Source organism: Sorghum bicolor, chromosome 3 (assembly GCF_000003195.3).
Source record: "Sorghum bicolor cultivar BTx623 chromosome 3, Sorghum_bicolor_NCBIv3, whole genome shotgun sequence".
NCBI lineage: Eukaryota > Viridiplantae > Streptophyta > Magnoliopsida > Poales > Poaceae > Sorghum > Sorghum bicolor.
This window is the reverse complement of record NC_012872.2, coordinates 55,303,861-55,425,756: the sequence shown is the minus strand read 5'-3', so window position 1 is coordinate 55,425,756 and position 121,896 is coordinate 55,303,861. Positions and strand designations below refer to the sequence as shown.

The window sequence follows — 121,896 nt, the reverse complement described above, 5'->3', positions numbered from 1 at the left end:
CATTGTTTCTAACTTAGACCCAGTTTCTATGATTTTTACTCTCTATCTTCAATAACTACATTGCCACATCAACAAAATACTTAGCTGGCACTGCAATTAATGTCTATAGAAACCGTGATAGTTTTTGCATTAGGAGTGAATACAGACATCAGACTCGGATTAATTGGCCAGATCACTCCGACAGAGACACGTTCAGACTATTGGACGAGCAGAAAAAAGAAGATAATAGCGGTCTTCAGAAGTTCAGATTCAGTTCAAGCAAAACAGACCACTGCTATGTGGTCAGGATAAACAAAGCCAAGAAGCTGCAAACTACAAAAATGCAATAAATTATTTCATACTAACATATAGGCGAAATTCAGCACAGCTTGCCACCATGATCTTGGCTTGTACGCATGGCACACAATTACAACCATAGATACATCTTTCACCAAACAACTGAAATTTGTACTTCTGGCACATAAGGGTGTACAAGCATGTCACTTCCATTTCACCCGTTAATCTCTCATTTAGAATAGGAACAGCACCCTGCAGAAATCATTTCATTTCAACAATCCGTCAGGTACACTAGCTCCCAACAGCAACAAGAACAGCTTGGTTTCCCTGTGTGTTAGTGGCTAACGTTCAACTGTGACTCTTAATACCAACTCCCCAACTAACAATCATCTACCGTAATGAAAACTAACCGTGCGAGGAAAGTTCATCGATCAAGATAAGCACAATTATTGCTTCTTCAAGCGTAACCATTTCCCAGGCAGTTCAAGCAGCGCTGCACCCTGATAAATAAAACAGAAAAAAAAAATCAGCAAACATCAATATCGTAAATTCATAATCGCAGGAATTTTAGCAGCAGTAGCGGCGCCGGCGGCGGAGGTGGCTAACCGGGTCCCATCGCAGGTAGGGCACAGGCACGGGTTGACGAACACCGGGTCGTGCATCGGAGACCACTGGATGGTGGCGCTGTCCCTGCAGAGCCTGCACGCGTAGGTGCCCTTCCCCTCGCAGGCGCCGCACGGCATCGCGAACTTCCTCTGACGAAGCGCAGGACACACTAGAGTCAATCGCGTCGCGGCGCGGGGCAGGACGACAGCAGAAACCGAAAAAGGGCTCGCGCTTCGGAGGGTGGGGAACGGGGGCGAGCGCGCACCTGGTTGGCGTCGGAGAGGGCGCGGAGGGAGCGGACGGCGACGGAGGAGGCGGCGGAGAGGAGGAGGAATCCGCCGCCGAGGTAAGCTGCCAGCCGCCCCACCGACTGTAGCTGCCGCCGGACGCGGTCGCCGGGGCCTCGCCCTCCGCCTCCAAGCTCCATGCCCAGTGGTGGGGTGGGGCCGCTTGTTATCTACCTGCCGCCCACAGTTGGGCCTTTGATTTTTCTCTTTGAGCAAAGTTGGGCCTTTGATGGGTCCTAGGCCCACAGGCCACAGATGAATTCGATCTAAGCTACAAGCCTCAGAAACCTTCGTGATATAAAGGGGAAATTCGTGAATTCATGGTCTGGGTTCGTGTTGCTTCGTTCGATGAAATAGTAGTGACTGACTTTAACAGTTTCCTTTCAGGTGCGCATCTGGGGCATTATCGTATAGCACCCCAAATCTCTGTTGTCGCCAGAACTTAACACGAGGACTCTGCTCAAGATCCCGCGCGCGCGCGGGGGGGGGGGGGGGGGGGGGGGGACTCTCGAAACACTGAGATTTTGCTATTATAACATTATGACCTTCAAATAGACAAATTGAAGTCAAATCTTTTCAAATATTATATTTAATCACAGAACTGCCCTTAGGGCGGCGGCACTCAGCCTCGCCGGCTGCTGCTAGCATGATTCAACCATGATTAAATGAAAATATTTGAATTTAAAGAGATTTGAATTCAATTTATCTATTTGAAGGCCATAATGTTACAATAGCAAAGTGTTAATGTTTCAAGAGTCGTTATAGCGAAGCAGGTATTTGGAATCCTATTATAACAAAAGCCACACTTTTGAGATCTTATAATAACAAATTTCTCGAGGGAGGGAGGGAGGGAGGGAGGGATGGAGGCATGGATTACAAGAGCTTGCCATTATTCTTGTCAAGCTTTAGCACATTCTCAACATTGTAACATCCAATAAGATTCACAAAACTTTGAATGGGGCTTCTTGTGTCCCATTTGTGTATTATATTTTTAATCAATTTCCCCTTTTGAAAAAAAAACGATACTATCAAATATTTCTAGCTTCATATAAGTACCTTTTTTTTGCCTCGTTGCCTCCAAAGGGCCACAATGGTTGTGCTGTAATGCTAAAGATGCAAGTGGGGTTGTTCCACGGTTCGTAGACCAACCCAAGCACGGTGCACGGAAGCACAAGCACCCTGCTCGTCCCCAGCAAATAGTGAGCATCACTTGAGAACAGTACCGTCAACCATGCTTAACCTGCTCCGATTACAGTCGAGCTTAAGCAGTTCATCTTCCCTATGATAAGGCTACGGCAGGATGTAATCTTTTCGCTTCACAGTTCATCCTGGCCATACTAGATCAGCCTTTTTCATCCCTAAACTACTGTATCTGAAGCCATCCACTCCACACTTCCACAGCCCACAGGCCATTTGAGGTTACAGCTACAGGCTCCGCCATCATCCATGCTGGATGTCTTGCGAGTTTTCCATGGCAGCTTCTGAAGTTACGGGCACTATCATCGTTCCACCACCAGCCTTTGTTAAAGCCACCTAGCTCTGGTGGACTACCTCTTGCGGATCAGGTGAGACACTCTGTTCCATCAATATCCGTGGCCGAACATTACGTTCCTGGAGAAACAAAATCTCATAGGTCAGTGCATTGGTACTCAGCAAAATAGCTTTGCAGAAAGAGGCAATCGAGTGGCCTTTGGGCTTTGGTCCACCCATTTTGAATTGATGCGGGTACTACTACTTGGAAAGTATGAAAGTTGAAGCTAACAATGTTGAGGCACAGCAGACAGTTTGAGAGCTCCAGGTTCATCAGTGGATAGCATGATTACCAAAAATCACAAGGGGTGACAAAAGGTTCACATGTTGGCAATTGATTCAGAAAAGGCACAGACATCTTTCTTAGACGTGCTGTCATTGAAAGGTTTATTTAAGAATCTTGTTGATTTGTCGTGTAAACATGCTTTAGGTTTAAGTTTGATAACTTAGTTGATTGCAAAGGTACAACCAAGCTGATGACAAATGGGACCAGGCCTCACCTGTAATTGCACAGCACGGTGGTATCAAGCATTTTCCACAAAAAAGAAAGACAAACAACTCAACACACTGTTTAACGATTGGTGACATTTTCCATTGGTAACATTAAAAGGTCAATTGAATCATCACACTAGCATACACACTACCTAGAGAATAGTGATTTGCCCAACATCGGAATAGAGTGATGCTGGTCCCCAAAAGGATCTTCACAGTTCTCTTCATATCAGCAACTTGAAACTACCACTAAGGATTGACACTTTCTCTGATGAGGAATAGCATCTTGACCAAAAAGAGTTATTGAAGAGAGCAGGAAAGGCTGAAAATGTATTATTTGGTGCTCAGTGGTAAAATATGTGCAATTTGTTGTTTGTTGTCCTTTGGTTCAGTAAATTTGGAGCATGGCAGAAAACTTGAATGCTTGTTTGGTTTCACAAACATTCCAAACACAGGGTAACAGCTTTAGGCAGATTGGATCATCCGAATATCCAATTCAATGTGGATACTCACAAGTTGGTGGCTCACAAATGGAAAAATTGTTTGGTTGATCTGGAAAGGCAGGAATATTTGTTTCATGCCAGTAGACTGAGTTTTGACTGGACTGCAGAAGAAGGCATGCGAACCTCTTCAACAGGAACACACGCTCTTGCGTGGCTGGCAGAAGAAGCATACAATAGGATACACGTTTGGGCTAGAGGCTACTTAATTTGGTGGAATGTGGTTCTCAAGTTCTAATGCCTTTTGTGTTTGTTTTACAGTGTCCACTTTTCGGCAGGTTAGTAGGTTGCAGATTTGAGTCATTCTTTGGTATGGTCAAATCTAGCCTAGGGCATATGTATCTTCTAAGTTCTTAATTTGGAATTTTGTTAAGTTTTTTTTTATATAATGAAACTAGATGGGATTTCCTGACTGGAAAAGAAATATTTATCTCAGACATATATATATATAATAATAATATGAATTGGGAATTAGAATCTAAGGCACAGATATTCCTTAAAAAGATGGATAAATGATTTGAGCGCCATCTCAAACTTATTACAAGCATATAAGTAGTAAAAAACCTTTTCAATGGCATATACCTCTTTTCCATCAAATATATTAGCACAACAAAATACATGTAGCAAGTAAACTATGTGGGAAGTCATAGTTCTTACTCCGATTTCAGTGACAAAAAGACAGTTGGAACATTTAACAGCAGGAGCTCCAAAAGGATACATCAACAGTGTATCACATTGTCCACAATACATCTTACCAACTTGATGTTCTGCCAAGAAAGAAACGAAGGTAAAACAATCTTTAAAGGACAAGAAAGTGCATAGATACCTTTAAGAATCAAGTGAGTCTGTAAATGAAATATGAAAAGTCTATGAGAATAAGTTAATACCAATTCTGAGCCAAAAAACATCCAAACATGCAAACATGTCGCGTGAAAAACTTCAGAGGGCATATATAACACAACTTAAAACAAAGGATAAGAACCCTCCGCTAAATCTATGTTAATATGTCAAGGGCGTTGGTGCTCAAAGTAGCTGGCCCTTGACTACGAAGCAAGTAGCTTGTATCGATACTGGCATGGGGTTGATCCCCTGGACATCCAATTGTGAAGGGGATGAGATTAAGAGAGAACAAGGAGACTAGGAATAGGTTTCTTCTTGCTTGATTCAGCATAAGCCGGTTACAGGATATATAAATAGGAGGAAAGCTCCTTGGTTCTAGGCTTCTAGCCCTGTCATTACTCCTAAGAGCTAAGACCCAACCATCATCTAAATGCCATTAATCACAGCCGCCTGGCCTCCTCGGGCTCCTGCTTTGCAGCTGGATGTGTATGCACCTCCCTGGGTTTTAACCCCTAACTGGTAGCTTAATTACCATTGATTATAGTCTAAGCCTGCACCTCCTTTGGGTGCATCCCTAGCACTAGCAGCATCTCAGCCCTGGGCTGATGCTGGTACTGTCAGACCCACATGACATCTCTCCCTTCCTTGAGGAGCAGCTCATCCTCGAGCTGCAGTGCTGGATAACAGTCAAGAAAGTTGCCGACGTCTTCCCAGGTTCCCCCGTCCAGTGAACGAGAACTGGGCAAACACCCTGGACAAGGTGTGTGCAGGCAGCACGATCTGGTCCGGGCACCGTAGCATCATGGTGGGTAGGGGGAAGCGCCAGTGGTGCAGCCGGAGGGTTGCCTACGAACTTCTTCAAGAGCCAGCAGACCGTATGGTCCTTGTGCCAAAAGGACATGGTGAAGGCCTCAAAATCCCACAGGATTGGGCTGAGCATGGCGAGCGATTGGGTACCCAGCACCACATCGTACTCCGGCAAGGGGAGCGCGAAGAAGTCGGCGAAGAATTGATCGCCGGCGATAGAGAACGGCGCCCGCCTATACACGCCTGTGCACAGCACGTGCTCGCCATTGACCATTGTGATGGATGCAGAGCTGCAACAGACCATGGAGAGACCGGTCCGGCTGGAAACCTCCATGGCGATGAGGTTGTGCGTCGAGCCCGAGTCGATAAGAGCGTGGACGTTGACATCGCCTAGCCAGAGGCGCACCAGCATGGTGTTGCTGGTGTGGACGCCAGTGATCGCGTGGAGCGATATCCGATATCAGCGGCTTCATAGTGTCAGGGTCGTCGGGAGCGGCGTCATTGTCATCATCCGCCACCATCCAACAAGAACAGGTGCTGGCACACTTGGTTGTGACCACACCCAAACTTTTCGTTGCAATTGAAGCTAAGGCCAAGCCAGCGGTGTTCTTCCATCTCGAACATCGATAGGCACTTGACAGGGTGGCCCTCCACCGTGACACGGTAGTGGCTGCGGCAGGTGGCAGAGCCGGTAAAGCGAGACGTGGTGGAGGCTCTGTGGAGGCCCTGCTGCTGGTGGCGCAGTGGTGCAGAAGGCGGGAAATTTAAATTTTTGCCATCCTTACCAGAGGCACTCCTCCAGTTGCCCTCCTTAGTTAGGCAATTATATATTTGCAACATAAACAGTAGACGGTGCTATATATTTGCCATTTTAGATGATGTGGCAAGCCTCACTCTGCTAGTGTGTACAGGCCGTGAGAAATGACCCTTGTGCCCCTGCTTGATCTCTTTCAACCCATCTCCCTCTCGATGTCTCACTTCCATGTGGACCCCGCCTGTCATCATCTACCTCGCGAGGCTACCTTCCTTTCATGGTGACAAAAAAGCCGACCTAACACAGGGCGTGCACGCATAGCCGAGGCTTGGGGGGCGGCCCAGCGCAACTGCGGCAAGAGCAGGGGCGTGGCAGGGTGGGCGCACGCATGACTGGCACAGCACGGCGGCGGCGGCGATACGGGCTCGCGCCTCGCCGGGGCTCACGGAGCTTGCCCAGTGCACTGCTCGCGTAGAGCGCTCGTTGGCATCGCGGCACTGCGAGAGGCACAGCGCACAGGCAGCGGCAGTGTCGTCCGTGCCGAGCGGGCACACATGCAGGCAGCGGAGGAGGAAGCATAGCAGGAGCACGCCATGCGCGTGGAGCTCGTCCACCAGGTTCGTGCTCTGCTTCGTCTTGTCCATGCTCGGCACGGTGGCTGGCAAGAAGGTAGTGAGGGAGGCTGCTTTTATAGGACGAGGGGCAACGGGGTAGGGCTAGGTTGCAGAGCTTGGGCAGCGTGGAGATCACGCTGTCGCCCCAAGCTCCATCAAACGATGTCTCACATGGCGGCATTCCCATTCGGTGCGGCCGTGCTGCCAAAATGGCAAAGGTTTGCAGAGGTGTCATGGACTCACGGCCACGGACTCGGACACCTGCGCTTCCGCTGCGTCGTGTCATCATCCTCGCCCGTAGCATCAGCAGCGCTGGGTGCTCTTGCCCTCGCTTCCAATACCGCTTGCAGCTGGTGCAGCCGATGATTGCGGCAGCTGTGCGAGCTGAGGCCATTGTCGTCGGGATCTCGACCATGCCCCCTCTTCTGCGCCCGCACCTTGACATGTGTCAGCCGCCAGAGCAGCTGCCATGGATAGGAAGAAAGGCCGAAGGGAGAGAAGGGGCCAACTAGAGGTTGGAGATAGATCTGACATGTGGGCCTTTGCGAGAGGATACACATATAAGGCAAGACTGTCATTTCACATGCCTTCTCCATGCTGAGAGGGTGAGCTAGCGTGCCACATCACAAAAGTGGCAAAAATGATGTACTGAGAACTGTTCATGTGACAAATGTGTAATTGCCAATCTAAGGAGGGAAACTGAAGGAGTGGCCCTGGTAAGGATGGCAAAAATTTAAATTTCCCACGGAAGGCAGTGCGATAGCAGCAACGCACTATTCCCGCAGCTCCAGCTTCTGGGCAATGCACATGGCGACAACGAGCGACTGAGGGTTGTGGAGCTCGATGTCGAGGCTGAGAGGCGGCAGCAGTCCAGCCATGAAGGCTTGGACGCGCTGCGCCTCCAAGAGGGTGCCCACACGTGGGAACAGAGCTTCGAACCGGTCCTTGTATTCAGCGACAGAGCCGGTGCGCTTGCAGGCCATAAGCTCCCCGAGCGGGTTGGAGCGGATTGTCGGCCCGAACCTGAGGTTCAAGAGCTCGGAGAAGCTGTGCCCTGAAGGTGTGTCCTTGTCCTGTTGGACTTGGATGAACCACATCTGGGCATTTGCTTCCAAATTGTAGGAGGCCATCCACACTTGCTCTTCTGCCGCGATGCGCTGCTGATGGAAGTAGGACTCGCAGTGGTTGAGGAAGGCCAGTGGATCCGATTTACCATCGAACTTGGGAAAATAGAGCTTCTGGAAATGGGGAGGGCGATCACCATGTTGGTTGTCGTGACCCGATCCCCTGGAACCAGAGAAGAAGGCCGCTGCTGGGCGCTCCTGCTGGAGAGCGACAACCTGCCCTTGCAAGTCACTGATGGATGCTGAGAGGGTTTGGATGAGTTTGGCCAGGTCGGACGTGGTGGGTTCTGCCATGGGCGATATGGAGGCGGCGGAGGGTGTTGGTGAGGCTGGGGTGGAAGGCATGGTGGTTGCTGGTTTTGGTGGTGGTGCAGAGGTGGAAGAGGAGCGCCTGGAAGTCGATACCAAGTTGTCAAGGGCGTTGGTGCTCAAGGTAGCTGGCCCTCAACTACGAATGGGTTGATAATGGCACAGGGTTGATCCCCTAGGCGCCCAATTGTGAAGGGGATGAGATTAAGATGAAGGGGGTGAGATTAAGAGAGAACAGGGAGATTAGGAATAGGTTTCTTCTTGCTTGATTCGACATAAGCCGGTTACAGGATATAAAAAGGAGGAAAGCTCCTTGGTTCTAGCCCTGTCATACTCCTCAGACCCAACCATTGTCTAAATGCCATTAATCACAGCCGCCTAGCCTCCTCCAGCTCCTGCTTTGCAGCTGGCTGCGCATGCACCTCCCTGGGTTTTAACGCCTAACTGGTAGCTTAATTGCCATTGATTATAGTCTAAGCCTGCACCGGGTGCGCCCCTGCCAGCATCTCGAGCCCTGGGCTGATGCTGGTACTGTCGGCGCCACATGACATAATATACATGGCAAATCAAACTAGCTCTGTGCAACTTAGGCAATGATATAACAATGAAACTTTTGAGAGGAAAAAAACCAGTCAAATAACTACAGCAGAATTACTTCCTCCAATGAGGAAAATAATTCATCTAGCCTTGTTCACTCTTCTTTTGAGTAACAATGCTGGCCACATTAATTCTGACAATGATTGATGGGCAATTTGGCATCTGGCATACACCTTAACTCCTATACATGACTTCAGATGGACCTACTTTTGAGATTAAAGGGGTAAGAAATAAGATGGTTGATAATGAATGCTTTTCTCGAACAATGCACGAGAACTGTGTGTCATTTCATTAAGAAGAAAATATAGTACAAGGAGAAAGTAATGAATGATTTCCAAAGAACAACAATTGAGAATAAGGTACCAGCAGAATAAGGTGAGATAACTTTTAAAGTAGAAATAGCACGTACCTTCCAGTACAAGGTTTATTGTCGAGCAACCAAAACACTGAACATGAACAGCACCCCTAGGATATGCAACAAGCTGACGACAACATCCGCATACCATTTGACCAATTTCTGTGCAAGTCACCAGCTAAATTTAAAACAACACAAATAAAGGTACGAGCCCCCCCCCCCCCCCCCCCACTGCACAGAGTATTTTTTTTTAGAACTATAAATCTCTTTTAAAAAGATTGATCACTGTTATAACATCCTCGATTTCTTCATTAGTATGGAAACTGACTTCTTTAGTTTAGAAATTTAAACTTTGTATCTAATAGTTTATTACTCCCGTCTAAATTGTAAGATGTTTTGGCTTTTCTAGATGGCAACGTATCTAGTGGAAACCACAGCCTTTGTGAAAACCCGTGCAAACTACGGCTAAAAAGTCGTCTAAATTCACCAAAAAAATCACTCATGTAGATGATATGATGATATACAACTTTGTAAAATATCTTGTCCAAACTCGAATTCGTTTGTGAGATATAAAAATAACAAATTTCTAACAAATCCTATGGACAGCTTTCTGGCTTGAGGGTAGCATCTTGATGTTCAGTTTAAACATGAATCCAAAAAAGCTTGGATTAAAACCTCAAGGTAAGAGCTTGCTTACAATACTGCCCATACAGATTTCGTCTTCTATTTATTGTCCATAAAGAATTTGTTTCAACTGCAATCAAACAGCACAACTTCCTCAGCTGTCAGCTCTAACACCACCTTTTCTGACTTTAATCAGTACCACTCTTTTGTACTCAGATAAAGAGAGGAATGTTGATAAATAAGGATTAAATGTCCTGAACCGTTGTATTGGAGACTAAAAAAGGTAAACTCCACATCCTACCTTTTTTACATTGCTCTAATTACATATTGCATATTCTAAAAAGCTCAAATTTACTGCAACTTAATAAGATCTATTTTTGGAATCCCCAAAGGAGCTATGCAGCATCCTGGTCAAGGGCCTAGCAGATGCCAGGACTGCTCACCAGTCTGCTTCTAAACCAGCCTAAAGAGAAGTTCTCAGTTAATTGCTAATTTCTCCATTAATCATTCACAGTATCTAAAGGCTTGAGTGCATCCAAGCTGTCTCCTCTTATCTTCATGGAGCAGCTTGGCACTGTATGTATTGTTATAGTAACTTATTAAAAATAGATATATTTTGGTGTGCAGTTAAGTAAACTGATGCCTTCTGTTGAGTGCGTTATTGTTGAATCAAAATATATCTACAACTAAATGAGATGCAAATAGAGCAATAAGAACATACTTTCTGAATGCTAAGGTATCTAGACTTATTCTTTATTTTGTATATATATCATACTGTTTCAAGTTAAATTACATGGTAATAATGTAATGTTAACCATTTGCTCCGTTGACATCCAGAACTTCCTCCACTAGATGTGCAAGATCTATCAAAGGTTTGTTCTGTTTACATTTAACTCATAAGCCATGAACCAGATAGATGACCAGAAAATTACTAAGTAAAAACAAAGAAAGGTAAGTCTGCAAAAAGATGGAAAAATACTCACCAAACTTCGAGCAAAGAGGTGGTGGTGGCGGCGGCTGATCCAAGGAGTCAAAATTTTCATAACCTGGGGGTGCAACCTCTGGTGAACAAGTAGTGCCCTTCACAGATGGAGAAGACAGGTGTTGCTCTGGCTCTGCCAATGACCTCTCTTCACTCTTCGATGGCGACTGCTGCAGGATTGTGCTTTCCATGTCTGTGCCCGTAGCTTGTAATGGTGATAGTGGCAGACTCGTTTTCTCTGACTTCACAAGCACAGGCATTGTAGCTGATGCATGTGTAGAGGGGTCTATTGTCTCAGCTAAACAAGGAGAGATCAACTGGGAGGACTCCGAATTCTCAAAACTTCTAGGAGCTATCTCCAGTGATGTAGCTGCAGCATCCACTGCAGGGGAAGAAGCCTGTGGCTCTAGCTGTGGTGATTGGCCCTCACAACCATTTTCCGTTGCTGGTGGAAGAACAGAGCCATTGGCTTCTTCCGTCGCTCCTGCTACAGGCGGCGGATGACACACTCCTTCAATTGTGACTGTCTTCTTGGTCCCTGCGTCAGCCAAGATGTCTGGAGTCTGATCAAGAGGAAGAACCAGAGCTGGTAGCAGCATCTGCGAGGACTTGATATTCTCAGAACCTAAAAGCACCATCCCTAGTGAACAGGTTGTATGCTGTGCTACATGAGATAGCAGAAGGGTAGGTTCCGGTGGCAATGACTTCCCTGGTTTACTCTCCGATGGTAGTGCCAGGACAGGTTTGGCATTGATGTCTAAATCCATTGCATCTACTGCAGGCGATGGCTGAGGAGCTTCCTCTGATATCACAGACATGGCCTCATTATCAGCTGAATTTTGCAGTACATGTGCAGTCTGCACCAGAGGTAGAGACGGAGGCGGTAGCTGTGTGAACTTTAAATTTTCAAACCCTGGAGGTGCTGTATCAGGTGAACAGGGAATGGCTCGCATCATGGGAGAAGGTAATCTTGGCAGTGGCCCTTGCAATGAACTACCAGTTCCACTCTCCAATGGCGGCAATAAGCTCCGCTCTGAGTCTATCTCCACATCTGTTCGCTCCAATGCCACCACTGAGCATGCCTTTTCCATAAATCCCACTGCCATTGTCTTGGTGGGAGCCACATCATGTGACACGTATGTGGTTTCAGCTACGGGTTGAAGGGTCGGTAACGGTAGCCATGATGACTTACAATTCTCAAAGCCTGGAGGTGGCATATCTGGTGAACCTGGTTCAGCTTCTGTTGTGGGAGAGCATGATCTTGGATGTTGCCCCTCTGCCCCTCTCTTCAACAGCGGAAGTAGGCCAGGTGACAGTGACCCAGTTGCTGTATCTGGCGTCGTGTCCATGGCATTGGTGGCAGTCACTTGTACCACAGTGTGTGTGGATTCAACCAGAGGATTAGGATCTGACAGTGGCAGCCATTGAGACTTACAATCTTCAAACCCTGGAGGAGCCATCTCTGGCGAACAAGGCTCAGCTTCCATCCTGGAGGGCGTTGTTGTCTCCTCTGGCTCCTGCAATGATCTCTGTACCCCAATCTCTAATGGCCCCTCGCTATCAATTGACTCCATCGCAGGCTGAGTACCATCTTCTGAAGCCACTGCTGATACCTTGCCCGCTGCATTTGAACAGACATATGTGCTTTCAGCTGGAAGATGCGGCTGCGGTAACTGTGCGAACTCCGAATTTTCACATGGTGACGGCCTAGCTGCTTTTCCTGACGTTCCTGCCACAACCTCATCCACCGGTGCGTCTGGCGAGGCCCCTGTGCATTCATCCGGATGACACAGCGGCGATGGCTGTGCAGGCTCTGAATAATCACATAGTGGAGGGGCCATTTCCGGGGATGGTGGTTGCGGCTGCTGCTGCGGCAACAACCCTCCCGGCCCAATCTCCATCGGCGGCGTCAGCGGCGCGGACGCAGTGTGCAAGTGCGCGTCCATAGATTCGGGAGACGGGGATGGCCGAGCGCCTTCCTGGGACGCCATTGCCACCGCCTCTGTAATGGAGAGGTCCGTCGAAGCACGCTCGGCAGCAGCCGGAGCAGTACGTGGAGGGGACAGCGGCTTTGGCGCACCCGGCGACGCCTCCACGATTTGGGGAGATTGAGAGGGAGAAGGCGACGGCGACGGGGACGAGGACGAGGCCTCCACCTCGGGAGAAACTTCAACCGCCATGTTCGCCGGAAGCGGCGAAGGGGAAGCGGACTTCCTCGGAGAGATCGCTTCATGTGCAGCCGCCGCCCCTAGAAGAGGCGGCGACGGTTCCGCCTCATCGATCGGTAGTGGAGGCAGCTGGACCGCCCCAGGATGCTCCGTTGTTGAGCTCTCTAGCGGTTCGGCTGTCCCTGGTGAGGCCGCCATGGGCGCCGGCGATGGCGGCGGTGAGCTGGACGGGGAAACCGGAGAGGTTGCGGAGCGACAAGCTGACAAGAGATTACTGTTTCATACTTTTTTTTCACTGGGCTTTAGCACGGCTTTACCTCGTGAACATCCGGTGGTACGAAATGAAAAGAATACCTTATTAGTTATTAGTTATTGGGAACATATCTAGTGCAAACCACAATCTCCGTAAAAACCTGTGCAAACTATGGTAAAAAAGTTGTCTAAATTCATTAAAAAAATCACACATGTAGATGATTTGATAATACACAACATTGTAAAATATTTTGTCCAAACTCAATTTTGTTTGTGAGATATAAAAATAACAAATTTCAAGCCAGAAAGGTGTCCACATAATTTGCTAGAAATTTGTTATTTTTATATCTCACAAATGAATTCGAGTTTGGATAAGATATTTTACAAGGTTGTGTATCATTATATCATCTACATGTGTGATTTTTTTGGTGAATTTAGATGACTTTTTTGCCATGGTTTGCACAGGTTTTCACGGAGGTTGTGGTTTGCACTAAATATGTTCCCTTAGTTATTACCCTTCTAAAAATTAGATTTAGCTCTCAAAAATAAAAAAATACTTTATAGATAATTTTGCAGGTGAGACTAAGGTGCCCTCGTTTGTCTGAAAAGCCATGTTTAAAATTACTGATTGCTGATTTATTGTAAAAAAATATTATTGGTTGGTCGAAAAAATACGATTTATAACACAAGCAAATGGGCTCTAAATGAACATTGCCCAAATTTGATCAACCTAGCACGAGAATAGAATAGTAGGTGTATGAGCACGTGATCGTAGCGTTTGGAAAATTTATTGCATGATCGCAACACTGCCTTTCTAAAGGTGTGATTATGGGTGGTTGCATGGACTAACAGCGTTTTTAGTGAATGAGAGCGCACGATTAATTAGGAAGTGAAACGAATGTCAACTCATCAATAGCTGCATAATATTTAATTGTAATACGGTGTGTCTTTGTTGCTTCTAGTTATTGCGCGGAAGGCTAAAACGATGACGATAAATGAACAGAGGAGTAATTCAAAAGATTCTGAGAATCGTAGAAGATAGTTTGCACGGTTTTCACATAAAATTGGTTGTTTGATCTGCTCACAAATGGAATGAAATCCATATGAGGCCTAGCTGACACATGGACAGAGGTGAGTCATGAATAAGGTAATGGTATAATTTGTGGCTTTTATATGTATTTGAATATGTATTTAAATCTCACAAAAATATTCTTCTTCTTCTCTAGTCGATTCCTTCACCGCCTGCATTGTCCAACTGGCCTCTCCCCCTGCCCGAGTGGGTGGTGCCCCCGCCTATCTCAGTGTCATCTCAACTGCCACCACCAATGTTTTGGCAACCTCTTTGGAAGACTCTTCTGAGCATTTTCAAGAGTTTTCCAAATCAACTTGGTATCCATCTATATTTGGCAAAACTAGAAAAAATGTTCTTCAATAGTTTAGTATCCAACTTAACAAATATTCCCTCTTCCACGCGCATATATGCGCACCCGCAAAGGAGTTGCCATCGCGCGTGAAGGGAAGCTGTTGTTGTTAATTGGACAAAAAATACTGATGCTCCTTGTCAGTGGCGGACCCAGGATTCGCTCAAGACTAGGGCCAAATTCTCCTAGCGAAAGGTTGAAAACTACACCGTAATTTTTATATATGTGTGGTCCTGCAAACTGTGCATACATGAATCGCAGGTCTTGTTTAGTTCCTCTTAAAATTAAAAACTTTTTAAGATTCTTCGTCACATCAAATCTTGCGGCACATACATACAACATTAAATATAGATAAAAAAATAACTAATTACAAGTTTGTCTGTAATTTGTGAGACGAATCTTTTGAGCCTAGTTAGTCCATAATTAGACAATAATTGCCACATACAAACGAAAGTGCTACAGTAACCTAAAAAGTTTTCGCAAGGGAACTAAACACGGCCCCTATATTTCACGCTCATCTCCTTATTTGACGATGACCCGTACACCATTAGATGAGGCAGTATTTTGTGCCCACGGCGCAGGGATGGGTTCATCAGCTGATAGGCGCTGGCGGACACCTGCTCGTAGGACTACAGCACAATGAGGCACTAGCAAGCGACGGCACCCACTACGAGCGGCGACGTGAGTGCGCGAGCATCAGAGCGAGAGGGTTGAGACGCAAGACTAGGACGAGACAACGAGAGAGGCGTCGGTGTTTCTTATCTACCTGGTCTGGTCGAAAGTTGCTAGGATGAATTCTGATAATTATTAAAGTGTATATAGATTATATGGATCATGACTAGGACCTTGGCCCTAGTGGCCTTAGGCCTAGGTCCGCCAATGCTCCTTGTCGTCTACCTTGTCTCTGCTAGATGTTACTTGTTGCCTGGTACTGTGCGCTTCGAGCTCAATGCTCCTGCTATCTAGTACCTGGGTGGGTGGCAAATGCTGATCAATGGCAGTGTACAACAAATTGTGCATTGCCGTGAATGAATTCATTTGTAAAAAAAGATTTCATTACTTGAGTGAAAACAAATCACCAATTAAACTTGAGTGGCTAATTGTTCAACCAGATAAAATATAAATGTGCTGTGTCCGGTAAAAAAATGGTTGTGGGCCTTCTTTTGGTTTTTGGCAAGTCAAAAATATCAATCTCGAGCATCTCCAAGAGATCAGCTAAATCATTTTCTAAAGGTAAATTTAGCTATTGTTGAAAGAAAAACGTTTCCAACAGACTCTGTAAATGACTCTTCAAATTTAGTAGCTCTCCATCCCACATTATTCGCTCTCTACTTTTGGATAGTCTACCTCACTAGCCATCCTTTACAGAGTCTGTTGGAGTACTCTAATATTTTTTTGTAAAATCTATTTTAAAAAATAGCTAAATCGGTAAATTTAGCTAATGTTTTTGACTAATCTCTTGGAGATAGAGCATCTCCAATAGTTTGTCAAAAATCACTTGGTAAATGTTATGTTTTTGGCAAGTTGCTAAAAGAATATACCAAGTTAAAAATAGACTCTCTCCAAAAGTTTCCTATTTTTAACTTAGCAAAACAAAAAAAAGAAAGACCCACAACTATATTGTTGGCCGATATCCCCTCACGTCATGGTGTTCTATCCCCTCGTGTACGTCAAGATAGGGCGCTGCCGCAGCAGGAGGCACTCCATCGTGGCGCCCATCATCTCCTCCACGATTGTTCCTTCAAGCTGGCCATCTCCTCCATCAAGCAGGCGCCCATCTCTTTCTCCCATGGGCATCCAGTTGAACTAGGTTGTTTATATTCCTGAATACTTGTTGGTCAGGAATCATGTCGAGGAAGAGATCTCGCGCGCGAAGACAATTAGATGATTCATGATCCGATGACGATGACTCCGGCCCTGGTATTATCGACTGCTCGAATTGGGTCGACCATTGAGAAGAATGTCCGTCGAGAATCCATCTTGTTCCATCTGATTGAGTGTACACAAAAAATAGAAAACTTAAATATAGATTAAATAGGCGATCGATCGTATTCAGTGCCGACAACGCAGCTAATCAGATCAGACTGTCTCCAATAGCATATGCATTTGGGAACCCAAACCCAAAATAAGTTTCCAACACAATACCTATAGCCTCCAACAGAGTACCCATACAGAAAACCCATTTTGGGTATCAGGGGAGGCATAACCCAAATTTGGGTATCCTCTCTCCTCGAGACCCATTTGCAGAGAGTGTTGTCTTTTAGGTCTTGTTGTTGGAGAAGACTAAAAATAGGTATGGAACCTTTTACCTGTAGCGCTACCCAAAGGACAAATGGGTCTTGTATTTTGGGTGACGATTGTTGGAGATAGTCTCAGGAGTCTCTTTTATGGCGCAACAAGGAGATGATACGGTAGCTATCACTATACAAATCAGAAGAATGTCAGGGTGCACTAGTGCTAGCCGATGGACCCTGCTGCAAGTTATCCTCTCTATGCAGAATCCATCTCCTTGCTTCTAGGCCCCATTGATCTAATACATACCCTAGTGAACAGCGGCCGACATTGATCAAAGGCCTTCCCATTCTTGAGATGATGAAGAACGGAGATGGGACGCGGGAAGCCAACGGCGCGAAGACCGAATGCGAACCTAGATACGCACGCGTATATTTACGCGCTGGAGGAGGGGATATGCCAAGTTGGGATAAATGTCAAGTCTAGATGGAAAACTGTTGGAGACTATTTTTTTCTTGTTTTGCTAAATTTTTGTGAATGCCAAGTTGAGATAGCAAACTGTTGAAGATAGTCTCTTTTTTACTTGGCAAATTGTTTTGGGAGTTAGCAAAACACAAGATTTGCCAAGTAAAATTTGCCAAACTCTTGGAAATACCCTAAGTCTACAACCATGGCCTCCCCAACCCTATAAAGCCCAGAACTAATGCGGTGAGAACTTGAAATGCCCTAGGAAGCGGAAAAGGAGAGGTGAATAGCGGATGACAACTAAACACAAAGACTATTGAAATTTAATTAGTAATACAAGAGACACTACTACTACTACTACTACTACTACTACTACTACTACTACTACTACTACTACTACTACTACTACTACTACTACTACTACTACTACTACTACTACTACTACTACTACTACTACTAGATGTTTGCTTGACAACCGTCAAGTGCAAGTAACTTAAATCTAAGAATTTAAAACAACTCAAAATAAGTATAAGTATAAGCGAAAGTGCATCTTGGCCCCTAGTTGGTTTTGGTGGTTGAATGAAAAAAAATTAAATGACTAATGAGCTTGATGAGTCATTAGATAGGTTTCATGGAAAATGATCATTGTCAAACTCACGGTAGTGCCCAAGCAAAGAAGAAGCAAGCATTCCTGATAAGGCAAAATAAGACAAAGAGAGATGAATAGGGTGTGGTATTAGTAATGTCTTTGCTTTGCATGAATAAGGATCAAGTTGGAAGCATAAAGAAGAGAACTATCAAGAAGTAATAGTATTTCAAAGGTAGCAACCCAAGGTGCAAAAGTATAAAGTGACATAGTCATATGCATATCCATGGTCTCACTATTTTGAATTGTGCTAATATCATGAAGATAGATATTAAAATTAATATTAAAGGTATCAAATCAAAATGAAGAGAATATAATTCGCTTGACTGTATTGATGTTGGTTTATATATGTCAAGCTATGTGAGTCAGACTAAAGCTTAATTGATCTCAACATTCCTATCAAGAAGATATTTAAGCAAGGATCAACATATTGAAGAAATGGTTTCCAATAGATGCTTAATGTTGGTTCAAAATATAATGTGACTTGATGATGGCTCGATAGGGTGCACATAGCAAGGAAATGGCTTCAAGGGGCTAAGCTAAGGTGAAGGGAAAGTGATGACTTGGTGGCCAAGATACCATGGTTAAGGTAAATAAGAGAGTACTTGCATTATTGTATTGGTGATCAAATCACTAGTGGAAGTGTCTTGAATTCATGAATTGAACTCGTATGTGTTGAAATGGTTCAAGTCACATGTTCTAGGTGGGTTTGCTTAGAGAAAGTGAGACAAATATGTTTGAAATTCCTTATGAAGAGACATTGAGAAGAAATGGCATATGAAGATGTTGAATATGACTCAAGTGGTTGAAATAGATATTTCATCTCAATCTTGAGTGTAATTATGTCGTACTCTTTGACAAGATGGGCTTGGCTTGGAGGATGGGATCATTAATACTTGTTGGGCATCTAGAGGACAATTCCTTCATCATTGAATTTGTCTTAGAGCAAACGTACAAGCTTGTCACCAATGGTCGATTGTGGGAGCATAAGGGCGATGTGCTTATTGTGGTTCTGTATGATGGTTGCTCGTGGCCATCAAAAGTAATAATTATCTCCATCAACTTATTGGTCTTGATTTTACGATGTATTTGTCATTTGGTGCCAGTGCTTTCAACAATTTGCTTATGGGGAAGGTGAGTGGGATGGGACTAGCAATTGGCAGTGTAGTGAAGGATTACCTTAGAGCCAGAGTGGCATATCCAATGTGAAAACATCTAGGCCCCTAGAATGGTTTTGATGATTGATGAAAATCATTGATTACTATGACTAATGTGTGTTTTGCAGAAACATCAGTGAGTTAGGTCATGGTAATGGGAATCTAGGGCAATATGGTTTTCATGCCCCTTGTCGATGGAAATCATTTCGATTTTCAAAAGATAGACGACAGGGTTAAGGAGGTTAGTTCTGAATGTCAAAAGGAGTTGAGTGATGTTCGGATTAGTCATTAGGACTTTGTTTTTTTCCTTTGGCCATACTATTAAGGGGTGCAAACGGATAGCTTGATCTAGGTAGGTCTAATGTTTAGGTGTGGTGCATACTTGTCAAACTTAGCACTAGGTAGCTCTACTTTGTCCCTAAGATTGTTTGGAGAAGTCTAGGTTCACAAAGTTTATGAATTGGAAGTGAACCGAGGACTTTTCAGCTGTGTGGGACGCAGGGTCACTGAGTGTCAGACGCTGTGTCTGACCAGTGTAACACATGCGCAGCCAGGCAAAATAGTGCGTTGGACATGTAGATAGTCGCACTGTAGCAGTTGTTAGAACTCAACAACGGGCCGGACGCTGCTAGGATATGGCATCAGACGCTAGCCCTAGCACCAGACACGACCCAAAGAGGTCTGCAATCACTCCAGGGGCGCGGGACGTGTCCGATGAGTGAGCATGAGACGCTGGTCAGAGTCCAACGCACCCTAATGGTCATTGTACGAAGTACTTGAGTTTGAACGCGTCGGACGCGTCGGACGCCTGTCATTGGAGCATTCGACGACCTCGACAGGTGCTTGATTGGAGGGTAACAATTAGATTTGAAGGCTTGGTCTATAAATACAACTCCTACTCATCCAAAGCACCTCTCTTGCTAATTTGATCAGCTAAAGCATCCATTTGAGTGCAAGGGAGTGTAAGAGCCTAGTGAGGTGATTGAGATTTGATAATCCAAGATTAAGGACCTCATTAGTGCATAGGGAGTAGCAAGTGTGCATCCACCCTTCTGATTAGCCTTGTTGTGGTCAAGTGAGAGTTTGTGCTTGTTACTCTTGGTGATCACCATCGCCTAGACGGCTTGGTGGTAATTGGGAGTTTGGTGATCATCCGACAGAGCTTGTGGATGACCCAAGTCATCTTGTGAGCTGTTTGGGGCAATGCACCGCGTCGAAGCGATGAAGAATCAGCCCATAGAGAGCACTTGATCCTTGTACGGATCAAGAGGGAGCTAGACCCTTGCGCGGGTGCTCCAACGAGGACTAGTGGGGAGTGGCGACTCTCCGATACCTCAACAAAACATCGCCGCATTCCTCTCCTATATACTTTGAGCATTTACTTTCAAGAATTTCAATTCATGTATCTATATTCTTAGAATTGCCATGCTAGAATAGGTTTGGAACCTAGGGTGCAAAACTTTTACAATGATAGAATCACTAGAAAACACACTTTAGGCACCTAGGGATGAAGATGGGCTAATAGGTTTTAATTACTGCTTTAAAATTTAGAATTAGCCTAATTCACCCCTCTTTTTGGGCATCTTGATCCTTTCACGCTGGATGAGGTACTCAAAACCTAGGTGGAGCCAAGTGTGAAGGGAAACGGGCCCATAAAGTTTGATGTGCACTATGAGAACATGCCTTTCTTACGCTTCATTTGGGGCAGGATGGTGCATATCGAGAGCTGTTTCCCTGGTTTAGCCGATCGTGCCAATGGTGAGTGGTTGTGTGCCTCCCCCCATTAACAGGTTGCTGGGAGAAAACATCCCCCTAGGAATAATAGGGCTAATAGAACCTTGAACTTCAGTGGTCTTCAATGAAAGAGAGTGCGAGAGGTTTCAAGAATGATATAGTAGAAAATGATGATTTATATAAATAGCATGCATAATTGTGAACAATAAAACACTAGGAACCACCATAAATAAGATACAAATAATTCAAATTAGAGCTCTAATAGATAGTCGTACTTTTAGGAAAAATGTGGTACTAATTTCTTTTTTCCTAATTAAAAAATGTGTTAGCTTCATGTTTTCTAGAAAATAAACTAGTTTTTATTGTTTTAAAAAAAAGCCTCATTCGAATCAGCTATTTTTTTTAGCAAAATTCAAAACCAGTTAGATGGTCAAATTTGTTTAGTCCGACGGCTAGAGCCTTCTGGTTTTAGAATTGCATGGCCCAAAACAAGTTGGACATAGTTGTGTGGTCAAAAATGTTTTTTTTCTTTTTTTTGTGTGGTAAAGAAGTTCATATCCTAGAGGTTGTTGAGAAACTTCACTGCTACATTTCTATCCTACCCGATTCTTTCATCACCGACTTGATCCTCATTAACCCATCATGAAATAGCTCACAAAACTCTAGAGTTTTTAAAAACATCTGTTTGGGTGCCATCGTAACTTTATTTTTTTTTTCTAAAAATAGAGTTTGTGTAGCTACACCTCTTTAACTGCAAATATGGTGATGACACCAAATCTTGATCTATGCTCACACATCCGTGTTCAATATAAATCATCGTTCACTCGGAGCTTACGCTTCCGCACCCTACTTGGTTTCGATATGAAGACTAGATCCACATGTGTAATATCCCAAAAATTCACGTTCAAAAAATCACTCGCATTAAAAAAAATTATTTTCAAAATATATTTCAAAGACTATAAATCATTTGAGCTCTATAGTATCTCCATCTAATTCTTTTTCCATCCATCTTAATTATTTATCTTTAAATATAACCTGCACAACATGGCATCAGCATCGCATGTCCGCTACTCATCCCTCTCGCTCTCTCGCTCTGCCCGATACCCGGCAACGGCGCGTGCGCCGACCCCACCACCATCAGCGCCGCAGCGCACTCGCGCCCGGCCCCCTCGCCGAGCGCACTCGCTCGCGCGCGCACCACGACATGCGGGCCCCACCTCTTGTCTTTTCCCTGCTCCTCTTTTGCTGTATAAAAAGATAACAAGTCGCAACGCACAACTAGACACCATTTATATTTATCGCACACAAATAACAGTAAATACTAGCAAGCTTGCATGCAAAAAAAAGCTAGCAGTACACCCACACACGCATAGCTCATGCATGCAAATATGGCAAAGCCTCAGCAGCTCGTACTTCCATGCGTGCCGACCATCATACAGCAGCAAGTTAGGCACCGTCCATCGTCCTTGCTCCGCAAGTGGTAGAGCTGCCATTACCGGTGCCATGGCTCCTCTTGTGCTGCCTATAAAGCCCGATGCAGAGCTGCTCTTCTCTCCCACGCTAAACTCACCGTGTTGTCGCTCATCTTTTTTTTATCTAGCACCAAACCTTCTCTGTTCTTACGCAGAGGACGGCTGTCCATTCGATCTCCTTCTCCAAGCTGTAATCGATCAAGGTAGCACATCTATGAGCTTCCCCTCACTCTACTCTCTCTCCCCATACCCTTAGACTCAGAAATGGCTGCCGAAATTATTCTCGGGCGAAGCTTCGTCCATGGGAGGCATACCCGACACTCTGCTGTTCCCTTACTCTGTGTCCCGTACCCCTCTCCCTCTATCAAATTTCAGTGGGTCCATAGCCAAGAGCTGAAGCCCGCATTAAATCAGCAAGCACTGAGCACCCTACCAGCTATCGTGCACATGCTCTTCCTCCAAAACACCTTGTTTATTTTAGTAGACAGCAATCTTGTAAAATTAATATCTCCTCCATCCGAACTCTAATTCTAACGATTCTTTTTCCTAAACTCATCTAAAATCATGATCTACCTCTCATATTAATTTCATGATTTTTAGAGCTTATTTGAATTTATATGATTATTTATCTGTGCTTATTGTCTGTGTCGCTCGTCGCGTATTTTAGCTGACGGAGTGAACGAGCCGGAAAACGCGGACGTTGGAGACGAGTACCGCGAGTTTGACGCCGAGGACCCGGACTGTCAGCAGGAGTTTGCCGAGGACGCCGACGGAGGCAAGTCCAACCGATCCCCTTTGATGCATGTTGATCCTATTTTTAAACACAACCCGTAGAAGCCGTTTTAAATATTGCATGTACGATATATGTACGAAGTATTTTCGCTGCTTAGATAAAACCTGTTGAATAACCATCCTTGAATTGATATTACCCGGTAATTGTCTTGTTCGAACCTAGGAACAAATAATATACTATGACAGAAATATTATTATTTAGTATGCTTAGAACTTGTTACTCATCCTGGATACTCATCGCTATATTTTCTCAAATATAATGATTTTAAAAGTAAAAGGTGTGAGTGGTGAAAATAAATTGTGGGTATTGTGAAATGGTTAATGAACAAGTTATAGATGTGATTACTATAGAGATGGGGCGGATGGGATCTCTTTTGGAGATGTCCTGGTGTTGTGGCTTATACCTTGCGGGGTTAAGCGTGAAGATATCCGCCTTGTCTTGATTAAGGACTGAGTTGATGATTCATCTTGCCTAACTCATTTATCGTACAACCACTCGCCTTGCATGGGAAAGGCTTAGTCTAAATCCCTCTAGTTAGTATGGCAATCACCTGGAGGCAGGTGTGCAACGGAACACTAAGTGATGTATGTGAAATTGTGGAAATATATGAAAAGAGCTTTGTGAATTATTGTGGCACCATGAGAGGTGGCCTTAGTGTTCCCGTGGTGAGCGCCATTACTTAGCTATGGAGGGTAATGACTTTGATGGATCTGTGCTTGCACGACGGTGTAAGTTATGGTATCCTACTTGTGGAAAAAGTGTACAACCTCTGCAGATTGTAAATCTATCTGGATAGCCGTGTCCGCGGTCTCGGACGGGTTATGGTTTGTTTTCAACAACTAGATGGGTTGGGATGAGTGAAAACATGAGAGTGAGTGTGATTTTGGAAACAAATGGTTGACTGCCATTGTGTTGTGGGAACAAGGGTTCAACAACACTTAAAATTGTGATCAAACCTCTATTTTCAGAAATACTATCATATGTGGAAAAAGAGTTCTTTTACAACAGTATTTGTGAAATGAAACCTTGCATGTGTAAAATGATAGCTTTATGCAAATAAAACTAAGCTTCATCCTTGATTTATCCATATGCATATATATATTGTTATCCCCTTCCATAGGGTAAGGTTGAATTTGCTGAGTACTTTGTACTCACCCTTGCTTTATTAAACAGAGGAAGATCCGGACTTCGATCCCGAAGTAGCGTTCGAGTAAGGTCGTGTCTGCACCCAACTAAGCCTGTGGCATTGGGACTCGTCAGATGTTCGATTGTGATATCGTTTGTTTCTGGGTCCTTTGGACCTATGTTGTATTTTGGTGTCTTATTATTATAACGTGCCTTCCTTGTCCGCGCTTACCGAGACTACTGCGCTGAAACTTATCTGATGTAATAAATGTGTTACTAGCCTCCTGGGACTAGTATTGTATCACATTTGAGTTCCTGGTTTACCAGGGGCGCTTCAGGTGGTATCAAAGCCGTAGTTGGCTGTAGGACGCGACCTTAGGCTTTTCTGGACCAGTATTTTACTAAATAAACGTATTTTACAAAAGTTCTTACCCTCTTCCCTCTATTTGAAAAAAATATTTACTCTCATCTATGTCTCTCAGATGGCAGAAGGAGTTTGGACCAGCAGTTACTGTCTAAGTGTAGAAGGCTTTCCCAAGCTCTTGTATGTTACCATGCAGAAACTTGGAATCAAGGATCGCCCAGAATATGAAGGCAGAGAATATGAAGAGCATGAGACCGAGTGGTGTGAAGTTACCGTCTATATTGGGAAAAGTGAGGACTTCCTTAACATAGCCGAAGCTTGGAGTATGACTGCGACCGGATTTCGGTTTGCAGATACATATCAAGTCGTCGCCCGCAAAGTCTTGAGGTACCTATGCCAGATCTACGAGAAGCCCATCACCCGTACACCCATGAGGTTCTTTCCACCCGACGAAAAAGACCGACCAGTTTGGAGGACCCGCATGGAGCTCTTGCAAGGACGTTACTCACTTGAAGATGACCCAACTATGGTATTCATGACCACATACCTACTTGCTCTAGATAAGCAATATGATGAGCAGGCCTCAGAGTTAAGGAAGTGCATCCATCGTGCGGAGGAAGCCGAGATCATAGTTAGAAAGCTCCATGTGCAGCTCGCGGAAGCTCAGGCCCAAGCAGCTGCAGCCGAGAGTCGTGAAACTGCCATTGCTGAAGTCTTGAAGGCAGCTGAAGACCGCCATGCTCAGGAGTTGAAGGATGCCTACCTTATCACCAGGATCAAAAGAAGGATGTTAGCAGAGGAAGACCAAGAGCCCATAATCCTAAAAGGAATCCCAATAATGTCCCTAAAAACCAAAAGAAAGATGGACATAGAAGGGCCATCAGCTCCCCCACCCACAGAAGCCTCTCATGAAGCCTTAGAGTTGGAGTCCACTAAGGAAGGAGGATTTCCCCTCCTCACCCAGCCACCACCAAAAGAAGACGGTGACCCACCTCTTAGTCCAAAGGAAGAACCACAGATGCCAGAAGCATGATCCACCTCAACACCAAGGGAATGAAGTCGTTCTGTCCGAAGAAGTTGAAGAAGTAGCACCTAGTTCCTCCTTATGTCTTGGGGAAGTGAAGTTTACTTCACTTTTGTTCAACCCCTCCCAAGTAGATGAACCGTATTGTAGTACGCTTATTTCCTCCATTACTATGTTATAAACCGCCCTCTTATTCAAAATATATATATTTGTGCTTGTTGGTTGTGCTAAATAATTGAGTGCTCTATGTTGTTCCCTTACGGGATAGCAAGTCTTAAAACTTGCACCTTTTTAAAATATAACGCTTTAACAAAAAAAAAGAACATCACTCAATAGATCTAACCCTTATCTAATGCTTTCTCATCTTAACCAACAGATGCCTCCCAAACCAGCTACCCGCTCTCAACCAAGTGGTCGTGCAGCTAGTAGACAAAGCCAAAATCCAAATGGAAGTCAAGCCAATGCAAATGTTGATGGTATTCATAAAGATGAAGTGAGTCAGACTAGGAACCATAATGAAGGAGATGACTTGCCCCCTCCTCCAGTAATTGACTTAGCACAAGTCATGGCAACTCAGACTCGCCTTCTAGAGACCTTGGCTCAAGGCATGAACCGCCCTAGGAACAACCGTGGAGCCAGAGTCCAAGACAAGATGACTGAGTTCATGAGGCTTAAGCCACCCACCTTTACTGGATCTGACAACCCCATGGAAGCAGATGATTGGCTTAAGGTGATTGAAAGGAAGTTGGACACAATCACTGCGATGGAAGGGATAGAGTTCTGCTAGCATCTCATCAGCTGACAGGAATTGCCCTTTCTTGGTGGGAAGCCTATAATGGAGCTGTGGACAATGCCAACACGATCACATGGGAGGAATTTGTGGATGAATTTCGCCAGTACCACATTCCAGATGGGATCATGAAACTGAAGGCTGATGAATTTCGCAACTTGAAGCAAGGAAATAAAACTCTGAGTGAATACATCTTCCAATTCACTGAGTTGTCTCGCTATGCCCCAGAGTTGGTCAACACTGATGCCAAGAAACAGACAAAGTTCATAGAAGGATTGACCCGTGAGCTCAGAACCCTCATGACCCCACAGATCTATCCAGATTTCAACACATTAATGAATAGGACCATTCTGACTGATGTGGCCAAGACTGAAGAAAGGAAAGAAAACAAGCGCAAATTTCTGGAGCGCAAGGTTCAAGATGGTGCTAGATCCCAGAGGCTGAAAACCTTTAGCCAACCAAGCCAGCGAACTCAAGCCCCAATGCAGTTTCACTCTCCTGCTAGTGTCTCCAATAACCAAATGCAGTCATCATATCAGCCCAAGACAACCTATCAGAATCAAACTTATGGCAAGACTCAACAGAACGGCACTGGTCAAGTCACAAACAATGTTAGGACTTGCTTTAATTGCCATGAGACTGGACACTACATTGCCAACTGTCCCTACAAGAACAACCCACCAGCAGTATCCACTCAGTCCCACACTGTTAATGGACCAAGACCTGCAGTGTCTGGAGTCAACCGTGGTTTCCCTCGCAACAATAGCAACACCAACAATAATAGCCAGATGATGAAGCAACCTCAACAATCCTATGGTAGAGCCCGTGTCAACCATATTCATGCTCAGGATGCTCAGACTGCTTCAAGAGTGGTACTTGGTGAGTTCTTAGTCGATTCAGTACTTGCAACAGTATTATTTGATTCTGGAGCATCACATTCATTCATATCATAAAGTTTTGTTGGGAAGCATCAAATACCCACAGTACTACAAAAGTTACCCCTAATAACTCGAACACCTGGGTCTGACATCAAATGTCATCTAGGTTGTTCAAATGTAAGGATCATTCTAAGTGGGGTAGTTTTCTTAGCGGACTTAGTAGTGCTCAAGTCCAAAGGAATAGATGTTATCCTTGGAATGGATTGGTTAACCAGACACAATAGAATTATTAGTTGTGCAACCAAGGAAGTATCATTAGTTAACCATGAAGGGATTAAAGTGAAATGCAAAACCCGAGGGTCTAAAGTTAATCCAATGGTCTTCAACTTGGATGCAAGGACCATAGAGGAAGTACCAATAGTGCAAGAATACCCTGATGTATTCCCTGAGGAACTACCTGGAATGCCACCAGACAGTGATATAGAGTTCATCATTGATCTTATCCCCGGGACTGCCCCCATAGCCAAGAGACCTTACAGAATGGCTCCGGCAGAGTTAGCTAAACTAAAAGAGCAGCTAAGAGAATTACAGCAGAAAGGTTATATTAGACCTAGTTCTTCACCATGGGGAGCCCCAGTCTTGTTTGTGAAGAAGAAAGATGGAAGTATGAGGATGTGTGTGGATTATAGGTCCCTAAATGAAGTCACCATCAAGAATAAGTATCCCCTGCCAAGGATAGATGACCTTTTTGATCAGCTTAAAGGAGCCAAGTATTTCTCCAAGATTGATTTGAGATCAGGTTATCACCAGCTCAAGATCAAGAATAGTGATGTCCCCAAGACAGCCTTTGTAACCAGATATAGACAATATGAGTTTACAGTGATGTCTTTTGGGTTAACCAATGCCCCTGCCTATTTCATGAACCTCATGAATAAGGTATTTATGGAAGAGTTAGATAAGTTTGTTGTAGTCTTCATTGATGACATACTTATCTACTCTAAGAGTGCGGAGGAACATGGGCAACACTTGAGAGTAGTGTTGGAAAAGCTAAGAAGACACAATTTGTATGCTAAATTCAACAAATGTGAATTTTGGCTTGAGAAGGTTGCATTTCTGAAAAGTCCTAATATGGCTAGAGGGGGGTGAATAGGCTATTTAAAAATTCTACAAACTCACTAGAGCAAGAGGTTAGTAAATAACAAAGCGAAGCTTTTTACTCTAGCTCTAATGGGGTGTTTGCAAGCCACCTACCCAACAATTCTAGTTGATATTATCACTAGGCACACAACAGCTATGTCTCTACTTACACTAGAGAGCTACCTAAAGTTTCTACACAAGTAAGTAAGCTACTCTAGTTTGCAAGAAAGTAAGAGAGAAGGTTTGATCTTTATACCACCGCGTAGAAGGGATGAACCAATCAATAATATGAAGTCCAATCACCGGGAGAAATCCAAAGTACAATCACATTGGAGACACACGATTTTCTCCCGAGGTTCACGTGCTTGCCGGCACTCTACGTCCCCGTTGTGTCGACCAACACTTAGTGGTTCGGTGGCTAAGAGGTGTAGCACGAACCTCGTCCTCACTAGGACACCACAAGAACCCACCCACAAGTGAGGTAACTCAATGACACGAGCAATCCACTAGAGTTACCTTTCGGCTCTCCGCCGGGGAAGGTACAAGACCCCTCACAATCACCGGGAGATGGCCACGAACAATCACCAACTCGTGCCAATCCTCCTCCGCTGCTCCAAGCCGTCTAGGTGGCGGCAACCACCAAGAGTAACAAGAAAACCGCAGCTAGAACGATCCCCAAGTGCCACTAGATGCAATCACTCAAGCAAATGCACTTGGAATCACTCCCAATCTCACAAAGATGTATAATCTATGAAGGAGACGAGTGGGAGGTGTTTGCTTAGGCTCACAAGTATGTCAAGTATGTTAGAATGCCAAGAGAGTGAGCCCCAAGCCGGCCAAACACAAATTTATAGCCCCTCAAACAAATAGAGCCGTTGGCTCTTTTCACTGGGCAAAACACGGGGTCACCGGGCGCTCTTAAAGGGGCACCGGACGCTCAATACCAGCGTCCGGTGCTCCAACGTCAGCCGAGTGTCAGAGTCTAAGGGTAACCTGCAGAGCACCGGACGCTGAGCAAGGTGCGTCCGGTGCACACCGGACTCATGCGCAGAGAGCTTCGCAAACTCGCAAGGTCACCGGACGCGAGCCACCGGACGCACCCTGAGCGTCCGGTGCTCACCGGACTCATGCGCAGAGAGGTTTGCAAAACCTCCTCACACCGGACGCACACCACCGGACGCTCTAAGCTGCGTCCGGTGCCTATCGTCCGGTGCCTTACCCTAGCTGGGCCAGGCACTGTCTGCACCGGACGCTCAGACGCAGCGTCCGGTGCTCCAGAAGCCAGCGTCCGGTGAGTGTTTTCTCAGCGAGAAACACTCCCGCGACTACTCCAAATTTCCTACCGGCGCAATAGAAAATATGCAGTTCATTTTCTCGAAAAGCGCCGAATCCCGCCGAGCTTGAGGAACCCATCCTCTCTCTATCCTTGAAACTCCACCTCCTTCTTAAAGTGTGCCAACACGACAACGTGTGTACCAACAACTGCACGTGTGTTAGCATTTTTACAATCATTTTTTTTGAAGGAGTTAAGTTAGCTCACTAGGTTCTAAATGCATGCACATGAACAATGACACCTAGTGGCACTTGATAACCGCTTAGCCAAAGAATTCCCCTCTTTTTAGTACGACTATCTATCCTAAATGTGATCACATCCTCTATGGTGTCTTGATCACCAAAACCAAAACCCTAAGCAATACCTTTGCCTTGATCTCCATAGGGTTTTGTTTTTCTCTTTCTACTTTTTCAAGTTGAGCACTTGATCATCTTGTGGTCATCACCATCATCACCATGATCATCTCTTGCTCCATCACTTGGCATGTACCAACCTCATTAAGTCTACACACACTTAGTATAGAGGTTAGTACTAGGATTTCATCAATTATCCAAAACCAAATTAGGGCTTTCAATTTCTAGGCCACATCTTGACAGCTGAAGGAGTTGCAGTTGACCCTGAGAAAGTAGAAGTTGTCTCCCATTGGCAGCAACCCACCAATGTGAGTGAGGTTAGAAGTTTTCTTGGATTAGCTGGATATTATCGAAGGTTTATAGAAGGATTTTCCAAGATAGCCAGACCCATGACAGAGCTTCTTAGGAAGGATAAGAAATTCACTTGGACAGAATCATGTGAGAAGAGTTTTCAAGAGTTGAAGAAGAGACTGACAACAGCACCAGTGTTAACTTTGCCAAACATTCACCAAGATTTCATCATATACTGTGATGCCTCAAGACATGGTTTAGGATGTGTTCTCATGCAAGGAGGAAAAGTGGTTGCTTATGCATCCCGTCAGCTTAGACCTCATGAGCAAAATTACCCTACCCATGATTTGGAGTTAGCAGCTATAGTACATGCTCTCAAGATTTAGAGACACTATCTCATTGGAAACAAGTGTGAAATCTACACTGATCACAAGAATTTGAAGTACATCTTCACACAGTCAGACTTGAACCTAAGGCAAAGAAGATGGTTGGAGTTAATCAAGGACTACAACCTTGAGATTCATTACCACCCAGGAAAGGCCAACGTGGTAGCAGATGCCCTAAGCAGAAGGTCATATGGTCAGCAGTTGGTGCCTAAGAACACTCACCTACAAGAAGAGATAGCACACTTGAACATGCATATAGTACGCCAACCTCAAAATGGCAGTCTGATGGTGCAGCCAACTCTTGTGGAAGAAATCAAACAGACACAACATAAGGATAAGGATCTGATGAAGATTCGTGAGCAAACTGGAGAAAATAAAGCTCCATACTTTAGAGTGGATAACAAAGGAGTATTGTGGTATAAAAACAGGATTTGTGTGCCCAAGGAGGGAAAGTTTCAAGAATTAATCCTTGATGAAGCCCATAACTCAGCTTATTCTATCCACCCTGGTGCCACCAAGATGTACATGGACCTAAAAGAAAGATATTGGTGGAATGGCATGAAAGCTGATGTGGCACGATTTGTTGTACAATGTGATGTTTGCCAAAGGGTTAAAGCGGAGCATCAGAAACCAGCAGGCTTGCTCCAGCCATTGCCTATTCCTGTTTGGAAATGGGATGAGATAGGTATGGATTTTGTGAATGGATTACCCAAAACTCTAAAAGGAAATGATTCAATATGGGTAATAGTGGACCGCCTTACCAAGGTTGCTCACTTCATACCTGTGCGCACCAAATATAGTGGAGACAAGTTAGCCCAGTTATATGTGGATAATATAGTCAAATTGCATGGTGTGCCAAGTAGGATTGTATCTGACCGAGGTACCCAATTTACCTCTAAGTTCTGGAAAAGTTTGCATGAAGCTATGGAAACCAAGCTAGATTTTAGCTCAGCTTATCATCCTCAAACAGATGGTCCGACTGAAAGAATAAATCAGATTATGGAAGATATGCTAAGAGCATGTGTGCTCACATATGGTAAAGATTGGGAGAAAAGCCTAACTTATGTAGAGTTCTCCTATAATAACAGTTACCAAGCTAGTTTGGGCATGTCACCTTTTGAGGCCCTGTATGGAAGAAAATATAGAACCCCATTGATGTGGTCAGAAGTTGGAGAACGAACCTTGCTTGGACCAGCCCTTATAAAAGAAGCAGAAGATCGTGTAGCTGAAATCAGAGAAAAATTGAAAGAGGCACAATCACGTCAAAAGAGCTATTCTGATAAAAGAATGCAGGAGTTAAGTTTTGCAGTTGGAGATTTTGTGTATGTCAAAGTCTCTTCTATTCGAGGAACTCGAAGGTTCCAAGTCAGAGGCAAGCTAGCACATCGGTATATTGGACCATATCAAGTATTACAGAGGATTGGAGTTGTAGCCTATCGTGTTCGGCTATCTGAAGAAATGTCAGATATACACAATGTGTTTCATGTCTCCCAATTGAAGAAATGTCTTAGAGTACCAGAGGAACAAATATCGCCAGACACAGTTGATTTACAAGACGACCTAAGATATCAAGAAGTGCCAATAAAAATCTTAGATACAGTCACCAAGCAAACTCGAACGACAACAGTCCGAATTTGTCGTGTTCAGTGGAGTAGACACACTGAAGCAGAAGCAACATGGGAAAGAGAAGATGCCCTGAGAAAAGAGTTTCCTCACCTGTTTAGAACCCAGCCGAATCTCGAGGACGAGATTCCTTTTAAGTGGGGTAGGTTTGTAACATCCAAAAATTCACGTTCAAAAAATCACTCGCATTAAAAAAATTATTTTCAAAATATATTTTAAATACTATAAATCATTTGAGCTCTATAGTATCTCCATCTAATTCTTTTTCCATCCATCTTAATTATTCATCTTTAAATATAACCTGCACAACATGGCATCAGCATCGCATGTCCGCTACTCATCCCTCTCGCTCTCTCGCTCTGCCCGATACCCGGCAACGGCGCGTGCGCCGACCCCACCACCATCAGCGCCGCAGCGCCCTCGCGCCCGGCCCCCTCGCCGAGCGCACTCGCTCGCGCGCGCACCACGACATGCGGGCCCCACCTCTTGTCTTTTCCCTGCTCCTCTTTTGCTGTATAAAAAGATAGCAAGTCGCAACGCACAACTAGGCACCATTTATATTTATCGCGCACAAATAACAGTAAGTACTAGCAAGCTTGCATGCAAAAAAAAAAGCTAGCAGTACACCCACACACGCATAGCTCATGCATGCAAATATGGCAAAGCCTCAGCAACTCGTACTTCCGTGCGTGCCGACCATCATACAGCAGCAAGTTAGGCACCGTCCATCGTCCTTGCTCCGCAAGTGGTAGAGCTGTCATTACCGGTGCCATGGCTCCTCTTGTGCTGCCTATAAAGCCCGATGCAGAGCTGCTCTTCTCTCCCACGCTAAACTCACCGTGTTGTCGCTCATCTTTTTTTTATCTAGCACCAAACCTTCTCTGTTCTTACGCAGAGGACGGCTGTCCATTCGATCTCCTTCTCCAAGCTGTAATCGATCAAGGTAGCACATCTATGAGCTTCCCCTCACTCTACTCTCTCTCCCCATACCCTTAGACTCAGAAATGGCTGCCGGAATTATTCTCGGGCGAAGCTTCGTCCATGGGAGGCATACCCGAGGAGCACGACGACACTCTGCTGTTCCCTTACTCTGTGTCCCGTACCCCTCTCCCTCTATCAAATTTCAGTGGGTCCATAGCCAAGAGCTGAAGCCCGCATTAAATCAGCAAGCACTGAGCACCCTACCAGCTATCGTGCACATGCTCTTCCTCCAAAACACCTTGTTTATTTTAGTAGACAGCAATCTTGTAAAATTAATATCTCCTCCATCCGAACTCTAATTCTAACGATTCTTTTTCCTAAACTCATCTAAAATCATGATCTACCTCTCATATTAATTTCATGATTTTTAGAGCTTATTTGAATTTATATGATTATTTATCTGTGCTTATTGTCTGTGTCGCTCGTCGCGTATTTTAGCTGACGGAGTGAACGAGCCGGAAAACGCGGACGTTGGAGACGAGTACCGCGAGTTTGACGCCGAGGACCCGGACTGTCAGCAGGAGTTTGCCGAGGACGTCGACGGAGGCAAGTCCAACCGATCTCCTTTGATACATGTTGATCCTATTTTTAAACACAACCCGTAGAAGCCGTTTTAAATATTGCATGTACGATATATGTACGAAGTATTTTCGCTGCTTAGATAAAACCTGTTGAATAACCATCCTTGAATTGATATTACCCGGTAATTGTCTTGTTCGAACCTAGTAACAAATAATATATTATAACAGAAATATTATTATTTAGTATGCTTAGAACTTGTTACTCATCCTGGATACTCATCGCTATATTTTCTCAAATATAATGATTTTAAAAGTAAAAGGTGTGAGTGGTGAAAATAAATTGTGGGTATTGTGAAAGGGTTAATGAACAAGTTATAGATGTGATTACTATGGAGATGGGGCGGATGAGATCTCTTTTGGGGATGTCCTGGTGTTGTGGCTTATACCTTGCGGGGTTAAGCGTGAAGATATCCGCCTTGTCTTGATTAAGGACTGAGTTGATGATTCATCTTGCCTAACTCATTTATCGTACAACCACTCGCCTTGCATGGGAAAGGCTTAGTCTAAATCCCTCTAGTTAGTATGGCAATCACCTGGAGGCAGGTGTGCAACGGGACACTAAGTGATGTATGTGAAATTGTGAAAATATATGAAAAGAGCTTTGTGAATTATTATGGCACCATGAGGGGTGGCCTTAGTGTTCTCGTGGTGAGCGCCATTACTTAGCTATGGAGGGTAATGACTTTGATGGATCTGTGCTTGCACGACGGTGTAAGTTATGGTATCCTACTTGTGAAAAAAGTGTACTACCTCTGCAGAGTGTAAATCTATCTGGATAGCCGTGTCCGCGGTCTCGGACGGGGTATGGTTTGGTTTCAACAACTAGATGAGTTGGGATGAGTGAAAACATGAGAGTGAGTGTGATTTTGGAAATAAATGGTTGACTGCCATTGTGTTATGGGAACAAGGGTTCAACAACACTTAAAATTGTGATCAAACCTCCATTTTCAGAAATACTATTATATGTGGAAAAAGAGTTCTTTTACAACAGTATTTGTGAAATGAAACCTTGCATGTGTAAAATGATAACTTTATGCAAATAAAACTAAGCTTCATCCTTGATTTATCCATATGCATATATATATATATATATATTGTTATCCCTTCCATAGGGTAAGGTTGGATTTGCTGAGTACTTTGTACTCACCCTTGCTTTATTAAACAGAGGAAGATCCGGACTTCGATCCCGAAGTGGCGTTCGAGTAAGGTCGTGTCTGCACCCAACTAAGCCTGTGGCATTGGGACTCGTCAGATGTTCGATTGTGATATCGTTTGTTTCTGGGTCCTTTGGACCTATGTTGTATTTTGGTGTCTTATTATTATAGCGTGCCTTCCTTGTCCGCGCTTACCGAGACTACTGCGCTGAAACTTATCTGATGTAATAAATGTGTTACTAGCCTCCTGGGACTAGTATTGTATCACATTTGAGTTCCTGGTTTACCAGGGGCGCTTCAACATGCTAGCGTCCAATACGAAATCCTCAGAGCCCATAATTCTACATCTGATTTATGAGATTCAGTTCAAAAAATTACGATACCAACGTAATACACAGACATTTATATATAGTAAGAACACAATTTTAGTAGGAGTTTTCTAATATGAGTCCTAACTAAAATTGCCCTTACCCATCTTTGATCTAAAAACGCCTGCTTTGTTCTTAAACTATAATTTTTAAAGTTGTCATAAGTTAAACTTTTATACTTATACTATGATGAGTGTGAAACGGGCACTACGAGGTCATGAATATGCACTGTAAAAAAAAGGAGAAAGCAAATGAAAGTTACGCATGTTTTGAAGAACCTATTGCCTCCATGCCATTGTGGTATCGAGCAACCGAGAGTTCGAAATTTGAAGGCTCAACTCAAAGGTACGAGTACTAGCGGCACGGCGGCAGTATCGCAGGTGGAGTTTCCGGCGCGCAGGACGAGGACGAGGCACAAAAGTTCAAACAAGAGCATCCGAATGCCCACTAGAGCCGTGCACCCACGGGAGTCCCACCCTTGTTTATTTACAAAAACTTTTACAAAAAGAATATTATACCACTTTCGTTTTATTTAATAAATATTATTTAATCATAGATTTATTAGGTTCAAAAAATTTATCTTGCAAATTAGAAATAAACTGGATAATTAATTATTTTTTATTTATATTTAATGTTTAATGTATTTACCGTAAGATTTGATGTGATAGAGAAATTTAAAAAGTTTTATAAAATATTTAAAAGTAAACAAGGCTCAGACGCAACGCTCGTTTAATTTTTTTAAAAAATGTGCACCTCGAGTCCGAGAAAGCACCTATTACGAGTACTCCAACCCGTACAGTACTGCCACTGGTTCCCCGGGCCCACGAGAAATTATTCGCCGCGCACCCATTTCCAACGCGCATTCACCCACGCCGGCGCGTACTGTACACGCCGCGCGGTCCACCCACAGCCTTTTGTCCACGGTACTGTATGCATTTCCGAGCCTGCATAAAAACACGACGGGCCCACTAATAAGAACTTCAGGGACCCACCTGTCATTCCCAGTTTCATACTTTCTGGTCCTGCCGCTTGGGACGCGTAGCCAGCGCATGCCCCCCCAGCTTTAGGCCCTGTTTAGTTTCCCACCTAAAATTTTTTTATCCATCCAATCGAATCTTTAGACACATGCATGGAACATTAAATGTAGATAAAAAAATAAAATAATTACACAGTTTAGTTGAGAATCGCGAGACGAATCTTTTAAGCCTAGTTACTCCATGATTAGCCTTAAGTGCTACAGTAACCCACGTATGCTAATGACAGATTAATTATGCTTAATAAATTTGTCTTGCAGTTTTCTGACGAGCTATGTAATTTGTTTTTTTATTAGTTTCTAAAAACCCCTCCCGACATATTCGATGTGACACCCAAAAAATTTTCGTTTCCAATCTAAACAGGCCATTAGAGCAGTTCGCAGCAAGAGCAGGGGAGGCAGCCAGGCAGGTCGCACTCACACCCAGGCCGCTGATGTGGCACATCCCGTCCTCCAGTACCACCCTCGTCGGTCGGTCACCTCCATCACGCTTCATGATTCATTCATTCATTCATTCGTTCGTTCCGGGGCCCACACGTCATCCTCACAGCCACCGCGGACGCGGGCCCCGCCTCACCACCCGACGGGGCGAGGACGAGGACGCCGACAGGCGGGGCCCTGGACCACCGGCCCACGGTGAGGTCGGTTCACGCGAGGCGGCGCGGTGGCCGACAGGGACGTGCGCGGAGCCGAGCGGCCGAGCCGGAGCCGCCTAGAGGGAACCCTAGCCAACCACGTCACCGTCCACGTCACGGCCACCTATAAAGTGGAGCGAGCCACCACCCAACCTGACCCTTCTTCGTCCCGTATCGTTTCCTCCTCCTCCTCCTCCTCTTTTCCCCTTCGCTTCGGGCCCCCTACCTGGCTTGGCGTCTACCAGGCGCGACGCGGACCGAATCCTCCTCCTAAGGCCGACGGCCGCCGCCGCCGTCGTCGGTGCTCGCTGCCCGCCCCCCGCCGCCGGCTCCTGTTGGACACGGTAAATCTCATTCCTCTTCGTCCATGTCGCCGGGGTCGGGGTCGGGGTCCAAGGGGCCGCGTGGTGTCGCCGGCGGCGCCGATCTGGGCGTCGCCGGCGTTGACCCCGCCCGATTCGCCCCGGGCTGATGCTGGGCTCCGCGACCGGCGCCTCCGTGACCGATTACTGGGGATTTCTACTCGCCTGTGGGATCCTCGAGCGGATCAGCTGAGCACATCGACTTCAGCACCATGCTTTTGGTCGGGAGAAGCGAATCGTAGAGCTTTCCTGGATTTTTCGAGGGCTCTTCTCAGATGTGGAGTCCTCTACCTCCAGAGTCTACCACATACTGTTTGAGGAGTCCTGATTCTTTTCGGAATCTGGACTGGCTAAGGGCTTGGATTGGATTATTAGGTGTGCGCCTTCTAGAGGCATGATTCTGAAATCAGAGCCTTCCTGTTTAAACCAGAGTTTGCTTTCGTGTTGAACTAGGAGTGAATTTCCTTTTCTGCAGAAGATGAAGTCGGTTTAGGTCAGGGCTGTTTAATCCGTGTTCATATATGTATATGTATGTTTATGTATGGAGGATACGGGACGCTGTTGCTTGCGATCTGATTAAGGCTTTTTTTGCTTTGCTATTCTGATTTCTTTTTCAGAGTTTGTTGGAGTAAAGAAATCAACCTTGCATCTGTGTTCTGTCTGTGCTGCTTTGCTTTGGATTCCAGAAAAAAAATTCGAATAAGCCTTGCACATCTCACTGACTTGAGATAACTATGCCGAAGGACAGGAGCTCCCGCGTTTCCTCTTATGAGAGCCGTCGGGCTCGTGCCTCCCCATACTTCTCAGCGTCTCATGGACAGAGCAGTTCTTCTCGCCGGTCCGAAGAGTCTCCTGCGGCTGCAGCAGCGGCAGCAGCGAAGCAAGCTGCAGAGTGGGAGGATGTTCGGTGCCCAGTCTGCATGGATCACCCGCACAATGCTGTCCTGCTGGTCTGCTCGTCGCATGAGAAGGGCTGCCGCCCCTTCATGTGTGACACCAGCTCGCGGCACTCCAATTGCTACGACCAGTACCGAAAGGCCTCCAAGGATTCCTCCAAGGATTCAGGGACAGAGTGCAGTGAGTGCCAGCAGCAGGTTCAGCTCTCCTGCCCACTGTGCCGTGGGCCAGTCAGCGATTGCATCAAGGACTATGATGCGCGAAAGTACATGAACACCAAGGTCCGATCGTGCACCATGGAGTCGTGTGAGTTCAGGGGCGCCTACCAGGAGCTGAGGAAGCATGCTAGGGTGGAGCATCCAGCAGCGAGGCCAATGGAGGTAGACCCTGAACGGCAGCGGGATTGGCGCCGGATGGAGCAGCAGCGGGACCTTGGGGACTTGATGAGCATGCTGCGTTCAGGGTTCAGCAGCAATATTGAGGAAGACGGTGCTGGACTTGGGGCTATTGAAGAAGGGGAAGAGGAAGCTGAAAGGACTCCAACCGCCATAACAATGGTCTTCATCATGCCATCTAGAGGCTCGATCATGCAGTACTTAACAGAACGCAGTAGGGCGATCATTCTGGTCAGTCGGAGGCGAGCAAGCAGTGGCAGTGGTGACGCTGAAGCCACAGCACCAGATGGCGAGGAAGGTGATGACCCTATGCCATCGGCCGAGGCATCTGCTGGTTCACAGCATGCTTCTGAAGAAGAGGAGGCTGACGGTGACCCCGCGCAATGACAGAAGTCAGCTGGCAGGAGGTGTGCCATGGCATCTTCTTGGCCTGAAGATCCCGACCAGCATGGTATGTGATGCTGTGTGCTGGGGAAGAAAAACATGGATGCAGGTGCCATCAAGGTGTAGTCAGGACAATCTGTCTACGCGGAAGAAGAATCGAGGGGAATCAGCATCGTGGGAAGGGTTGAAGAACGTGGTGGATCGGTAGTCGGGTCTCTGGTGCCCTTTCTAATGTATCTGCTGGTTCTCTGTAGCAATGGAGGGGGGAAAAAACAATTGGGTGGTTGTATCTATCTTATCTGAATGGATTTCCTTTTCCCTGCGTTGTAATTCTCTCTTATATATTATCATGAAATAGATTCAGCCGAATTTGCACTGCATAATATATTCTTTGTATGGCGTCTAAGATTGACCATACTGCTGCTGAAGCGATCGCTCGTGTGGACTTAGTCCTATTCTTTTTCTTCTCTATAATATATACAGAGGACGTGCCAGAACTAACTCTCGCCAGCTGTAGTTTCTTGCGACTCTTGTATAAGAGGAGCAACTCTCTCTGTAAGTAAAATGCATGCAGGTTTGATAGCTGTACTAGCATCTGTTTCTTGTAGCTGCTGCTCGGCCATGGATGAAGATGAAGAGACGAGGCCAAGCAGCTTTTGCAAGAACGAGTGCCTCAAGTGTTAAAAATCAGTGAACTTCTCGCTCTTCTCTGCCTAGCTCTCTAAATTTTCTCCTCGTCCTTGCAACTATAGCTAGTGCCAGTGCTTCTTCTGCGAGTGGTTCTGCTCTGACGACTGCAAGTGCGAGGGCTGCTGGAACAGGGTGGACCGGAGAATATTAGTGGAGGAGCACGCCGAGTTGAGACTCAACACAAAGCCCGGCGTGTCGCAGTCCAAGATCTCCATCCATCCATGGAGACTCAACCACTGTATCAGTGCAACAGTATCTTTCTTTTTCTTCTTCTTTTGATTATTTCTCAAAAAAAAAACGACAGTATCTTTCTCTTTCTTTTTAATGAAAATAAGATATTGACTTCACCCTGATGGAAGAGCAGAGTAGGCATGTTTTTTTTTTTCCTTTTCCTTTTGAGGAATAGCAGAGTAGGCATGTCAAGGTTGCACCTGCAAGAAGTCCGGATGCAAGAAAGACTACTGCGAGTTTTTCAAGGTATATATGGCAATCATTGGTCTCTGATGTCCATTCCTTACTTGATTATGATGATCGTGTATTAACTGTGATTCTGATTATGTTACTCAAATCTTTTTGCTTAACTGTGATTCTGAAGAACCAAGTTGCGTGCACTGTGAGCTGCAAGTGCCAAGGCTGTGAGAACAGTCAAGGAACAGGCAGGAGAGGGCTTCAGAAGAACAGTCAAGGAACAGGCAGGAGAGAGCTTCGGATGGATCATCTGAAAAGTCTTAACATAACATCTGATGGAGGTGATGGATCATTTGGGGGGTTCTAATAGATCCACGGTACTTACAGATAACGAGTCATTACGTCCAACAGAAGGTTTGACTGGAAACGTCACAGCAATTGCCGATCCTTAGGATTCTGCCACACATGTTCATGAATTAGGGAACCGGTAAGCTCTTGACCTTGACATTGTTGTCATTTTTCAAAGGTGATTTGCAGTCCTGCTCTGTTCCCAATACAAAAAAGGTGAACTTGCAGATGCACATGTAGTAGCTGTTCCTGCGATAGTATATTTCATTGGAATAGCACAAATTCAGTCATCAAATGAATAGTAAACGATAAACTGCTGCACATTAGGTGCCATGTCACTATTCTGATGTTTGTATTCATGTTGACATGATTGCACGCAGTCCCTCTCAGGCCTTTACACTTGAGGAACAACAACAGCCACAAGGATTCCCATGCAAGTTGAGATTGATGAAGCTGATCAACTGCAGAATATACAATGGTAATAGGTATGATTGCGCCTGGCATTAGATATCCCCCTTCTACCAATCACAACTTTGAGGGTTGCTCTATTTCTTGACTTAATGTGGTACTTAGCGATAAATTTTGTTGAACTTTGCTCATTGTAATACTGTAATACTTGAACATTGAAGCTGCAAACTCTGATCTTGTCTTTTAATGATTGTGGAAATATATGTTGCTTATGTTGCAAACTCACATGTATGTATATAACTGAACACGCAGTAAGCTGATCTGGAGCACAACTGTAAACAGAATTACTACTGAAGTAACTAAACAAGCAATACAATACTACATTACAGGCATCCTCTTTAGTGGTAGTAACAAGGTACATTACCGGTAAACTAACATGGTATGTATCAGTGAGGAAAGGACATGGGGTTACAGCCTACCAAGCCATGACAGTCAACTCACAATTCACATAGCCTATCAACCTTTTCTGCATATTGTCAATACCTCTCTCTATGTATCACTATTAAAGCCATCGCACTGCCAACATATTTAATTTTCAGATTAGCCACGTGGGTGCTCAAAGTCCCAACGTTGACCTCAGCCACTTGCTGACGTCGTCCATCTCTTCTGGGATAGTATAGTGACCAAGTCTGCATAAAAAAAAGAGAACATTTTGTGACTTCTTAATCTCTGGGGAAAAACTGATGTTAAAGCATTCATGACAAAATTGGAGAATATCAGTACCCATTGTAGGGTTTGAAATAGGTATACTGGAATCCCGAGTTCCGTAGAATCTCAGCTGACCTTTCACCGTTCCTGTAGGTGACAACCTCATCGGCTGCAAAAGCACAAAGAAATAAATCATTTTTTAGATCATTATAGCTTGGAGTAGATTAATAACAAATTTAAACACATCAATGCTAACCTATTCCATGGTTGAGCAGGATTGGCAAGCTAGAAGCTTTTCTAAGAGCAAGCTGTGAGCTCTCAATCTTGCTCCTTAGGGTCCTGAACAAGTAGACATAAGAGCAGTCGATTGAGGATGCATTTTAAGAAACTGTATTAATAACATAACCAGATTTTCCAGAAATCATACCTTGAGCAAGGAAGCCAGCCACTTAAACCAACGACGACGCGGAGGTTTATCGGATAGGCAATGTTATTTGTGAATCTCCCATAAGCGTAGCATGCAGCAGAGTGGAGGGCAGCGGCAGCACCCATGCTGAACCCTCCTATCCCAAGGCTCACTGACATTGCAGTTTTCATCAACATTAACGATTGATATTTGTATTCTTTGTGATGTTTGACGTACTCAACTAAAAATCAAATTTCATAAAATTCTGAGGGAAAAGAAAGTAGAAACAAGTAGTATGCTGTCAGCTTAGTTTCTATTGGACTGTTTACGTGTTTTCCTTTGTTTTACTGCTACATATATATTGTGTAATCCTGAAGTTAGCTATTACCATCAGATGGCTCTGAGGACAGTAGGTTTGCCACATGCGCAGCAGAAGCATCCAGGCCTTCGACATCAGCATGGCCATCCAATGAAGTTTCGTCCACATCAAACCCTGTTTTGTATAGTTTCAGAGAAGAAACAGAGAATCAATTTCTTGCTCACATAAAAATACCCTAGAAGCTCGATCCGGAAAGCAAAGTCGCAGGCTTGTGAGCCCAGCCGATAAGTCAGATATAGAGTTGAGAAACCCACATGCAGTGCAAGGGAATCCACCGAAAGCCGCGACAGGCCGTGTTGGTGCAGTAGGGCAAATCCATTTAACCTGCACAAGGATGAAGTGGGTTTTAGAGTCAGTGAACTTATAATGCAGGGGCAATTCTATGGCTATCCTATTCCTATCTAGTGAAGTGGATAAGTTTTATTAATCTGCAGATGACAGCAATTATATATATGTATGTATGTAGATAGAGGAATAGGCATTAGGTGTGTGTGCATGAACTAAGAATATATAACTCAATTGCAAAAGTGAAAGTGTAGCATGATTTCTTACATTGGGCAGTGGAAGAGAATCCAGGAGCTGGGACCAGCTGCAAATGGGAGCAAAAATGAAAAGGATAAGGAAAACATATTAGGACAGTGTCTGAAGTGTTGCAACAAGTGAGCAACTAACTGGTGCTGATATTTTAGCAGTAGCTTGTGTGAAATGACAGTTTGTTACATTACATATTGAGGGGCTCTAGGAGAACAAACACATACATATGATTCAATCTCTTTGCCTTTACTGTATCTTATATATAGCCGGCCTAACATCATCTGGCAATGGAATAGTATTCTTACTCGTGAAATTAACACGCTGTTTATATTAATATTTTGTTGAAACAACTGTTTATTTTTCAATATTAGTCAGTGTCGATTTGAAAGGAGTGCTCAGAAGTGGAGAAAGAACATTTGAAGGACGCTGATGACACTTTCTTTGAACAGTTTGCACATGCATATTGAGGGAAATAAAGCAAAATATCATGCCAGGCATATTCCTAGCTTGCTTTGCTCCCGAAACTCATCAGAGCGATCAAGATAGAGCATGACAAGACATACACCAGGAAATTCCGGGTAATAATTATTAATTTAATGCCACACATCAATCACAAAAACCTAAGGTGCTCGATGCATTCTGGTTGGCAGACAGAACCTTATTAGCTTGCATGAGCAATATATTTAAAAGAATTAATCCATTCCATAAAAGAACTATTAATAGTGGAGCTTCAATTTCACGACCTTCCAGCGTGCGATGATGAGTTTATTCTTTTCCTTTTCAAGAAAAGAAAAAAACGTATAAATAAAAACCTAAATATATCTTGATCAAAAACATGATGAACAACGTCCCTGTCACACGTCGTATGGGATCGGACATGCATGAAGTCGTGCTTTTGTCTTTTTGGAAAGAAAAAGAGCGGCGCAACTAACGACGTCAGCTAGCAGCTCGATCCTGCTTCCTTATCCCATCCCTCATCTAGTCCCATGCATGGAGCATGGTTCATTGTTGTTTGTTAGGTAGCAAGCTATTGGAAGAGGCAGCATATATATATAGTAGAACAATCCTAGGAATATATGCAATGCATGGACACAAATATGGTACGGTGCAGTGTGGCCCTAGCTGGCTATATCAACCAACTCTTTGTAGCAATGGGGAGGGAATAAAGTAGCTTGCTTGCTAGTGTGTATCATCGATCATATGCATCGCCATCGACATGTGTTTTCGCGTGCATTTCATCTCACCAATAAATCGCATCCTCCACATCAATTCACATGTCTTTGTTGCATTCAGACTAGCTAGCACTACTGTACCTGTCTGATCGATCGATATCTTACTACTCATCTGGAAATCATCTTATATTATATTAGGGTGAATAATAAATAGATAAAACAGTGAGCACACAAACCCTTGTAAACAAGTAACCATGCATGGTTATATATGGTTAATATGGTTTGGTGTTTTTACAATTACATACCTGGAGCCATTGTCGCCGAGGCCATGGAGCCACACAATGGTGGCCAGGTGCCTCCCCTTGGGCCTCACCACGTACGTCCGCCCGTACTCCACACGCCTCCCCCCTCGCCCGCCTGCATCCATATCATGCCGCCGCCGGACTAGGTTAGTTACATCTAGCTTGCCAAGTTGGATCCATGCATGCAGAGATCAGGCCATGGAGCTAGCTAGCTAACAACAGCCTGTGTGCAGGCACAAGAAAGAGCAAGAACAGCTAGCAATGGACACATGCACACAGACCAGAAGAGCTGCCCCCATAGCTCATGGTGTCGATCGATCTCCGGCTCTCCGCCGCCGCCGCTGCCTAGCTCGAGAGCACCACCACCGCTAGCTACAAGATCGATCGACCGAGCCACCGGCGGGCGAATGGAGATGATGCTACTGCAAGTACGAGTACGAGGCTCAAGTGAAAGCTCGTTTGCTTTGGCTCTCTAAATTGGTGGTTGCTGTTGCAAGTACGAAGTGCACAGGCCCAATTGACCTGTATTTATAGTGGGAGCTCGACAGGGACGGCGAGGCCATGGAATAATATGAACAGCCAGCCGCCAGCACCAGCACCAGCACCAGCCTTCAGGGTTCAGGCTGCTGCTGCTCGGCGCCCGCCATGCGTCGCTGCGAGGCGTCGTGCGAAGCGAATCCAGGCGCGCGTCGCATGGAGTTGGAAAGCGAGAGCCGGCCGGGAACACGGCCGGGATTGCTAGCTAGTTTGTTACAGCTAGCTAGCCAAGGGGCCTACTCCTAATTAAGCTTAGCCTCTCAGCCGTTTAGGAGGTAGGAGCGCAGCAGGATAAAAAGGTAGGGATCCTTTGTTTTTCTTTTTTATTCTTTGCTTCTTCTTTTTTTTGGTTGAGGGGAATGAAGAAGAAACTCACTCTCACCGTCTCACGACTCACCTAGTAGTAGTGGCAGCTTGCATGCAGCGCGCCCCTTGTTCTGTTCCTGTGTGAATTGACTTTCAGATTTTTGCAGTGTGCTCTAGTGACTAGTCCAAGGGAAAAAAATATATTGGTGCAGTGAATTTAGGTAGAGAAATAGAAGGTCTAAGATAAAATATTATTGCAGTGAAATAATGTTTTTTAGTGAAATAAAAGGATTTAATCCAAGAAAAAAATTATCAGATTGTTTGCATGTGTTCCTGTCTAAGAAAAAGAGCTCGACAGCAAATTAAAATAGGTACATAGATAAAATATTCTTGAAGATCAGGTACAATTTTATCTTCCATTTGATGGTTAGAAAAGTGACAGGTTTCATTTTATGGGTGATAATTTGTCAACATATAAATAGTCCCTTTTTTCATATATGGCAAAATATTCAGTCCAAAGAATCACATCTTTGGTGGAACCGTGAAAACCCTCTTGAAAAATATACTTTAGGATATTTCAAAAATCTTAAAACGACACATATTCATAATAGGTGTACATTGTCACAAAAGTTGTTATACAAACTTTGTGACAATGTACACCTATTATGAATGTGTGTCGTAAAAAAAACATTCCTAAAATAATAAATTTCGTTGCATATGTATAGAAGGATTTTGTCTTCTAGTGCACATATATGCACCTAAGATTTGTTATTTCTGTACGAAACCTTTCTAGACTGAATTCGAATCTCAACTTTTATGGTAACATAAATCTAGAGATGCAATATGGATGGATGTGCACGGAAGATGAGTTTGCACTAGATCCGTTGCCTTTAAAGAAAACTCATAATTAAACATGTTTTTTTAGAGAGTTTTCACAATTCCACCGAATATGTGCCTTGCTCTGAATAGTTTTCGGTGCACTATTAATTTGTGTGGCCTTCACTACATTCCTGGTGATCAGTTGCAGGAAGGCCGTAGTGTGCGTGCGCGTGACGACAGTGTGAGACAAGGATTATGGAGGAGCAAGGTGGCACACAGAGACAGAGCACACACACATCAGGTCCCAGCAAGGGCCTCCTAGCTCTCTATGCCAATTCCTATACCAGGCTATGCCCTGTCCATGGAGGATCAAGGAGACATGGATGGATGCATTTTTTGTGTTACATGGCCGCGTAGGGAATTCGAATCGATGCAGCCTCGGCAGTGGAGAGAGAATCGGAAATATAAAAATATTACTTTCCAAAGAAAAGAAAAGAAAATATAAAAATATTGCTTAGGAACCCCTTTCAGCCGCGCCTAGCTATAAACCACCCAATTTTCCCTCTTTGATCTTGATCAGGAACTAATGCCCACTAATCCGGCACAATTCCTGATGAATATTGTATATATATAACCTTATTAACCGAATTGACAAGGAATAAGCATATAATTTATACATCCATTTCTCCTACTAATTCCCTGTGTGAAATGAAGTAAAATAAAATAAAGGCAGTGAATGCCTCACTGTCTGGGTGGTGAGGAAATGTTCTTATGGACAAGAGTATATTTAGCAGGAAAAAGGCAGAATATTTCGCGTCTTTTTTTGCCCCTCTAGGAAGTTCGCAAGAGGCTTGTTTTTTACCCTATTGTCCTACTATGATCAAAAGTTACAATTGATGTAAATGGACGGATCCATATGCAGATTTTTTTATCTGTAACAATAAAGTATATATGATCAGCACCACCAGGGTTATTTTTTTTTTGTCACCGCTAATCTGTCTAGGACGGGGGAGTAGTGTATATGATCAGTGTTTATCAGTTGAGAGATGCCCATCTGGTGAAATTCCTGATAGCCCTGCATATGGGTACTGCTCCATATGTATTATGTATGCACAGTGGAAGATTCCAGAAATATCTTGAAGGTATCTTGGGCATCCACAAGAAACAGACATCTAAGCCAACTTGCTGGTACAATTGCAGGTCCAGTGGCACTGCAAACTTGCCTTGTTCGTTTGGCTGATAAGCCATGACAGAAAGTACTGTTGGATGATTTGTTGTGATAGGAAGACGTTCTATTATTTGGTAAACCATACCTATCTAATTTCAAACATCGCATTCCAAGAATTTTGTAGTAGTCACTCTATATATCGTGGGAAGGACAACGAACTGAACTCCTCAGCCACAAGAATGAATGTATAGGGAGCTAGCTAATGAACCGACAGACAACAACACTTAACTGAAGAATTGAGCATTGACAGTAACCAGACGGGTATGTACTGAAGAATTTTCGCGCAGCTTCCCGTACTCCTACTGACATATCTCCACAATATACTAGTAGTAAAATCTCGTCACGTTTGGTTGGGCAGAAAAAATATTCCGATCAGGAACATGCATGCATAACAAACTAAACTGCTGTTCTGAGGTTCCTGCTGCTGCCTAGCCTGAAAGTAAAGCAAAGCGACGCGCCTTTTGCAGAAACGCTCCACTGCTCCAGGGCAGAGGTAGGCTCAGATCCCTTCTTGACGATCCAAATTTAAAACCGATTAAACAAGGGCCTAAGTCAAATCTAAACTAGTAGGAGAGCGCCAAACGCATATATATATGGCAGTGGAATAATGCAAAGGAATTCATCTTGCAAATGTGACAGCTCCACTACTTGGTAGTGTGGGTGTGGCAGGAGGAATCGTATGCAAAAATGCAGCCCACCTCTGCAAGTTTTTTTTTATGAGCTGGGGTAACCAGAGTGGGGGCAGCTTGAGCTAGATTATGTGAGCTATGCCTGGTTTTTGTCCCTATGTTTGCTTGAGACAGCAGGTTTCTAGCTGAGGTTTCTCAGAGAGACAGGATGTTAACTACCCAACCGTTGCTCCTTTGATTAGAGGTTATAGGCTATGATTGTGTTTTCTGCCCTAGGGCTTCTTGGAGGCTGCATATTCATATCTTTTCCTTATATAGCATAGGTTTCTCTTAGTTGCATATGTGTTCCTAGGAAATATGAAGCATCCATAAAGTTTTGGTAAAGAAAAATATTTCTTCTGAAAAGGTCGCACGAGCTAGTGAGATATGAACAATTGCCATTACTGAAAAGCTCACACAGTTTGTCGGCCTATGTATGTGGATATATTTTGCAGCAACTTTCTTAAAATTTATCCCTTCATCCTCTCGTGTTTATTGCGTCTCTATAGTAAATATACTAGTTATTAATTCAGAACCCCAGCTGTTCATAAGAAAATCGACAAAGACTTAAAAATGCACTTTAGTTAATTCAGAACCCCAGCTGTCCAGAACACAGTTCCATTCTATACAAAAACTCTCTCACAGAGACAGAGGTCAGAGCATACTGCTGACTTAGTATGTTTCAAGCATGCTTCTGATTGCGCGCACCGTTAGGTATGTTCATCATCTTCCACCGAATAAAACAGCGGACCGATGAGCTACTGTATGAATTGGGTCGACATCAAGGCCTAATCAAAAAAAGGTCAACGACCAAATTGCCACAAAGAATGATGCAAAAATAAAGAGAGGTATTTGGGGACACCACACCATTGTGAAAGAAAGAAAGAATAATGCCATATGAAAAAGTCTCCAAATCCTCCTGCCGGTTGCATGCATTTTACACGATCTCACCTGAAATTTCTCGATCAAACACCCGTTCCGTACTTTTTTCGCTTGTTAATTCTGTGGCCATTTCTTTTATGTGTTTGATTTTTGTCCTTTTTATTCCGTGCTTACGCTTTGAGGCATTTGAAAGTGTTTTAAGAAGGAAAAGAGGAAATTAAAGTGGGTTTAGTGCCGAACAAGTAATCTGATCAACCTTGAATAATCCAGAGCAAAAGTTTGTTCCGTTTATCTGGCTTGTTGTGAGCTGTGTGATAAATGTTCTTTCATGTGGTGGGAAAAAGAACACATCATCAAAAGCTAATAAAAAAAATATTATGTCATAAAATCCAGCTTTTCACATGAACACACACATATATTTATATAGTTTGAAATATCGGATTTGATTCCATCCTTGGGTGGAACCATGCATTCTGTATGTAGTTTTGTCGTTGTTCTATGAGTTTTTTAGTGAGCAGCATTCAGCCGCAGAGAACCCATGGTTATAGGTTTCACTTCTCCTTGCAGTAACTCCATCTGGGAATTCTGGATGCACTGAACTGGCCAAAAGAAAAGGTGAAGAAAAAAGATTTCAACAGAATAAAATGACGACGACGTGTATGAAACCATCGCTTCACACTTTTTTTTCACATGAAAGGAACTTTGCACGGTGCACATTTCCATTAACAACAATACCATCGATATCAAAGGGAAAAGGAATTTTATCTCATTTACCACTTCTTAATTAAAAGCCTCTGAAGTCTGAACAAGGTGAAAAATAATAAGAAGCATGAGCCTCAAGTTTCTGAATTAGTGACAACAAAATGCATCATTTCCTTTGTAAATAAATAAATATACACATCTGAGGCATCCAAAGCATAGGTAAACCTCATCTCTGCGAACTAATGCCTTGAAAGTAACGCGCGCGGCATGAAACGAGAGGGGACGGCATTGTCACCATCACCATCATCCGATTCAGCACCGCCGCGGGAATTTCCTCTTGTTGTCCTTGGCGCCCTTCTTTTGGTTCCTCTTTGCCACTATTGTGAAGCTTATGGAATAGGGGAGAGAATAATGCAGGCACAGCACAGGCACCCCTTTTTTATTTTTTTCCTTTCTATCGAAAACTCGGAGAATACCGTATCCCATCTAGCATAATAAGATGTTGATTTCATATACCCCCCTTACATCACAGGAAAGCTCCGTGATCAGTGTAGAGAGCTGCAGCTGCTGAAAAAAAAGAAAGAAAGAAAGAAAGAAAGTGATGGAGTAGCTAGGCAGAACAGAAGGAAGGGAGAACATCTATCAATCCAACAGCTAGACAGCACTATTGCCTATCAATTCTGTCTGCAAAATAAAGGACGATCCCTACCTGCAATGCAAGGCTGCAAAACACTTGAGGCTTGAGAAGTCGCCAAACCTAGTAAAAGAATCTGATCTCCTTCATACCATACCGAAACTTCCTTCTGCGCCCTGGTGTCGCCTTCAGTTCGTTCGCCGCCGGTGAATGGTGTGGTGATCTGCCACCAGCGGCGGAGCATGGGCGGAATATTTGCATTCCTTGCCTCCGATCCTCCACTCCACGTCGTCACCCACCCATTCACCTAGAGCATATTTTTTCAGTTAACGGGCAGCAGCCACAGCCAGCAAAAGAGGCTTCAGAGGCTGGCAGTGGGCAGTGGCAGCTTCCAAATCCCCGCGTCCTTGTCTTGTCACACTCACACGTCCCAGTCCCAGAACAGCACTTGGTTGGCATCCCCAGGCCAGTCACCTCACCGTCATGCACCGGCGTACAAGAAGCTCTGGCTGGAGGCTGCCCTTTCTGAGATTTTCCCTAGAGCATGGAATATTGCGGTATAATTTGCCCAGTCGAAATCTGTCATTTGCAGCATAGAGTAGGTGACAGTGCATGAGATGATGTAGTGTGAATTGTGATTGGTAGTATGAAATGCAGAGAAGAGATTGCTCTCACCTTTAATCTCCCCTCTTTTTTTTTTCAACGGCTGAGGGGGTGCTGTAACCAGTTGATCTGAGCAGACAGGCCAATTAGCAACTCAAATCGGCTAGGGGAAAAAAACATTGTTGCGATGTTGCATTGTCGTTGAGATCACACATGATAAAGGACACCTTTTTTGCTAGGACTGGAAAAGGCCATGGGGAAGAATGGAACAAAGATAAGCAGATTGCCCTCCCTTTTCTGCTGACTTTTGTATTTGCAAGCCCTCCCATTCGTCCAAACCGGAATTTGGGTGTGCAACTCGCGCTGGCCCGACAGGTGGTCGACGCGGAAAAGTGATGCAGAGGTGCAGAACATCTTCTTTTTTTTTCTGAATGAATGCTGTCAACAACAGTCTCTCTTGTGCTCAATAGTCAATGTCTCAAAGGCCCTGGACCCCTGCTATCTTATTCCAGTATACACCAAGGCCGAGTTCTGTTCGTCCAATCTATGCTGAGTGTGAAGTCATTTGGCTAGCTCTGAAAAATTCATGTTACGGGCGGGTGTTCGTACATTGTAGGGTGTAAGACATCTGCTGCCTTGGCTGAAATACAGGTCTTGAAGAGATCAACGATGTCTAGCCCACTGTTAACAAGATGTCCATAAATCCAAGATCAAACACAATCAAGAACGCAAACGTTCCAGAACAACCAATAATCAATCAAGAACATAAACATTCCAGAACAACCGATAATCAATTTAACCTGTGTCACTTCATTTTGTGCAGATGATTTGTAACGCAAAGAGCTGCCACAGGTGACAAGTGCCATCGCACAGCATACCAAACATAGCAGGATTATACAATACAACGAGTGACAGCACCTTCTGTAACCAGACTAGGAGCTATTTAGTACTCTTCAGTCTTCACAGCATACTCTCCACAAGCTAGCACTAGGAAAATGGCATCATGGGGATAGTCACAGAACATCATAATTATTAGGGCAATAGTCATAAGATGATGGATCATCAAACTCTGGCTTCAATTGTCATTGTCAAAGATATAGGAGGCCTTTTGCAAATTTCTCAGCACACTAAACAAAGAAACGGGACTGTTTATGACTGAATATTACATGTCCATCACACCCGATGGCCATAGGGTAACAAAAGAAAGCAATCTGATGCAGTCATCTTTTATTCGATGATGCTCTTAAAGAAATGCATGGGTCAAATCTCAAATAGCTTTTGTTTGGACAAAATCCCTAGGTGAAAACTACCACCTGCTTGATGGCCAAATGTCTATTCATAAACAAGGATGCCGTGGAGCAGTCTGGTTCTAGAAAAGAAGTATAATGGATTCATCTGCCTCATCAAATTCTTATTTTCAGAACCATAAGGCATCCTTAGTGATGTCCATCATCTTCATCGTCATGACCATCAGGATCTCCACCATCACCGATGACCTTAAGCTGCACAAATCAACCAACCAAATAATTATATTAATTAACACTGACATCAGCACAGCAGTGTTCTTGTGTAGCAATAACTTATAGTATAGCATAGCAAACAGCAATTTAGCGATTTAAATTACCACAAAGTATTGCGAGCAGACTGGACACTCATGAGGCTCATCTTTTTTCAACCAGAACCATACAACATCATGTTCATCCTCTGCAAAAAAAAGCAGGCAAGGAAAGGCAAAAACCAAGCAATTTGTTACACAAATGCTTCACACCACACGAGCAGCTAACTTCAGAAAAATAAAAGGGTGAGGAGCCGAGGACAACACTGACTTACCTCCCTCACCACCAGGGCAACCGACTATCCGCTTGTTATAGTAGGACTCGATGACAGCTGGTGCCTCCTGCAGGAACAGCAACAAAAGAAGCAATGAATAATGCAGAGTACACAAGAAAAAAAACGTAGCAGGCTCTCCAGGTTTAATCTGAAACTTCTGAAGGTAAGGAAGAAGGTAGAACAGCGAAACTCTGAATGCTTACATCCATGGTTTTTAAGGCAGTAAGCAAGGCATGGAGACCTACCCCCTTCACAACACCTAGTTGTTCATAAGGCGAGGTGAAGTGACGCCTTACCATTCTAAGAAATAGGAAAGAGTGAAGTCCGATTCACCCCCTGAACAACTCACTGAATTTGAAAGACCCCCTCGAACTTCAATACCGGACAACATACACACCTTAACTTTTCAAACTACACCTTAACTTTTTCAAACAACACCTTAAATTTTCGTTCATAAGGCGAGGTGCGTATGTTCTGTGGTATTGAAGTTTGAGGCAGTCTTTCAGATTCTGGGGGGAGTGGGGTGGGGGGGTGGGGGGTTGAATCACACTTTACTCAATAGGAAAATAGCAGCAAGGAGAATAAAAGAAAAAACAGAAAAGGGCAAAAGAAAAGAGAAGTGGTTGGCCCAGCCCACGAGTGCCCTCCTGTACATGTCCATTCTCAGGTCACGGTCCATTCTCAGGTCACGGTCTAACAGGGCCACCGATACACACTTCCATGCCCACACATGCCACCTGCGCCCAGCTCCCTGCTTCTCTCACGCAGGTGCAGCACCGCCGCATCTCCCTCCCTCACGCAGGTGCAGAGCGCGGCCACATCTCCCTCCCTCATGCTGCTCTTGCTTGCGTGCGCAGCCTGCCCTCCATCTTGCTGCTGCTCCCTCAGATCGATCTCTGTCATGGTCCCTTATGGATCAGGTGATGCTGTCACCATAGATGTCCCAAGCAGTGCCGGATTTGGTGGAGATGAGATGGGAACAGCTGCATGGCCTTTCTGGTTGATTTCCTATCTTTTTTTTCCTTCTGTTTTGCCTCCAGTCTCCTTGGACCTCTCACTACTTTTGGCTAGGTGTCGACGCCTTGCTCCCTGCAGGCTCCTCATCGCCAAGGCGATGGCAATGCCTTAAAAACACTGCTAACATCCAAACTTGGTTTACAGAGCAAAGCACATTATACCCATTAACTGTCTCAAAGGAAACTAACACCTAAAACTGTGGACCAATATTTGCACAAAGAAAAAGAAGAGGGCAGGTACACAGCAAGACAAGAAGACATGGCAACACTGCAAGGTGATAGCTTAAATGGTGAAATAACAATGTCTCCAGGCCTATGAACATTTTTTTTCATAGAATGGATATGTCAAAACTCAATAACAAAAACAAACTGATCATCGTAAAAAGAAAAGGTAAATCGAGCTCAAGCCAAGTTACAGAAATAACCTAATACCCTGGTTCATTGATTCTTGTTCTTCATACTACCGCAACCAGACTGATAGTGTTTACCCCAGGTACGAAACTAACATTGGCATGACAGGTTACAACCTTAGCTCACAAAAATGAAGGAGCTAAATCCAACTTTATGTCAAGACTCATGAGTTACACAATATGAGAAACTTGATATCAAGGCAGAGTTACATATATGCAACATGATGCGAAATTACTTAAAAGATGAGGGGTTTTGAAACTTGTGTTGATGTGCTGATGGTTAAATTTTTCCCATTGCACCACTGAATTATCAAGCTTTTAGTCCATATAGCATTGTTAAACAGAATGCATTCCAAATAGCATACTCTTACGACCATATGGTACTTATCAAGCCAAGAATTAGTTGTATCAGACTATCAGTGTGACCAACAGCTCTATAGAACCAAGTAGAATAACAACAACACTGCCAAGATAGACATCTGCCATAAATGGAAAATTGGTTTTAAGTGTTGGTGTGCATGTCACAATTTTATTAATTTGTCATCATCGCCTTTCGCATCGGCATCTCAGCATGAGTAGGCAAAGAGCATAGCTCAATGGCTATTCCGAAAGTACATTCAAATGGAAAAGGAACATAAGTATGAATATAGATCAACAATTTCAGTTGTTACAATTATAAACACAGATATTGTGTGTACTTTCAAAATTGAACTGTATTGGTAGCCCAATAGATATAAGGCAGGCTGCAACAATAATAATACGGTGTCTAATGCATGGCAGTTTTAAAACAGCAATAGTATGTCTAGCATGTGCAAAGCAACTTGCTGAGAAGCAGCCAAACAGGCTCAAAGCTTCACAGCTCTATTCATAAAACTAGCTATGGAAATGTGAATGGTTTGAAATTGCACAAAACCCTAGTAACAACATTCAGCAGAAAACATGGCATGGTAGAGAAAAGATAAAAAAGATTTTTAAAACACCAGCCAGACACATGATGCCAAATTTTCAGAACAATGTATGATAAACAGGATTGATGTTCATTATCCGAGCATAATAGTAACACAACAAAGCATGGATACTGATAGATGAGGCACCAAGACGTCCCGACATACCGACATAGTGCATTTTCCCTAATAACAATACAAATAGTTTGCAGCACAATACAAATCTGACCACTCTCGTTTAGTTTACCCAATAACCCAGATGTTATCAATTATTATCAGAACTATACATCCCAGACATTTCATTATAACACCAATCAACGAAGATTATTATCAGAACTATACATCCCAGACATAGAAAGCCTCGATGTATAATCCGATCCAGGAACAACAGAAACAACGGTCAAATCTACGACGGCCAACTAACCTTGGTACCGAAGGGACCGACCGGTGGATCCATGTCAAACCGCTTCTTCCCCTGCAAAACCCATGCCAGATCGAGGAATCAGAAGCCATTTATTTCCCAGACCCAAATCGGACGTGCATTCCAGCTCCTCCCTCTCGAACAAGGGCCGGATCATCTCACCTGGAGCTCGGCCTCCAGCTCCTCCCGCTCGAGCCCCGTGGCGATGGGCATGACGTCCTCCACCTTCGCCGGCTTGTCCTCTGCAGCACACCCACGCAGCCACCGACCGCCCCTATCAGCGCTGGACCACCGCCAGGGAATCGAGATCCGGGGATACGAGATCCTTACCTGAGAGGAGCGGGCTGGTGCGGCGGAAGGCGGCGGCCGCCGAGGAGAGCGGCGCGGCGCGGGCTGCAGAGGAGGCGGGCGCCGCGGGGGCCCCGGCAGCGGCGGCGGTTGCCCTGCGCAAGGCGGGGGCTAGGGTGTGCAGGCGGCGCCACATGGTGGTAGATGGGCGGGGTCGGGATCTCTCTCTCGGCGGCGGCGGCGGAAATGGAGATGGATGGGCTCGATTCGATTTGACCCGGGGACGAAGACGGCGGCGGAGAGGAAATAATAAGGGCAGCCGGGCAGGGGAACTGGGGAAGTGGCTGTTCGGGCGGCGGGGGCCGGGGAGTGGGTGACTGGGTGGGTGGTTGTGATGCGCGTCGGGGTTCGTGCAAAGGGTTTGATGGACGGAGGAGATCGGGTCTGGGCGAGTGCGCGTGAGCGGTGAGCCGCCCGTGCGGAGGCCGCCACAGGCCGGAAGGGGGGAGTGTGGCGAGGAGACGCGCGCGCGTGAGGTGGCACGTGTGAGAGAAAATTTCCGTTGCAAATTTGTGTTCACTTCAAATAAAGGTTCGTCACATCGAATATTTAAACATATATATATATATGAAGTACTATATATAGATTATTTATAAAAATAAAAATATAGTTAAAGAGTAATTTATCAAACGAATCTTTTAAACTTAATTAGTCCATGATTGGACACTAAGAGCAACTCCAACAGATATACTATCTATGTTATTTAAGCTATTTTATATTTTAAAGTAAAAATTAAAGTCCAACAAATGTGCTATCTAATTTGCTAAAATAGTAAGTTTGCTATTTCTAAACTTTCGCTTGTCATATATAGCATGTCGTCCTCACTAGCTATTCTATACAAAAGCTGTTGTGAAACTCTATGCTTTGAGTGAGTTTTTTATTTTACACAATGACTAAATCTTATAGTTTAAAATATAACTTTATCTAGTCTTTTGGATATGCTCTAATTGTCAAATAAGACGAAAATACTACAATACTCGTTAAACTTTAACAACCCCACCAAACACCTCTTTGTCATAAAAGAGAAAATACCATCATCCACCATATCAAACTCTGAGAAAGAAATTCCATCTGTGAACGGTGCCTTTATTTGAGCTGAAATTAATGAGTAATAGGTTTCATAATATTATTGTTGCCATAATTCTTTATATGATATTCTGCTTGATTACAGTGTGTTATGGCAAATAATCAGTAACAACCAAAGGTTGGAGGATAGAAAAATATTTTGTTTCAGCTTATCTCTTAAATTTTGAGAAATAAAAAAACACTAAGCACGACCACTACGCCTTTTAAAATTATGTGTTCGTCTCACGCCTTGTTTAGCTTCCAAAAAATTTTATAAATTTTTTTAGATTCCCCGTCACATCGAATTTTTAGACACATACATGGAGTATTAAATATGGACGAAAAAAAAATATAATTGCACAATTTAGTCGGAATTGACGAGACAGATCTTTTAAGTCTAGTTAGTCCATGATTGGACAATATTTGTCAAATACAAACGAAAGTGCTACAATGTCGATTTCATAAATTTTTTTGGAACTAAACAAGGCCAGATTAAAACTGTAGGCATGCGTGAAGCCAACACTCCATACACACTTTTTTATTTTTACACACTTTTTTTTATAATAGTACTAGACGTTTGAATCGGCTAATTTCATTGAAGTCGGATATCTGCAGCAAAATTTGCGTTGATTTGTTCAGGGAGAAGGTAAAAAACAGCATCATCGTTTTTTTTTTTTTTTTTTACAGAAACCAGCAGCATCGTTGGATGCCACGGAACGGCGGACTGCACAGTGAGACTATCTCCAACAGCATGAACCTAAATAGAAGACCCATTTGATGTTTTGGGTCACGTTATGGCAAAGAGTTACAAATCTAAAAGTTCTCTTTTCCAACAGCAAACGCAAAAGCATGACAAAAGTAGTTTCGAGCGGTATCATGCAGCGTGACCCATATTTGTGTTCCCCACTACAACTTAGGCCTTGTTTAGTTCGTAAAATTTTTTATTTTTGGGTACTGTAGCATTTCGTTTTTATTTGACAAACATTGTCCAATCACGGAGTAACTAGACTCAAAAGATTCATCTCATAAATTACAGGTAAATTGTGCAGTTAGTTTTTATTTTTGTATATATTTAATGCTCCATGCATACGACCAAAAATTCGATGTGACGAAAAATCTTGAAAATTTTTGCGAACTAAACAAGGCCTTACCCAAAATAGGTTTGTTCTTTAGGTCTTCCGTTGGACCTCATTTTCTTCCAATAAAGTGATATCAAGTAGGCATTTTGGCGTGATACATCAGCTGTTGGAGACCGTCTGAGTCCGTGACCGTAGTTTGACTCTCAGCCAACGTCAGGGAACCGGGGGTTCCAAACAGTTGCTGCAGCCTAGCACGCGCCGCGCGACTGCCGGAGGCGATGGAGGCGCCGGCACCATGGAGAGTGCTCGAGTTCTACAGCGGCATCGGCGGCATGGTACTATCGAATACCCTGCTCTCTCCTCCCATTCGCCCCGTCATCTATCTAATCTAACGGCGGCTAGGGTTTCTGCGCCTTTCCCCTTTTGCTTGCAGAGGTACTCGCTGATGGCGTCGGGCGTGCGGGCGGAGGTGGTGGAAGCCTTCGACATCAACGACGTCGCAAATGACGTCTATGAGCACAACTTCGGCCACCGCCCCTGCCAGGTGCGCTCCGCTTTGACCCCAAAATCTTACGCTCTTCTGAAGCCGAGATAGAATGTGTCTAGTGCAACCGATAGTGTGAACCTAGGCGCAAGGCAAAGAAATGCAGCTGTGATGATCACCTGAAGATTCGGCCAGAACCTTGGCTATGCTGCCTGATGTTCAGATAACGCCACACTTTTTAGCCCTGTTTTCTTGGTACTGCAGGCATAGTGTTGCTCTTGTATTTGCATTTTACAATTTTAGTAAGTATCGATTGCTAACTCTACTTTAGTTGAGGATGCCTTCTTCATTGCTTGCCCATAGCTTGATAAATTAGAGTTTTCATTAACTTTGAAGTTGCAACTCACAAGGGAATAGAGGGGGCAATGGCCACTTGTATTTCTCATTTTGTGTAGAGTTATGCACCTGGGTCATGTACCTCACCTCCACAGGATATTCATATTATCATTCTACCTACACACTGGTTATTATGTTTTAGTTTGACTTGAGAAGAATGAACTGAACTATGCTGTTATAGTTTTATTAACTATTAACTGTATGTGCATGCATCATTCTTGTACTACAGGGGAACATTCAAACGCTCACTGCTAGTGACTTAGACAAATACAAGGCACATGCATGGCTTCTTTCTCCTCCATGCCAGCCATACACACGGCAAGGTTTCCCTCTCAATAATATCTATTCGAGCACTATATTCTCTTTTTCAATTTTGGTTCATGGATTAACCATTGTGTAGGACTTCAGAAGCACTCAGCTGATGCTCGTGCATTTTCATTCATCAAGATTCTCAACCTCATGCAAGACATGAGCTATCCTCCACAAATGTTATTTGTGGAAAATGTAGTTGGATTCGAGGTTGGTTATAAACACTATTTCAATTTTTTTTAATACTTGAACTTCTCAACAGTGGATATCTTGTTCATTTATGCCAGGTGTCTGATACACATGATCAATTGCTGGAGGTCCTTTCAAGTCTCAATTTTAACACACAAGAATTCATCCTGAGCCCTTTACAGTTTGGTGTCCCATATTCTAGACCTCGCTACTTCTGTTTGGTAAGAACCTTTTAGTGTCTTGACAAGTTATACTGTCATAGCGTTTTTTTGAGGAAACAGGAGGGGTTTGATCCCCTACTGGATTTTATTAAAAACAGGTTTAAGTACACTGTCATAGCATTTCACAGCCTTTATTTTCATTTTTATTTGCTCGTCACTTCTTAGTTGCCTGTTACCTGAGGGATGTCCAGGTCTCCAGGAAATCTGTTGCTTATGATAAAAATATGGTACTTTTCTTACTTCTTAGTGTGTTGAAAAAGGCACTCCTTCAGAAATGAGAAACTGTGTCTGTGTGGGGCATTTTCTGATAAGTGATGAATCCACTGGATGGTGTTTGTGTGGATCAATTATGTAACTACAGCTGATTTTTTATCAACAGGCAAAACGAGAACCTATGCGGTTTCGAAATGCATCGGTCAACAATAAGTTGCTCCAGACACCTATGTGCCTAAGCATGACACTGAACAGTACATCACAAGGTAGTGACCACCAAACTGAAGAAGAGCTCGAGCCAGTTTGTAAGCCAATAAAAGATTTTCTTGGTAAGTAGGATGGCTTGCCTGCTAGCCTTTATAATAAGGTCTATCATTGTTAAGGTTACATGATTTTATTTGAAGAAGCTGATTTGTAGTTGTAATGACACTGTATCTTATGTAGTCAAGGAGGCTGATGGAGGCACTCGAAATGAGTCAGTTTTGCAAGCTTACATGGTTCCAGTAAACTTGATTGAGCGGTGGGGGAACGCTATGGGTATCCTTGATTCTTTCTTGTATTGAGTTACCCTTATCATTTTTTATCGTTTCTTAATGTGGTTTGTTTGGTATGTTACATTTATTAATTTTATTAACTTCTAGTAATCTTTGATTTTGGTATTGTGGTTACTCCTTTGACTACTTGCAAGATATTGTATACCCTGAATCTAAGCGGTGCTGCTGTTTCACTAAAAGCTACTATCGTTATGTGAAGGGGACAGGCTCCTTGTTGGCTACATCTGAAGTAAGGTTCTTCTCATTTTGTCTAAGTTTCACTCATTTATACGTTATCTGTTTTTGCCTAATAATAACCTTACTTCAAATACTAGAACATCAAATGGGTTCCTGAAGAGAAGCTTCAAGTTTCTTCCCTGAAGGAGTTGGGCCTACGATATTTCACCCCTCGAGAGGTAGCTGCCTGTTTACACTTCATGTGTTTAAATCCTTCCCCTGGCTCTTGTTTTTTATGGAATACGCAGGAGGGCTGCGTATCATTGCATCAAGATAGGCTTCCCCTGGCTCTTGATGTTGTTCAAATAACTTTTCAGGTTGCCAATTTCCATTCCTTCCCTTCAAGTTTCTACTTCCCAGATCACATAAGCCTCAAGCAACAGTGAGTTTAAGTTCCATTAATATACACTTCTGATTTGCTTCAGTAAACTACAAGAGCATTTGAATTGCAGTACATATAAGAAGCATGAGAGATAAAGCTATTTGTTTTTTAACGAATAATGGGGTCACTATCATTCTATCAAAATAGTGTTTATAGTTACAGGTTGCCATATAGCTTTTGAAATCATCTTGTTGCAGGTATGCTATGCTGGGTAATAGTCTGAGTATAGCAGTTGTGGGTCCTTTGCTATGTTATCTCTTTGCTGAGGCCTGAGGCATAGAGAAGTCCAGTCAGCCTTGGTGACATTAACCTGGCACAAACACTAGCCGCAATCTGCCGGAACTTTTCCATACTTTGATTTAAGCAAGGTTGGTATTTAAGTACGATATATATGTTCTTCTGCACTTATCTGGGTTTACATGTGTTGATCTCCAGCTCACTTTTTTGAACCTTATTGCTTTGGTATGGTAGCACTCATTCGAAAGATGATTCTCACATTGCAACCCACTTTGTAGGTTTTGGGGACTACGGTTTGGCCATTTGGTGAGGACACCGTGTAGGCACAAGCGCACAATTTATGTATCAACAAAGGTGTACCATTCAATAGAGAAGCTGTTTCTGCGCAGACTTCCCTCCCTCCCTCACATGCTTATATTGTCATGGTGAATGAATTTTGGAATTGTGACATGTGACCCATTGATGCGGGATGAGGCTGTTGTAATAATTGTTGATCTGAGCTTTAAGGAACTTGGAACCTACTTCCTCCGATGCAATTATAGTTCTATTCTTACTTAAATTATTTAAAGTTTGACAATATTTATGATATAAGATATGTATAGCAAGTATAAAAATATACTCAATGAAGAATCTAGTACTGTATATCATAAACATCGTCAAACTCAAGATTCTTTGACTTAGTATTATGCTTGAATTGTATTTTGATTCTGGAGAGAGGGAGTTGACTTGGTATTATGCTTGAATTGTACTATCTTTATCCTAAATTGTAAGTCATTCCAAAAATCTTGGAGAGTTAAACTATCCTAAGTTTGATCAAATTTATATGATAAAATAATTATTATCACAATACCAACTAAGTATCATTGGATTCTTTCTTAATTATATTTTAATAGTATACTCACTTTATATTACAAATTTTAGTGTTATCACTTTATATTACAAATTTTAGTATTACAAATTTTAGTATGAGTAAAGTCCACCACTGGTCCCTAAACTTGCGTTGTCGTGTCATCCCGGTCCCTAAAATCACAAATCGATCGTTTAGGTCCTCGAACTTGTTCGTCTGTGTCATCTCGGTCCCTAAACGTGTTCAGTTGTGTTATCCCGGTTTCTAAACTTAGAAATCATCCGTTTAGGTCCTTAAATTTGTTCAGCTGTGTTATTTCGGTCCCTAAACTTGGTTTGAATCTCATCTGGGTCAAAACAAAGCGATCTAAAAAACTATATATCAAAAAATAATTCATAACTTTTTCATATAAACTCGAATGAAGATAAACTTTATACCAAAGTTATAGTCCTCAGCACAATCTACAATTTTGTAGTTGAAAAGTTTTTTATTTGAAGTCGTTTAGTGTTATAAAATTTAATTTTAAATTTTAAAATCTATAAACTTATAAAAAATATTTTGGGACCCCAAAACTATTTTAATTTAAAAACTTTTCAACTGCAAAGTTATATATCACGTTGTTGCCTATAATTTTGATATAAAATTTATCTTCATTTGAGTTCATATAAAAAAGTTATGAGTTATTTTTCAATATAAAGTTTTTAGATTCGTCCTGTTTTGACCTAGATGAGACTTAAAAACAAGTTTAGGGACCGGGATGACACGACGGAACAAGTTTGAGGACCTATATGAGAGATTTTTAAGTTTAGGGACCAATATGACACAACCTAACAAGTTTAGGTACCTAAATGGTCGTTTTGCGAGTTTAAGGACCGAGATGACACATCCGAACAAGTTTAGGGACAGGTGATGGACTTTACTCTTTTAGTATTTCTCTCTAGAATTTTGGTCAAACTTAAAAATGCTTTGACTCTCTAAGATTCTTGAAATGACTTATAATTTGGAATGGAGGGAGTATTTTGTTTTTGGAGAGAGGAAATACTTGCAACCAATACTTAAGGCCAGTTTAATGGGGTTTTACGGGAGTTTTATAGGTATTGATAAAGAGAGACAATGAAAGTTACGTCAGATGAAATGCATTTCGTGGGAATTTTGTCTACACACAAACCCTGAAGTTTCTGTTAGTGCTGTCTTTCACCAATCAGTATGCATTATTAGTGATCACCAGTTCAATTTTTGTATCAATTTCTAAAAAGTGTTGGGGTTCTGATGAAATTGAACCAGAATGAAGAAATGCAACCGCTATTCCATCAGAAATTGAGAATTCTGAAGAACCCTAAACGGCCTAAAGTCCTGAACGGCTGAACCCCTTCGGCGCCGGCGCCACCATGCGCCCGCCACGGCTCCTAGCCGCCGCCTCCTCACTGTTCCCACGGCGCAGCCTTAACACCGCCGCCGCCGCCACCTCCACCTCCACCGCGGCACCTTCCTCTCCGGCCCCGCCGCCGCAGAGCGCCGCCCAGCCCCTCTCCACCCAATTCTCCAGACCATCCGCCGCCCGTGTTCACGGCGTCGCCGATGACCTCGCTTCCTCCCTCCGCGCACTCCTCGCATCCTCGCCCGACGGCCCGCACGCCTTCCACCTGCTACGTTCCGCTGCGCTGGATACGCGCCTCCCGCCGAACGAGCTCGTCGACGCCGTCCTCTCCGTCGCAGACGCTGGCTCGCCGGCCGCGGCCACGCTCCTCAGTCACGTCCTCACCTGCCTCTCCAGCGCCGCCCGCGACTGCGCGGCCGCCGTGGCCGCATACTCTCGCATGGTCACGAGGGGCGTTGTCCCGGACGCCAAATCTCGCACCGACCTGCTCGTCGCCACGGCACGGGGCGCATCGGCTGCGGATGCGCTCACGCTGTTCGACGAGATGCGGTGCAAGGGGTACTACGCGGATGCTAAGATGTACGACGTCGTGATGCGGGCCTGCGTCGTGGGACGGATGCACGGTGACGCCGTCAGGCTGTTCGACGAAATGGCCGGTGCCGGAGTCAAGCCTGACGAGCGCGTTTATGCCATCACAATCACAGGTTTGTGCAAGCTACGCGATGCAGACCGGGCAGTCCAGGTGCTGGGGAAGATGAGGGAGGCAGGGTTGAAGCCACGGGATTTTACCTACAATTCTGTGGTGGATGTGCTTGTGAAGGTGGGGAGGATGGATGAGGCATTGCGGCTGAAGGATCAGATGCTGCTGGCCACGGGGAAGAAGATGGATGTGTTTCTCGCGACGACGTTGATGCAGGGATATTGCTTGCATGGAGAAATTGGGAAAGCATTAGATTTGTTTGATGAGGCTGTCAGGGATGGTGTGACACCGACCAATGTGACATATACGGTCCTGATCAAAGGTTGTGATGCAGAGGGGATGACAGATGAGACATATAAGCTATGCCGCCAGATGATAGAGCAGGGATTGTTGCCGAGCACATATGAGTTCAATTTGGTGATCAAAGGCCTCTTAAGAAACAAACAGTGGGAGGATGCCATTGCCTTGTTTGATCTTGTGGTTGATACTGGGGTACCAGATGTCTTCACATATGGTTGTCTAATTCATTGGCTCAGTAAGCATCACAAAGTCCACGAGGCAGTCAACTTATGGGATAAGATGAAGGAAGCAGGAGTCAAACCTTCTATTGTGACATGCCACAGCCTGCTGCTGGGGTACTGTGAGAAAGGGTGCATGGATGAAGCACTTAAGTTATACTCTGAGATGCCTGGTAAAGGATTCCCACCTAATGAGGTCACTTACACAACTCTGATGAAAGGGTACATCAAGAAGAAAGCTTTTGACAAGGCCTATGCCCTTCTTAATGAAATGCATCAGAATGGAGTTTCTTGTGGTGAGTATACGTATAACATTTTAATAAATGGACTTTGCATGGTCGATCGTGTTTGTGAAGTTGATGAAATGTTGAAGAGATTTGTAAGTGAAGGTTTTGTTCCAACCACAATGACATACAATAGTATCATTAATGGATTTGTGAAAGCTGGTATGATGGGCTCTGCATTGGCTATGTACCGGCAGATGTGTGAGAAAGGTATAACCCCCAATATAGTGACATATACCAGTTTTATAGATGGTTACTGTAGGACCAACTGCTGTGATCTCGCAGTGAAGCTGCTCATTTACATGAGGTGCAATGGCATTCATCCTGACATTGCTGCATACAATGCTTTCATAAATATGTTTTGCAAACAGGGGAATATGTCTCATGCACTACATTTTTTGGTTCTTCTGTTGAAAGATGGTTTAACACCAAATGTCACTGTCTACAATAGTTTTGTTACAGGGTACAAGAATTTGAAAATGATGGCAGAAGCTTCGAAGTTCTATTATAGCATGATCAAACAAAGAATTGCTGCTGATACAGAAATCTATACAACCTTAATTGATGGGTTCTCAAAAGTTGGCAATGTAGCCTTTGCTTTGGAACTGTACTCAGAGATGTTGGCCAATCACAATATTCCTGATGATAAAACTTTCACAGCGCTAACCCACGGTCTTTGCCGAAGTGGAGACATTGATGGTGCTAAGAGGTTATTGGACGATATGACAAGATTAGATGTGTGTCCAAATACTGTTACTTATAACATGCTGATAAATGCACACATCCGTGATGGTAAGCTGCAAGAGGCATTCCAATTGCATGATAAGATGCTCAGCAGCGGAGTCGTGCCTGATGATACTACATATAACATATTCCCTCTGACCTGTAATAGTTGATGTTCCAACAGCCAGGATTGCTTGCTGCTTGTTCAATCCTACAGTCAGAAACATCATGTATTTCCGACTCGAGGGAGTACCAGTTAGTTTGAAACTTCTGGAAGCAAGTCCTGCAGATGCTAAAAATCCTGTTTCAAATTCTGTCAGTTAAGATGAAGAACCTTGAGCTGTGACTTCAGCAGATTGAAATTTAGGAAACTTGCACTGTAAATGAAGTGAACTTATAACATTGTCAGATAGAAACAAAGGCAACTGGGACATGAATACTAACCAATCTGATGTTTTTACTATTTGACTGTTGCTCCTTTATTGTATTTTCCATTCCATTTGATCCCATCCCATCCATTACTTTGTCTTACGTAAGCTGTAATTTTCCTTTTGAGTATATGTTTTTGTTAAAGAGTTTTTTTATTATAAAAAATCCCTAGTGTGGTTTTTGAGCCCGGTTTGCACTCAAATAACTGGACTGGTACTTTGTGTTTTGTTTTCTCCTAGTTGATTCAGGCGTCTGAATTTTTGGAAAACATGGACATCAACATAAATCTCATTTCTTCATCAGGCCTACTCCTACTCTTTTCCCAAAATAAGTGTCGCTATTGGTATTTATATCGATCAAATTTTCTTAAGTTTGATTAGATTTATAGAAAATATTAACAATATTTATATCTCTAAATAAATTTATTATAAAAATAATTTAATAATATATCTAATGATACTAATTATGTGCTATGAAAATTAATAATTTTGTATGTATTTGGTTAAAATTAAAAGTGTTTGATTTCTCAGAAAACTAGAAAAACATTTATTTTGAGACGGAGGGATATGCCATTGTTGTGGATGCCAGGCATGGAGCAGAAGATAATATTTGTACCATCTGTGTATAGGAGTTGGAGCACCGCCTGCTCGAGGGATGCTTCTACATATACTAGAACATCAGGCACCCTTCGGCCGCCCTATAATTATTCGAGGAAAAACAATATATGGCCAATAGATACGTCTAAGATACTAAGCACAAGTATAACTAATATTACATACTACAAGAACAAAGATACCATATCACCCAATACCTAGCACAAACTATGAACCATCTGCAAACAACACAAGTTGTAAGGCCATCATAGCCATTATGGTTCTGTTCAGCCATAGTTACACGATCTTAACTACATGCAAGGCCACGGTAGCCATTATGGTTCTATTATGGTCATACATTACATACCCGTCAATTACAGTTCACAATCAGAAATCAGAACTACCGCTCCATAGCCAGTAGGTTAGAATGTCGATCCAAATATACAACTATCATTAAGGTAGTGAACTTCAGTTGCAAATGAGGTTTCATATATGTAAATCATCACTCCACTGCAACCGGTTGAGGCAAAAGCACCATGGCCTTTCTTTTGCTGATTAGTTATATTTGAATGCACTGTGAACAAGAAAGGTCAAGAGTTATTATGTTTAGAGGAATAAGAGAAATTGTAATATATTATATTTCAGGCCACAAAGCATCGCACAAGAAAGAGATCTCACGAAGATCAAAGCATTATCAGTAGTACCGGAACAAGATACTTGTAAAGTATACATACAAAGTAACAGTAGTGCTATTTTAAAAATCATCAACACCAGCTCATATCCAAGAAGACTACAAAACAAACAGCGGTGGGCTGCAGCACAAACTTTTCAGACCCTAAACGCCAGCAACATATATGGCGTCCAGATCTTTAAAGGCCTAAACAAAAGAAACAAACAAATCAAGGAAAAAAAAACAAATGACCCTATGGCTAAGAAAAGGCGACTATCTGCAAACACAAATACACTGCACCATCTCCAAACAAATAATGAGAAAAAATATGTCCCCATATTCCAACAAATAGTACAGTGAAGTATAACTGTTTTTTATAGTAACATAAGAATGCCATATTTCTGGGTGCTAAAATTCTATCTAGTGTCTTAGTCAAACAGACACAGTTATAGATCCTTATTAGGAACACTGTTTCCAAGCTGAATGAACTAAACAACATTGGTAATGAGGTAGGAGTATGCACAGCAGCAAATTAAAGCCCACGACAAATGGATCACCAACAGCAATAGGGCAATATGTTTCAAACTTTCACTGATCAGTTGCAGGGAATGGATATATAGCTTTTGAGATCATCATTTATGGGATTTTTTATTTATTTGCCACCCTTAAGTGTGCCAACTCTGTGTGTGTCAATGACATGTGGGACCATATGAGTCACTGACATGTGGGCCTGAAATGGCAAATGTGCAAGAACCCACCATAAGGATGGCATGTTGGTGGCAAATAACTAAAAAGCCCTCATTTATGTTAAGGAAAAAGGTAAAATTGTGTGACGCCTCATCTTACAAGCGTGTTAAATTCTTCCGCATTTTGCGTAACCACAACATTTTATTTTATCAAGACAACACAGAAGACCCTCGATCCATAGTTGGACCCAACAAGGGAACTCTACAATTAGTTTGTTCAGGCAGTCCACCTATTAAACTACCCAATCAACACATCTTATTTCCCTCTTCCACTGATAAGAAGGATACCCAAAACAGACACTTGCAGATTTTAGAAAAAGAAAGACAGAGGCGTCGTCGCCTCTAATCAACCCAACCATGACTAAAGGGCAACATGAAAATCATCAAATCAAAACGAAGTTTAAATCAACATCACCTGAAGACAGGGATGTTGGTGGCTCTGGTCCTGATGTTCCTCCCAAAGAAAAGGAATCCTGGTGTCAATCTCTGCACATGAAAGTTGACAAGCCAACATTTCCATGAGCAAACAAGACATGAACCATGTACATCGGAAACACATGTTAATCCCATAGCAAGAAAATTAACTGATCGACCAGGAAAGCGGCATCTTCCTACCAAAGATGTAATGCCCCATTCCTGGATCGCAGGTGATGTGAACCGTCAACGCCACCTCCTTCAAAAGGGGCAACTCAGCGATATAGCTGACGTCCGCGTGTGGTAGAAGCATGCCTCATTTTGTTACTTCCAGATCCAGTGAAGCCTGAGGAGGAACGCTCCCACACGACGGCTAACTTGCAGATTTGGTGGAAGCAATGTTGCTGCTACTCCTCAAGTACTCGGATATCCAAACCCATGGGGCGGTGGTTGAGGGCTTGTAACGTCCCGCCTCCACGAGGCTGGACCCGCTTACATCTGGCAGCTTTTCTAGGACATAGTGAGCCCCCACAAACCAACACTAGTCTTTTCTGCACACTTTGTCCTCAAAAGTGCGCACCCGGGAAGTACTTCCCGGTCGGTCACTCATCCCTAAATTGCTCTAGGCCAAGCACGCTTAACTTTAGAGTTCTTTCGAGATAGGCTTCCGGAAAAGAAGTTGTAACTTGTTGGTATGAGTCTCCTATTAATCCTATTAAGCCCTGGGCCGGGTGTTACAGGGCTCGTGGACCGCCGCACCACACTGCGCCTTCTTTAACAGATCGATGGGGAGACAGGATTCGAGGCCGCCTCACCAGATCTGGAGACGTAGGAGCTCAGCTCGCTAGATCACACACATGGTCAAGCTAGGGCTCATGCCGACGCGACGAGTTCACCTAATGAAAGGTCCTAATATGGCTAGAGGGGGGGTGAATAGCCTATTTAAAAAATTCTACAAATTCACTAGAGCAAAAGGTTAGTAAATAACAAAGCGAAGCTTTTTGCTCTAGCTCTAAAGGGGTGTTTGCAAGCCACCTACCCAACAATTCAAGTTGCTAAGATCTCTATGCACACAAGAACTAAGACTTTACAAGTTACACTAGAGAACTAAGCTACACAAGTCAAAGTAAGCAACTAAACTAATTACACTAGTTTGTGGTAAGTAAAGATAAGATGAGATATTTATACCGCCGTGTAGGGGATGAACCAATCACCAATATAAACAATCAAGCACCGGGAGAATGCCAATCAAACACAATTGAGACACCGATTTTTCTCCCGAGGTTCACGTACTTGCCGGCACGCTACGTCCCTGTTGTGTCGACCAACACTTGGTGGTTCGGTGGCTAAGAGGTGTAGCACGAACCTCGTACTCACTAGGACACCACAAGAACCTACCCACAAGTGAGGTAGCTCAATGACACGAGCAATCCACTAATGTTGCCTTTGGCTCTCCGCCGAGGTAGGCACAAACCTCTCACAATCACCGGGAGATGGCCACGAACAATCACCAACTCGTGCCAATCCTCCTCCGCTGCTCCAAGCCGTCTAGGTGGCGGCAACCACCAAGAGTAACAAGAAAACCGCAGCCAAATCGATCCCCAAGTGCCACTAGATGCAATCACTCAAGCAAATGCACTTGGAATCACTCCCAATCTCACAAAGATGTTTAATCTATGAAGGAGATGAGTGGGAGGAGTTTGCTTAGGCTCACAAGGATGTCAAGTATGTTAGAATGCCAAGAGTATGAGCCCCAAGCCGGCCAAACACGTATTTATAGCCCCTCAAACAAATAGAGCCGTTGGCTCTTTCAATGGGCAAAACTCGGGGTCACCGGACGCTCTTAAAGGGGCACCGGACGCTCAACACCAGCGTCCGGTGCTCCAACAACAGCCGCGTGTCAGAGCCTAACGGTAACCTGCAGAGCACCGGACGCAAGCCACCGGACGCACCCTCAGCGTCCGGTGCTCACCGGACCCATGCGCAGAGAGTTCCGCAAACTCGCAGGTTCACCGGACGCACCCTCAGCGTCCGGTGCTCACCGGACCCATGCGCAGAGAGGGTCGCAAAACGCACGCACACCGGACGCACACCACCGGACGCTCAAGCCAGCGTCCGGTGCCTATCGTCCGGTGCCTTACCCTAGCTGGACCAGGCACTGTCTGCACACCGGACGCTCATACACAGCGTCCGGTGCCTCTGAGCCAGCGTCCGGTGAGTGTTTTCTCAGCGAGAAACACTCCCGCGACTTCACCAAATTTCTCTCCGGCGCAATAGAAAATATGCACTTCATTTTCTCAAAAAGCGCCGAATCCCGCCTCGCAAGCTCGGCGGGAGGGAGAGAGGAACCCATCCTCTCTTAACCCTTCAAACTTCAACACCCTTCTCAAAGTGTGCCAACACCACAATGTGTAAACCAACATGTGCACGAGTGTTAGCATTTTCACGATCATTTTCTTCGAAGGAGTTAAGTTAGCTCACTAGGTTTTAAATGCATGCACATGAACAATGACACCTAGTGGCACTTGATAACCGTTTAGCCAAAGAATTCCCCTCTTTATAGTACGGCTATCTATCCTAAATGTGATCACACCCTCTATGGTGTCTTGATCACTAAAACCAAAACCCTAAGCAATACCTTTGCCTTAATCTCCATAGGGTTTGTTTTTCTCTTTCTTCTTTTCTAAGTTGAGCACTTGATCATCTTGTGGTCATCACCATCATCACCATGATCATCACTTGCTCCATCACTTGGCATGTACCAACCTTATTAAGTCTACACACACTTAGTATAGAGGTTAGTACTTAGGGTTTCATCAATTATCCAAAACCAAACTAGGGCTTTCACCTAATTCCCACAACAAATTTCACGCGGCTTCGACGCCCCTCCTAGTTGTTGTGTACTTGTGTACGCAGGTAGAACACAGTCAAGCTCGTGCGTCTGTCTGCATTCCAGAGACGGTGGCGAGCGGGGGAGCATCGCAGTACGACGGCGAGCGGGGAGGTCCGTGGGGCAGCATCGCGGTGAGGAGGCGGCGGCGGCGACAGTGTCGGTATGAAGAGAGGGGAGAAAACCTGAGAAGAGATGAGGATAGAGCATTGCGCTCTGTGGGTGGCTTTCTGCAAAACTGCCATAGAGAGGATAGGATAGACACGGGTTGATTTTCTAAATATGAGGATTTTTTTTTAAAACATGCAAAGATGCGTGTCGCTCCATGAATACGCCACCAATGCTTGGAATGCTCTAGTGGAATGAGACTCGACTGGTTTTTAATAACTCCCAATATATAGATATGGTTTTGCTCCCTACTCCCTCCGTCCCAAATCAAACTTTTGAAGTTCAACTAAGTTTATAAAAAATATTAGTCACATTGATATTTTTAAATAAGGTTATTATGAAATTATATTCATTGATCTATCTAATTATAGTAATTAGATATTATAAATATTAATATTTTCTTATATATATATAGGGTAATTCTTTTTTACTCCCTCTATATATATATATATATATATATATATATATATATAGAGAGAGAGAGAGAGAGTTAAAGTTAAGTGTGTTTGACTCCTTAAAAAAACGAGAATGATACTATTTTAGGATGGATGGACTAGGCCACTTCAGCTTGCAGCTTATCGTTCTAATGAGTATTGGTGACACGTTGATGAGTTGATAGTCACAAGTGTCTAGGCAACTTATTTATTAGAAAGGGGTTTGACACCTTAGTTGTGTTGGTCACTTGAAACCTCTATAAGGAGCGGAACGACTCGTTGTTCCAGTAGTACACCCTGTAGCTGATTGTCTTCTTACGCGCCTGCTTGGATTAAGCTACTTTTAAGGCTCCTTCTTCCTTTCTTTTTTTTATTAATTAATATGTGTACTACAAGTTTAAAAAGCATATTTTACTAGATTCATCATGAGAAATGATGACTTCATAATAAGTATCTGAATTAATAATGTATTATCACATATGTTTCTTCTTGCTAGTCAAATTGTCGCATTTGATATTGTGTAATTGGGTAGCACTAAATGAAATGAAGATGACCACTTCAGCTAGTCAAATCGACCTCAAATCCGTGGTCCACTAAATTAAAATGAAGATGGTCCACATCTAAGTACTTCGAAGAATGAAGGACAAACTTGTTCTCTCTTCTCTGCATGCGACTTTCAACAATTTGTCAAGCTAATTAAACAACCGAAGAATTTTAATATCTGACTAGCCTGCTCTGGTCATTGGCGAAGCGAAGCGTCGTTTGTTAGAAAGATTCAAAATGCCAGATGGGATGGCCTACCATTTTTCTATATGTAGAATAGAGTACGACTTCCCAGTGTGTCCACAGCATCACTAACATTAAGGACCCACATGCATGGTGTGTGGCAATGGCGCGGGCACGGCGGGAAGATGCTCGCGAGACCTGCGCGAAGCCAGCCAGCTGCAGGCGACGCAGCACAAGAGGCTTGTAAGACTCCATAGCACGCCACCACACCGGCCGCACACGAGACGAGTTCTCATCCACGAAACCAACCTAGCTAGCTACTCCTACGACGTACGGTCAAGGAGATAGATCATCGAGTGATCGAGGGAGGAGAGGATGCACCGGTCGGCGAGCTACTACCTGCAGTCGTCGTCGTCGTCGTCGTCGTCGTCGTCGACCGGGGCGGCGGCGCCGGGGCCGAGCTCGACGGCGGGCGCGATGGACGTGGACCAGCTGCCGACGTATGACCCGCGGTCGGACGTGGCCAAGAAGGAGGCCCTGGATGCCTCGCGCGCCGACCTCGCTCGCGCCCTCGTCCACCTCATCCCCGTCGTCGTGCTCCTCTGCGGCCTTCTCCTCTGGTCGCTTTCCAACACCCATGTCCCAGGTATTAATGCATCACAATGCAAGAAGGAATACGGTTTTTTTTTCATTCTTTGTTTTTCTTATTATAAAACTAAACTGATTTCTATAAAACTTATGCGTAAATTATGTGAATTTTCTGCGTTCGAATCAAATATGATCTAAACGATCGGATGCGCACGGCCAGCTACATGTCGTCTAATTAAGGCTTTGTTTAGACTAGCTAGCTAGAGCTCTTCCTCCATCCACAAGGATACAATATTCTAGCACACTATACATACTTTAGACACTTTAATCAAGAATGCACCTTGAATTGCATAAAAATACTAAATAAAATTCTTAAGAATACAAAAGAGTCAGCTTATGGTTAAAGGCTTCTTTTATCGTATCTCTCCAGTCTCTTGCTTCCCTTTTATCGTTGTACAGTATATATGTGCGTGTCTACGAACTCAACCCGTAAAAATTAAGAGTTTGCAGATAAATCCACCTGCATCTCTAGTCGTCCTCCACCACTCATAGCTTGCCACTATGGAGAAAAGGGTTGCCATCAAGAGCAATTTGGACAGTTATTTGCAGGACCTACGCCTCCTCGAGACTCATGCAGAACCTTCCTAGCAACACATTCATGTTATATAAACATTATGCCATACACAAAGATGTCAAATCTAGATACAATCAGTCAGAAGGATTGGATCTAGCTATAGAGACTCTAGATCGCCCTTGTTGTTGTTGGATGCCACAACCACAACCACCACCAAAGATCCAAGGTCATGCATGGACCCAAGAGTCGATCTACTTGTGGAGGAAGACAAGGGTGGGTGGCATAGATGTTGACAATTCTATATTGGCTAATGGACTATAGGAGTATTACATAACAACTTGGTATGGACCCTAGCTATCTCACCCGTGGTACCCCTCTAGGGCCGGCTCTACTTCGAGCATCTTCACAATAGTTCTAAAAAACAAGTATTCCATGTGGCAAAAAAAGTATAGAGCAAATTGTTGCCATTGTCCAACTATTTATAATAATTTACTTAAAAAAACAAGCCCACAAGTTCATGTCTCCCCATCAGGTCCATGTGCTCCACAAGCTTCATCGAACACATTCTTCGTTGAGCAACCCGACACATTAGATTACACTAAAACCTTTAAACTGAATCCCTATTGCTTTGTTTACCTCCCAGTACTGAAAGTGTCTGGAGATCCAATTTGGTGAACTTCCTAGATGGCAGATGGGGCGACAACAAACTCTGAGGAAAAAAAATACTATGCTAGGATGCGCCAATATTGATAGATAGTAGTAGTCGTCCGTGTATTTTTGTGTGTGGATGCCTCCGTTTTTCTAAACAAAGGTTAATTATAATTTGTCCATTCTAAACGGGCCATATCTTTCGTTCTCCATTCTAAACGGGCTAATATCTTCCGCAAAGAGTAGTTCTAAATTTTCAAGTCCATTTTTTGAAGTTAATCAACCATTTTGCCTAACAATTATGTATGTTGTCTCACTTATCTATACCTGCTACTAGAGTTTGGTGTCCTGACAGAGAAAGGAGACGGCCGCACGACGACGGTTGCCCGTGTCATGATAATGCCACAAAACAGTGGATCTGCATCGAGCTGGAAAGGCGGATCAGTTACGACGAGCGCGACGAAGGATTCAGATCCCATAGACAAGGCTCATGGAAATGGAACAAAGAGAAGGCTGTTGTTGAGAACCGAAATGGAGCGTGGCAAACAATCTAAACCACTCATGCACTTCAGGGTCAATAAATAAGAAGAGGCCAATATAATATGCCATAGCGTGTTAGCCAGTTTGTAATTTAGAAAATTTTATTTATCCCCATTTGGTTTTTTGTTTCTATTATTTCTATTGCTCTATCAGAGAAAAATATCATTTAAATTCAGATTAGAACAACAATAGCTCTGCCAAACAGGCTTAGCAACGTCAGGGTTTAAATAGATGATGAAGTGAAAATTTGTACAACTAGTACATGGGATGAGCTTACTCATTGTCGATCGATACACCATCTATCACTAAAAGAGAATAATGTTGTTTATCTATCTATACTAGAAACTAGCCAAGCAATCTAGATACATTAATTATTGGATTCCACCGTGATATGGAAATGATCTCCATGCATTCGATTAGATATGGAAAACCATCTACGGAAGCGCGTGGAGAAGGAACTCACTGGCCTTGTTTTTGAATGTAATCGGATTTGAATCAACATGTGTTGAGATGGATTAGAGTGGAACTAAAACTATATACTATCCCAATTCACTCTAACACTTATGTATTGAGGTAGATAGGTGGGTACTTGTGGGTGGGTGAAAAAAAGATAGCGAGGGTGACGAGAGGTTTTGCATGGCAGGAACGCATAAGCTGCGTGGATGTTGATAGGAGGGTGCCCGTATGTTATAATATGACTCAATACATTTTTAAGCTGTAATATATTGTCACTACACGTGAGTTGTTTCAACTCATATGACCATGGGTCCATGACATTATCAAATATGAATGCAAATTAGATGTCTCAAATTCAGATTCACTTTCTGATATCTAGTAGATTTTGAAGATAACATAAATCTATTTGCTTGTAGATGATTTAGTAGAACAAAACTATTTTGCATTTACAGAATATAATTATATGACACCCAGAGATAACGACAACTCATAAAATACATATGTAATGAATATTTCAATTTCAACAATTAAATATGTCAAAAATCAATAAACTTGAAAGAAACATTTAACAACAAGTAGTTTAAACTATATAAAAATAATTTCATCAATACCTCAATAACTAGAGTACTTAAAATTAATATGATTAGCCATATTAAAATTAACCTTTACATATCATTAATAATAATACAATTGATATAATGTTATTAGCCATATAGATAAGTTTTAGATAGTTGACACACACTGCATACCATTTGCTATATTAAATTGATATCATTTACATTAATTACTAGTCATAGATATAAGTTCTGGAGGCTTTTACAGTACATTTTGTTGTTCATGAATACGAATACTGTTGAATATTTAACATTTTTTTAATACAAAAATCATACGGAGCGAATATAGATACATTATCCATATTAGAATCGAATCGAATATGAATATCCATATTAACGTTAAAATGAATACGGGTATCAGATCTTTAGGATATTTTAACATATGAATCCATCTGTACCCATACATATAGGATATGAAGGACGCGAGGGCACTTTGAGAAGTAAAAACGGGTTGGAGGAACTCCTTTCGCTCTTTAATATTAAAATCATCTGTGTCTTTTTTAAACTCACTCTCCAAATTATCGTTTGGAGAATCGTTTTTTGAAAGAATGTGTTTATATCTTTTCATCATTCAACAACTTTTCTATATCTCATACGCACAGTAAAATGCTAGCCCTTATTTTTGGCTAGTGAGAAATCCAAAATAGAGGATGTCAATGTTTTCAAGGTCTAAATAAAGAAGTTTTGGAGTTTTTTTTTAAAAAAATCAAATCCTATCAATTCAGAATGATGTAAAGAGACTCTTAAAGTTTCTTTTATATAAATATAGATATAGATTGAGGGTAGTTGGATGGTATGAAACTTGCCTACCTAATGTCATGTCCGCCCATGGGCTAGCATAGTTTGGTCCAATTAATAACCCATGGGCAAAGTAAGGCGCTTGCTTGCCATACCTTGACTCTGTCGTGGATCCCCACCCCTAGAGATGGCAACAGGTACGTACCCGACGGGTAGTAGCCACCCGTACCCGCACCAGCGAAGTCTAAATTTTACTCGTCGGGTTACCCGTACCCGCACACGGGTAGTAAAATGATTCCATACCCGCACCCGCGGGTAATTTCTACCCGACGGGTAACCCGCACCCGCAGTATACCCGAAAATTACATATAAATATCATATATTTACACAAAGAAAATCATACTAAGCCTCCAACGAGTTACAAACTAATATTCATATGACAACATCAAATTCATATACATATATATTAGGGGAGTTTAGTTGGATTTAGACCAAATTCATGTGCTATATAGGCTAAAATGACAAGGGTGGCTAGTTATTATTTTGACGGGTATTTTTTATCCGCGGGTAGGCGGGTATGGGTAGTAAACACCCACACCCGTACCCGCCATACCCGATGGGTATAGGATTTTACCCAATCATAACTACGGGTAGAAAATTTATTCCATACTCGTCTCTTTATCGGGTAAAACCCGTCGGGTACTCAGGTTTTTGGGTAGCCGTTGCCATCTTGACCCACCCCCAAAGACAGCGCTAAGCTTTGAAGAGGAAGATGAACATCTAAGTACCGACCGTTACTTGGACCTTTCCTTATGGGCCGAGGGTCGTGGGTTTGCTGCTTTGGGCTGGCATATCACTTACCCGCTACAATGCTGTCATCCGCCCTTTCAGCAAATTAGCAAGCCAGGCGAGTCTTCATTATCCTTCCTTTTCGTCTTCTCAATCGAGCTTATTAAATAAAGATGAAACGAAAAACAAAGGATAGAGTCAAGATGCTCATAGGTAAAGGTACATGTTTTCTTTCTTGAAATATAAATAGACAAATGTTGCAAATATTTTAGTTGGCAGAGAATTTGGTATAAGATAATTTGACACTTGTGCTATTATACATATACCAATGTAGAATTTGATATAAAATAATTTGACACTTGTGCTAAGAAATCTCTGCTACATTATCAAAATTCATTATACCTTTTTTTTGGTGGCGTAGCTCCTAGCTGCTCTGGCTCCTCTTGCCCCGGTAATGCAGGGCTTGTTTAGTTCGCTCCAAAACCCAAAAACTTTTTAAGTTTCACGTTACATTAAATTTTGCGACACATGCATGAAACATTAAATATAGATAAAAGAAATAATTGATTGTACAGTTTGTCTGTAATTTGCGAGACGAATCTTTTGTGTCTAGTTAGTTTGGACAATAATTGTCAAATAAAAATAAAATTGCTATAATATCTAAAAACTTTTCACCTCCTCAACTAAACAAGGCCATAGTGCTCCGACTTTCTGATGGAGCCAGAGAAGCTATGATTTGAGGTTCCAGTGATTCCTCCACAGTGCAGCTACAGTACTCAAGCCGGAGCCAGAGCCCAGAGCCATACGGAGCACCTCCAAACAAACCTTTAAGAGTCTCATTAGACGTTTCTAATAAGAAGTTTTTTTTTTTAAAAAAAAAAAAAACTAGCTTGGATTTAGACTAGTCGTGCCTCACTGATCCTCTGCCGTGTCGGCCTGTTGGGCCGGTCCATCTATTTAGCACTGTATATAGTCCGGCCCCTTCGCCGCCTCGCAGTTCTCCCGTGACTCTCCAGTGCGGCTCTATGTGGCGACCATTAGGCGGCCGCCGGCGTTCTACACAACGTGCCCGGCCAGTCCCCTCCGTCTTCATGACCTTCGCCGGCGACGCACACCCACCGGTTACGCTTCCGCGCGCCTTTTCTTTCTTTCCTAACCCAACCTATTTGTATTCGGATCTTTGATTCGATTCGATTCGATTCGATTACTAGTGCCTGCAAAACTTTTTTCTGATTTCTTTTTTTTTCGAAAGTTTAAAAAAAATAAAAAAAAATCGGCGTACATGTCCGCCCCGGCTTACAACTCGGCAACCGAGGCGGAAGCGGAATTGGAGGCCGCCGACTCGGCGATCTATATATCTCCACCCAATCCAGGCGGTTCGGCTCCTTGGAGATTTCTCGCGGATTGTTGGGGATACGATCGACTCCAAGAACTTGCCAAGTAGTAGCAGTACAAAGGAGAGGAGAGGAGGGCAAGAGCGGGCGGCGGCGGCGTTGCGCGATGAGGATCAAGAAAGGGAATCCGGTGGAGGTGTGGACGCAGGAGGCCGGGTCGCCGGTGGGCGCGTGGCGCGGCGGGGAGGTCACGTGGGGCAACGGCCACTCGTACACCATACGGTGGCACGACGGCGACGGCGAGGTGTCCGGGCGCATCTCGAGGAAGTCGGTCCGGCCGCGCCCGCCGCCCGCGCCGGTGCCGCGCGACCTGGGCGCCGGGGACATGGTCGAGGCGTTCGACGACGACGACTGCCTGTGGAAGTGCGCCGAGGTCCAGGGTGCTAACGCCGCCAACGACCGCCACTTGGACGTCAAGATCGTCGGCGCCGCCAAGGTCCTCACGGTCCCGCCGCAAAGGCTCCGCGTCCGCCAGATGCTCAGGGACGACGACGTCTGGGTCGCGCTCCACAAGGTAAGGCCCGCCATCGCCGTCTCTCCCATGCGCGCGCAGTAGATCGATTCTGTTACATCTGCTGAGCACGCACGTTTCCTGACATCTCGCCATGGTTCTTTTTTTCCATCAGGATAACCATGTCGCCGTCCAGAGCGCGATGCCGCCGCATCGTGCCATCGTCGGCATGGGCGTCGGCAGAGGCAAAGGCGGCTACAAGCCCATGGCGCCAGGCTTCACGCCGTTCTTGCAGAAGAGGAGCTTCGGCATGTTGGGTTCTACTTCTGACACAAGCTCCCATGGCAAGAGATTTGAGGACGACACCAAGAAGAGGCTTAAGCAAGAACCCAGATGTGGAGTCCAAGCGCCAGTCCCAAACGTGTGCGTGAACAACAGGCAGGACGAGATGAGCGGCGAAGATTGTGACGACGACGCTGGAATAGGCATTAATCCCGATGATGATGATGACCATCGGCAGAAACAGCACCAGCAGCACGAGCGCAAGGACGACAAGGAGGAGGAAGAAGACGACGACGACGACAGTGATTCTGACTCGTCTTCAGAAGACAGCAGCAGTGGAAGTGACAGTGACAGCAGAACCAGGAGCATCGACGCCGGCAAGGATTGCCCTGCAACTCCCACCACCAGGCCTTGTAACGTTCAGGAGGCCGATCAGCTGCTGCAACCCGTCAAGAAAGAGCAACCCATCATCAAGGTCAAGGAAGAACGACAATCCGTCAAGAAAGAACAACATTGTGACGACATAGCTGAATCACGTGAGATGAAAAGCGAGCCCCTGAAGGATCAGATTCAGATGGGGGCGACGACGGTGCGGGAACACATCCACAGTCTGGAGCTGGAGGCCTACGCTGCTCTGATGAAGGCGTTCCATGCGTGCGGCGACGCGCTGAGCTGGGAGAAGGAGGGGCTGCTCAGTGACCTTCGCGTGCACCTCCATATCTCCAACGACGAGCACCTGCAGGTGCTCAATGTGATCTTGAACCGCAAGAGCAGAACCAGAGGGCCTCACTGATTCTGAATAAGCACACCCTGTACTAGGATCAGTATGCATCTTCAGTCACATCCTTGTGCCACCATTTGTGGCTGTTGTAGTCGTGGCGTAGAGTAACTGTCTGGTAGACCCCCCGAGTATCACCGTGGATTTTGGGCCGGCATTCTTTAAACAGGCCCGTTGAATGGTCTAAACTGATTATAATGAGAGAAAAGGTCATTTTTTATCTCTTTGTAGACTATTTTTGTGTTTTCCTCCTAAACTCTAAAACGCTACTCCCTCCATACCCGAATTAGTTGACGTTTAGAATAAAATTGTGATAACTAAAGAGTGATTAATTAGTGGTTAGTTTTCCTGCTTTGTCCCTAAATAGCGTTGCGGGTGTTTTATGAGAGTGTCATGCACATTAAATAGGGTGCCATATAAGCAAAATTGCTGATTTGGCAGAGTCATTAAATGAAGGAGTTTCATCATGTGAGAGAGGAGTTTTATCCTCATGGAACGTAACTGTATCATGAAACTATGTATTGAGACTGGCCTTATGCAACAGTCTGATATAGCTCAATTGTATCATGAAACTATGTATTGAGACAGGTCTTATGCAACAGTCTGATATAGCTCAATTGGTGAGACCTTTGTGTTCTGAGGCTACGGGTACCTTTGTGTCCCGAGGCTACTGGTTGCCGGTTTGACTCCTCTTAGCCACGGTATTTTTGATTGTTGTGCGCATTCAGAGCAGTTGCATCCGCAATTGACTATGCGGCCGCGCGAAGTCAAGTACTCTCTCCATCTCCAAATATTGCTATTTTTAGCAGATTTCAGATAGATTAGTGTGGCAAACAAAAGACCAGTCTACCCTCAATTAATTTGGTTCCACCATTTAATCACGCACGTTAAGCCATAGTTCTCTGGTTCCAACGAGCTGCATTTAGTGCCAATTAAACAAAATCAAACAATTACCTTGCGCCAAAGTACTACTCCCTAGAAGAAATTAAATGGGCTGGTGGACCATTGAACTTCCGAGGAAAAATTAAATGGGTTAGTGGACCAAGTATGCTAGTAGGAATAACAGTATTTGTGGATAAAATTTTCTCCTAGAAATAACAGTACTCCCTCCGTCCACGAAAAAGTCAATTTCTAGAGTTGTCCTAAGTCAAACTTTTTAAACTTTGACCAAATTTCTAGAAAAAAAATGCTAAGATTTATAGTATCAAATTAGTATTATTAGATTCATCATAGAATATATTTTCATATAATGTGTATTTTATATTATAGATGTTGTTACTCTTTTCTATAAAGTTAGTCAAACTTTAAAAGGTTTGACTGGCACGGATCCTAGGAATTGATTCTTTCGGGGACGGAGGGAGGATGGAGGGAGTGTTACAGAATCTTTCGAGTAGCCCAAAACCAAGTAAAATAGATATGGAGAGAGTATTTGGTTCAACGTTTTAGGCTCGTAATAATAATCAATTCACAGGGGTATCTCTATTACTATCACTTTATTCATGTTTGGTTGTACTCGTCACTCTGTACTTAAATAAATAGATTTCTAGAATTGTCTGGAGTTAACATTTTTAAATTTTAACTAGCTTTCTAGAAAGACTCATCAAAATTTATGACATTAAATTAGTAGCATTAGATATACAATAGAATATGTTTTCATAATGTGCTCATTTTGTGTTATAGATGTTGTTATTTTTTATATAAAGTTAGTCAAATTTAAGAGAGTTTAACTTGCACAGATTCTAAATTTGATTTTATTTGAAGATGAAAAGAGTACTGGGATGCATTTATCGCATCGGCATCCCAAGTGCTAAGTCGTTAAGGCTCCTCTCTGGCCGTTATCCATTGCCACTCTGCTCCTTAGAGATAGATATCTCTATATATTATAGATTTGTTCTTCTTACATCTAAAAAGACTATAACGTCGTCTACTTGATATACTAGGCCTCGTTTGGTTGCACCCGGTAAAATTTACCGTCTATCACATCAAATGTTTGGACACATACATAAAGTACTAAATATAAACTATTTACAAAACTAGAAACACAATTAGAGAGTAATTTGCGACACAAATCTTTAAACCTAATTAGTCCACGATTAGACACTAATTATCAAATAAAACGAAAATGCTACAGTACCTGTTAAACTTCAACAACACAACCAAATACCCTCTAAGTCTGGATCCTTGCTCACGTATCTGATACAAATCATTCTTTATTTAGAGTCCATGCCTTGGTATCTTACCTGGTTCCGATACCAAGACCACATCCATGTGTTCGCCTCCTATACGAGGTCTTTGGAGCCCACGTGCATGTGTCCGACTACTATGTTCACTCCATGACGATGAACAAACCGCCTCTCTTCTCTACTCTACACCCAAAACGACGGTAAAATCATCATCTACTCGTGATACTAAATCTCAACATCTACTCTTGGTGATACCAAATCTCGACATCATCTACTCGGTGATACCAAATCTCGATCCTTGATTATTCATCCACATTAGATATAAATCCTTCTCTTGAAGCTCACACGTCCACATCTGATACAAAGTCCTCGAAGCTCAAAGTGTTTGCGTCCTGGTTCAGTCAAGCGTTCACGTCCAGGTTCACTAAAAATTGTGACTCCGGTGTAATGCACAGAAATATATCTATATGGGGCATAAGTCTAAAGTCCATGTCAAGAAAAAGGATATAAGAAACTATCCATCCGAGTAGTTTGGAAAGATGGACAAAAAATAAGATGAAATTTTAGCTCTTTAATATTATTATTTATATGTACTAGCAGAAAAATAGGATGAAATTTGTCTCTTTAATACTCCATCAGTTCCAAATTATAAGTTATCCCAAAAATCTTGGAGAGTGAAAGCATTTTCAAGTTTAACCAAAAATATAAAAAAAATATAAAGATTTATGTCATAAAATAGGTACGCTATGAAAATATAACTTACAAAGAATCTAATGATACTTGGTTGGTACAAAAAATGTTATTATTTTACTATATAAATTTGGTCAAACTTGAAAAATTTTTACTCTCCAAGGTTCTTGGACTGACTTATAATTTGGGACGGAGAGAGTATTAATTACGTACTAACATGCTCGTGAGAAAAAAAAACCTATCAAATATTTATAGAAAACAATGGCAAGAAAATAGTATGCATGTTTCCATTTTTTCTGTTCATGTGCGCCTCTTTATACACTCGGGTATTTTTTTTCATAATCATAGTAAATAAACATAAAAATAATAAATATATCATTATGGGCCTTTTACCCATTGACTCTTTTCTAAAAAAATTCACCATCAAATTATTCGTGCAGTTTTGATCGAAAATAAAATTTATTGTTGTTGGACCCCCTAGGTTTCTTTTGTTTAACAAAAATAAAAGAGTTCTAGTTATTGAAGCGTGGAAACCTCTTTAATCATGCAATTCGGGAAAAAGCAGGCTCCTGTTCCTCTTTGATCCGTTCGTGTGCATCTTTTTTGTTTATATATTATTGAACAGAAATGTGAACAAGGGAAAAAAACAAATGAAAAATGAAACGAATATGGAAAAAGTAAAACTATTTAGATTAGATTCGTACTTAGATCAAATGGGGTCAGAGAGGTCAATTTGGATTAGGATTAGTACTAGAAACACTGGCGCGGCCTTGCCGCGCCATGCATTTGAGTGGGCCACCATAATTCTTAGAGTTGTGATATTAGAAAATTTAGTCTAGAGCGCAATATAGTGATTCGGCTGATCATGTTTGTCAATATTTTTTCTTAAATACGTAAAATATTTATGTATTTTTACGGTGCCTATCCTTGGACTTAAAAAGCTAGGTGTCCAACTAAAGGGGGTTTCTTTGAAACTGGAATGCATTTTCAGCACAAGATAAATGTAAAGTTGTCTGCAATGGATGGCATAGGACAAAAAAAAATATTTGAAGCACTCGTAAATAGTTAAGGCCACCATGTGGCACGTTATTGTTTGCTCACTAGTCCATGGCGTTGCAGTGCAACATTTCATCGAACAAGTTACGGCCACGCGAGGTGTCCTATTATGGCCGCACATTGTTAGCACGTTCGCAAACCACGGACGGCGGGGGAGGCGGCGGCTATAGGGTGCGGTGTAGTATGAGAGATGACGGGAGAGATCTGGAACCATATATCTCTAATCTAACGGCTCGTAAAAACCTTGCAAAGAATCCGATGGCTGAAAATTCGGGACACGTGGCTGGATGAGAGGCTAGAGTTCATGGTGCAGCTTTCGTCTTGTTAATTAAAGATAAAGATTAATTCCTAACTATTCAAGTTTTCTCAAGAAGACTTGCATATATAAGAGAGTTGTAAATATATGTGAAGAGAGACAACCTCTACATTCATGGAGTGAAGAGAGACAATATCTGTATTCATCGAGTTAGTTAGGAAAGACAAAAAATGGATTTTTTTGTCTCTAGTAGTCGATATAGATATGTGTATAGAAATTAAAAGAAATCAAAGAGATTTATTTATCATCACTCAGTAAGTAGTACGAGTAGTAAAAATACAGTCTTGACAACTATCAAACAATTCGATTGGATTTATTACAAATTGTGCACAAGTAAAGAATTTGTATACTATCATGATTCATGAAGAAATTAATTAATGACGTGGTGTGATGACGTCGTGACGGCGCCTTGTTACCTTGTATTTGATGATTATTGTCCAATCATGGACTAACTATGTTCAAAAAATTTATTTCACAAAATATAGACAAACTATATAATTAGTTTTTTATCTATATCTAATGCTTCATGTATGTATTCGAAGATTCTATGTGACAGTGAATCTTAAAAATTTTTAGGAACTAAACCAGGCCTAAAAATAGTATTTTATATAAGATAAATAGATATTAATAAAATTTTATTTAAATATATCCATGTGAGATATTATTTTGAAGGATTAATTGTAATTAACGTGATGGTGTAATCGGATTTTAGTTTGAATGTTTGGTTTAAGAATTATGACTTTTTTAAATTAGAAAAAGGTTATTTACATATGTGACGTTATATGCCTCTGCTCTCTGCAAAATTTTATGCGAGACCATAGGAGAATCGGATAGACACACTGGTGGCCGGGAAATCATCGGCGCAGGCTTCTGGTCCGATTGCTCCGACCTGAGGACCCCCGATGATGGACTTGGGGCAGGCGGCCGATCCTGTCAACACCCTCCTCGAACACTCCCATGCCCATGTACACGTGCGCCTCGATGTGGCAGTGGAACAGCCACACCCCGGCGTTGTCCGCCACGAACCTCACCGCCGTCGTCCACCAAATCCAGCGGGTGATCCAGCGGGTGCAGGCCAGCGACGAAGCCCAGTAGTGGGACTAGGGGTTCCAGTAGTGGGACTAGGGGTTCTAGCCCCCTTACCGCTGCTGGTCCATTAGAAATTTCTAGTGTCCTCCTTTTAATTTTAAACATAAATTTATAAGATAGGATGCGATGAGAACTTTATTTTTTAGATATATTTTGTGAACTTCATCACTAATGTATATTTAAGAGGAATAATAGTAGAGCTAAGTTGACGTAGAACTTTTGTTTAGCTCCCTCTGGGTGCAGCGCCACCGTGTTCTTCATGACGGGGTCTCTCAAGGTTGAACTTGGCTTGGCCGTGTCCCTCTCCGGGTCGAACTTGCCGTCGCCGTAGGCGAGCACCGGCCCAGAAGTCGTGCCCATGGAGGTGCCACGGGTGCATCTCACTCTTGTTGTTGAGCGCCACCGTGTTCTGCAGCACCACGTCCACCACACGGACCCCAGCGCCAGCCGGTACACCGCGCTGGCCACCGTCACGTTCGCCGCCGCCGCCGCCGGCGGCGACGCGATGTCGTAGCTCCTCTAGTCGTACGTCTCCGGCGGGGGTCGACGCTGGTCGTCGTGTCGTACCTCGTACGTGCCCCGCAGGCCGTGCTTCATGGAGACGAGGTACGGCGTCGCCGGGAACCTGAGGGAGATGCCGTTGATGGCCTACTTGAGGTGGTCGTTGATCCGGTTCTGCGTGTTGAGGAGGAGGAACGCGCGGTCGGGCCTGGGCCATGGCACGGGCACCACGTGGTCCGGGTGCGCGACGGCGATGGACCTGCCACTACAAGAAGCAGCGGCTTCCCCTAGTGTCAAAAGCACTCGGGGAAGGCCCAGTTGCACTCGGGGAAGCCTTCCCCGAGTGCAACACTCGGGAAAGAGCTCTCGAGGTATCTCTTTACGGGAAAGACGTCTTCCCCGAGAGCCAAAAATCGTGTACTCGGGGAAGGCTTCCCCGAGAGCCGTCCAGGCACTAGGGGAAGAGTTGACGCCGTTGGTGGCAGCCGACGTCATTTCCTTCTTTTTAAAAAAAATCTTCCCCGAGTGCAACACTCGGGGAAGACACCCTCTTCCCCGAGAGCCGCAGCTCAGGCACTCGGGGAAGACATCCTCTTCCCCGAGAGCCGCAGCCCAGGCATTAGGGGAAGACATCCTCTTCCCCGAGAGCCGCAGCCAAGGCACTCGGGGAAGCCACTTTGAATTTTTTTTTGCTTTTCCACGTAAGCAAAAAGCATATATATATCACAAACCACAAATCAACACAAACTAACAGTAATATATCACAAACAACCAAATTTGTACGAAATATCCACGATATATTACAAACCACACGTCGAAAAGTACACATTATTCTAAGTTCACAAATTCAATACATAAAAATGACTCGGAAGGCAAAAGCGCTATGTATTGCAACTAATATGTAGACACGCAAAAGCGCTATATATTGCTCTCCACGACTTTAACATAGACATCTCCGGTCAGAGGAAAAACTTAACATAAACATATTGGAATATCCATACAGATGCAGAGTGTCTGTGTCCAAGAGAGAGGACACCACAAAGGTAGGAGGCCTGAAGCTTTGGTTGATCAGCAGGAGGATTAGGTAGACGGGTGATCATGGGATCCCTCAATTCCATCATGTTCCACATGGTACCGCTTATACACCTGAAGGTCACATGCAAAGTATTTGAAAACTGAGAGAAAATCTTTAGAAAATGCTGAAAAGAATATAAGAACTGTCAACATTCATTTTCTCTCCTAAACCATCCGACAGTTTCCATGAGAAGAAGCAGGGTCCACGTCACCCAAAATTCACACAGCCGTACGATCTCTCGATGGACGGTCCAGATTGATCGAAGCGGATTTTACCGAAAACAGCTTCTTCTGGCTTCTCCAGCTTATCCTCCGCTTCTCTAACTTCTCGTTAGAATCCCAATAAGCAAATATATACAACAGCTTCCGCTCCAACTTCCCGAGCCTTCTGTGTCTCGACCCTTCTCCTCCTCGCTCGCACGGTCTCCCTCTCCCTCCCGATTATGGGCAGCGGCGACAACACCCTTGCGGCACGCACCCCCACGGTAGCCATCCCCGGCCACCACGGAGCGGCGCGACCGGGCCCTGCTGGTCGCCGCCGGCTTGGCTCCCGGTGCTGCCTCCTTTTTCCGGTGGGCATGCGCTCGACGAAACCCTATCTGCATCTTCATCGCTGCTGGTGGCGGCGGCGAAGCTCCGCGGCTGCTACGTGCGGTATGTCACCCTCTTCATCTCCTACTTCCTCCCATGGCTCCTCCCCCAAATCCCTCTCCCTTGCCGGTGCGCGCGGTCAGGTTCCAGTTTACATTTGTTGCAATTCATTATTTGTTTTTGTACTTCGAAGATTCCACATGAGCTTATTCTTTACTCTTCAGTCTTCGCTATCCATAGAGTTGATTTCCATAGCCCTGTCATCTACACAGGTAACTGATTTGCAGTAGGAATCAGTGACCAGTTAGGCCAAGGGAATGTGCAGGGGTGCAGTCTGCATCTGTACTGAATGGTGTTTCAATTCTAAGGTATTGTTAAATTACAATTATTTCGTATAGCTTTCAGTTTGATAACATGCTTTCATTTTGCCTTCATGTTGTTTTAGTCCACCTATCTATCTATCTATCTAAAACTTTTGTTGCTTGCCTGCTCATGTTCTTTACTGAATACTAACATGTTTATATACTTTGGTTATTTGTGAATTTGTGTTTTGTTTTAGTGGGTTCAGATTCCATTTCATACCTGTGCAGTTGTGACTGGATGTATTCAGTATGTAATGATCCTGCGATTTGGTTAGTTTGGTTTGATCTGTGAATTTGTATTTTGTTTTAGTGGGTTTAGGTTTTATTTCATACCTGTTCAATTTAGATTGTGTATATTAAAATATGTACTGATCCTACGATCTAAAATCCTCAAGCTAACATCATTTTAGTGCCTCTGTCAAATAAATAGTGGTTCATGGTCTGCCTCTGAATTCCCAACTTCAGAAAGATCACTGCCATTTCTAGCACAGGATTATGATTCAGATATTGATGCGAGACTTCTGAAGATTGTAACGAAGGTTGCTTGTGGATCTTGTGGGGATATGTGAGTCACTGCTACATATTTGAGTTTAGTAGCAGATTGCTTATATCTAAGTAGTGTTTTGTTCACATAATAATGCATGTGTTCTTATGTCAAGGTTTCTTTGGGACCTACAGTGGTCACGAGGTTGCTGTTAAAGTTTTTAATCATGAGAATATGAACCAAAATGCATGCAATGAATTTAAGCATGAAATCTACATGTTAAGGTATTCCACATTTCTATGGATCTTTCCTAAGGTTATCATTGTTGAGTGCACTCTTGAAGCTACCTGATTGCAAGCACAAACAGAGATATATACCTACCCTTTACCTTCCACACCTCTTTTCAGGCAAGTTGATCATCCCAATATTATCTGATTCATTGATTCATGCACAAAGCCACACCTCTTTTTCCTATGTTGGAGGGTTATCCTAATTTGGCTGATACTGATCCTATCTGAGCAACTGGATTTGGTCTACTGGATCAAGGCGAATGAGGCTAACTTCACCCCAGTTTATATGGAGTGTTTGATGTGTGTGCCCTTTCTTCCTTGCAGCTTACATTGTGTTTTTGTTATAATTATTGGAGTTCAAAAATATAGTTTCTTCACTGATACTAGCTAATGCCGATTTTTTTCATTCCTGGAAGAAAATGTTCTGTGCACTAACGAACTCTGCAATGAGTACCAATGCCTTCCGTGCTAATTTTGTAGATGCCAAGCATCAGTGTGCATGAATACTACATTTTTTCTACCTTCCTTCAGGACTGCTCTAATTTTCTGTATTACAGTTCAATGCGACCTTATCCTTTGTTTCTTAGGCACCAAGAACTGCCGTTAATTCATTGCTTGCTGGCTGGGAATAAAAACATAAGAGTCCTGGTACTTTTGCTTACCTATACTCAACTTGATTACTGTTATTACCTTACTATAATTCTAAAAAGAGTTCTATTTTTGTTTACTATATTATTCTTTGGGGGTATGGCTCAATGGCTTGCCACATAATATATTTAGGCTACCTCCAAACAGGATTTGTTGTGCTGCTTTAGTGGGTTCTGTCATTTTGTAGCTTCCTTTTCATGTTTTGAGGCAAACCTTTTTGTTAGGCGATGATAGGACTCAAATACATAGATGCGGGATTTGTATCTATGTCTACTGAAAAGTCAGTTTATTAATCTCGTTATTATGACAAATTTATTTTCAAGTTAAATGATTGGTAGAACATATATATTGTACTGGGCAATGTACGAGATATGTCTCATCACATGAAACGCCACCTGAAGTTTGCTTGAGCTGATAGCCTATGCTTCTAAATTTCATGCTGGACAAATGAAAGTACTAAAACTCTAATCTAATGGTAACAGAACAGAGTGTTGCAATTGCATGCTACGTATTAGACCGGTTTAGGACCAGGCGCCTAATTAAACAAAGCTGCTACTAAAATTCTGCCTATTTTCTAAAATGTTAGTTCTTAAATATCAGTAGTGTATGATACATTAAAAACAGTGCTTTCTGAATCCCTTCTCTGTAGGCCTCTGCTCTATTATCCCACTATATGGTAGTCATCTTGTGCCGTTTATTCTCTTCCTCTGAATTGCACATTTATATTGTTACTAACCTAACGTTCATGTATCATTGGCTACATTTTCATTTCCTCCAGATGAGAGGTTAACACAAGAATTCAAGGAACACCATAAGGTAATTCAAGGAACACCATTGTTGTGGTTCTTTTCAAACTCTTTAATGCTTCCGAGTTCTGAGCTCAGTTCTTAGGCAATCCCCCTAGCTAACTCCCCCCAGTAACCCACCAAAAAAGTTTTGTCATAAACAGCTAGAAATTATCTTGGTTTGTTCTGTGATCTACAACTACTTCTTTTAGACTACAAAATATAGCTTCTACATAATTAGTTGCTGCTTTTAGGGGTTGGTCTAGCTTTTTATATTACCATTCAATTCAAAACACTGAAATGGTTAGTGCACCCAACACTGAAATGCCTGTGTGCTTATTTCTTAGGATACTCTTATTTTCGTAGATTCTTTTTATTTTTTTATCGTCGTACCCGTACAACAGCCTAGCCATTTTTATTACTTTTATAAGATGTAAGGTTATTTATATTTTCCCTTGCTTACAAAATTATGACCTTGAATCATGTGTGAGGTTGTTGTTCTGAGGTACTGAACCAGAGGTGGATGAGAGATTCCAGTCAAGTGTTTAATTTGCTTCCTTTCTTGGCTTTATTTGGGTGCACATGGATTCTGATTGTACAAGAATGCTAGGACAGAAACTTGCCTCCCAGATAGCAGTAACTTGGATGCCATGCTTTACTGCTTGTACAAAGGGCCTCCTAGCTAGCAGTAACGTGGATGACAAGCTCTTCTGGTTGTACAAAGGTTGCTACTGCCCAATTGCTCCCTCTATGATTTATGCATTTCATATCCTGTTTGGTGGTTTCACAGCTGCTACAAATATAGATCCACAGATATTTATCTGGCCCATTAGTGACATTTTCATTTTTGGGAAATAAAGACATCAGATGGCCATGCATTCATCTGGCCTAATTAATGCTATGTTCACCCCATACAAACTCACGGGGAGGCGCCTAATATTACCTAGAAGCTTACCATTTTCACTTTCGGCAGCTTAGGGCATGATATGGTCAGACATAATTATCTGCTTTATTAGTGCCATTTTCGTATTTATCCAGCAGGGTTTACCTCTTATGTTATATGCTTTTTTAGCATTTGGATACACTCCCCAATAAGTTAGCACTCTGTGTTTATCTTTTGCTATTGTAGTAGCAGACTCCAACATTGCTCCAACAAGGTTTAACTCTTACATTACATCCTTTCTATTCTCTATGGCACAACCTAAGTACAAAAGTGATTGTGAGGTTGTTGAAAGAAAATGGCAAAATCATCGCCCTCCTCTTAAACTTCCTGACATTGATAAGTATGGCCGTTGCTGGAATGAGTAAATACTTAGTTTCCCATCTTATTAGGTTCACCTTACATCACTTCTTTTTCGTTTTCTTTACATAGATCTACCAACCTTTTTAATTGCCATATCATTTCTACTTGACGACGCGTGTAAAATTATTATTTTTACAGTGCAATTCCAAACAATCCTTTTATTCAAGGGAGTGTGGTGTAGGTTACCAGATGATGATTGCTTATGTTTGCTGCTTTGGAGATAGCCAACGGACAATGCTTAAGAGCAACTTCAATCTATAGGCCATGAATTTATATACAGATAGTCTCTTCAGCTTTTGAGATAGCCAAAAGACAATTCTTTGTTCTTTGCTTCTGTTTCCTACCAGAATAGGTGTTCCTGGAAGTGAACAGTTCCTATCAGCAACCTACCGGTGTGGTGTGCAGTTCATGGATCTCATCATTACTGTGTCCAAGGTGTTTAACCAAGTACCAATGGGTTGGATTTCTGTAGATTCCACTCATGATTCTACCGCTTGATAGTTGTACATGAATGTGTAACTTTGAAATTACCTAAGACGCCTACATGTAATATCTAATGAACTATATTATCTAATAGAGAATGTTGTGCAAACCTTAATACATAGTTGTGTTTACATGTTACTAATAAATGTTGGGCTACGATACACTTACAGGATGATTATATTTCTTTAAATTAGATAGAAGAGATGATGAGCTCATCTATGTTGCTTTTTTCCAAAATGTAGCTAAACTTGAATGAATTGTGCAATATTAATGTGATTCAACTGCTCTTTCAGGTCATTGTATGCAAAGGAGCAGACCACGGTTGTAAACATTACAAGACATGTTTTCTATTTATTTATAGCACATATACTTTGCTAAGTGTTAACCATGTGCGTCAACCGATGCGCGCGATGGCGCGCGCATTGCACTGGTACAATGGCCTCTTCGTGTTCGGAGATTCATTCGCCGACACAGGGAACTCCCCCAAGTCGGATCTGAGTGAAGTGACTCGCCAATGGTACAAACCCTATGGCTCCTCCCATGGTTTTCTCCGTGATCCAACCGGCCGCTTCTCCAACAGCTTGGTTCAGTCTGATTTCATCGGTAAACTAATTTACCTATGATAAAGTAGTAACACGCATTCATCTTTCTTCCTTCCCATACATATGCATATATATTGTTGTGCATCTGTTGCAGCAAAGATTCTTGGGCGCTCCGAAGCTCCTCTGACCTACAGGCGCACGAAGGCCGGCTACCCGGACAAGTTCGGCGTCAACTTCGCCGTGGGCGGCGCCGGCGTCTTCGAGGTGCCGCGCGAGGCGCCGACGCTCGCCAGACAGATCGACGACTTCGAGAAGATGCTCGACGACGACAGGACCATCGGGAAATGGCAGCTCAGGCAGTCCGTCGCGCTGGTCGCCATCTCCGGCAACGACTACGCGCGCGTCGCCGCCAACACGAGCAGCGACGGCGCCGACATCACCGGATTCGTCGGGAACGTGACGGACGAGATCGCCAGGGGCGTGGACCGGCTGCGGAAGCTCGGGGTCACCAAGGTCCTCGTCAACACCCTGCACCCGCTCGCCTGCACGCCGTGGCAGTCCAGGCCGTCCAACTACACCAAGTGCGTCGGCCGCGGCAACATGGCCGCCGACTTGCACAACGACCACCTCCGGGACAAGCTGCGGAACGCTACCGCCAGCGACAGCGTCTACCTCCTCGACCTCAACCGGGCCTTCACCACCATCATCAGTCCATCCGATACTGACACCGGTAGATATAGATCGATTTGCATATGTTTGTAATTATCGATCGATTCGTTCTTACACGATTCTGGTTGCATTACATATATATATATGCAGTCCCGCAGGTGGCGAAGCAGTTCAAGGAGAAGCTGAGGCCGTGCTGCGAGAGCTGCGATCCCAATGGCTACTGCGGGCAGGTGGACAAGGATGGCGGCGCGCAGTACAGCGTCTGCTCCAACCCGGAGAAGCACTTCTTCTGGGACGACGTGCACCCGACGCAGGCAGGCTGGGAGGCCGTCATGGAGCAGCTCGAACGGGACATCAAGGATTTCCTCCACATTTCCTACTAGCTATGTCTCGATCTATTATACGAGGATTAGAAATATATCTATTATACGAGGATTTGAAATAATTTGCATGTTCTGATCTTCTATTAGGTTTAGGTATCGATCAATTTTAGTTTGTTGGGTAATCTGTTGGATTACCCAGCACCGCACTTTGCTAGAGCTGTGTGCCCAATGGATGTATCCATTAGGCTGTTATCTTCCAATGAATCATGGGCATGTTTGGATCGGATTTCAGAGTGAGGAATTTCGAGTAGATAGTGAAGGTAGAATCTGAATTTGGGTTTGAAAAATAAGCAATGTTTGGATCTCATTCTCATAGTAATTATTGTCCTTGTGCAGTGAAAATCTCCCAAATAGTAGGTTTCAAGTAGATAGTTGGATTCTATGATCTTAATTCTAGAATCCAAGAGTTTGCATCATGTTCTTATTTTTCTACCTCATTCTTATTTTTCTTAGGAGATCCAAACAAGGTCTAGACAAAGTCTTCTCCACGGCCTGGAGGATTGCAACAGTAACAATATTTTCATCAAGTTACAAACTTGACATCAATTACAACAATCACAACCAAATAATAAAATGTATGAACACAGGCAAACAGAGAAGGCACATTATGTCCCCCTGAAATACATGAGTCACATTATATATATATATATATATATATATATATATATATATATATATATATATATATATATATATATATATATATATATATATATATATATATATATATCATCCTCAATTAGTTCATAGCTCAAAAACCACAAGTCCACAATGCATGAAATTTAGTAGGCGATCCACAAGTCACCTGCCTACTTTTTTTTCTGAAATATGCAAAATATTTGTGTATCGTTGTATTAAGAAGAAGAGTTTAACTATATAAATGATAGTTTTTTATGAGCGTCCTAGAAGGTCTTACAGCCAAAAGCTGGACCGTCCTAGTAAACAATTTTTGGCTTCAATATTACATAAAAGGTCTACAACCAAGCTAAGAGCAATGCTGCAACCTACCACCTATGTAGCTGGGCATAAGGCTAGATAACGAGCGCTCATTATCTTAACGGGCCAGAAAGCCAGCTTGGCTCGGCTCGGCTCATTAAGCTCGCGAGCCATGTATAAAAAGTACACAAAATATAATATTTGTATTTATCTAAAGCTTAATCATAATAATACAAGAATAATATATCCAATGGTTTCTTGTCAAAAAAAAATATATATCCAATAGTCTTAAGTTAAACAAAATATTTATATGAGCTAACATATCAACTATTTGTAAAGTATAATACATGAAGTAATACAAAACTAATATAAGCTATGATAACTTTTTTTTTTCTTGAAACTGTAGCTCGTTTGGCTCGTGAGCGGCTCTGAGTTGGCTTGAATTGGCTTGTTATAGCTAATGAGCTAAAATCTCGGCTCCAAACCAGCCACGAGCCGAGCGAGCTAACAAGCTTCTAGTTTTTCGTCTAGCCTTAGCGAGCTAACAAGCTTCGAGTTTTCCTACTCTGGCATATGAGAAGAGCACATTGCTTTCTCTACCAGTCCTGTTGTTGGTAAGCCACCTAACTACTAGGAACATCCTACTTCTAATCACCCCTATAGTGGTTGGATGCACTGAGGTGGAAGACATGCATACAAGTGGCAGTCGATATCTTAATTATTACTCTCACTATTTTAAATTATAAGTTATTTTGTTTTTTCTAGATACATAACTTTTTTTATGCACCTAGATATTACTCTATATATATATCTAGATACAGAATAAAAGCTATGTGACTAGTAAAGCCAAAATGACTTATAATTTAAAATGAAAAGAGTAGATAGAAAAAGCAAAGGCTAGCTCAATAGAGATTAGAGAAACACATGCCTAAGTATGTTTAAAAATAGGTAAAGCTTAAAAATAAGGGATTGATATTTAGGGGAACCTATTCAGAGAAAATGATTTTGGGTGGATTTATGTTTAAGGTGGACCCTATATGAGAATAGAAGCTATACAAAATGAGCTAGTTTTAGCTAGGCAGTATCTTGAGACGTCAGCTTTACAATTCTTTGGTTCTAATAGGTGGCTGTCAATTAGATTTATTGCTTCTTCTTAGTCAGCTCGCTTTTCCGTTGTCTTCTTCTGGCTGTTTTGGTTTTAATTTTCGAGCTTTCGTTAGTCTCTGTGTTGGCCTATAGGTAAATTTTGTAATAATTGGTCTGATTCTATCTGTTAATAGATGAAGCCAAATATAAACTATCCTTTATTTTTTTAAAAAATAATTTAGACGGACTATTGATCTGAACCTTGGACAACGTTTCACACCTAAACTGATCATCTATATATCACCATTGTTTTGTGCTGAAACTGCACTAACCTAAAATGCGAAAAACAATAATCCATCTTTTTTTTCGAAAGATCTGGTTGCCTGGATTAATATTAATAAGAAATGGGAGTTAGGGCACTCACAATGCAGACTCTATCATAGAGTCTAAAGTTATTTATTACCTCGAACAATGGGGACTTGGAGTCTAAATAAGACTTGGAGTCTTATTTTTTCTACCTCTTTCTTCAATAAATATGTTGCCACATCAGCAAAATACCATAAATAATATGTAATAAAGTGTCTAGGACTCTGTGATAGAGTCTTGCATTGTGAGTGCCCACATACAAGCGCGAGAAGCGCTGCCTCTCACAGACTGCTGTGGAGTCCTGGAGGGTTAGAAGTTCCAAAAGGTAATTACTCACTAAGTGCTGGGACAACATTAAGGGGCTTAAGGCCTTGTTTAGTTCCGAAAAGTGAAAAGTTTTCGGTACCGTAGCACTTTCGTTTGTTTGTGACAAATATTATCTAATTATGAACTAACTAGGATTAAAAGATCCGTCTCGTGATTTACAGTTACACTGTGTAATTAATTTTTATTTTCGCTTATATTTAATGTTTCATGCATGTACCACAAGATTCGATGTGACGGGAAATCTTGAAAACTTTTTGAATTTCAGGGTGAACTAAACAAGCCTAAGACTACCGCACCCGCCGATCTCCACATGGAGCACTCGTCAGTGATTTCCCAGAACAGCGCTTGCGGCGACTTGTCCTTTCCCTGAAAGTTCTTGAATTACGCTGCTTCCAGAAAGGAAAAAAAATCCCTCTCAAATCTGATGTCTACTCAAACCAACTAAAGCCCTATTTAGTTTCCCACTCAAAATTTTTTCATTCATCCCATCGAATCTTTGGACATATGCATGGAACATTAAATATATATAAAAAATAAATTAATTACACAGTTTAGTTGGAAATCGTGAGACGAATCTTTTAAGTCTAGTTACTCCATGATTAGCCTTAAGTGCTACAGTAACCCACATGTGATAATGACAGATTAATTATACTTAATAGATTTGTCTTGCAGTTTCCTGACGAGCTATCTAATTTGTTTTTTATTAGTTTCTAAAAACCCCTCCCGACATCCTTTCGACACATCCGATGTGACATCCAAACAATTTTCGTCTCCAATTTAAACAGGGCCTAAGAGTAGTAGCTAAGGCAAATGAGACTTGGGTCTTTGTGCTTGCAAGTCCATCCATCTAAAGAAGTGATCTTAACCGTTGATTCGAACACTAAATAACGATGTACAAGTCATGGATATATGGGATGTATTGCTAAATTTGTTGTGATGCACTGTCAGCTACCTTGCCGTGCAGCCAGCAGGGCATAGTACCGTAGTACAGTAGCTAGGAGTAAGTTTTAGAGAAAAAAAAAAGCGCTGATGCAAGGTGCCAAATTAATCGGAGTATTATACGAGTATATATATATATATGTATGCTTGCAGTGGCGGATCCAGAATGAGGATAAAGAGAGAGCTAAATAGTGAACATTTAAGGTTACAACTAGAGATTAATAAGGATTTATGACTAATTAACACTAATGTAATGAATAAATCATATTCATAGAGAGGGTTGGAGCCCACCCAGCCCCCTTTTGAGCCTAGTTAGTTTATAATTAGACAATAATTATCATATACAAACGAAAGTGCTACAGTAGTCTGAAAAGTTTTCACAAAATAACTAAACAAGGCCTGAGATGATAACGCAGTTTTTCTATCCTTGACGACATGTGCCCTCACATCTCTTGTTGTGCATCCAGTGTGAGTCCAACGGTTCTGAGGACACATGCCCTTGAAGGTATACAACCTTACTCACTCTCCGGATGATGAGACCAAAAAAGGAAAGCGGCGGTCGGTGTGTTCCGTCTCCATGAACCATGGTCTCCTGATTCTAATTATGGATCAAGAACTTGTCATACATGTGTATGTGTAAAGCTGGGCCAAAGTGTCAGGGACAACAGGACAGTGGTACATAAGGGGATCGACTAGTGGAAGATACTATATGGCATCGAACAATTATCAGAGAACCTCTGCCTTCCTGAGTCTACTGTTCATCTTCGTGGACACCTCTATTCTTCTTCTTCTACCTCGAGCTCCTGCTCTGTTGTACTTCTAGATCCTTCTAGGTGTTCTTCTTTACATCCTTATCCCCAATTGCTTGCTGAAAAGGGCCAAATATAATACAGATGGGGAACTCCCCCCCCCCCCCCCCTGACATTAAAAAAAAATTTGGTTGCTAAACTTCAGACCTCCTTGTCCCCTGTGATCGTGTACTGTGATTTATGTCTAAATCGAGTGACTCTGTGAACCAGTTGAAGAGAGTTGCTAACAAAACTCTTACAGGAGAAGAGAAATTAAGTTGGCTAGAAATAATATTTCACGTGAGGATAATGTCTTTGCATGCGCGGGTGCAGTGCAGAGAAAGAGCAGCCATTCAGTCCACGTGAACATTTGTCAGGTATTTTGAAGACAGGTCCTTTTCGATCTTGTGTCAGGAACAAATTATGAACCTCAAGAAACCGAATGCAATGCATCAAGTAGTCGGTCTCACATATAGAAATGTGAGTGATTGGTGTCCACACATTACCACATAGTATATTCTTGAATCTTAAGTGATGACAATAATTTCTTGAGAACTGCTCCGTCACACTTGAAAAGGTTCAGTGTATATACAGAACTAGAAATACCTCCACAAAGAAAAGATCTTAGGAGATAGAAGGTAAATAATCAAGTGGATCTCATACAAACACTCACCTCTGTTGACCATGACATCTCACAAAAGAGGCGAAAATTGATTTACAAAGGTGGCACTTAGGACAGCCTCTACAAACAATCGCATAAAAAAATAATTCACAATTTTTTTCATAGAAAACAAATTTCACACCAAAATTGTATATCTGGGCGCAACCTACAAGTTTGTAGTTGATAAGTTTTTTTATTTGAAACTGTTTAGAGTCCTAAAACTTTGTTTTTAAGTTCTTAAATCTTGACACAACCTTACAACTTTGCAAAACATTTTTACCAAAAGCTCTAGCGTTGTCTAATTGCTAGTGTTGATCGCCACACCTATGGAAGTATGGAACCATCAGAGGGTTATATATCTTAATTAGTCTAGTCTAGCACTGTTATAATTGGATAAGTCTTGACATATATTTCATCTTTGCGTAATCCAATCATTGTTATATCTTGCTTGATCCATTTTGCTGTTACATCTTGCTTGGTCCAATTAGCAGTTTCTGATTTCTTGCAAAACCGGTATACTTTTCCCTGATTTTGGTTGAAGTTAAGGTACATGATGATTGCTCATTTTGACAAGCTTTCATTACATTGCAAAGGATCTTAGATGAGTTCTCATGGTATGTTCTCCAACCCAAAGCAAAACCAGACAAGACTTTTTTTATTTCATTACATTGCAAAGGCCCACACACCCTCTTAGTCTTAGGATATGTATGAAGGCAATGATCCCACGCTGCAATGAACACATAGTACAATGATACAATCCTGAGTTCCTAAGTTGCACATAGCTCAAGCGATTGACCATTATTGACCTATCCTGTGTGGTGAGCTCAACTAGTATGCATGTTTTATGGGCAACGAATACTGACTTTGGGGTGTTTGAATCGGACGCTGGCCTTGATTGGGACCTCTGTCAGGCAGCAGCAGCATCCAATGCAACAACAGGCGTTCGAGGCGTTGATGCCTGGCCCAAACGTGCTTCTCAGGGTGACTTTATGGGTGAGTCAACCAAACTAAATTCCAGAGCCAAAACAATGTACAAACATGGGCGATTGAAAACATCAAAATTAGGGGAAACAGGCATTTTATTTGGCAATCAAAGCAAATAAGCATTGCAATGACGCAAGTTCATCACCATCTACTGGAACCTAACTAGTCTCAATAGCATGCATACTTACAAAAATTCCATCCTCCCAAAGTTTAGGACACAAGATCTAAGAACAAGACTCATTGGGCGACGACATGTAAATAAAGCAGCGTAATGCAACATCTACTAGATCAGGTCGTCATCGTCATCTGGCAATGGTTGGGCTGCAGCAGCTGCCAGCTCGGCTTCATGCCTGAAAAAGCCAAGCAGTATGAAGATTCAGCAACAAGAGGTGGCGAGAAATTACGGTTTCCATGGTAGAACACTTACTGCTGCTGGGCGGCCATGTCAATTGTGACATCAGGAGGAGCGAGAGCAGGGCTTTCAACAAAGCGAAGATTGCAATCACTGACACAACAACAAAAATACGATGGTTTGGCCCTAGTCCAATAAAATATATTGCTGAAAAACAACAGGGGTACTAACTGAGACTCACCCAGCAAGCTTCCTGGCAAGGTACAAGAAAGGTTTCTCAAAGTTGTAGTTGCTCTTAGCTGAGACCTCATAGTACTGCAGGCTTTTTTTCCTGTGAAATGTCACCTGCTTAGCTTTTACCTGCCTGTTCTTCACGTCAACCTTATTCCCACAAAGCACAATTGGGATGTTTTCACAGACCCTGCATCAAGAATGCTTGGTTTTTTAGTATGTAACCATTTTCTTAGATGTCCAAACCATTTGTTAATTAAGTCCAGTTCTTTGTATACCTGCATAAATCACGGTGCCAAGTTGGAACATTCTTGTATGTTAGCCGTGAAGTAACATCAAACATAATGATACCACACTGGCCATGGATGCTGCAGACGATATAAAATTACAGTTATATAGTTGCCTAAAGCAACATAATACAACAATATATAAATAAGTCAGACAAATGTTAACAAGAGGATCTCAAGTAACAAGATATGTCAAAAATCAAAGATATGTATGGTCGTTAATGGAAAAGTAAAAGATAAATAAGGAGAAGCATGTCAAAATCCTCAAAGCATTTGTGCTCATATCCATGCTTTCAGAAACGCAGATATCAGGGCACAGGTTCGAGTGCTCGTATACAACAATTCACAAGTTATATTATGGCAAAGCTACAAAGAAATAAGCAAGCACAAAACTTCAAATTAAATTTAAATATCTCCAACCAATAAGTATAATGTACCATTGAAACAGAACCATGAGCAAATAGAATCTGACAAAACAAGGACCTATATAGTAGGAAGTAATTAAAAGCACACAAAGTTGAATTAAACAAAAGTTCAAAAATACCACAGGTTGTCAAAACAAACTAAAAAACATAATTACTGAATCACTCTTAATACAATTCCATGATTTTAATATGAAATTTGGAAGCATCAATAGGTAGTATAATAAAGATTTTAAAAATCAAGCCTTGCAATGCAATGTATATAAATAAAAATCTGTCAGATTTTAAAATTACATAATGGTCTAGTATGCCATTTATTTAGCACATGTAACCATGAGAACCCACTTCATCCAGATTACACTATTTTACTAACATGTAACAGCACATAGAATTACATGTAAAATAAAGATAAACCAACAACAATCATTTCATATTTTTGTGTCAATAAGTTCTGATCGACGCTGCTCTTAAATACTTACTAGTATCCATCCCTGAGCCCACCAAACTTCTCCTGGCCTGCAGTGTCCCAACAGTAGAAGCGGATCATCCCGCAGTTGGTGTGGAAATCCAAGGGATGGACCTCAACACCAATGGTGGCTGCAGCAACAATCAAATTAGTTACAGCACCACAACAAACTACCATAGGATCAATCAAATATAACTACATATATAATCCACTCTAAAAGAAGATAGATACTCACGTTCATACTTCTTTTCAAACTCTCCAGTCAGATGCCTCTTCACGAAGGTGGTCTTGCCTACAATACACGAAGATGGATGTTTCTATATATAATGGAAATCGACAAACCAGATGGGTAAACAGAAGAGAGACAACCACACAGGAAACCAAACAAGATATCTATCATAATTGTCAAGTCTGTAAATCTAACTAAAATAAGGCCACGTTTGGATCCAAGCAGATTACAAGAATCTGACAAAAAAATCTATATATCTATACGATACTGGATCCTCATAATCGCAATCAGATCCAAATGTGGCCTAAATGTATTGGGCGGAGCCCAGCAATCTCAATTCCAAAGCTTCACAAACAATTGCCCGACTGTCCCCGCGCAGAAACTTACAGTTATCCTATTGTTCCCCGCGCATTGGCAGTAAAAAACAATGTCTAACCCTCGATTGTAAACTAGTTAACTCAAAATTACCAGAAACCCACTAAGGGCTTGTTCGTTTGATATGAAGAAGAAAGGGGTTGGAGGGGATTGAGAGGGATTAAATCCACTACAAGTCAAAATCCCCCTCAATCCCCTTCAAACCTCTTGAATTCCCTTTGATCCTGGGATCAAACGAACATGGCCCAATCGGGAGAGAATCTTGAAACTAACAAAAAAATCACTTCATCATTCAGAAAGAGATCGTGCGACTCGATCAGCGATTTACCGGTGCCACCGTCGCCTACAATGACGAGTTTGAAGCTGGGGTAGTTCACCGTCTGCTGATTGGGGAGAGCCTGAAAAAAATATACAACGAAGCAGAATATGAGCAAGGAGATCGGAAATCGCAACCATACGGCGGCGGCGGCGGCGGAGCACGTGATCACCATTGGTAGTTTCTTCCGCGTGGGATGCGGAGACGAGGCGTAGGTATAGGTCGGTTTCTAATTCCAAGTCGAGGCGGCGAGATGGAAGGGATAATAGATTGGATCGATGGAGGGTTTTAGGGGCGACGGTAAACCCTCCTCAAAGAGTTCGGGATTCCACTATTTTTTGTATCCGCTTCATTTACACGCTACGTTTTCTATTTGTTATTTTATTTTGACTAGCGAATATGCCCGTACATTGCAACGGGATATAAGATTATTTGCACGATCATTAAATAACTTTTACTTTCAGGATTAAATTATTTACTGATTCCATCGTGCATTTCAGTTCGTCTTAGAATGAAATTCATTATAGCTCATGGATGCACGTTGTTGAAATTTGTCTTTGGGACTTCACATTATGTATAGACGTGCTACTTTAAGTCATGAGACGTGAAAGAGAATGACAGATTGACAAAAACACTCCATACTTTAGTATTTAATATTATATATATCACCGGTGGATTTTCATAGAGCTGGAGCGGTCAAAGCGTAGCGCGTGCTTGTTGGCCTTCGCTTGCGAGCCAGAAGGCAGCACGGCACCAAATGTGAAAGGCATATAAGACCCACGGCCAGATTGAAGGCCCAATTGTCTGTGTACATATATATACAACTTGTAACCCTAGCTTTGTTTTATTCCCAGTCCCAGCCGTCACTCCCAAATTTCCAGCAGCTAGCACCAACACTCAAGCAGCCATAGCTCCTTGCCTCAGCCACTGCTCACCGGAGATGGGAGAGGACCAGATGTCAGAAGAGTGGGTATAGCTGGCTAGCTTCTTCACGCAGTCCCATGCGGATCGCGAGGCGCCCGGGATACCTCTGGCGGCGACGGATCTCATGCGGTCCACGCTCGAGTAACGGCGGCGGAGCTCACATGGGCCATGGCTCTGGCGGCAGTTGGTGAGGATGCGTTCCGGACGGCTCGCGAGGGGCCTAGTGTGGGCTGCCCTCACATGGTCTCGTTGGGCAGTGGGGTCCACTTTGAGGAGGCAATCTGGTTCAGCAGCCTGAGGACGTACGTAGCAACGTCACAGGACTTGTGCTGCGGCAAACAGCGAGTGGGGCCCTGGTCGTTTGTGCTTAAATTTCTTTGGCTATATAGTTGGTGGCCTCGTTTTGCTATGTATTTGTTCTTGATCTAGAGTATATATAGTGGCTACATGGTTGATCGCTCCGAATTGCTATGTATTTAGTCTTGATCTCAAATATATATGATGGTCTTGATTTGGTATATAGATTTCTATTTGGATTGGATACGATGGCATAGTCCTATATGGACACTATACGGACTGGATACGATGGCATAAGCTATTGTAAAGATAACGGACATGGCGGACAGAACACAAAAAAAAATTATTCTTATTTTTCATGTCCACCAGGTTTCAAGCGACCCGGAGACGGATATATTGGCAGACAGATTTGGAGAGCAGACTGAAATTTTCTCTCTTTATAGATAGGTATAGATATATATTACTTTCCTAATCCGGCCTTGTTTACTTCCAAATTTTTTTGCAAAATATGAATAGTAGCACTTTCGTTTGTATTTGACAAATATTGTCCAATTATAGACTAACTAGGCTCAAAAGATTCGTCTCGTCAATTCCGGCCAAACTATGCAATTAGTTTTTATTTTCATCTATATTTAATACTCCATGCATACGACTAAAGATTCGATGTGATGGGAAATCTGAAAAATTTTGCAAAATTTTTGGGAACTAAACAAGGCCCAAGTTATTTTTTCCGCAAAACTGAAACCGCTTAGCTTGCACGCAATGTTTGTCATAAGTCATAACTCATGCGATGGTTGTCCAATTCAAAATCCAAGTCCTCTCTCGATCCGTCATAAAAAGTAAGTATCTATATCAATATATATGATATACCCTTAATAATAAAGAGGTAAAATTTTTATCACCTCCAATTTTTCGTGGACTCACTATACCGTGTTCGAGATCAAATACGGCAGCTCAACTTAGACGATTTATTTGTTAGTTTAGCTAAAAACTAACCGGTTCGTCGTCACGTAAGTACTCCCTCCATATCAAAAATAAAAGACGTTGTGTGTTTGAATTCAATTATTAAAAAGAAGAACGTCCACTTGTTTTAGCTGGCTTTTGGACGCCGTTGTCCTTGGCTCATGGGTTCCTGAGCCGCAGCCAACAATAAAAATTGTGGTTGCCAGGGGTTAAACCTAGTACCTCAAGACCTTTACTATACTGCGCTAGCTAGTTGGACTATGTTAGTGTAAGGATCTTGATGTCGCCTAGAGGGGGAGTGAATAGGCGTATCTAAAAAACCTGAAACTCAAAACTCAAGTTGTGGAAGTTAAATGCCTGCCGGTACCACCGACAGTTTGGGCCGGTACTACTGGTGTAAGACAGTCAGTACTACCGACGCAACTGTTGGTACTACCGACGCCCTAAGAGAGCTACGAAATCAGAGTATTTTGAGTTTCTATTCCAGATCTGAGAGTTACCCCACTCTCCTAGATGTAGTAGAGGATGATGTTGAAGTTCTCTTGGCTTGGTTCTTCTCCAAAACTTAGATCGGCCCTTGTTCACCTATGAACGGGGTAGATAGGAAGAACACAAAGAACACAAGAACAAGGGTAGTCGAAGCTACCTCCACAGCAAGACAAGATATTTATCCCGTGGTTCAGCTCGCCACCAAGGCTTGCCTATGTCCACGTTGTTGAGGAAGCCACACAGGCTTTTCGGGTCTCTTTCAACCCTATCCTCGTTCTCAAGTCAAGAGAGCAATCCCTTGAGATGAGGGGTGATTTCACTAGGTGATTTGAGTGATTACAAACCTCCCGAGGCTACCACATGAGCAGGAAGCTCCACGGGCAACGCCTAGCCGGCTAGGAGCCTTGCTCCAAGAGTAACAAACACAAATCCAACCGACTTGACGAAGAAATCAAGTGCTCAAGCTTTGCTTTGATGTTTCTCTCACCAAGAATCCTTCTCTCACTCAATCCCTTACAAGATTTGAAGTTAGGAGCAAAGGGGATACACGAGAGGGGCTTTTGGGAGCTAGAGAGGTGCCTTGGCTGAAGGTTTGGTCGAGTGGAAGAGTGAGCCAACGGTTAGAATGAGGGGAAAGCTATTTATACAGGTGTTCAGAACAACTGCCGGTACTACCGGGGCAACCACCGGTACCACCGGCTACCTCAGATCTAACGGTAAGAAGTCTCTATGATTTGCGAGAAATAAGCCTACCGGTACCACCGGGCTTTTGTCGGTACTACCGACCATTGCCGGTACCACCGGTGGAAGGCCGGTACCACCGGCAGTTCAAATCTCCGCAACCAAAGTCAGCGCAGATTTGGCCTGCCGGTACTACCGGCGTTTCACACCGGTACTACTGGTGCTGGCCGGTACCACCGGCCCGAGCCCGGTACTACCGGTAGTTCATTTTCTCGCAAAACTCAGGAGAAAGGGCTGGCACTGCCGGTACCACCGGCCCTGAAGGTTGGTACTACCGGGTCACCCTGGCAGAGAAGAAATTTTCTAGATGTTTGTGCGTGCAAGTGTTAGAGTGTCTCTCTTTTGATTAGTTTTAATACTTGAGCACTCTATCTTCCTCAAACCAACTAAATTTGCATCCCTCTTTATAGTGCGGCAAATCCTAAACTCAAGGTCAAAAGTATATAACCAATTTAACCACTTGAGTCTTCAATGTCTTCATATGCCACTTCTTCTCAATATCACTTCATCAAGGATGCAATTAACTTTGTCTCATCTTCTTTGAGTAAATATAGCTTGAGCATGTGACTTGAATCATTTCAACATATGTGAGTTCAATCCATGACTTCAAGTCACTTCCATTAAAGATTTTGATCCTCAACACAATATGACTCCTCATAGCTTAATTAGTACCTCGACTCAATGCAAGTACTCTCTTCTTCACCTTAGCCATGGTACCTCGGTCTACAAGCCATTGCTTGACCTTCACCTTCGCTTAGTCCCTCGAAGCCTTTTCCTTGCTATCTTCACTCAATCAAGCCATACTCAAGTCACATCATGTTAAGCATCCATTGAAAAATTGTTTCTTCAATATTGTGATTCTTGCTTGAATATCTTCTTGATATGAGCGTTAACATTAATCAAGCTTCAGTTTACATCAACACACAACTTTGGTCTTCATTTGAACAATGTGTGAAATACCATCAAGTTTGCTTTCTTGTTGACCCTTGGATACACTTAGCAAACTTGTTAGACCCTTAATTGTGTTGTCATTCAATTCACCAAAACTCACTAAAGGGCTAGATGCACTTACAGTTAGTTTCATGCATATAATGCACCCGCAGTGCTATTTAATAGAGGTAAACAGGGAAAACTAATCTCTAATTAATGACATCTTGGTAATCACACTCATGTTCTAAACGTCTTTTATTTCTGATATCGAGGGAGTACGTTAGTTATCCTTTGGTGATTTGTTTGTAAATCAAAGTGGCGGAGCCAGAATTTGAGTCTTGGGTATTCCCTTGCTAGTGTATGATGAGTCGTCACTTAATTGTTGCCTCTAACCTCATGACCGATGTGTGCCCTCGCCAGTCGCCATGTAGGCATAGCATAGAGATAGAGGTCGTACCCGCGCTGCCAAGAGCTTAGGACACTATGAACCAGCAGTGCTGCCACCATATCATAGGAATGAGGATTATGGAATTGCCTCGCACTCATACCTCGTTCACTCACATGAAAAATACTTCTATTATACATGCTGCCATATGCATATTTCGATTTATCTTGGAAAATAGTTTAGAAATAATATATAATTTATACTAATATTTGGTGGCATGAGTCAATATGTATGTAGTCTGAAGATAAATAATTAGGTTCTCATTTCCAGAAACAATAAATAGAATAATTTCGGTAATCGAGCTAACATAGAACCTATGTACAAAAATGAATACAAAGATCTCTACTCCTAAAAACGTGAAACGGACCCGTCTACCCTTCTCGTGGTGAAGCCAGCCAGCCGACGCATGATGCTTCAATCATCCTAAGGTCATTTTTGCGCCGACATGTGGGCCACCATCATCTCTTCCAAACACGCCTCCTCCACCCCTCCCCTCGCCCCAGCCAAAACGTCCACATCCACTCTCCTCGCACACCTTCTTCCTCCTCTCGTCCCCGACGGCGTGTTGCCGTGCTCAGCATGACTCCACATCCTGGCCGCCTTGCCCTACCCCCGCCTTGCCCTTCCCGCCGCCCGCCATCCATCACGCCTCCTTCCACAGGAACGCGGGCCTACTCTGCTACACAGCGCCGCCTCCAGGCGCCTCGCTCGTCCGTCCTCGCTGCCGCCCGGCTTGGTCCTTCTCACCGCGGCTGGGCGCACACCCCTACTCCACTACTACTTTTTTCGGGGGTGCATGGACTGTGGAGTGAAGACCAGGGTTGGCCTCTACAACTAAAAGACCCTGACGCCGCCGCCTGGACGCGGACCATGGCTGGCCACCTCGAGCCTCGGCGGGAACCCTAGGTCCCGCTCCAGGGGTGGACGGCGAGGACCGGCGTCGGCGTCAGCGGGGTGGAGGCGGATGTAACGCTCGACCAGACCCCGATGTTGCAATCCAGACCAATCGCCACGATCCGGCCTTCTCTACAATAGCCCCAGCAGACCCAGTTCTTCACCCTCCGCATTGCAAACCAGATCCGCTCCCACACATGTCAAGTCTCCAGATCGCCTTCCCCAATGCCCCACTTGTATCATCTGCGCCCCACCTAGATCACGTGCACTGGTCTAAGGGATGCAACGGTGAAGGCTCTTGCTGTTGACGAATCAGGGCCGACGCGCAGCAACGGATTCTGCTCAGGGATAGGTAAGCCGCTTGTAAATTGTAATTTAATATTTAGTTGCAACTTGGTTCCCTGAATCGCATAGATTGCAGTTTTTTTACTACCCGTTCACATATGGGTACCTTAGGATTCATTGAAAGGTCAATGTGTTCGAATTGTCCCATTCACACACAGAGCTACATGTATGCTTTTCTGAATTTTTGTCCATAATTTTTTGTTTGTTTGTGCATCTTAATACACACCGGTTACTAGAGTAACAATCTCTAATGGTAGTTAATTGTGCAGTCTTATCATGTTTATTTTCTTGATACATGAAAAATATATTCCCATGTCTGATTTGTTCTCATGGTATTTATTTGTGCTTCTACCCATTGTTCTGATATCATACACACATTGAACTGCAGTCAAGCAGGTTATGCTTGAGCAGAGGCCATGGCTGTCAGAAGAAAAACTTCTGTCATATACTAATGTTGCCGTCATCAAGATGCAAGATTTGCAAGTTAGCGTGCTTTTGAAAAAATTACCATCTCTATCAACATGATTTATACAAATGTGGTAGAACTAAAATGGTCCAATAGAGAACGAATTATTTTAAATATTTATTTATTCAACTTTACTAGGAATACTGATGACATGTGTTGCAAATGGATAGTTCATTATGTAAAGCATCTGCTCAGGTCATCTCCAATCTATTGATCTGACCTGAACAGAAGAGATATTGGATGATTCACACTATCATGCTGGTTGCTTCCTGAATTTATATTTGCTCAAGTCACATCTTGAAATTATATGCTTCCTTTAAGACTGTTGTTTGTCCTGAGTTATCTATCCACTCTAAATTCATTATCAGTTTTTTCAGCTGTTTAACTTATATGTGCATAGATATGTGGAATCAGAGAAATGTGTACCATTCAATCTCCAACCTACATATTTTTTGCACTTTGAATTTGTTTGTATTTTCAATTTCATTTTTGTTTTGATAGTAGAGATGGAGGTTTCATTTAATAAATAGCTAACTGCAATACCTCCACCATCTGATGGATGTTTTTTGCTGTTTTTTCTTCAGATAGTGAACCATGCTAATAGGCTGTCGATTTGTCAAGGTCTGGCATTGATTCTCGTCCTCCGCTAAAGTCGCCTTGCACCGGCCCATTCTTGAACGCCTCCCCTACAGGCCCTACTTAGCATGCCAGAGGTACGGCTCCGTCTGACTGTTCCGTCCATCCACCGCCACGGTCGTTTCTCTCCTGTCCAGATCCCTCTCTTGCAAGGTTTCTCTAAGGTACACTTGGTTCTCTGTGGCTTCCCTTTCGGAATGTGTTGGTACGGTGATGGTGTTTTGATTTGTGTTCGTCGCTTTGGCGGATCTGGTCGTGTGCAGAGTGGGCAAACAAGATGATGGGCGGGTTTCTCTCTAGGGTCCTCCTGTAAGCGCTCTCTTGCTCCTAATCTTGTAACGTGTTCTCCCAATCTTGTAGAGAGTGTTTTGAGTTGTTGTGCTCTTTTTAGTGACCTGCTTCTGTGCTTTGTCAATAACTAGATTTGATCCTCTTCATCTCTGTGTTAATGAATTATCTCCCTTTTTGATGTAAGCGCATCTAAAGTGTCAGTCTGTTGAAGGATACTTTGATACAGAAATCATGCATCTTTAAATTGTCAGCTTTTCTTTCTAATTTGTCGCACTTTAAAAAGCAAAACCTACAATATCAGATTCAACGATACTTTATAAGTCAGTGAGGTGATGTTCCTCATATGTGCATACTGCCTAGATTTGTAGCTGTGAGCGCAGGAATGGCACTGACATGTCTCATTGGCGACTTTGTGCAGTTCGTTATGAGGCATTGGCAAGTGTGCAGGGATGCCTTGGATGAGCTTGTGCGTCCTATGGTGTAGGATATTTATGAGTTAATATCTTAGTTGTGTGATAGAAGTTAAGGTTACTGAATGAATTGGAAAATATAAATTATAATGGTGGTAGCTTCAAATCCTAAATGGTCACCCCATGGAGTGGGAAATAGGTTTTTCCCTAATACTGTACTCTGATTCTGGCATGCTAGGAGCAAACTATAGATTTGATAGCTTTTTTGTGTGTTTCGAAACAAACTAAGATTTCTCATGATATCATCACCAATGCAGATTATATAATCAAAATATGTTCGACACATTAGTCTTAATCCATATTTTCTTTTCTTGTCAATCTGCGATGATGAGTAAATAACTCTACAGTACCATGACTTTCTACCATAAGCAGTGGTGCTTGCTTATGGTAGCTGATAACTGATATCTCCACGATGTACCATGGACCTAGCAAACCCGTAGAAGCATACATGTGCAAGTGATGCAAGAGCCCATATTATCCAGGAGGTGGCTTCGATCCTACCATCCAGGAGCATCTATTACGGGATTCAAAGTATGGGAACTCCACCAATTCTTTTGATCTTGTGATTGATTTTGTCGATTTATGATCTTCTATTTTCATGCATTATGCACATGTCGGATGCACTTCTATTTTAGCATACGGTTTTGCTAGGATTTTGGTATGATTGAACTGTGTGGCATCCAATCCAACTACTCCTGAGAGCCACTAACTGTCAACCATATTGGCATGGTGTCCAGCAACACAGACAAACAATGTCTATGTCATCTCAGCCTATCCAATTTTTTTACACTGAATTTACTTCAGTTCCGAACATGGTTTTTCACCTATTTTTATTCATAACAATTTAGCTAGATTTGAATCAATTTATTTTGTTACTTGCAATAAAGCAAAGGACACATGATACAATTCCTGGATGACAATGCGGGTATCAAAGAAAAAGTTTCTTATTCCAATTTACTGCAGCCTGCTGGTGCCACGACTAGCTAATCATGGATGAAGCGTTTCTCTCCTGTTATAGAAAAGATTATTAGTATATCATAACCAGTAGTTATATTATAATTGTAATTGCAAGTCATCTTAAAATACATGTAATTAGCTGTATACTTTTTAAGGTAATAATTATTAGACGGGCTATGTTTGGTTTCATGTAGCCGAACATGTTTAGAGTGTTCATTGAATCTGTTGTACAATTAGTATCATCTCATGGAATCGGGCAAGTGATGCTACATTTTTATTTGAACACACACATGTGTATGATACTATACAACAAAAGTACCCCCATAAAGTTTAATAGAATACTTCGTTTGAATTGATTTTGTGTGGTATCAACTATGAGTGTTTTCCCGTCGCAACGCACGGGCACTCACCTAGTAGATTAATAAAAAGAATAAGAGAGAAATTTTATTTGCTAAATATAGAAATGCTAATATATTTGATATACATATATATAAATATATACTTGGTGTATAAAAAAGTTGGATATTCCTGAGAATACCAGGAATACCCGGTGTATCCGCCCTGTTCTTCACCATGAAAAAGTGGCATCCTCACTGCGTTCTTTGATCCGTGATGGCTCGCACATCCAAGACCCTAATGGTGTGTGATCCGGATACTATTCGGCGTCAACAATTAGGAGAATAGCAACTTTCTTAGAGTTGCTCTAGTGGTGGTGCACCACGTGCCTAAAAATGGACGTGTTGTTTCCGATTAACATTACATTTATATCCAACTCACCATAAACATTTTGAAAATTCCACCAATATCTTGCGAGAATCAACGATTTTTTCCACCACACGAGACAGCCACCGCGAGAATGAACTATGCTCGCATTTTTCGTAGCACGGTGGAAATTCAGGTCCCAAGAATCCATCCACCCTGTCGATAGCGCGAAGATCCTCTTCTCTTTCTTCGGCTCTCCAAGTCTCCATGTTCTTCGCTGGTTTTTTTTTTTTCAATCGTCAGAAATCTGGCGTTGTTTGTGATCTCGAGGTGTAGTCTTGAAGATCGCACGATTCTAGTGAAAATCTTCCGCGCTAGCTTGTTTGTTTGTGTCGTCGGTGGCCTCCAAAGTCCAGGGCCCAGGCAGACGCCCAGCCCAAATTGTCTGATGTCCCTTTCTGTACGTTCATCTCGGGGCACATGCCCAGTTCCATTATATTGAACGTTCATTAAAAACTAATCCAGCGAACGATCCAGTCACTGACGTCCCACTGATGTCATTTAAAAAATGCAAATCATTTATTTTAAATTGCTATAACTTCCAAACGGTTTATCCAATTTTCATTCCGTTTGCACCATTGTATTCTTCGCGACGAGACGAACAAAACTAGATCCCACTTATATATATTTCGAAGATTTTTTTCACGTAGAAATTTATATGTGTTAACTTTACAACTTATGTACATAAATTGTATTGATTAACTTATATACACAAGTTGCACGGAATAACTTATGTACACAAGTTGGCTTTCATGACTTTTTATGTTTGTAAGTTTTGATATAAGTTATAAGTTAATTCGTTCCTTTGTGTGTTAATAATTTTTGTGTTTGCAAGTTTTGTCATAAGCTATAACTTAGTTCATTCCTTTGTTTTTAATAACTTCTTATAAATAAATTGTGTTTCATAACTCTTGCACTTTCAAGGTTTCGTATATAAGTTATAAGTTATACATTATAAGTTATGTATTTAAAGTTATATATTCTAAGTTATATCTGATTATTTGGTACACATAAGCAATTATATGTAAATGGTGTGTTCTAAGTTATATATTCTAAAATATATATCCTAAGTTAGTACATATAAGTTACTCGTAGAACAAAATTCTTTGAAATATATCTAAGTGGGGTCTAGTCTTATTCGTCGCATCGTCTAGAACACATTGGTGCAGATGAAATTAAAATGGACACACTGTTTTTAAGTTATAGCATTTTTAAAAAATATTTAGCTTTTGTAGGTTATGTCAGTGCTGACATCATAGCCAGAGAAAAAGAACGAAGCGAGAGAGGCAATAGGGATGCACGGGATGGGTATTTCCTAAAAGGGAAAGAGGTGGAATTTTTTTTTCTAAAATGAAAAGTTTAGATGGTCGGAAATCGTTCGTTTGATTTAGTTTGAGTGATCGTTCGTCAATTAGTGGCGTCGGGGCACATGTGAAACTATGAGCTTCGATGATGGATGGTCAAGATATATTGGTTGAAATCATGCAAACGTGGAGAGACCATGAGCTCCGTTTGAGGTACATGTCGTCTAAAAGCAGCACACTTCAATCGCACACATTTCAGGGTGTTTGGTTAAGGTTGTTAAAGTTTAATAGGCTCAGTCTAAGTCTGGAACAAAAATAGTACTAGCAGCATTTGCCATTAATCCCGTGTCATCTTCAGTCTGGCACCTCATCAGGTTATCATAAGTTGATTAACCTCTCCCGGTGCGCCAGAAGACCCCTTTGTTCGTCACAACAAGAAAACACCCAACGCGACGCCACTGCAGCTGCAGCCACAGGGCGCGCACGGCACGCATATACCACGCACACACCAAACCAAAACGCCTACCAATATTACACCATCGCTGCGCCTGCGCCTGCGCCACGCCACCGAGCGCGGCGTTAAGCACCTTACAGGAACTGCAGGAGGCGGCGGCCGGCGGCGGCAGGCTTCTTGCGCAGGCCGACGACGGAGGCGTCGTCGACGAGCGGGCCGCAGAGCGTGCCGTCGGCCTTCATGTGGTAGAAGGTGCTCTGGAACACGACGCGTGTGCGGTTGGCGACGGCCGTGAAGTCGAGCACGGCGCGCTTGTACCCTCCGGTGCCCTTGGACTCGTACGGCACCTTGACGGTGGCGCGCGCCGCGTAGGCCTCGGCGACCATGGACCCCGTGCAGCCGTCGCCGGAGTCCCCCACGGCGAAGGCGAGGCGGTAGCTCCACCCGGGCACGGTGCGCACCTCCTGGACCAGCGCGCTCTCCCGCCCGCCCACCAGCTCGACGGCGCGCGCGCCCTGGGGCACGGCGAAGTGCGCGGCGTCCACGTACTTGACGGCCTTGGAGGAGGCGATCATCCAGCCGGGGAGCGGCGAGTGGTCGTCCTCGATGTTTGGCGGCACCAGCACGCCCCACGACGCGTTGGGCAGGAAGTAGGGGCCCTCCTCGAACCCGCCGTTCTTGAGCATGTTCCCCCTGGCGAGCGTCGGCGGGTACAGCGCCCGGATGGCGACGCCGTCGATGAGCGGGCCGCAGGCGGGGTCCTCCTCCACGCCGGGGTTGTGGATGACGAGCGTCACGGTGCTCAGCTTCGCCTTGAAGGCCCAGGCGTACGAGTCCCAGCCGTTGCTGCCGTAGATGGTCTGCATCGGGAGCACACCCCACTCGGGGCTCACCGACACGTTGAGCGCCTCCGCCTGCGCGCACGTCCGCGCCGCGCTGAAGGTGATGGCGTAGTAGGCGCCGCGCGCCACGGCGAGGCGCTGCCGGATGGAGGCCTCGTTGCCCAGGCGCACGGCGTGGGCGCCCTGCGGCACCACCAGCAGCATGTCGCCCTGCTTGTGGCCCGACTCGATGTACTCCACGAAGCCGGAGGTCTCCCAGCGCGGGATGGCGTTGGCGCCCGACACCACCGTGCCGTTCACCAGCGCCGACTTGGGCGGGCCATCCTCGAAGTTGCCGTTCGGGAGAAGACCTGCATTGTTGCATGCATGTGTTGTCAATTGTGGTCGGTCGGTCGGTCGGTCGATGGATTACTCCGATCAAATTAATCAAGCTGATTCGTACTATTAATATGCAGATAAATGCGTGTGAACGTATGCAGAGTAGCTACAGGGACGCAGGCTGGTGTTGGAGATGGAGCTAAAAAAGAGAACTTCGACACGACACCAGATGTTGCAACTGTAACGGGCTGCAGGATGCACGTTGTTTGTGCCTGTGACCAAAAGTCTGTTCGTTCTGCCGCTGTGTCGGTGGGGGCTCAGCTAGCCTCAGACCGTCGTCAGACGCATTCACGGCTGTTCTATCTACCACATGCAGAGAGATCTGCAGACACATGTATGCAGGGGTCCGATGCATAGCAGCATCCGCATACGCAGTGCAAGGAATCATCACCAGCCAATACTACTGAAAAATCTATTAGGTCTCATCACCAGCCAATACTACTGGAAAATCTATTAGGTCTTGTTTAGTTCACCAAAAAATCTTGCGATATATACATGAAGCATTAAATATAGTAAAAAACAAAAACTAATTACACAGTTTGTATGTAAATCATGAGATGAATTTTTAAGCCTAGTTAGTTTATAATTAGACAATATTTGTCGGTCCAAACTAAAAAAAATTAGAACTAGTACTTAGAATCAGTTTTATTTGCAAGGAATGGTCAAAACAATGCTTTGGGCGGTGGACTGGCCAGGGTGGCGGAATCCTTTGTGTATATCGACCAGACCAACATGCGATCGTTAATAAATATATAAGGGCACTCACAATGCAAGACTCTATCACAGAGTCTAAGACACTTAATTACATATTATTTATGGTATTTTGCTGATGTGGCAGCATATTTATTGAAAAAAGATGTAGAAAAAATAAGACTCCAAATCCATATTGTTCGATGTAATAAATAACTCTAGACTCTATAATAGAGTCTGTATTGTGAGTGCCCTAACTGTTGATCCTAACTGATTAATTAAGTGGGGCAAGTATATATGCTTTGCCATGTGAGGTGTACGTGTCAGTGGGCCAAGCAACAGGTGCCTACACTACACAGTACACACAGTACTATATAATGCATGGTCCTCTTCTAATAATCAAAGCCTTGAGCGTTTATGCGTGCATGATGATGATTAGACCCATATGACAGCGACCCAGGAATCATTTTGTCGTGATGGCCCCCTAAGAGCAAGGTCAATAGAGCCAAGTGTTTGGCTATAAGCCAAATAATTAGAATACAATAAGTTGTCTCCTACTTGTCTCTAAAACACATTCTCTTTCTTCTTTCTTCTCACAACATTTGCTTTTTGGGCCCACTACTACCTATGCATCCGTGCTCAGCTTGGTGCTTAACTAAGAGCCAAGCTATCATCTCTCTCCTCTCTTCTCTCCTCCACATCAGGATTAGCTTGGCTATAAGCCCATTATTGTACCAGCTAGCTTGCTTTGGGAAGGTTCGGATCTAACCAGGGACCAGGCCATCATTAACTACGTGCAACATGCATGTAGTGTTGTGTTCGCTAAAACCGGTGGACCGGTCATGGGCCTGACACGTGATGGCAGGGATTGCGATCAGACCACCAGGACAGTACTCTGTTAACAGGTTCAGCATTTAATACATGGACAACATACTGGATGGAGTGTACTATTCCTGTGTATAACAAGTTAATCAGGGGAAGAATTTACTTTCTCTATATACTGATATATATTTTTGTATAGTTTTGTGAATACAGTGGTACGTGCTTGGACTCCACATATATTTTGGGGTGTTTATGTTATTATTACGACGACCTACAGTTGAGCTGCGCTTATATGGACAAGCAGGAATTTTGCTTTGATGCATGATTACCTCTCACAGGCTATATATGCTACACACCCCGGCAGCTGGAAATCTGGAATTGGAAACTCTAAACGAGAGGTCACTAGGAGCAGTACACTGTGACTCTGAGGACGTACGATCTACTTATGAAAGGTGACTTCACTATCTTATGCCCTAGCTACTAGCAGCATCAACTCAGACTGAAGCGAAGAGCAGCATAACGGAACGATAAATGCTACACGCTAATCATATGATGACAACTAAAGCTTAATTAGCTCCGAGCGAGCGAGAGCTCTCACCGTCGGTGACGACCGCGGCAGCCCGCGCCAGCGCGCATACGAGGAGCAGCAACAGCGCGACGCGCCGCATCTTTGCTCTCCCTCCCTCCTCTTCCATTCACAAGGACCTCTAATGTCTGTGGCTTCGTCCTTCCCTCTTTGGGGTTTTGCAGCAGCAGCTGCTGGAGCTTCGCGACGAAGGGACACGGGAGGAGTGGAGTGGAGGGGAGTGAGGACGAGATGAGCAGAGCAGGCGGGGGTCGCGGCCGCTCTTATAGAGCGACCCCTCGGCAAAACGCCCACGAGACTGCCGTTCAATAGCGAGAGTGCCACTCCGGGTCAGGGGACCCTGTTGTTTGATTTTGTAACGACGCGCCGTCCCGCGTGGGGTTCCGTGTTCCGAACGGACGGACGGACGGATGCGCCGGACCCGGACCGGCGGCGGCGCCACCCCGGTTCGGGTCGGAGGAGCCGACCCGGAGGCGGAGTGGCGGTCCTGCCCTCGGGCTCGGGGAGACAGCCCCTGCGTGTGGTCACATGGGCTTCTTGCTGCGCGTACGTGGCCACTTGCCAGTCGATACGCGGAGCGGTGCCGGTGCTCGGCTTTCTCACGGCACTAGTGTTGAAGAGCAGAGCAACGTGCGGCGGTGGTCAGGGGATAGTCTCGTCAATCCGGGAGTTTCGGTTTGATTCTGACATGGAGTGGAGCCGCGCCCGTGCTTGGTTAATGCTTGTCGATCATGGCAATGCAATACTCTGGTAGTATTGTACTATGGGATAGGACTATCTGAGAGCAGCGTGTGCACAGCTATCTGTGTACGTACTCCGTAGGATCAGCAATCAGTCCCTACTACTGTTGCGTTAGTGGATATAGTCGTACTTACCACGCATCAGGCCATCAGCTAACACTTTTACGGCGGCCACAGCCTTCAGGATCGGATACGGGACACATGCATCCAAACAGTCCTCGCAGTAACATGTTCAGGAACGGACGGGCGACCGATGCACGACAAGAGCTGGCGTTATCGATCTGGGAGACTGGGACATCGAGCACCAAAGATACCGCCAAACTTTAGCTCGACCTGCACATGGCGCCATGTGTACGTGCGCCGGAAGTCATGCATGCGCGCCCCTCGCTTGCCGCTTGAGAAAACTACTGTCTGTTGTGTATTACGTAGCACTCATCAACGAGACAAAAACAAAAAAAGAAAACAGACCCAGCCAAAGCAGGTTGATATCGCCGACAAGAAAGGGTCCGACCTCGTCGTCGCTTTGCACTCAAACACCAAGCTAAAGCCGGTAATGGCCCAAGACACGGCCACGAGAGGTACGGTCGATCGGCGGATCTACCTGCACCAATGCAAGCTAGGCGTCCGGCCGGCTTCGGGTCTCAGACCAAGTCTATCCCCAATTCCACAGACCGGTAACCCCGGTTCGCATGCGTAGTACGTAGCCGCTGGTCGACATGCCATCGATCTCAGCTGGCATCATTACCAATAATCCTCTGGTCCTAGCTTAGGGATATTTCCCCACACCTCCCTTTCGCGTCCGAAAGCTGATGCCGGGCGGGCGGGGCCTCTGTGCATGGCGACGGAGAGAGACACACTACGGCAACGAACTAAAATACAGTACTATACATGATCCGGCGAGGTCCAGTCCAGATCCATCAACGACGACGACGACGACACGAGTCACCGCCGCATCGCAGCATCTTATATTAATTAGCACGCACGCTAGCTGCCGCTGCCCGCTGCTGCTGCCTGCCCCATCAAACAAGTGATGGTTCCATGTGCGATCGCGGGCTCTGTCGCGGCCGATCCATCGAGCCGCGCCGCGCGCGCCGATGCATGCACGCGCACACTGGCCTAGTCAGTGCCGCGCCGCTGCGATGCGCCATTATTAGGCCTTATTTAGATTAATTTTTTTTTATTTTGGTATTGTAGCACTTTCATTTTTATTTAACAATCATTGTCCAATAATAAAGTAATTAGGTTTAAAAGTTTTATCTCGCGATTTACAGACAAACTGTGTAATTAGTTTTTATTTTTATTTATATTTAATGCTCTATACTTGTGTCGTAAAATTCGACGTGACGAAAAATCTTTAAAAGTTTTTTGTTTTTAGGTGAACTAAACAAGGGCCTTAGTTAAAATTGGATGGATGGAGGCAAGGGGCCGGGGCCGTCCGGATCTTATCTTTGGAGCTAGCCCATGTGATCGAGGCTGCTCCAGTAGTGTATCTGACGATGCATCGGAAGCTCCGGGGGCACCCTGCCGCCTGCAGGCGCCACGCGGCTGATGCTACACACTTGCCTACCTGATCGAATCTTACGCTCGATGTTCGACCGGTCCTTCCGCGCAGTAGCGCCGCCGCAACCCCTGAACGTGTAGACGACGGCACTGCGGAGCCGATCGACGCGCGTGTTTTGCTTCAGCGATCGAGCTCCCGATCCGACCGGCGTCCAAACAGCACCGCGGCCACCAGGACCGGTACTCTGCTTCGGGGCCGCGGGGGTGGAAAAAAAAGATACAGCATCGGAATCTGTGCGCGCGCGCCGCCTTATTATCGCGTGCACGGCGAGTTACGTTCTCGCCATCATGCATGACCGCCTACACAGCTCTTGTTTCATTTTGTGATCAAGTGGGGCCGGCCGGATCTTATATTTTGAGCTAGGCCTTGTTTAGTTCCGAAAAAATTTCGGATTTTGCTATTGTAGCACTTTCGTTTTTATTTAACTAATATTGTTCAATCATAAACTAACTAGGATCAAAAGATTCGTCTCGCGATTTACAGACAAACTGTGTAATTAGTTTTTGTTTTCGTCTATATTTAATGCTTCATGCATGTGCCGCAAGATTTGATGTGACGGGGAATTTTGAAAACTTTTTGGATTTCGGAGTGAACTAAACAAGGTCCTAGCCCATGTGATCGAGCCTGCAGCCTGCTCTAGACATCTGATGCGTGGAAAGCTCGGATGCAGGGGCCTGCAGGCGCCATGTAGCTGATGCTACATTTGCCCACTAATTGATCGACTCTTATTAGGACGCGCTATGATTTTTATGTACTTTCTCCATTCTAAATTGTAAGTCATTCTAAAAATCTTGTAAAATCAAAGCATTTTTATGTTTGACTAAAATTATAGAGAAAAATACTAAAATTTGTAACGTAAAGTGAATATACTGTAAAAATATAATTAAGAAAGAATCTAATGAAGAAAGAATCTAATAATACTTAGTTAGTACCGTAATTATTATTATTTTATAATATAAATTTGGTCAAATTTAAAAAAAATTGACTCTTTAAGATTCTTGGAATGACTTACAATTTACGATGGAGGGAGTACTTATTATGATGTTCTTTATTTCGGGACTAATCTTGCATCGGCACCACAGACTCTGTACATTTCGCGAGCTGGAAAAAAAAGGGACATACTCCTCCGACGTCTACGACTCTACGTGATGGCATATGCAATAAATCATGCATGCAGAAACGCTCGGTGTACCGTGTACGTACGTCGTCCGCGCGTCTTGATCGGTGTTCCACCTACTTCCACTGGTCTTTCTTTACAGCGCCGCAGCAGCCCATGGACGCGTTGGGCTCATTCGGAACCAACGCGCGGGTAATTTGCTTCACCGATGGAACCCCGATCCGATTCGCCGGCCAGCGTCAAACGCAGCACCAGGACTACTCTGCTTCCGGAGTTCCGGTCCAGACCGGCGTACGCGAAAGAAACACAGCATCGGAATCTGTGCGCACCGCCTCATCGCGTGCACGGCGAGTTCTCGCCATCATGCTCATGCATGCTCGTTTTGTGACGAAAACCTGTCGCCTGTTTCATCGACGGGGCCAAAAGACAAGCACATGCTACGGATATATTACAATCGATTCCGGACCGAAACAAAAGCGTTTCCGGATAACTTCTGAGACGTACAGGACGGGCGAAGACAACGTTACGATTCAGAGGTCAGAGCGAGCATCCACCACCATACCCATCATCAATCGTTTCTGGGCTGGCTGCGTTGGTTGCATCTGGCTGAAGCTGTTTTGAATGGACACGGCCCCGCGATTTGTGCTGTTAGTTAGCAGCATGTTAATTAGGTTCCGGCCTCCAATCCAAGTTTTGTCTACTACTCCGTACTTGTAGTCCTCCACTTGAGCAGCTAGGTTCGTTTTACTTGAGGCCCGGCCCACCGTGAAAACGAGGTGTCATGCATGCAGATAGGCTGGTCCCCTGTTACCAGCTGCAGGTTCGTGCGAACTGTGAACATGGACATGTGACCTTGACCTATCGCAGCAGCACGTGTAGGACGGTATGGTACGATACGATATCTCTGTTACACAAAGGCAATGCAAAAGCTAGCCTTGACATGGTCCTTTCTTGTTCTGTTCCCCCTCCATGCGTGCACCCGCCACCTGCTCTTTCACGGGAAGCATGCATGCAAATGCATACTCCA

General features: G+C 43.5%; 12 protein-coding genes and 1 long non-coding RNA gene across 40 annotated transcripts; 7 read left to right on the top strand and 6 right to left on the bottom strand.

The window, feature by feature from the left end:
* On the bottom strand, positions 208-1,345 carry LOC8084819. 2 transcript variants are annotated; one of them, XM_021455354.1, is made up of 4 exons: positions 1,148-1,340; positions 883-1,031; positions 687-776; positions 208-528 (listed from the first exon to the last, which is right to left on the bottom strand). In XM_021455354.1, exons 1-3 carry the CDS (start codon positions 1,307-1,309, stop codon positions 734-736), a joined length of 354 nt encoding a protein of 117 aa, XP_021311029.1. In that variant the 5' UTR covers positions 1,310-1,340; the 3' UTR covers positions 208-528; positions 687-733. The 2 variants fall into 2 exon arrangements, with proteins under 2 accessions (XP_021311029.1, XP_002455946.1); XM_002455901.2 differs by having other exon boundaries at positions 208-776; positions 1,148-1,345.
* On the bottom strand, positions 2,153-13,175 carry LOC8084818 (proline-rich protein 36). Of its 2 annotated transcripts, none has more exons than XM_002455900.2 (4): positions 10,699-13,172; positions 9,146-9,253; positions 4,349-4,458; positions 2,153-2,780 (listed from the first exon to the last, which is right to left on the bottom strand). In XM_002455900.2, exons 1-4 carry the CDS (start codon positions 13,061-13,063, stop codon positions 2,703-2,705), a joined length of 2,661 nt encoding a protein of 886 aa, XP_002455945.2. In that variant the 5' UTR covers positions 13,064-13,172; the 3' UTR covers positions 2,153-2,702. The 2 variants fall into 2 exon arrangements, 1 of the variants encoding a protein (XP_002455945.2); XR_002451419.1 differs by lacking the exon at positions 2,153-2,780 and adding an exon at positions 9,789-9,845 and having other exon boundaries at positions 4,442-4,458; positions 10,699-13,175.
* On the top strand, positions 37,252-39,516 carry LOC110433839. Its single transcript, XM_021456629.1, has 2 exons — positions 37,252-37,437; positions 38,073-39,516. The coding sequence occupies exon 2, from the start codon at positions 38,190-38,192 to the stop codon at positions 39,132-39,134; it is 945 nt and encodes a 314-aa protein (XP_021312304.1). The 5' UTR covers positions 37,252-37,437; positions 38,073-38,189; the 3' UTR covers positions 39,135-39,516.
* On the bottom strand, positions 41,303-45,034 carry LOC8084816 (acyl-protein thioesterase 1 homolog 1). The gene is made up of 9 exons (XM_021456630.1): positions 44,768-45,034; positions 44,490-44,601; positions 43,031-43,067; positions 42,733-42,802; positions 42,488-42,592; positions 42,121-42,271; positions 41,950-42,032; positions 41,769-41,862; positions 41,303-41,674 (listed from the first exon to the last, which is right to left on the bottom strand). The coding sequence occupies exons 1-9, from the start codon at positions 44,790-44,792 to the stop codon at positions 41,602-41,604; spliced, it is 750 nt and encodes a 249-aa protein (XP_021312305.1). The 5' UTR covers positions 44,793-45,034; the 3' UTR covers positions 41,303-41,601.
* On the bottom strand, positions 51,915-56,135 carry LOC8054376 (putative cytochrome c oxidase subunit 5b-like). Its single transcript, XM_002455897.2, has 6 exons — positions 55,817-56,135; positions 55,649-55,728; positions 55,490-55,540; positions 52,696-52,762; positions 52,490-52,569; positions 51,915-52,367 (listed from the first exon to the last, which is right to left on the bottom strand). The coding sequence occupies exons 1-6, from the start codon at positions 55,968-55,970 to the stop codon at positions 52,302-52,304; spliced, it is 498 nt and encodes a 165-aa protein (XP_002455942.1). The 5' UTR covers positions 55,971-56,135; the 3' UTR covers positions 51,915-52,301.
* LOC8054375 (tRNA (cytosine(38)-C(5))-methyltransferase) lies at positions 58,141-61,887 on the top strand. Its single transcript, XM_021455539.1, has 12 exons — positions 58,141-58,313; positions 58,412-58,522; positions 59,088-59,181; positions 59,259-59,377; positions 59,455-59,577; positions 59,957-60,119; positions 60,235-60,327; positions 60,479-60,573; positions 60,659-60,739; positions 60,878-60,942; positions 61,140-61,310; positions 61,458-61,887. The coding sequence occupies exons 1-11, from the start codon at positions 58,257-58,259 to the stop codon at positions 61,213-61,215; spliced, it is 1,077 nt and encodes a 358-aa protein (XP_021311214.1). The 5' UTR covers positions 58,141-58,256; the 3' UTR covers positions 61,216-61,310; positions 61,458-61,887.
* On the top strand, positions 63,295-66,242 carry LOC8054374 (pentatricopeptide repeat-containing protein At3g54980, mitochondrial). Its single transcript, XM_002458104.2, has one exon. The coding sequence runs from the start codon at positions 63,415-63,417 to the stop codon at positions 65,800-65,802; it is 2,388 nt and encodes a 795-aa protein (XP_002458149.1). The 5' UTR covers positions 63,295-63,414; the 3' UTR covers positions 65,803-66,242.
* LOC110434221 lies at positions 72,897-75,179 on the top strand. Its single transcript, XM_021458083.1, has 2 exons — positions 72,897-73,345; positions 74,847-75,179. Exons 1-2 carry the CDS (start codon positions 73,075-73,077, stop codon positions 75,092-75,094), a joined length of 519 nt encoding a protein of 172 aa, XP_021313758.1. The 5' UTR covers positions 72,897-73,074; the 3' UTR covers positions 75,095-75,179.
* Positions 78,661-80,771, top strand: LOC8084815. Its single transcript, XM_002458103.2, has 2 exons — positions 78,661-79,554; positions 79,667-80,771. Exons 1-2 carry the CDS (start codon positions 79,147-79,149, stop codon positions 80,564-80,566), a joined length of 1,308 nt encoding a protein of 435 aa, XP_002458148.1. The 5' UTR covers positions 78,661-79,146; the 3' UTR covers positions 80,567-80,771.
* Positions 87,847-94,335, top strand: LOC8084814 (GDSL esterase/lipase At5g03610). Of its 25 annotated transcripts, none has more exons than XM_021456266.1 (10): positions 87,847-88,114; positions 88,324-88,978; positions 89,073-89,181; positions 89,305-89,487; positions 89,775-89,835; positions 90,614-90,651; positions 91,223-92,358; positions 92,700-93,009; positions 93,103-93,678; positions 93,768-94,335. In XM_021456266.1, the coding sequence occupies exons 7-10, from the start codon at positions 92,332-92,334 to the stop codon at positions 93,998-94,000; spliced, it is 1,146 nt and encodes a 381-aa protein (XP_021311941.1). In that variant the 5' UTR covers positions 87,847-88,114; positions 88,324-88,978; positions 89,073-89,181; positions 89,305-89,487; positions 89,775-89,835; positions 90,614-90,651; positions 91,223-92,331; the 3' UTR covers positions 94,001-94,335. The 25 variants fall into 25 exon arrangements, with proteins under 25 accessions (XP_021311941.1, XP_021311945.1, XP_021311943.1 ...); XM_021456270.1 differs by having other exon boundaries at positions 89,305-89,835; positions 91,223-91,344; positions 92,105-92,358; XM_021456268.1 differs by having other exon boundaries at positions 89,305-89,835; positions 91,223-91,344; positions 92,062-92,358.
* LOC8084813 (GTP-binding nuclear protein Ran-1) lies at positions 100,150-103,098 on the bottom strand. The gene is made up of 8 exons (XM_002455895.2): positions 102,938-103,098; positions 102,778-102,847; positions 102,081-102,137; positions 101,859-101,976; positions 100,949-101,038; positions 100,681-100,860; positions 100,515-100,592; positions 100,150-100,437 (listed from the first exon to the last, which is right to left on the bottom strand). The coding sequence occupies exons 1-8, from the start codon at positions 102,938-102,940 to the stop codon at positions 100,371-100,373; spliced, it is 663 nt and encodes a 220-aa protein (XP_002455940.1). The 5' UTR covers positions 102,941-103,098; the 3' UTR covers positions 100,150-100,370.
* LOC110434102 lies at positions 108,043-111,965 on the top strand. Of its 2 annotated transcripts, none has more exons than XR_002451576.1 (3): positions 108,043-108,800; positions 109,844-111,187; positions 111,620-111,965. It is a non-coding gene; the product is annotated as an uncharacterized LOC110434102 (long non-coding RNA). The 2 variants fall into 2 exon arrangements; XR_002451575.1 differs by lacking the exon at positions 111,620-111,965 and having other exon boundaries at positions 108,053-108,800; positions 109,844-110,059; positions 110,159-110,951.
* LOC8054372 lies at positions 113,979-117,707 on the bottom strand. The gene is made up of 2 exons (XM_002455894.2): positions 117,464-117,707; positions 113,979-115,325 (listed from the first exon to the last, which is right to left on the bottom strand). Exons 1-2 carry the CDS (start codon positions 117,558-117,560, stop codon positions 114,268-114,270), a joined length of 1,155 nt encoding a protein of 384 aa, XP_002455939.2. The 5' UTR covers positions 117,561-117,707; the 3' UTR covers positions 113,979-114,267.

Coding starts and splice junctions, on each gene's coding strand:
- LOC110434221 (XM_021458083.1), top strand. CDS start 73,075: ATGCACCGGTCGGCGAGCTACTACCTGCAGTCGTCGTCGTCGTCGTCG. Junction 73,346..74,846: donor TTCCAACACCCATGTCCCAG/GTATTAATGCAT, acceptor ACCTGCTACTAG/AGTTTGGTGTCCTGACAGAG.
- LOC8084815 (XM_002458103.2), top strand. CDS start 79,147: ATGAGGATCAAGAAAGGGAATCCGGTGGAGGTGTGGACGCAGGAGGCC. Junction 79,555..79,666: donor TCTGGGTCGCGCTCCACAAG/GTAAGGCCCGCC, acceptor TTTTTCCATCAG/GATAACCATGTCGCCGTCCA.
- LOC8054376 (XM_002455897.2), bottom strand. CDS start 55,970: ATGTGGCGCCGCCTGCACACCCTAGCCCCCGCCTTGCGCAGGGCAACC. Junction 55,729..55,816: donor CACCAGCCCGCTCCTCTCAG/GTAAGGATCTCG, acceptor GGTGTGCTGCAG/AGGACAAGCCGGCGAAGGTG. Junction 52,763..55,489: donor TCGGTCCCTTCGGTACCAAG/GTTAGTTGGCCG, acceptor CTGTTCCTGCAG/GAGGCACCAGCTGTCATCGA.
- LOC8054374 (XM_002458104.2), top strand. CDS start 63,415: ATGCGCCCGCCACGGCTCCTAGCCGCCGCCTCCTCACTGTTCCCACGG.
- LOC8084818 (XM_002455900.2), bottom strand. CDS start 13,063: ATGGCGGCCTCACCAGGGACAGCCGAACCGCTAGAGAGCTCAACAACG. Junction 4,459..9,145: donor AATAAACCTTGTACTGGAAG/GTACGTGCTATT, acceptor CTTTCTTGGCAG/AACATCAAGTTGGTAAGATG. Junction 2,781..4,348: donor TTTTTGTCACTGAAATCGGA/GTAAGAACTATG, acceptor TTGTTTCTCCAG/GAACGTAATGTTCGGCCACG.
- LOC8084819 (XM_002455901.2), bottom strand. CDS start 1,309: ATGGAGCTTGGAGGCGGAGGGCGAGGCCCCGGCGACCGCGTCCGGCGG. Junction 1,032..1,147: donor CCCTCTCCGACGCCAACCAG/GTGCGCGCTCGC, acceptor GCGCTTCGTCAG/AGGAAGTTCGCGATGCCGTG. Junction 777..882: donor CCTACCTGCGATGGGACCCG/GTTAGCCACCTC, acceptor TTTATTTATCAG/GGTGCAGCGCTGCTTGAACT.
- LOC8084814 (XM_021456272.1), top strand. CDS start 92,332: ATGGATCTCATCATTACTGTGTCCAAG. Junction 92,359..92,699: donor TCATCATTACTGTGTCCAAG/GTGTTTAACCAA, acceptor CTGCTCTTTCAG/GTCATTGTATGCAAAGGAGC. Junction 93,679..93,767: donor TCCATCCGATACTGACACCG/GTAGATATAGAT, acceptor ATATATATGCAG/TCCCGCAGGTGGCGAAGCAG.
- LOC8054375 (XM_021455539.1), top strand. CDS start 58,257: ATGGAGGCGCCGGCACCATGGAGAGTGCTCGAGTTCTACAGCGGCATC. Junction 60,328..60,478: donor GCGGTGGGGGAACGCTATGG/GTATCCTTGATT, acceptor ACTACTTGCAAG/ATATTGTATACCCTGAATCT. Junction 60,574..60,658: donor CCTTGTTGGCTACATCTGAA/GTAAGGTTCTTC, acceptor TTCAAATACTAG/AACATCAAATGGGTTCCTGA.
- LOC8054372 (XM_002455894.2), bottom strand. CDS start 117,560: ATGGAAGAGGAGGGAGGGAGAGCAAAGATGCGGCGCGTCGCGCTGTTG. Junction 115,326..117,463: donor TGCCGCGGTCGTCACCGACG/GTGAGAGCTCTC, acceptor GCAACAATGCAG/GTCTTCTCCCGAACGGCAAC.
- LOC8084816 (XM_021456630.1), bottom strand. CDS start 44,792: ATGAGCTATGGGGGCAGCTCTTCTG. Junction 42,272..42,487: donor GTCCTCAGAGCCATCTGATG/GTAATAGCTAAC, acceptor CTGCAATGTCAG/TGAGCCTTGGGATAGGAGGG. Junction 41,863..41,949: donor CCTGCTCAACCATGGAATAG/GTTAGCATTGAT, acceptor GTGCTTTTGCAG/CCGATGAGGTTGTCACCTAC.
- LOC8084813 (XM_002455895.2), bottom strand. Junction 101,039..101,858: donor GGGCTCAGGGATGGATACTA/GTAAGTATTTAA, acceptor TATCGTCTGCAG/CATCCATGGCCAGTGTGGTA. Junction 100,861..100,948: donor TGGCACCGTGATTTATGCAG/GTATACAAAGAA, acceptor TTCTTGATGCAG/GGTCTGTGAAAACATCCCAA.
- LOC110433839 (XM_021456629.1), top strand. CDS start 38,190: ATGCCGAAGGACAGGAGCTCCCGCGTTTCCTCTTATGAGAGCCGTCGG.